A 144179-nucleotide genomic window follows, 5' to 3' on the forward strand; every position below is an offset into this window, starting at 1 on the left:
AAAAAAGAAAAAAGAGGATGCCTGTCAACTTAAATGAGTAAACTGGAATTTCTGTCAGAAAAGCTAACTAAAAGCAGTTCTGTGGAAAGCCATAGAGGAAAATTTAAAAATATATATATTTATATATGACTGGTCTGATCAGATAAGTGTCAGTGTGGTTGGAAAATGGGAAATCAATCACTCCTCTTGGCTGTCTGTAGACATTTCTCCCTGAGCCGAGTTGCCCAAAGCTATTTCTCAGAATAGCAGTCTCAAGTCTCTGCAACCACCACGTTCCCTTTCATGTAATAATTATTAGTTGCTTTTTATCTAGAGAATTCTGAGTATTCTGCTTCAGTAAGAAGTGAATGCAATTATACGTATTACTTTGAAATTAAAAAAAAAAAAAAAAAAAGCACATTCTTCCCCGTAAATAATTTCCAAGTGTTTTATGTAACCGGCTCTTCAAATGTAGCTTCATATTTCTGGAGCGAGCTGCACGTGATATTCTCCCTGCAACATAAATCTCACCACTCCCAGGGAAATCTCCTACCAGTCATTGTTCTCAGTACAGGAGCCATCTTCAGAAACCTTTACACAATATTTAAGTTTTGTCTGAGCTGTTTCCTGGGAATTAAATGTGATCCATACAACCAAAATAATAAGCATCTGGACAAAAGTGTTGAGGCAGGAATATCCTACAGAGGTGGGATAACATTAAAAGAGCTCCTACACAGCCCTCTTATCACCAACAACATATTTAGCTTGTAAATATTTTCAGTGGGAAACGGTACTAAAATGAAAAGAAGCAAGAGCTGGATACCACAGTGTCATTTCTCAGTTTGAAGTTTCAGAAGGGCTTTCTCAGGGCACATCAGGGCACCTCTGCTCTCCCTGTGCTTCAGGAACAGCTCTTAGCAAATTCAAAGAGGGCATAAAAGTGGGTCCAGGCCCCTGTCCCCCATGCCCTGTCCCACCACCATGCCTCAGGAGCTTGGAGCCTCCATCTGCTGCCCTGGGGAGCACACGTGTCACCACCCTGCACCTGGAGACCAGCCACACTCTTGATCTTTTTTGGATAAAAGAGGGGAAGAGTGAAACCTCAAGGACCACCCATGTCATGGGGTGTCTCCAGCAGCCAATTTCACAGGATTGCAAAGCTCGGTTCTGGCTTCACACTGTGAATATCAGAGCCAGGAACAGACTGGATACTGGTTATAGAACTAGGCAAATCTTGAGGCAAATAGCATGCTTTTTATTTTTATGTATTATTTTGTAATAAAAACTCTTTCAATGATTAGCAACAGATTTTGTCAAAGCATTCTGTGTTAAAGTCTTCAAGCTCCCACCACAGTGCTGGAAGAATCAGGATTGTCTATACGGGGTTGTTTTAAGCTTTGGAAATAGTCTTTCACTAGTCTGTGATATTTATTGCTTTACTTTGTCCGCTTCAGGTTACTTTTTATTTTGGACATTTGATACCTACTATTAGGTATACAGTTGGTGTAACTCGATGTAATGAGTCCAGTCAGTATTTCTCTTCCAATCAACAACAATAAAGATTCTGTCAAGCGGAACCTCCTCGCCAGTGACTTCACTTACAGTAAACAGCCCTCCTGTAAAAAGTAACTGAAGATAGTAACTTGCAACTTAATTTTACTCTGGACTTTACAAACATTGCATCCCTTCCTCAGGGCGCTCCTGTGAAGGAGCCACCATGCAACAGCTGAGCCAGAAAGGTTAACTGCCAGCGAGCCCAAACGCTGCAAGACCAGTTTTTACATTCATTTCCCATTCATCATACGTGCCTTTGCTGTCAAACCAGCTGGGTCTTACATACATAATGAAAACTGCTCAGTTCACACACACACACCCCAAAGCCATTCTGTTGTTCTCTGCGACTTTGGTTCTTCTGGTAGCAAGCCAACAGCGACAAGTTATATGTTGTGATTTAACGTTATTTGTCCAGAACCTCAGGGCATCAACAACAGCTCAGATATACAGCTCCTGGAAGACATATTTGCACACACATATCCCCATATGAACATAAAATAAGTTCATGCATAAGCCCATTTTTTTGCTAATGCTATCATCAAAAGGCAAGCAAACAGCCACGAGATGAGGATTTGGAACTATCAAGGAGTAAGAACAAAAATCCAACCCCCCAGAATATAACAAAACCCCACTACAATCCGACATGCCTCAGCGGCAATGCTCTTGTGTTTAAGGTAGCAGCGAGAACCAGTAAGTGCAGCAGAATTGAGTGCCCTTGGCCCACAACACAAAGCCACAGGCAAGGCATGCTCAGGTGGAGGATGTCTGAGCTGCTGCTTTATGAAAGGAAACAGGAAAAAACAGCAGAGTAGGAGCCTAGAGAAACTGAAGTCAAAACAGGAACTGGAACATGACCCTGAGATGAGCAAATAAAGAAACATTTCAGCTGCACCCTGGCAGGGAAAGAAGCTGGGAACCCTGCACACAGGCACTGCTGTTTACTCTGTAATTCTTGCTTTTAGCAGGAAAACAGCCACAACAAAAAAGCCACACGATTCCACCATCAATTTCTCCACCTATGTATTAAAAAAATCTTTCAGGATATGGATCTTCTTCAATTAGCTAGTACAAGGAAAAGATGATACAACTGGCAGGGCTCCCTGTAGAGTGTCATCTGTTATGCTGCAGCCATGGCACTCAGCTCCTGGAGGAGATGCATTTTCAACAGGTCTGGAAGAAGCAACTAAAAAGGCAATGTGGAGAGGAAAAAAAAAAAAAAAAAAAAAAAAAAGAGAGAGAAAGCTTGAAAGTGAGCAATAATGCAGTTGCAGCTGAGGTGTTGGAAGGTTCAGGAGGAAGGAGAAGAAAGACGAAAAGAACTGTGTATAGTTATGCTACTGATCATGATTACAACCCTTGGAGCTTGAGACTGAAGACAAGGAACTCTCCTGCTGCCTCCAGACCTGCAACCAGAGCACCAGCTGCTCCAGCACAGACCTCTTGGGGTCTCAGCCAAACCTTTGCCCACCACATGAATGACAGCCCAGAAAGCAAAGGGTCTGGCTTAGCAGGAGAGGCAGAAGAAGTACAGTGATGTGCCAGCACAAGGGTATGATTACAAAACAAATCATAGAATGTTTTAGGTTGGAATGGACCTCAAAGACCATCTAACTCCAACCCCCCTGCCATGGGCAGGGACACCTCCTACCAGACCAGGTTGCTCAAAGCCCCATCCACCCTGGCCTTGAACTCCTCCAGGGCTGGGGCATCCACAGCTTCCCTAGGCAGCATGTGCCAGTGCCTCAACACCCTCTGAGTGAAGAATTTCCTCCTTATATTTAATCTAAATCCACCCTTATTTGGCATAAAGTCCTTCCTCCTTGTTCTATCATTACAACCCCTGACAAAGTCCCTCCCCAGCTTTCCTGTAGGCCCCCTTTAGATCCTGGAAGGCTGCTGTAAGGTCTCCCTGGAGCCTTCTCTTCTCCAGGTTGAACAACCCCAACTCCCTCAGACTGTCTTTGTAGGAGAGGTGCTTCAGCCCTTTGATCATCTTATGGCCCTTCTTTGGACTTGTTCTAGTACTTCCATGTTCTCCTTGTGCTGGGAGCCCCAGAGCTGAACGCAGCATGCCTGGTGGGTTCTCAGGAGAACAGAATAGAGGGGGAAAATCACCTCCCTTGACCTTCTGGTGATGGTTCCTTTTTTGGATACAGCTAGGATACAGCTGAATTTCTGGGCTGCAAGCTGACATTGCTGGCTCATGTTGAGCTTCTCATCAAATATGGGGACTATTCCATTACTGAGCAGAGAAGAGGAACAAGGGAGCAGAAAAGAAGGGGAATTGGGAAAGGTAGGACCTACTTCTAATATTCCCTATCCAGAAACGAGACTCTGGAAAATTTCCCTTTTCTTATTGTGAGACTTCAAAGCTGGGACATCTTGAGAAGCATACCTCTTCTGCAAGTCAGCTAGAAGGTGAGAGGCTCCCCACCTTCTGCTCTCCAATCAAGACCCCTCCATTAGCTCCCTGTCCCCGGTCCCTCGCAGTCGAAGGGACAGGTCACCAAAGAGCTGTTACTTAAAGTGTCCTGGCTGCCTCTGTTCAATCTGCCGGACATAGCAATCCCAGGAGGAAGACATCCAACATCTACTGGGCTGTGGGGCAAGTTTACAATGGAAGAAGGATAGCTAGCAGGAAAGAATATGCTGGAGAAAATAACCTCCTCATCTGAAACAGCTGCACATATTTTCTAAATATAAATATGAATGTTAGCTTAATTATCCTGATTATTTAGCCTAAGACTATTAGTTTTTTATTTCCCTTGTTCCACTCTGGTTGGAATCCTAATTAAATTCAACTGTTGAGTAACCCGTTCCTATTGTCTCACCAGGCCTTTGGGCATGATGCTGCTCTCAGGATTATGGACTTGTAAGCATGCTATCCTGTAAATTTACTGTGTGTTAGCTATGGCACAACAACTGCTAATCTGAACAATTTTACTCCATGGCAAACATGATGTTGTTCAATTCCCAGGGGAAAGCAAGCAACCTATCTGGAATTACGTTGTATTTCCAATTGGGTCAGAGAAATGTATTTGGGCTATTACTATTAAGCTATTATGAAAATAGCCTGCTAATCCCTGGTGTGTTGATGTCTTCAGTTACACTCATACAAATCAGAGCTCTGGGGAAGACAAGATGAAATTGTCTTGGGGATGACAGGTGAAATCTGTCTTTCAGTAGCGTAGTTTGATTTGAAAGGAAGCACTTGTATCTTGTTGCCTTAAAGAAAGCTGTTGTTATTGCCTTGGGCTGATGTATTCAGGCAGGCCTTGCTGTTGCTGTGATGTGAATCAGGAACACCTTTTGTGCCGTCCTTTTTGTTTCCAATGAGAAGACACAAGAGGAGGTACATGTATGATCCACAAGGGGTCCTTGCCCTTAACTTTTGCAGTCATGAAGGAGAAAGTGTCTTAGAACAGGAATATAAGCCAAATGAAGCGCTGTGATTATTACAAACCCTTATTTTTCTGATTACAGTTGGACTGTAATTATTAAATTATTTCCATTTCTTCTCTTCCTTGTGCTACCCCTTGGGCCGTGCTCTTCGTGCTCTCCCAGCCTCCTTGATGCTTTTTGCTTCTGGCACGTTGACATGTACAGCTGTGCTACAACTAAATAACCAAGCTCCTGCACTTGGGATTAGGTCCAAATACTGTTCTACCTAAATTAATTCCTGCTTAAACCTTCCTGTGTGGCCTGGTGCTTTGGCCTGCACTCTGGTATTTCAGTTGTGGCAGTCAGTAAGGAAGTTTCACACTGGAGGGTAATTTGCTAAAGTACCTGCATAAAACCCAAGAAAACTGTAAGATCAGAACATAACACAGGGTATTTGGCATATGAAAACTCCCCAGGTCAAATTTGTGTTGAATGGCCAAGGCTGAAATTCTCTCTCAGAGGAAGAAGTCTTAATTTTCACCTTGCAATAGGAAGATTGCTGTCTGGTGCTCTTCCCTGAGTCAACACGGGGCTGTCTGCTGGAAGACCTCCAGCTCTGCATGAAGACCCTGACCCTCCTGTGGCACAGCTCCTAGCAGAGTGCAGAAGCGATATGCAGGTTAGATTAGACATGTAGAAAAGCTCTGATAACTGGTGTCACCTCCACTAACAGGGAGCTATTAGGATGAGATTGGCTACATACTCCTGATTGCTTCTGGGGAGAACGAAGGTCAGTAGAAAGGTGTAGGCTTGAGGTACTGACCCAACGCAATGGGAAAGCTGCTCTAAGAATCTATGCTGGGACCAATTTTTGAACAAAAGACTTGACATTGTAAAGTGTCCCTGAATAGCCTCTGGATATTTCATACTACCCATGAAATAGGTATGCTGAAGCAGTGAAATATTGGTTTGAGGGTGGCGGACTTAAGAGAATGCTTGAATTGTCTGTCAGCGGGCCTGTCATTGCTGCTGACTTGTGGTGATAGGAAAACAGATTGTATTTCTGTCCATAATGCAATGGCCTTTCGAACCAGTATCAGGAGACTATGATAAATAGGCATTGCCTTTCTTGGCTGCATGGTAGACTGAAGATGTTTTGATTTGAATACATATAAATTCCTCCTATTATGGAATTCTGTATAAATGCCTAGATTGCTTTGCAATCTAATGTGACAAGTAACAAATTAAACTTGTTGCTCAGGGCTCAAGAACTTGGAATAGATGCTCATATCCTTTTGAGACCAATTTCTTACAGCTGGAAGTGATTGAGGAGTGTTTACTTATTCCACAAATTCTGATCATGGTATGAACTGGTAAAGGCACAGAAAAGTCTGATGACCCGCATGGAACTGATAAAATGCACATGTTCTTTCTATGTGTTTAATTGACAACACATCACAGCATGCATAGATCCAGTCTGGTTCATAGCGGGGCCAGCTCAGAAAGGGTGTGTAGGGTATGATCTTGGGCAAGATCTGCCTTTAAGCTGCAAATTATCCGGGAAAAGTAGAATTCTCATCCCTGTCGTACTGCTGGCTTGGCAGTCTGTGAAGATATAGTGTGTTGTGTAGAAATACAAAAGTACTGTGAGCTTGCCACGTGCAGCAGATACTTATCTTGACCATCCACTTGGTAATGTGGAAGTGGGAAAACAAACAAACAAACAAACAAACAAAACTGTCTTTTATATCGAAAGCAACAAACTAATATCCAGGTCTTCTGAATCCCATCTTTGCTCAGGTAAGAAGAAAAAGAATCCTATTTTTTAATTAAGAAAGGAAGTATCAGGTAGAGAAGTTTCTTCCTCATGTTGCATTTTCCTTACAGCTCCTGTGCAGTGCTGGGGGCAGTAGGAAAACTCTTCTTCATTCTCATTTCACACTTGATACTGTTTGCTGTTTTGATAATTTTTTCCTCAAATGACATTTTTTTTTTAGGTGAATAACTTTATACTTTTTTTTTTTTTTTTTTTTTTTTTTTTGAGAAATCAAGTGGTTGCATGATTGAATCACTTGATACTGCTGGGTATGCATGCAACAATTAGTAACTGAGGGGGAACATGTTCCTCAGACACAGCCTCATACAATTTTTGATCAGAAAGATTGTTTCAACTTGCAGAAAAAAAACCTGCTCATTGAGGCTTACATTATTGCTTTATTTCTTTCCTGACATCAGGAACACAGACATATGTTAACACTGGGATCTTCTCCATAGAGAATTTGTCTTCTGTTTTGTCACTTTTTTCAATTTTGTTGTCAGGAGGGCATTATGAATGCAAGGAATAATCTGTGAAGCTGATTACAGGATCCAGGTTTTAGCAAAGTAATAAACATTTGAAAGCAACTTGTAAACCTCTGTAGTTTCACAGCAGAGTTCTCTTTATTATTTGTATTAATTAGAGTGTGTGTAAATCAAAGAGAAAGATAAACGTCAGGCATTCAGCAATGTGAACACAGAGTAACTCTGGAAATCAGCACAGAGAGAACTTCAGACATGCAGTAAGTTAGCAGAAATTGAAGTGGGTCTCCTTATTTCCTTCTCTTCTGTATTTTAGCTTGATTCCACTATGAAGGACCAGTAAAATGAAGGACAGCACTTCCTTCCCATTTATTGCAAATAAATGTTCAAGGATGCAGAAAGTTTAAAGTGGGAATGAGGAGAATGATAGAGAGAAAAGAGAGTAAGAATGGGGAAAAAGCAAAATATGATTAGATTTGGGAATGTGAGAGAGAAAATGAAAGCTTCTGCATGGCAATCCTTGTTCCAGGATTACTTTAGGATTACGGTATATTTACTGCACTTGAAAACGCATACTCTGTTGTTCATTACATTTCAGCAATAACAATTCAGCAATTATTATTACTTAATGTTGAAGTTATATATTCATAATAATGAGTGTCCACTTGTTCTGTGGTGTGCTCAGGCAGCTGTTCCACATTGAAGCTGAGGAACAGTAACCACCATTAGCTATTTAACCCACTGAAACCTGTTTTTTTACTCAGTATGCTTAAAACTAGTGATTAACCTCAGCCTAGCCCTGCAGAAAAGCAGTTGTTCCAAGGGGAGTTGTGATTTTATGAGGTCAAGATGGCTGGGGATGACAGAGGCCAGGGCACTTGAAGTCTGTGCTAATGAGCACACTTTGCATACAAAATATAGCAAAATATTGTAACCTGCTAGTGGGTTGATATATAATTCTGAATCAAATAAGCCATGGGCTGGTTACTGCCCTTCTTGGTGAGGTGGCAGGATGGAGGGTTCTTCACTGGTCCTTCAGGAGCTGGGGTTGGTTCCTGTCTCTTACAGCCGGCACACTTTTTTTCCCATTAGCTGCTACATGCACAGGACTGAAGTGATACAGGTATTGGCAGGACATCTGGTCCTATTTTCCCATTACCTCATCCCAGTTTCGTCTGAAAGCTTTTTGTATCAGCAGCAGTTTCATTTCAACAAGCAAGCAACACAGCTAAAAATCCTACTTATCAGCAAAAGACTCTTCACTGCTGCGGCTATCAGCAAAAGAAGTGTTTAGAAGTTCCTGCAGTGCCTGGCTGAGTGATTAATAAATCTGTGCATTGGGCTGTGCCAAAACCAGGGCTGTGTCAGTGCTGCGAGGCTTCAGCAATGCTTACAGCTGGGGTAGCAAGTCGGTGTACAAGTTTCTGATTTCAAATTAACAGGAAACTTTTAATTACCCAAGGTGGATAACAGTAGAAATCAGACATCATACTTTTACTCTTTTTATCATGAGTGCTCAACTCATTAACAGTGATTTTTACATCCTTGTCAACAGGAGAAAATGACGATGGTCAGCTATTTCTTGGATACGGTCATGTTTATTGGCAAATGGTGTTCTCATAAGCTCAAAGATCATACAGAGCCAATTTCCATTTTCACGTTTCCAAACCTGCCCTTCAACTAGCATTCTGTCCAAAAAGTGGCCCTCTGTTTTTTATTCCTGACTTACAAATGTGACTTTTCCTGTCTGCACGGCTTTCTGCTGAATTTCTGCCTGTTCTTGCTTCCTATAACACAGACGCACACACAGACAATCCCTGAGCTAATTAATTCCCACCGTTAGTGTTTACATTCAGTCTAGCCTTTGGCAGCTACTACCATTGTTTTAGGTCTGACTGAACAGCGGGATATTTAATTGTTTGCTCATTTAGTCTGAATAGAAAGCAGCCGGCATAACCATAAAACCCAGAGAGGATTTTATGTGACCAGCTTGAAAAACAAAGATAGATGTGCTGGATTGCACCCAACCTCCTGCAAAACAATGCTGCAGCAGCATGTTTGGAAAAGGGACACTTCACTATGGGGAGGACCCGAGGAGTCTCCCTTGCATAGGACCAGCCTGTGGTCCTCTGCACCACAGGGCCCAAGCAGTGGAAGGGCATAAACTGTCCTTAGTTGTGTAATTAAAAAAAAAAAAAAAAAAAAAAAAAAAAAAAAAAACCCATGCATTGCTGCCAGCGGTAAAACTGGGACATGAAATTTAAGGAAAGGGAAACGCTGAATCCTACACTTCCCTTGCCAGTTCTCTGCCTTCAATTGTTCATCCATACATTTGGGAACAGGCGACCTCCAGAGGTCCCTTCCAACCTCAACCATCCTGTGATATTTCTGAGGACCACCTTAAGGAGTTATTTAACGGTAGGAAAAGCTTTGAGGTTCCTGAAAGGAAGACCATGCCATTTATAACAGAAGTTTGTTTACTTCCAACGCTTGCAGGTTATACATCAATGGGACAGTTTCCGCCACCACAGTCCCTCTGCAAAGATACTGCGTATGTGTTTCCACTAAATAAATGGTCGGATGAAGGAATATAATTTGCATAATTATTTTATGTCTATAATTTATCCATTTTCATCACCCATTAACTCGTAATTCATAATAGCAATTTATTCCTCAGTACTCATGCAGTATTTAACTCTTCGCAGCAAATAGCAGAGGCCTATTTCTGTCCAGCATTAGTAAAGGAATTAACAAAGTGCCTTGGTGTTTATCTGCTACAAGACATAGTTGGTCTTGTAGCAGCAACTATGAGAGACACAACGGCCTGACGTCCACCTTTGGGCAGGCATAGCATCTTCCCTTCTGGGTCTTGAACACGGAAAAATTTCAGTCTTCCTGTTTTTGCTGTATGCTAGAATTTATTTTAGCCCTGGAAGTCTGGAGGGCTTTTAATAACTGTAAGGTCATCTGAGAGCCAGGTAATCCTGCCTTACAGGTGATGGAGAGAGGGCCTCCTAGCAAGGCCTTCAGATCACCTCAGCTTGGCGGCAGGTGACTTGTCCTCTGAGGACCACAGGTCAGAGAGGAACTGCCGCTGCCAAGTGCCATAAGCTCAAGGCACAGATACCTTCCCTCTTGAGCTTTCTGACCCCTATCTTTACATTTTATTACTAGAAATAGTACTCGATTCATAGTGCTCCTTACTGCAACATATATAGCAAACACCTGGCTGGCTCCCTCCATCCAGCATTACTTCTGCTCTCGCTGGCACCTTCCCTGGAGCTGGGGACTGTGGAGATCACAAGCCATGAGTGTGTCCCTGGGCAATGTCCTTCAGGTCCTGAGGCACAGGTCCCTGTTTGCTCTGCACCACCTGGGGACCAGCCCAGATGTTTGGCAAGCTCTCCTCAAGCCTTGGCTGTGTAGTTTGGACTGGTGGTACCCATCCAGCCTTGCTGGAAAGCCCAGGTTTGAGCAATCCCTACCTGCTGCCTGGGTTTCCCCACCTGACAAGCAAGCTGGTTTGCACCAGAGTGCCAGACAACTGGGACAGTTTGGAGCATTTAAATGAGATCTTGAGATCCCAGCTACAAGGACCCAGCTTGAGGTTACCCCTTGAGTGTGAGAAAAATCTCAAATAATTTTCTTCAGACAGGATCTTCTGTGAAGCTTATTTTATTCGCAATTGCAATGGCGGGCGCCCTGTCAATCAGGAGTGCATTTTAGTAAACAAATCATAACCTTTTATTCCCTATTACCCGATGCCTGATCACCTCCCCTTTTGCCCAGGGAGGTTGCCCAGGGAGGTGGTGGAGTCACCGTCCCTGGGGTTGTTCAAGGAAAGTTTGGACGGGGTGCCTGGGGACATGGGTTATTGGGTAACATTGGTGGTAGGGGGGTGGTTGGACCAGATGATCTTGGAGGTGTTTTCCAACCTTAATGTTTCTGTGATTCTATGTTACACTGAGGAGATGCTAGAGCCTGAGCTGGAAAACGTCGTGTGGAACATGGGAGGTGCAGGGCAGTCCCCGTGGTCAAGGGGCTACCTTTCTCTCAGGCAAGCCCAAGGGAGCCAGCCACAGAAAAGGGGCCCTCAGCCCCCCCAGCCCTGCTCCTTTCCCCATGTGAGGGCATCTCCCAGGCTGCTCCTAACACAGCCGCCTTTGGCCACATGTGGGCCACTTCATCACAGAGGCTTGTTGAGGTCACAATGTCACCACTTCCTCGTGGGCCCTATAATACAGGTCCCCCTGCCGCTGCCCCACCACTCGCTCAGCTACTAGGAGACTAGAGGCAGCAAGGTGAGAAGCGGCCCTCCTTGGTGTGTGAGGACAGCGATGGCCTCCGAAAAAGCACCAAGAAGGAACGCAGCTAAGAAGAAGGGGCGTGTTGTGGGCAGAGGAATAGTGCTGGCAGCACAAGAGACATCAGTGCTCGAGGGACATCTGGCGCACAGCCCACCGACAGATATAGTAGGTGGTACAACTGGTACTGCAATGATGTGGGGAACAGCCTTCCCCCTCAAGCACCCAGCAACTGGGGGCCTCGGCCTTACCATAGGTGCAACAGTGGCGTGGGGCAAAGCCAGGAACATCAGGCAGACAGCCACGGGGAGCAGAGGCGTGCCCATGGTTGGGAACACAGCGTGGCACCCAGGCATCGTCATAAAACAGGCGGCAGCATGGAACTCACGTGTGAAAATCAAACTGACAGTGGCACAGGACAACCCCCTAGTTCAGCACCCTGGCCCGAGAACATTCCGGATAGAAGGCATCCTGTTTGGGTGGTCCTGGGCAAAGACTGGCTTATCCTCCTACCAAACACTGTGGAGCCCATGGAGCTGGATCCACCAGAAGATGTGGAGGAGGCAATGGAAGTGGATCCACCTGTGCCAGAACAGACATGGGACTCCCAAAGCATGTTTTCACTCTCTGCTCTCCAAGAGCACCAACAGTGGCGCAGGAGTGCCCGGCCAGCTTCCTACTCATTGTCTCTCAGGCTCCATGCCAAAGCATTAGCTTGGAGCCACCAAACACCTCGGACATCCCGCAGGCTTACCTGCAGGATGTCCCGGCAATAAAGAGCTCTTGCCAATTCTCAGGGGTTGTGTGCATGCTTCTTTCCCATCCCCCAGCCCTTGTGTGAGAGGTGGCAGCCCTTCTGCACAGAGCCTCGAGGAAGAGCACAAGAGAGGACACAGCTCCCTTCAGGCTGCTGTGCTGAGGTGACAGGAGGAGTCCCCAGGGGCCACCATGCACCTTTAACACTTGTGAAAATAGACTGAGGGGTGAAAAGAGCAGTGTGTAAGCAATTATAGGTGGCTAATTTCTTATATTAGGAGTGAGTTTCTATATCTGAGTAATTGGTAACAACAGGCATGGAGAAGGTGGAGGTACTCAGCAACTTCTTTGCCTGCGTCTGCACTGGTAGATGGGCTTCCCAATATTAGGATTACAGGGAGCATAACTTGATTCCTCCTCTGAAAACAGAACCTTATTGTTTACATATAAATTTCAAGCCTGAATTTTCATCAGACCCATATTTTGGCTAAAATGAAGTTCCTTTTATTAGCTTTTTAGGCCAGACAATTATACAATATCAAACCTTTTTTTTTTTTTTTTAATTATATATACATATTTTTAATCTTTCCCCCTAGTTTTTGGGTTGTTTTTCCAAATCCTTATCATTCTCTCCAAAGGGCTATCTTTAGGCACAATCCCGGGGGTCTCCAACCCCACCCTGCTGACTCTTGGAACCCTTAATCCCCAGCTCTTCTCGACGTGCTGCTGTGGATTTACCACCCACAGGGTACCACACACCTTCACCTAGGATTAGGACAGAGGTGGGCTGTGCTGCTGAGCACCTCACTTCACTGTGCTCGGGCTACCGTACACCTCAGGGCCCAAACCCCTGAGACTCTCTTTCACTCCTCTCCTCTCTTTCTCTTCATCCCTTTCCAGCCAAGGGGAATTTGTTCGTCCCCTCGCAGGACTACTGAGATTTGTGGATCGGGACTTCACATTAGCTCTGCCCTAGAAGTGCGTCTCATTCACACTCACACATTCACACACCAGAGTCTCCCCGAACCCAACCCGAGGCAAGATACAATAAAGTTTCCCTTACCTCGGTCCGTGCACGGCTTCCCGGTCCAGGTTATCAGCAGTAATCCCAGTGCCTGTTCCTGATCGGGGCTAGAGTATATGTGGGCTGTGTCTGTGTATGTCTGTGCTGGCCTCCCTTCTCCCCAGAGCTTCGCAGAGCCTGTCTTCAAATTAACAGTCTCGGTCCTTTGCAGGCCATACCGAGATGGCCCACCACCCCCAACAGGACCACTGAAATCAGCGGGGTGCACCTTCCTGTCTGTGGTGGCAAGAAATCTTTGGCAGGCGACAAGATCCTGGATGATCCCCCAAACTGTGAGAAAAATCTCAAATAATTTTCTTCAGACAGGATCTCGTGTGAAGCTATTTATTAGCAATTGCAGTGGTGGGCGTCCTGTCAATCAGGAGCGCATTTTAGTAAACAAATCATAACCTTTTATTCCCTATTACCCGACGCCTGATCACCTCCCGTTTCCTCACTGGCTGAGTACTACAGGTTCACAAGCTATTCGATGCTCCTCTATATCATATATGTACATCTTTTCTTTTTTTTTTTCAACCCTTTAATTTATCCTTTCATATATCTTGAGAACTTGTGATCTTTGTTTTACTGTTCTCACACTGCTCATCCTCTTTTCCTCAAGCTTCTGCCTTATTTTGGCACAGTGAGGCCTTCTACTGTCCACTTATCTACTTAGCATTTCTCCTTATTATGACTACACAACTACCTTGGAATAAAGAAAAATAATTATCTACTGCTAAAACACAACTTTGTTTCTCTTTGAGCACCTGTTGCTAATACCTGTAAAGCCTGGTCCAAAAAACAATGTCAAATAAACAAACTTCTGTATCACTTCAGCATCCTAAATGGCATTTCTCTTCCTTGCCGTTAATTGCCCATGAATCATCTCTATTTAAGTTTAAAGCAGTGAGTAACTCAATGACGCAACAGAAGCTACAGCTCAGAATTCATCTCTTCAGGCACCAAAAATAATGTGTGATACCTTTGACTGATCTATTGTCAAAACAACTGCAGTCTAGAGCAGCGTTTATTTTTTTTTCAAGGTGTTTATTTTATTTCCTAGGATTCGGCAAAAGGATTTTTCTTCATCTGATTGAGATAAACACAGGTGGCATAGCACTCAGGGCTCACACACTGGAAGAGGTATGCCCGAATAACTGTGTTAGATGCAGAAGCAGGAGTTGTAATTATTATTCCAGAACAATTATTTTTGAGTAGCTATTTTGGTTTGAGTCTCTGTGCTGCCACGCTGTTACAGAATTAGCTCTGAATATGGATCACAGCCACTCCAAAAAAGCACTCCTATTCTGAAACAGGAGCATCCAGAGAGGACGTGTGCCCAGATAATGTTCTGCAATAGCTATTTCAGAGGCTTTCCAAGTGCTGAGAAGCCCTGAGGGCAGGCAATCTGAGGTCTTCCAGCAGCGTCAGGGTGGCCAAGTTTTGTATTGTGGTGCTGTCAAGTCTAGGGATAAGAAGAGGAACCCCAAATGTGTCTCAGCTGTGCCCCTGCCCAGTTCCCAGTGGGAATGGTGGGGAGGGCAAACAGGAGCATCCCAGCTCTGCCAGAGGAAGAAAGGAAGGGGAAAGCTGCCTGAACCGGCACTGTCTTCACAAGAATCTTCTAATGATTTAGATATTTATTCTGAAAGACCAACAGGGGGGGATGTCCCAAAGAGATCTGTGAGTCTGGAAAAAAAGAGGCAGTTCTCAGAGAAAATGTGTTTTCCTTTTCCCATCCCCATTCTCTTTCCTCACCTGCCACCAAAGTGTGAGGGAAACTTGAAATAAAACTTTCCTGAGAAATATTTTGCTTGGACTGAAGAGTGAGATAATTATTTGAGCATTAATTACAGCATAATTTGAGCATTACGGCAATGCAATCTATTTACATATATGATTATAACTTTTGTTTTTACTAAAAAGCAATAGCCATGCCTTATTTTAGGTGTTTCTATTGTTTTTCTATTGCAGACATATGTTAACAAGTACAGCATATATATGTAAGTAACTTTACATACCTCATAGCCATGAACGCAATGCAAACTGTATTCGTCACAATCCAAAATAAAAATATGCTTACTTCCTAAAGATGAGTAGAAATCTTTTGAACTACTAACACAATTATACTCAACATACAATGTATCTATCATTTTTTGAAGGAATTAATAAAGTGTGGGTTTGCATGTAGCTACTTCTATCCCTGAGAGGGGTTGGAACTGGATGGTCTTTAGGGTCTCTCCCAACCCAAACCATGCTGTGATACTTCAGGTATTTCCCAGGACCTTCAAGGACACCACCAGCATCCTATGGGGCTGACTGTGGATACCTGCCATAAACAAGGTTAGAGGAATAATTTGGAAAGCAAATGCTAATGCAGTCTGTTGTTCTGTTGTTCTGTGCCTGGATTAGTTCCTTGATGCTCTTCTCAGCACAGACATGCACAAGGTTATGCCACCAGAGTTAAAAGGAGGTAGTGGAGCCACAGAAGTCAGCATGGACAGCAGCAACGATGTATCAGACAAGAATGAAAAATTAGGGAAAATTAGGGCTATCATGGAAATTCATGATGTAGCTGCATCTTGACTATCAAATGTTACTTTTCTTTCCCACCTTAGAGAAACAGAACCTGGTACAGGAGATGATGCCTCTATGACGACAACATCTGCCCATGGCTATGATGATGTCGCAGAAAACCAGAATGGAAGGCAAATTATGAGGAAAAACTATGACTTGATACATTCAAAGAGGTATGCCAACTTTTACAGAAGTCTTTAAAACCATAGATAGCATGGGCACAAGAACTATGGATCATCCAATGAAATCATCTGGCAAAATATGGCAATAAAAAAGAAGAAAACACTTTTTCATGCACTGGAAAAGCAAAATGGTAGCATGCATTGCTACTGGATGTGAAAGTCATGTGAGTAACTGCTTCAAGAAGCTACTGGACAAATTTTTAGGAAGATATTTTGTCAAAGGTGGCTAGTTTCCCTAAGCAGGAGATGGATGAAAGCTAAAGAAAAGTGTGTCTGGAGAAACACTGCTCGGTACTGTAATCCTGTTTCCCTGAGGAACATCTACCGGAGGCTGTCAGACAGTAGGACAGACCTTTGGTCTGACTCACTGCAGCTGCTCTTATCCTTGTGACGAAAAACTGCTTCTCGTAGGCATCTGCACGATCTCCCAGAGAAACATTTTAATGGTTTTGTCGTATTCTGTAGTATAGGATCACTGGAGGAGAAATATACGCTGCAGAGTAATTTCAAACAATAAAACCTTCTCATGTGAGGCACCCACAGAAAGCTCAAATATATTAGAACAGCACAGCACAGCACAGCACAGAAATAGAATAGAATAGAATAGAATAGAATAGAATAGAATAGAATAGAATAGAATAGAATAGAATAGAATAGTTCAGTTGGAAGGGACCTACAGAGACTATCTAGTCCAACTGCCTGACCTCTTCAAGGCTAACCAAAAGCTAAAGCATACAGAGGATGGTGGGAAAAAACAAACAACCAAACATTTTTCTGATTCTGAAGGTGGCCCCAGGTGGTTCTGTGGGACACCATGTGCCCTGCTGTTGTTACTGCATGAATTACATTATCTGTAAAAAGGGAATCTCACTCCCTATGGTACGACCATACAATTCTCGTTAAAAAATTCATACATTTCAAGTTTAAATAAAAAAGCATTTAATACAAAAAGTGTTAAGGTTCTTTTCCAAAGTTTATGCTCACATGCCCTCTCTCATTCTGGATATACCAGCTAACAAAAAGATGTACACCCTCGAGCACCCAATGATCTCATATCTTTCTGCATTTTCCTCCACGGTCCATTGCTCTTGCAAATATCCATCTTTTCACAGGGATTTCACAGCACATCTCACGTGAAGCGTAACCAACAGCTAATTTTGAGAAACACGAGATGATAGTCATAGGGGTGGGGTTTCCCTTGCTCTAAATGCTCCTACCAAAGTAATAGAGGGATAGTGCAGAGATAAAGCTGTAGAGAAATAATAAGAGCCTTGATAAAGCACTTTAAGTGTGCATTTCCATGCCAAAATTACTGCCTGTAACTGTGAAGAGAGCCAGCCACTGTGTTTCATGAAATCTGCCTTGGAGATGATGGCTATGGGCGATTGCATGTATGTTTGCTTTTTTAACTGCTGTTTTTGGAAGAGTAGAAGGTATCTGCCTGGTCATAAGCACACTTTTTATACACAATGGGGGGAAAGAGTCCTGTGAAGTGTCTGGGGTGATTATTGTTTCCTTTCAGAACTGGCTGAGGCCTCCAGTCACTGGCGGTTGTAGTCCAGCTCAGAGACCTCAGTTATTCAACTGCATGGAGCTGCACCATGATCAGATGGCTGCCCACTTCCTGGTGGACAGAGCCTGGCCTTGGGTGCAGGAGGAATTGTACGCTTGGCTTTGTCTGCTCAGAGCTCTCGTGCTGCACTCCAACAGCTTGTGCCACTTGGTGGGTGCCCCTCTCCTCTGGGAGGGGTCTTTCGGGGACAGGGACAGGTTTGGTGCTGGAGGGAGCTCCGTGAGCTCTTCTACAACAGGAATACAAATACAGGCTGCATTTTTGCTTTAAAATAAAAAATAAACCAAAAAAACTGTTCTTTCCTGTCTAGCACTAATGATCAGCATGCTCTGAACATATCTTTTCATTTCTCCCTTCCTGCTGTAAAACCACACACACTTCTCTGCACACTCTTGTAGCTCTGGTTTTGATTTTCCCTGGAGGATATCCAGTGGACATTTACCAAAACAAAACAAAACAAAACAAGAAAAGCATTTTATCTTGTTATATATATATATGTATAATATACATATATATCTTTTGTTCCTAGATGCAACCAAACCCTTTGTACTGAAATAGGATGCTCTTTCAGGCTTTAATGCAATTCAGATACAAAGTACTTGCATACCTCCCCTGATACTTTTACTCACTTCATGCCCTGAAGCAATGGCTACACCTGGTTGGTGTGTGTCACCAAACGTGTTCTCTTTGGAACTTTTATCTCCCTTTTGCATGTCTTGAAATACACCAGAACGGCTCCTCTGTTTGGTACTGTGATGGGAAAGATGTCCCATTCCTGTGGGAATGCAGCTGAAATGCCAGCATGCTTAAAGCTGCTGTTGTTTCCCATTTGGCTGAAGAAGGCTAAACCTGAGCCTAGAAAAGGTGGTGCTATGGCAATGCTGACCAGGAATACTATCTCTAAGAATTAAACAATTACACCAACACATTATACTAACATATATATATATATATATATATATATATATATATATATATTTGGTTTTTACCTTCTTGCAGCTATGGAAAATGATACAAGTTCTATCAACAAAATCCCCAAGACCAGGGCCAGGCTAAAACCAAGGGGACTTGATGTCACAGGAATATATTTTATTGGTGTTCCCATGAGTTTGGTGATCCATTTGGCTTAGGTTATCTCTCGCTGTGGAGTCTACAACAAATGTGTATCATTTCCTCATCGAGCAGACAGGAAACAAGTGCCTGTGATGTCTTACAACCGCTGTTAATCCAGTGGTCTGTGAGCGGAGATACAACACGCTCATTTGGGTGGCATTATCTTCCTCAGCCACCAGCTGCCAGGCACTGAAAACATCTCACTGGCTCTTTTGTTCTCCGTGGAGCATTGAGCTTTGAAAGGGAGGGCCGAATCCCAGACATGCACGTGAAGCAGAAGGGTATTTCTGCATGTTGGTGTGTAAATCTCTGCACCTGCACACAAGATTTGCTACAAGGCAGCACGAGTGCCGCTGCCTGTCCCAGCACTGTTCCTGCAGTGGTTAAATGGGCGGCTGGGATTTCTTTAGAGCAGACAAATCTCCACCTCTCCTTAGTCTCTGAGCTTCCCTGCTCAGCCCCGGGCAGCACCAGCGTGGATCTCATTTAAACCCCCTCCACGCACTGCAGCTGAGGGCACCTGGTAGGCGATTTGGCAGCCAAGTGAATGGGGGCACAAGCTGTGCTCCCCCTCCAGCACGGCTCCGCAGCCTCTGACAGCTCTTTGCTTCATGCTCAAGCACTTGTAACTGTGCAAAAGGGCATGGAGTGCCTAGAAGTATGCAGAAGGGAGGAAAAGGTTACTCCCACGCCGCACTTCTTTCCACGAGCTTCAATATTTACAGCGTGCTACAGCTGCTGACTCAGCCCCAACATTTTACACTGGCAGTCAGTAGTTCTGAAAGAGCATTGCCAACTGTAGATCCAAAAGAAAGAGATTTAGGCTGTAATTCCATCAAACAGAAAATAAACTGGTTTCCTCATGCTTTTGCTAGCATTTACAGAAAGCTGTCCCATAGATCTCCCAAAGTCTGGGGAAGGCTAACTGCTGCTAATAGAAGTTTTATTCTTTTTTTTTTTTTTTCTTTTTCTTTTCTATTGTTGCTGCTTTTTCAAATATCCTGAGGTTTCAGAGAGCATCTTCCAAACTGAATGTCTGAGATTACTCGAATGCGTAGTTAAATATCAGGCTGGTGCTCTGTGGTGCTGAGGGGGCTGCAGCATTCCCAGCATCCTTTGAAGATGGGGACATCTGGAATTGTTCAGCAGCTTTAAATTCCATCTTTAGGTGTCTAAACATAGATTCTAAATAAATATTTAAGTATCTCAATCTTAAGATATTTATTATGCCTTTTTTTTTTTTCCTCCTTGAATATTCTAACATATTTATGACAAAGCCCTGCAAGGTCTCTGTCAAAACTCTTCCTATATGAGAAATACAGAATGAGATTGAAGTGTGGCACTGTCATTATTTCATAGAACCATAGAATCACAGGTTTGGGTTGGAAGGAACCTTAAAGATCATCTAATTCCAACCTCCTGCCATGGGCAGGGACACCTCCCACCAGACCAGGTTGCCCAAAGCCCCATCCAGCCTGGCCTTGAACACCTCCAGGGATGGGGCACCCACAGCTTCTCTGGGCAGCCTGTGCCAGGGCCTCACCTCCCTCAGAGTAAATAATTTCTTCCTTATATCTAATCTAAACCTACCCTCTTTTATTTTAAAGCCATTAATCTTTGTCCCACCACTACGCTCCCTGACAAAGGGTCCCTGCCCACAAAATGTTCATTATGTCAAGTCCATTATGACCTCACTAAAGCTCAGGGTAATAATAACAATATTTTATAGTTCTCCCATGCCTTTTCCTCAGGAATCTTGAAAACAAACAAACAAACAAACAAAACCAAAGCAAAACCCTCCCAAAACATTAAACTAAGAAGAACCTAAGGTGAACCTAACCCATTGATGCTCAGAGGGCTCCTGCCAGGTAAGTGGTACGCCAGTGTGGCAAGAGAATAAACCAACACTTGGCAAGGTGCACAGAACCAAAACAAAATTTAACCAGGAGTTAAATGACTGCAGTAATAACAAGCAAATAAATGTTTTCTTTTCTGTTTGTGATCCGAACTTTTTGTTCTGTAAAGTGTGTTTATTTGATCTTCTTTATTCTGTCTTCCCAGGACTAAGACAAAGATTCTTCCAAACTGGGTTAGATTTAGGCTGTTGCCTTGCTCTGTCTTTGTTAGGAGGATTTGTAGAGACAACAATGAGGTGCTTTATAATATCAAGGATTTCATCATGATGCTTTTTCTTGACTTTGATTTCCATTGAACAGTTTTTCCAGCTTTTTTTTTTTTTTTTTTTTTTTTTTTTTAACCAATCCAGTCCATGCCCAGACGCACATTCAAGTAAAAACCAGGCCACACAAAGCTCTAGGATCTACCAATCTGACATTTCTACCTTGCTCTGTTGCATTAAATTGAGACATAACAAAACCTTTAACTCAGTGAATTACGCTAGCCACTTTGTATATCACATTGTACAATACACACATCAGTTTTGGACTGAATATAAAATTTCCCTTTCCACTTCTTTCCTTTCAGCAGCTTATGCCATAACTTTAATTACATTTGCATATATTTTTTGTGTTAATATACCACAGGTTAAATTATTATCATCCAACATCTAACATCAGTAATGCCAGCTCCATCAGAACGCACAAAGCTTTGCTGCAGCTCTCATTCACAACTTTGATAGCTTCAAGACACATCTTGTCCCTTAAGGACTCGCATGTTATGTTGCAGCAGCCTGGCAACGTCCCCACAGGCACTGGCAGTGCTAAGTCACATGCTTTAGGTTTCTATACCATAGCTTAAAATGAAATAGCTACTGGACATTGTAAAAGGCAAGAGAAATAAACTTTACTATAGGGTCACGGCTCATGGAACACCTCCAATCACACAAGACATTCATTAGCTGAAGAGCAAATGGTACAGAAAAGTTTGTTTTCTGCTTGAACTAAATAATTATAAAGGATTCTGCTCTTTCTGATGGTGTAGCGTATGCGCTCCACTCTCAGTCTTTTAGTTGAGACGTAAGTGTAGTGTTATATTAAAGTGTTCTCTTTTTACATTTTAACTAACACAGAAACGTCACTGAGCACATAAAAATCAAAATATCAGCAAGAAAGGTTTGAATGCCAATGTCTACCCCAATGAAGAGCATACACATTTTGTAAAAAAACACATTTTTGCAGTGCTGCAATTCATTCTTCCATGCCAAAGTTAAAACACTTACTTCCATTTTATAGGAGACAAATACTACGGTGAGCCACAGTACGAAAGTATTTTCTTGCAATATTTCTGCGTTTTATAACATTACTTACTCATAGATGTCTTAATCATTCACAGATGGGAATGATAAGATAGCAGATAACAGCAAGGGTGATAGATAGTAATAAGCATGACAGATTTTGTACAGATTATTTTAAACTTAACAACATATAGATTTATAGCACAATAGCACACTAACAATCATTTTGACACATGCATAAAAAATGAATACGAGTTCCATTAAATATAAAATGTGCCTTTTTTTTTTTTTTTTTTTTTTACTGTGGACAGTAGTTTTGTTCATTCTGAGACTGAAATTACAGAGTGTTGCAACGACGGCTCTCCTTCACCGTTCTGCAGTTGCAGAATTGGATGAGGAAGTAAAACTGAAGTGTCTCATCCTGGTAATACACCTTGCTGCTATGGATATTCTGTCCCACTAGCCAATGCAAGTAGCAAAGTTGCCATTTATCACTTTATCAATATAAGGACATCTAGTGGCAAAGCTACTGCTTTTATTATTATTATTATTATTATTATTTTTTCCCTAGTAAAACTGGTAAAAATGGACACTTCCCCTGCAATAAAACTATTTTCCATTGCTGACTGAACAAATGCTGCTTCAAGAGCAATGCCTACATGCCAAGAAACTCATTGTGCCTGCAGTGATAAAATTCTACTGGAATAAAAAGGAACAAGCCCATATAGACAACACATGGCATTTGGGACCATGAGGAGCCAATGTTCATATAGACCATACTGTCTTTCTAGAATAATCAAATAGTTTCCATCTCTAGTAGGCATATCTAACAATAACCCATTAGAAATGCTGCTACCCTGCCAATACAGGTGGGTAAGGAGTGGTCACTAAGCCATCTTTCAGCTGACTTTGCAAAATTTAGACATGGTGCTTCTCATCTAAGACTGTGGAATATTATTAACATGTCCTGCCTTCATAATGCAAAATGAACCAATAAAACAAAACAAAACAAAACATACAACCAACCAACCCAAAAGCCCAACTATCTTTTGATCTTTGTCATCTATTCTCTGACTCATGTCATCACGCATTACAACCCCTGCTTCAGACCGCACTGAAAGACAAAAGCTAGGCTTTGCTAATGTTATATTAATTTTTCTGAAGACCTGCAGGAGAAACACCAGTGACTTTTTTTCATAGAGGCGGGTCAGCACTGGGATGGCTATTTTTATTGACTAGATCTATTGATTTATATGCTAGTGTAATTCAGTTGTTTACTCAGGCATTTCCCTGTGGGCTTACTTAATGGAGAAAATCTCTGCATATATGTATGACTAGCTGAGTTGCTTTGCACTTTTTTGTCATTAGGTATAGGGCTTTTGTTTTGTTTGCCTAGTTATTGTTATACTTATTGTCAAAGATAATGTCATGGTGAAGTTCTCAAAATTCAACAGTAAAATTATGCATCCAGATCTCTTCAGAACACACAGCTCAATTAATTGAAGAAAAATATGCAACAATATATGTTCAGGTACATGCCCTCTATAAATTTCTCTTTCTTTCCTGCAGGTGTGGTTAAGACAGGAGCTGCATTACCTCTGCTAGGCAGCAGAGGTTTATAAAAGAGTCACGGAAGGATGTCTTCATTTTGGTTGGCTCAGATCCTGCCTGCTGTGGATCTTTCTTCAGCAGCATAAGGATTACTGGCAGTGGGTTAAGATGGGGGCACTCACTGTTGAACAAAATGGGAATCAATGGACCACTGTTGGGTCTCCATGTTGAGTAACTCAACCTATGTCTGCACGTGCTGCAGCAGATTTGCTGGAGAAGTATTTTGGTAAAAAATATGAGCAAATCTTTTTTTTTTTTTTTTCCTAGCAGGAGCATGGTAAAATAATCTCTCCATTGCTATCTGCGGGGACAGTTCTCTCTATATCACATTGTACACAAGGAGTGTTCTCTGTGTATCTGCTGTGAGGGACAAGGTCAGCTGCCATCTGTGTGCCTGTAGAAATGCAGGGAGTGGGTCCCCTTTGCATTTCTGCAGGAATAATAATAATAATAATAAAGGGAAAGGAGAGAATCAGAGTTCCAGACCCTGCTTTCTCAAATATAGCTGCTCTTTGCATGAAAATGAGTAGCTGCAACAGTCATGAAGGAGCGTCCCTTAGGGATAATTCGTTCCAGCTTTAAGGAAACCTCCTGCTTAGCCAGGATCTTCTTTTCTGTCCTTCTGTCCTTCACCTGCCCTCCTTCCAGCTGGAAAATGGCTTGCTTCAGCAAGAGGGCAAGGCTAGGGCTGCTGCCATGCCCAGGATCCCAGCAGCAGCAACACCTCTTTTGTGAACCACCTTGTAAACATGAGATGCTGTCACCCTTTGTGAGACCTGCAAAGACCCACTGTGGGCCAGAAAACCAAAGCTTTTGTGAGGAAGCTTAGCAGAAATAAGACAGTTTCTTTCTTAGTGCCAGGCTGCAGTGGAGGCCGGGCCTCCTCCCCTCAAACGGCTTCTGGCAAATCCAGGGGAAGCTGGACACCTGTGGTACAGCGATGGTCCCAGCCCTGTGCCTGGGGAGTTTGGTGCTTAAAGCAGGTTTTAGCTGGACAACAGCTACTCAGCTTGCTATCTAGGTCAGTGGAATGTGCTTAGTTCCTGCTGAAATGGCCACACTGCTGGGCTTTCATCAGCTTACACCAGAAGGACGTGGTGCAGTACTATACTGAAATGCCAAACCTGTTTTCAAGCACAAAACAAAAGAGGAGTATCTATCATGTATAAGTTGATTAATTTGGTGGCTTGATAGCTAAGCTATCCTACTCCATCTGAAACAGTTCAATATTTGCCTTTAAAGGCTGTGGCAGGACTGATCAAGTGCAGGCTCCTGTGCTGCTGAACGCATCCAGAAATCTTGCACAGGATGACTAAACCAGATGTTATTTGCTTTGAAATTCAAAGGAAACTTTACTTACTGGGTATTTCTTAAGAGCAAAATGCAGGATGACTGACTGTGCACACACACATAATGGTGTGTGCTTACCTTCAAGATCAACAGGCCAATTGCCAAATCTAGCGTGAAGGTTTAAAAACATGTTTGCAGAAGCAGGATTATGAGATTACAGCACTATGCAACAGCACCACAGACAATGGGGAATTATTTACAATGGCATTTGTACATCTAAACATTTGCCCTCATAGGAAATGCAAGCTTACTGGTTCTGATATTGATCTACACCTTTCTGAAGCATGTGGATTTCTCAGTACCAAGTAACTGATAAGTTTTTTATTTTTTTATTTATTTTTATTTATTTAAAGTGAGTTGATGACCAAATGAAAAACTGCACTAGACAGTAAATTATCAAGACTTTAAAAGCAAAAGGATATATGCCAAGTACCTGCTGAGGCTACTGAAGACAGGAGAAGAGCACAGTGGGATTTCAAAGAAGCTGGTGGTTTTAGAATATTACTGTAACGTGAATATGTAGGTTCATCAACAGTGGGTGAAATAAAGGAATGGAAAATCTATGAAAAAAATAAGTAACATTATTTTAAATTTAATGAAAAGTATGCAAATTTAAGCTACAAAATTCTTATGAGAAATAAGTGTTGGTATGCAAATTTCCCCCACGGAAGATAAACTCTTCTAATTGAAGCCTTTGCTAAAATCTCTGAACTTTCCAAATCAAAATAAGCTTCTTAAGCATAAGCAAATTCTCAGCCAGCATAAATCTCTCCAGCTTTAGCCTAAACTGAATTCCTAGATTGGAATAAACCCCTTGTGGCTGAAACAAGCTTTATATTCCCTTATTCCCAAACATAAGGGATGTAGTCTCTTTTGCCTGACCTACATTAAGAATAAGACACACATACAAACCACTGTAAGTTTTCAGAGAGTAACTAGCTCATCTGTACCTACCTCACAGTAGACCTTTCTTGTAAATATGACTGAACATTTTATTATTGAACACCTGGGGAACAATTATTTGGAGCTAAAATTTTAAGTGGCATTAAAAAAGTGACAAATCTACACTATTGTAGCTCTGTGTCTCGCTGGAGATAAGAAACCTTTTCACTACAAAAGTTGTAAGATATCAAACTTCCAGTTTCCTCGGTGATCTGCAGATGCTAGTTGCATTGAGAACAGTGGTGGACAGCAAATGACTGTTGAAAACTTTATGGTTTTCAAAGCAGTATGCATGAGTTCTGGCTTTGGAATGATTAAATGATAAGAAAAACATTTTCAATGAAGGTGCGGTTAGAGACCGGCAAGTCTGCAAAGACTCAGCCTTGTCAAATACTAGCCAGATTTCCTAAGTGCAGATCATGAAAATGTCGTGATTTGAATGTTCTGCTTCAAATTCAGAGCCTGACTGCTTTTTGTGTCTGCAGCACTATATGTAAAACCTAAATCTGCCACGTCTGGACCAGAGTTTTCAGAGGCTTGGAGCAACTTGTGATCAAGTGAAAGGTGCCTCAGTGTTTGGACAGGCTTTTTTTTTTTTTTTTTTTTTTCTTTTTTCCTCCAGTTGTGTTCCTCACCCCCCATTGGAGAGTCTTTAGAACTGTTCAGCTGAAAATAACTTCAAAGAATCTGAATTTGAATTTTAGCAAAACAGAATTTACAGACCTGGCCCAACATCTGCTGAAATATATACTCTCAGTTCAAGCATTCATTCAAAAACATTTTAGGTAAACCTCTGCCAGAAGAAATGGGGCAAAAGCTAGATTTCATATTGTGTATCTGATAGTACTGCTATGATCAAGAGGGAACAGAGAAGAAAAAGCAATTCTCTTTTAACTAGTTTTTGAAGCAGCTGAAGCGAATCTTTCTCTTGTGAACTCTAACTGGATAACAAAATCTCATTCTTAATATTGATCTCAAAGGCATAAGGGACAATAAAACTCCATGGATGTATTACTAGCATTTTTATTAACATGATTAGGAAATTTCAAATTAAAAACAACTTGATCTATCCATAGAGAAAAGTCTTACCAAGAGTTAATCTGCTCAAATACCTGTTTAGATTAAATTGATCTTCCTACGCTGTACATACATATGTAGGTTTTTTCTCTCCCTTTCATATAATGTTATTTTGAATTAAAATACATCTCTGCTAAAGTTAATGAAAACTTTTATCAAAAATTTCAGTGAGGCCACGATTTCAGTAAATTGGTTGAAGCACAGAAACAAAAAGAAACTCTGTCTTGCATCATTAGCCTGTGCATGGGAACATATTTTTTCATGCTAATTCATTAGAATAAGAAGAAAATTAATAGGAATGGCACTTTCTTTAGGCAAATTTAGGAAAATGCCACTGGCTCCTGCATACTTTATTAGAAAAGTAATTAATAATCAAAACTGAGTAATGACTTCTGTAGAAATATTTATAGCACTCTTCCTTACTCTGTCATTATCCAAGGCTACAGCAGAGTTTCCCACATTTGTGTGTCACACTAACCTTGATTATGTAGGAGCATTCAGGAAAGTGATCTGAATTAACTACAGGTGTGACTTTGAAGTGGATTAATAAAACTTCCTTTAATCCTGTGTGGACACTGGTTCAGAATTAAAGGGCACCTTAATTTAATTTTGCACACTTTACTTGGAAGCAAAGTGAATTAAATGAAATCAAGGTCAAATTAATAGCAAGTCTCTGTATATGAGGAGTAAATATAATTTAATCTACTTTTCAAAGACTTTCCAAGAATCATAAGCAAAATTAATTTAACTGCTTAACTGTGAATAGGAGATTCACATGTGGTTTTACTGAGGTGATAATAACTTGCTTTAAGATAATTTTGAACTTTGAATGGTCATGACTGACAAGTCTTACGCTGCAGAACTCTACAAAAACTATATGCATATAATTTTATAAGCCATATCTCTAACATCTTCTATCACACCGTTGGCTCAGTGTAGTTGTTTGTTAGTATTTTGTACCATTTTCCAACTCTCTTCAAACTTAATTTCTCAATGTATTTGAATGCATTTTCTTTGATTGCATTTGATTGTATTTTCTTTTTTTAACTAAAATTCTGTACCTCCATAGTGCGCTTCTATACCACATATAATTCTATACTCCCGTAAATTAGAAACTGAGCATATATTTCTGAATTCGAGCTCAGCATTCCACTGGCATCCTCATACTCATAGATGATGGAGTGTTTGAAGGCGAAAATGATTGTGTCTATATCTTAGGATGACAGTAAGACCTGAAATGCTTAGTAGACTTTGCCAGCAATAAGAAGTTAAATGATGGCAAGGTCTCTCCTCCTCTGAAAATCTTCACTATCCTGCTAGAGTAAAGACATACCTGAGTGCTGGGCACTCTGGCTGTGTGCAGATCAACACAATGGACAAATGGACTTTTGGGGGGCAAATGGACTTCTGATTCAGTCCCCCTAATGCAAGTATCCCTTTGCTGTTCCAGCAGGATGTTGGTCTTTCAGCAATATTGCTTCTCATTCCTTGGGTTTGCATCTGTTCTGTTTTGTTTGTAAACGTGGTTATTCCTACAGCTGCACCATAAATAGCCTTACACATTCCCTTCTCTCCAGGGTGAGGAGATTCATGCTCCTTCTTTCTTTCCAGACAGAAGCATAGTATTTAAGTGTATTATCAATTTATGTGAGGCACTGCCTGCAATGTCTTCCTGCCCGCAATCTGGACTAGCAGAGGAGAAAATAAAAAATATTTCTCAAATACGAAGGTTTCATATCACATTGATCCTATAGCAATAGAAATCAGAACTCCAATGGGACAATTGCTTTGAGGGAACAGGACATTGTGGAATTGGAAGACTCAGGAAAAACATAAATGAGGCAATGTTTATGCTCCTGTTCTGCTGCAGGCTGGATAAAAGCTTCTGTGACTTCGAGGAGGTTGCAGTGCTCAGATGAGAATAAGTTGAGTTTTTGATCACTGAAATAAATTTATTTACAGATTGGTTATACAATCCAAGACTACTTATTGACATTTCTGCAACAATACTTGCGAGTGTACATGTGGTATTGGAAAAGAAAACAGGTTAGTAAGTAAACAGCAAGTAAGTAAACATGCAAAGTCAGGAAATTGCTGCTTGCTTTGTAACTGATTTGACAAAGCTTGCTAGAAAAATGTGTATTTTGGCTTCCAGGATATATAGCACTTTATTATTAATCATGATTTGTTGTTTGATTCCGGTAATAGCAAACTTTGCAAAAGAGGCAACAAAGATAAGCTGCAGTTTCCAGCTATGAAGATGTTATTTGAGAAATACGTTGTCAGGATTAATTCACTAATATATAAGTGAGTACTTTCAGATCATTGCACTGAAGCTGCACTATAAAGGAAGCGTGTAATTTGCTTTCTCACATCAGAAGCCCATTATTACTATGGCAAATAAGGAACATTTTAAATGTCAGGAAAGAATAGAAGTTACAAGTAAACAAAAATTGGCATTAAATCACACATGACGTACAAAAGCAGGCTTTCTTGATGCACAACAGTATTTCAGTCCCTCCTAGATTAAAGAATGCTTACTCTTCAAGCACATTTTCGTTAATGATTACCTGAGATGTTTGTAACACAAGGGATGGTAAACACGGGACCTATTCATCAGCCTCCTCCTGATCATGGCCAAAACAGCCATTCGAGCCACCAGAAGCAAGCACAGTCAGGAGGGACCCTGCCAACTGACCAGCTGCTTCCAGTCCCTCGTCTTCTCTTATCAGACAAGATGTGAGCAGCATCTATTGCTTCCCTAGGCACAATCTAGGAGCGATGGATGCTGTTGAGGGGTGCTCTGCTCCACTGCTCTCTCAATCTATTTTTGAGTCACACACCTTCCTTTTCACTTTTCTTTTTTGTCCCCTGGAATTGCTTTTTGTTCTCCTCATACTTATTCCCCCCCCCCCGCCCCCCAGCCCTTTCTCTGCTCTGAGGGCTTGAAGGTTTGGTTACGGTTGGGCTAGCACCTGGCTCTAAGAGGCAGAATGACAGCTAACAGAGTTTAAACAGGGCTTAATTAAAAAATCTGAGCTCCTTCCTGCATGGTCGAGTGAAAGCTTATGTGCTCACTGCATCACTGAGAAATACTTGCAGAATAATTGGCCCCAGGAGAGTCGTACGCAGGTGCCTTGAGATTCTCCCTCCACACTGAGTAGTTCCTTTGTTATCTTTCCACTGCTGATGTCAATTGGCACAAGAAATGTTGAACTGCAGTGTTTCTGGAGTGTTATTCTTTGTCAATCGCTTTGTTCTGCCTGTGGGATTTTTTTCAGACTTTTTTTTTTTTTTTTTTTTTTTTTTTTTTTTTTTTTTTTGAGAACTCACCTCACAATGCTCTGAACAAGGTGAGAACTTGGAGGTGAGCTCTGCAGCCTTGTGCTGTAGATTTGGACCAAAGCTGTAGGGAAAAGTTTGCTCTCCCAAGAAAACAGGTCACCTCTGCCATGGGGGTCATAACCACCCCAGGCGGTGTTATGGGCTTGGGGAAGAGTATCTGGAAAGCTGCCTGACAGAAAAGGACCTGAGGGTGCTGTTTGAGAGCCGGCTGAACGTGAGCCAGCAGCATGCCCACAGGGCCAAGAAGGCCAAGGGCGTCCTGGCCTGCATCATAAATGGTGTGGCCAGCAGGTCCGGGGAAGTGACTGTCCCCTTATAGGCAGTGCATGTGAGACTGCACCTCGAATACTGTGTTTAATTTTGGGCTCCTCACTCTAAGAAAGATACTGAGTTGCTGGAATGTATTCAGAGAAGAGCAATGAAACTGGTGAAGGGACAAGAAAACAAGACACATGAGGAGTGGCTGAGGGAACTGGGGTTGGTTCATCTGGAGAAAGGAGGCTGAGGGGAGGCCTCATTGCTCTCTACAGCTACCTTAAATGAAGGTGTGGGGAGCTGGGGGTCAGCCTCCTTGCAGGTAACTAGTGATAGAACTAGAGGGAATGGCCTCAAGTTACGCCAGGGGAGGTTCAGGTTCTAAATTAGGAGACATTTCTTCTCAGACGGAGCAGCCAGGCATTGAAATGGGTTGCCCAGGTGGAGTCCTGTCCTTTGAGTTATTTAAAAGACCTGTGGATGTGGCGCTTAGGGACGTGGTTTAGTTCTGGACTTGATAGTGTTAGGTGGATGGTTGGACTTGATATCTCAAGGGTCTTCTCCAACCAAAATGATCCTCTGATTTTATATCTTGGCACATCCCCATAGTACAGAGCCCGAGCAGCTGCATTGGTAGACATCAGTGTGTAGGCAAATCAGACCCATTTTTAACCCCAATGTGCTTTGTTTTTTTCAGATAATGGTAGAACAAAAAGCCCTATCTGTCAGAAAATGCCTTGCCTGTTGGGATTCCTGGTATATCAATAAATACATTTCAGGCAGAATAGGCCTGAATCTGCAACCAAAGTTTTACTGTCAACTAAAGTGCCGAGGAGATTTCTTTAGGCTTAAATCTAGTACTTCCACTGCCAACTTGATATCTGAATAGAATAGAGGATTTGATTATTTTGATATTGATTATTTTTGCTGTTCTTGTACAAGACTAGGTTAATATATCTCATGAGTACCATACCCTGTGGCTTCAATATTCAAGAGTTAGTCTGGTAATTTTTCATTCCCATTAGTTTTTGATAACTCAAAATAATAAATGTACTAAATTTCTTGAAAATCTTTTTCTGACCACGGTAATACAAAAACCAACATACCCCAGAAAAAATGACCTGCACCCACTTAAGATCTGACATTTGTTTCCTGCAGACAATGAAGTTTTAGCACGTGCAATCTTCTGAGTGCAGTTTCTATCCAATGCATGTACTGCAGAGAACAGTACTATTTCAGGTCACTCTATGTTAACCCTTTTATACCCGGGAACATTTGTTGAAAAGGATGTGTAGAAAGGAAAAGGTACATAAGAACAGAGAGGTCAGGTAGTCATCTGCTTTATCAGTCTATATCCTATTTCCAGTAGAGGTTACTGCCAATTTTATTTACATTACAGCAAGAAATTCTGCAGTAGAAAGCAATGGAATACATTCTTATAACATTCTTACTAACATCTAGCTTCTGAAAACTAGCATATTCCCTGAAATCTGAGGCTTTTTTGGTTTCTGCTTGTGTTACCTGATGTTCTTGTTATCCTCATAAACTTCCTGTTTCTGGAATCCTACTTCAATGACATTCTTTGGAAATGAGTTCACACAGCGTGCAAATTACACGGTTGAAAAATATGTTTCCTTTTGTCAGTTATAAATTTATTATCCTTTGATTAAATGGATGTTTCCTCATATATGTCTGGTGAGAAAAGGCAATTCTATTTCAGTACCTTTTCAGTATTTGTCTCTTTGCATTTATTCCATTTCATCTTATTTATTTCTGTTTTAAAATATAGTATTTATCTATCTTCATAAGAATGTTTTTCCATGTCTAACAATCTTTGTCATCAGTTCTGGTCTTCTTCTATTTATTCTATGTCATCCCTGGGGACATAAAATCTCTATAATAAATTGCAATGACAGAGTATAAATTAATTTAGTATGCATTTCCATGCACTAAACCTGCTTCCTCTAAAAATTCTGGTATTTCTTGAACTGACTTCCAGTCAATTCAACCAGCTGTCAATTTTTTTAATAAGTGGATCTTTCAGAAGCATTTGCTTTTATTCCTCACACATTTTCTTTGGACAAAGGGACACACTGAATAAGTAATATGCCAAGCCACAAAAAGCTTTCTGATACATTTCACTATTTTAAATCAGATCATTTCAGTTTCAAAGCCTTATTTCTATCAATAAGAACTGAGTTTGGCTAGAGACAGAAGATTTCTTTTGCCTTAAAGGGTTGGGCCTCACTTTCATGTTGGAATGGCTTAAAATAGTTATTTAAGAGTGTAGAAAATATTATTTTCTGGCCTGTATTTTACAACTTGTTCTAATCAGGAATTATAATTAAGTTCCAAAAAAAAAAAAAAAAAAAAAAGTTAAAACGCAACCCTCTTCACACTGCTCTAGAACAGCTTTTCTGCAACAAATGTGACTAATATCTGTGTATAGGAGGGTGAAACATAAATATTTTATTTTCACACTCTGATGACTTGCAGAACTTATGTACTGTAGTCATTCAGAATTCACAGTCATAAAAACTGCGTATCATATCACACAATATGTATTCTCTCATACATATTACATATGGTTCAGTTTAAAATATTGCTAGGAAACCACTAGAAAGTGTATGGGGGAAAAACACGAAGAAGAAAACCCTTACCATCCCTGAACTCCTTTACTGCTAGTCACTGAAGTGACCTCCCCTTCTACAGCTTTGAGCAGGTAACACAGGCATTGCTTATTTTTATGAGCTTTGCCATGGTTATAGCTAGATGCCTACAGTAAGCAGCTGAGGAAGGTACGATGAAAAAGACAAAACCACAGAGTATTTCTCTACATTGATTGGAAAGGGAGAATGAGTGTGAATACACATCTAGATGTTCAAAATTTCATGAGATTAATTCCAGCCTAGGGCTCTGGCACTACCACCCTTCCAGAAGGTGAAAACCTGGGGTAGGAATCCCGGAAAGGTTCTGTGGCTACTCCAGAGCCTGTGCTGTGTACTGGCAGGGAGCCATGAAGACAGTTCTCACCACACAATAGCCAAGTACGGACTGCTGCTGGAGGAAGAGGATGTTTCTAATGCGTGCCCAACATTGCTGGGAAGTGGTGAGCCCTATCTCGGTGGCAAAGGTATGCCTCCAACAGTTTGCTTAAACCCTCTGAGTGTCAAAGTAGCTGGTGGTGGCACCAGCAGTGGATTTGTCGTCTCTGACACAACATGGCTCACCATCCCTGGCTTCTTTCTGCTTCTTCCCTAGAGCAGCAGAACTGCAACTATGTTCACTTTCTCATGGCTTGCATGCTTTCCAGGACAGGGATCCACAGTCTGGATTCGTTTGCCAAACGAAGAGGGATTAGACCCCTCATGTGGGTCTCACAGATGAGTGAGATACGCCACGAGGGATTTAAAAGGCAAGCCCTGGAGATCTTGGGGTAGATGGAGCTCCTGAAACCATGGATGGAGCACAGGCAGCCTGCAGCCTGGAGTCACCGAGGTACACTGAAGTTGCCAAGTGTCATGCAGTTGCTTGCCATGGTATGGCACAGCAGGTCACCTCTCTATTGCTCTTTCTTATCTTTCCCATTTTGGTTTCTGTCTTCTGAGAGTCTGGTTCAGTCTGTCAAAGCAACCCTGTCCTCTGCTGGGTGGGAGCCTGGATGAAAAGGGCACAGGAGAAACAACTATTTTGGTAGCAAAATGTTTTGCCAGGTGATGAAGTGGTTGCTAAAGACACGTTGTCTGGCTTTGCTTTCGAAACAGCTCAGTCTTCAATGAGAGTCAGAGACGAAGGCTGCATTTTCTATTACCTCCCTCATTTTTTTTCCTGTTTTGTTTGTGTGTTACTCTTAAGGAAGACAGGATGAGAGCTCAGAGGCAAAATCATCCATTTTTCCTCATAATTATATTTATAAAGATGTTTGTAACATTTTAAATACCATCCAACAAGATTCTCAAAGAGGATTTCAGAGACTTCCCCTCCACAGCACTTAAGAAAACATCACAGTCTAGATGCTTGGAGGAAGAAACTTCATATTCGTTTGTTTTCTTTTTCATCCTGGGCAGTTCTGTGGATGTCATCTTCATACTCTGGAAAATTTGGTTAGATGTGCCTAATTAGTTTTAAAAGGAAATAACAAATTTGTAAGCACAAAGTCTGTAGAACAAATCAGCAGAAAAAAAAATATATTCTGTTTAGAAGAACATTTTAGTGCTCAGCCATGCCTTGGGGTCTCACAGAAACAGAAAATCTGGACTGATGCTCGCTCTCTGAAGTCAATTGGACCTATTTTCAGTGACTCAGTTAAAGCCAGGATTTCATAGCAATGCCCAAAAGCTTAAGAGAAAACATAAGAATTACACAAACAAACAAACACAAAACCTTAAGAAAACTAAAAAAGACCCCCGAAAGGCACGCAGTTAATTTTATTTGTATGCATAGTTGTATTGGGAAGGCTGAGTGGATTTCTTCATGAGACCAAAACTGAGCACAGTCATAAGTATTTGCAGGATTTAAGCCTAATGGTAGAGCTGATGATTCAGATAAGGGTAAGAAAAATAGCATAAGGAAGGTGATGGATTAAAATATTAGGGTCATGTGGTGACCGATAACTTATTTGATTTTTTTAAGAGATAAATACATAATTGAAATAAAATGAAATACTTTACTACTTAAAGTTACCCAAATATGTGTCAATGTAAATTAGAAATACTGAACCCTGCCTACTAGATATTTTGGTTTATGAATTTATAAAACAAGGAGTGAGAAGATAAAGAACTAGTTATAAATTGACCTGGCCTTCTAGAGGAAACTCATGATAAACTTGATCTGTCTTTAATACTGAGAATGTGTTTCATCTCCTACCCTCTTGTGATTTGGTTAATATTAATGCAAGATGGAAAATGGAAATCTGGGCTTCATTTTTAATAGCTTTTAGTCCTGCAAGAGAAGGGACTGAAAATGATTTAAAGGTTTTTAGGAAAGTGTTGTAAAACTAAAGGCTTTTCCCATCCTTCCAACATTGGTATGTTTGCTTTCTACATGCAAATATAATTTTGCTAAGTTCATTTTCAGGCAGGACAGCTAGAGCTGTGTTGGAGTAAGTTCTGTGACTTCAGGTTCAAGGGAAGCGAATGCCTTTTGTGTGGTTAGGTAATACAGTTACCTATACAGCACACCTCAGTCATTAAAGAAATCTTTAATCAGTACTACAGTCTCATTTTTGCACTGATCAAGGATGATGCCTCTGAAGTTACAAGACAAGGATGTTCTATGAGAGCGTTATTTTATTGATTTGCAAACTTTGACTCCGTGGGTGTTCGTATAGCACCGGGATGAAGCTGAAGCGACGTCCCTTATGCACGCCAAGCACGCGGAGCTGGCATTCCACCTGAGGTCAGCCCTTTTCCAGCTAAGCAGGTAGGAGCACATTGCAGCTGAAAATGTGCAAGGTGAAGCACTGCTGTTACCTAATTGCTGCCATTTTGCCCCCAAAAAGCTCAGGCAGTCAAGGAAAGACCTGCACGTCTTCCCTTGATGCATGAGGAGTGCATGAGGGTTACGGCCTTTCACTGGAAAGCTTGCAAGTAAAGTCAAGCAAGCAGAAAAAACGGAAATGGCTTTTTTAGAGCACTCTCATGGTTCTTTGGACACCTGACCCTAACTCGGAGTTCGGAATAATGGAAAAACAGGTGCCTGGGTAGGGATTTTTACAGAGTAATGCTACTTGTCTGTTTAAAAACAAAACAAGAACCGTCAGAAGTAGCAGCTGGTGCCGAGGGTGCCACATCCACACCGGGCCATTCGGCCACCAAACTGGGAGCTACTGGGCCTGGGGCCGGGTGCACCAGTCTGTTCTGCTCCAAGGGGAGCAGCAGTTGTGGGGCAGCGAGGTGGGGCAGGTAGGGTATAGGGTTAGTGCTGTGGGGCGGGGAGATGGGGCAGGTAGGGGTATAGGGTGAGTGCTTTGGGCAGTGAGATGGGGCAGGCAGGGGTATAGGGCCAGTGCTGTGGGGGAGGTAGGTATAGGATCAGTGCTGAGGAGCAGTGAGATGTGGCAGGTAGGTATAGGGTCAGTGCTGTGGGGCAGGGAGATGGCGCATGTAGGTGTAGGGTGACTGCTGTGGGGCAGTGAGATGGGGCAGCTAGGCGTCAGGTCGGTGCTGTGGGGGAGGCAGGTGTAGGGTCAGTGCTGTGGAGCAGTGAGATGGGGCAGGTAGGTGTAGGGTGACTGCCGTGGGAGGAAGGGGGGAGCATCTGGGCCCGGCCCTGCCACCTCGGCGTGTGCCCGTCCCCGTGTCCCTCTGCAGCCCGGTGCGGGGGACCAGGAGCCGGCCGTGCCCCCTCGGCCGCGCTCTCCCGGCGCTGTCCGGGCCCGGTTGCCGCGGCGACGGCAAAGCCCCGCTCGGCTCCCTCCTTCGCCGCCCGCCATCCTCCCTCCGCCAACATGGCAGCGGCGGGGAGAGGCTGCAGGTGAGGAGGGGCGGCGGGGCACGGCGGGGCGCTCCCCTCCCCTCCCCTCCCCTCCCCTCCCCTCCCTCCGGCCGCCGGGAGGGGCCGGGGCCAGGCCGGGGCTGGGGGCGGGCTCCGGGCTCCGGGCCCCGGCAGGCAGCGCTCCTCCTCCGGCCCCGGGGCTGACAGCGCGGCCCGGCCCGGAGCCATCTCCCGGCTCCCCCCTTCCCCTCCTCGGCCGGCCGCCTCCCCTCCCTCGCCCGCCATGTGGAAGCTGAACAAGAGCAGCAAAGTTCTCCTGGACGACTCCCCCGAGGAGGACGAGGCGCGGCCCCGCGGACCCCCGCCGCCGCCCCCGCCCGCCGCCGTCTTCGCGGCCCCGCAGGTAGGGGACGGGGACCGGGACCGGGACGGGAGCGGGGACGGGGACAGACACGGGTTTGGGGTCTCGGAGCCCGGCGCTGCCCGGCCCTCCGGCCACATGAGTAATCAGTTTTCCCCCGCCGGGCCCTGGGCTGGCACCGCCCCGGCCGGGTCCCGGCTTTGCAGGTGCGTGCGGCGAAGTTTGGGGCAGGGGTGGCGTTTTTTGGGGGTGTAGCTGTGGGTGGGAGCCGCTGGGTGCCCTTCGCTGGCCGTGATCTCGTGTGGAAGCATCCAGCCAGCACCCGGCATTAAGCGGGCTGGTTCAGCCCTCTGGCAGGACCGGCCGTGTGTCGGCTCTGGGCACGTCCCAGGCAGGCAGGCAGCAGCCCGGGGCTGGGGTCTGCAGAAACCCACCCTGTGCCCTGCCCCGCCAGGCCTGCCTCGCTGGAAGAGCTGGAGGGAACCTGCACAGCCGTCCTCTGCCCGGGTTTTGGGGTGCTGGCTGCCAGCACAGGGCCCCCGATGAGCAGCAGCCTCCCCCATTTCCAGCGGTTATTCCCTTAGAAGCCCAAATCGCCTGTGTGAGCCCCGGTGCTGCCCGGCCTCGGCCTCTCTCCTGTGCTGTGGCCGCAGGAGCCCCGTCCCTTGCTGCCGGTTTGACAGCAGCTGTGGAGATGCACGTAGACGAACAGGATCTCCTGTAACAGTTTCATTTTGGAGACCCCTTCAAGGGGTGAGGGGGGCTATGGGGTTGGAGGTGGCCCCATGGATCTCCTGCAGCCTCTCATCACACATTTGGCTTCTCCCTTTCCATGGTTCCTATCCTCAGATGCTTGCAAACTTTCCGTGCTTTCACTAAGCTGCTGGTTTGCTGTCCAAAGCCCTCCTTGGCTTGCTTACCTCTTGCAGCCCTCCATAACACCAAAGCCAACCAAATGCTTCCGGTGAGTCCCGTGGACTACTCATTGCTTCTCTTCTGCACCCACAAACACCCCCAAGCCTCTGAGGCTGCTGACCGTAGCCCCCCCAGATCAGCAGGCAATTCCTCAGCCTGTCATCCTGACAATTAAACGTCGTTTTATCCTCAACTTTAGCTACAGAGGCTTGTTTGGGGTTTGTTTGATTTTGCCCTGTCCCGTTGTCTTTACAAGCATGGGCTTCTCTTTCGTTAGTGGGAGGTCTAAAATTATAATGGCAAAGATTTCTGGTCCAAAAGGTTTGAGTTTTCATCACTTTTCATAAAATTCCATTCCTCCTCCCAACAGTATCTGCTCCCAATGGCTCTGAAATATAAAATACGCTTTTTTTGGTGTAGGAGATGGCAAGGGAAAATAAATCATTCCCAGGCACTAAATGAAATATTCTTGAAGACAAATGATTCTGGAAAGTTAGCAAGGCTATAGCCTAGATTAGCCCAGAAGCTGTCATGAAGACCATAAGCTATTAGTTGTTTTGTCTGAGTCAAGTCTGCTTCATTTTTAATCCAGAATTTAAGAAAAAACACATTTTTTGAAGTAGTTATTGTAAAGTTTATTTAAACTTTAAGGCATGATGGACTACATGGAAAAGCAGGATCACCTGATTAACATTTTAATTCTTGTTGATCTACCAAAGGCAGCATCTAGGTCGGACGTAGGTACAGTGTTTCTAAAGCATGGCTTGGATCTCAAGGGGAAGGGAAGGTAACGTACTTTCTCAGCTTGTTGGATCTGGTAAGGTTCACAGGCCTTTGCAGGTTCTGGCATTTAATTGGAACCTGGGTTTGCTCCTGATCCTAGGATCACAAGTGAGTGGGATACAGCAGAATTCAGGGAGGTTCAGCCACGTTGCTTAGGGCTGTGTCCTGGAGGGAGGTCGTGATGCCACAGTCTGCTGCTGTGGCCATGCAGGAGAAACTGTCAGCCCCCTCTGCCCTGCTGAAGTTGTCGTGGCACAGCCTGCCTGAGCTATGAATGAAGGATTTCCTCATGAAGGAGGAAAGGATCCAGGGCTTCCCTGTTTTTCTGTCTCTAGGGCAAGCTCTAAATAATTTGCTGGAGTGCTTTTTAGTGAATTAAGAAGGCCCAGCATTAGATTTTGGGCAGCGGTTTACTGTTTGATTTCATTTCCTCCAGGTTCTGTTCTGATCTGTCACTTGGTAAAACAGAAGACTAATTGTCATCATCACGCTGTGACTGATTTATGCTGTATGCTGCTTGCTCAAAACTGAGGAAGAGAGAAGGAGTTCTCTCTGTTCAACCTCATAATTAGGACATTACAGTAGCAGACAGCAACAGAGAATTAGGCTACAGAAACTGAAAAAAACAACAAACTTTGTTGCTGTACAGAAATTGTAGTAATCGTATTTAGATATGGAAGGCTGGTCTGGGCTTACTCAAGCAGACATTTGAACTTGTACAAGTTCATAGGCTCACTTTCTTAAATAGAAGAAGTTAGTATTATCTAAAACCAGAAGTTTTGATGGTTCTGGGTTTTTGGAGTACAGAGCGGTTTGATTTTGTTCCAGGGTAGAACAAAAACAAATCTCAGAAGATGAAAATTGCAGGGGGAGGGAACTGTCAGCCTTTAGCCACTTTTCAGCAGGAGTTTCAGCATACATTGAAGTATATTGAATTGTTAACACTTCTTTAAAATAGTAAGCTGCTTCCTGAGATAAAGACAAGCGAGTTCTGAAACTGTACTTGTGCACGAGTGTGTGAATTGTTGTAATTTTTTTTTTTAGATCAAACAGTTTTAGACTGAATCATAGAAGTTAGATTTAATTTATGCTCCTGAGCATAAATATTTTACGTTTATGCAGTGAAGGTTCTGTATTGGCTAGAGTTACAATTAATGCAAGAAGGCAACTTAATACATGTAAATAATACATGTGTATAAAATGGAATTAATCTAGTTCTTGTGTTTCTCTCCCAAAATACGCTTGGAACTTAGGGCGATGCACGCCAAACTTGCATTCAGTTTGTAATAAACTCATGTTTCGAACTGTAGCTGTATTTTTGGAATGGGAAAAATGTTTGGTTGTGACTTCTGCAAGGCAATGTTTTGGCAGTCCTGCTGAGTTCTCCTTGATTAAAGTCTGCTGTAATCTAATCAGCCCTCAGAGATGTCAATGATGTGTCGATACTCCATGCAGCTCTCACATAAAATGGTGCTCAGCTGTAGAAAATATCTGTGTGAGGGTGGCAGGTGGGTATCAGGCTCATCTGCCTCTCGTCTTTGGCAGTGTTGCCTTTCCTGTGAAATGTTTTGGATCCTTAGCCTTGACCTGCTCTCCTCCGATTATATTTTTGGTTGTATTCAAAGGGAATATGTGCGAAGACGCGTTTGATGCTGAGTTTTGTTTAGACTTGCTCGGGGGATGTCTCAAAGCCGGGTATGCAGATCTTCGGTTATCTGTTTTAATTAAGGTGTTTGAGGCTCCGTACGATTTCAGTACCAGCTTTCATCTTGGACTGTGTCGAACTTATACGGGCCCCGAAGGGATGGGTGGGAGCTGTGCAGTGTTTCGTGGGGTCTGCTAGAGCACTGAATAAGAGGTGGTGGTAGTGGCAGTGTTTGTTTTTTAATTAAAAAAGTAGTAAATGTTAATCCAGCCAAGGTCTTCCCTTCGATTCCTAACCTTTTAAATGCATCTCAGGCTTTGCCTGCAGTACTCTTTTAATTCCTTTGTACGTTCTCTTCTATGCTAGCCTGCTTTTTCTTTTCATCAGAGTCGTTCTTGTGACATTTCGGTGACATTTTCCTGGCTGACATCCATCACCTGTATGCTGTCATCATTCTTGAACATTAGCTTGTGGGCCCGGCAGCAAAGACTCTCCCTTGGCCTGCCTTTCTTGCTTTTCCTCCTCCTGGTCGCGTTCATCCTTCAGCAGCTTCTTGGCTGGATCCTTCGACTTTCTAACGGCCTTTGTGGGGCTCTGCAGAGCTGACAGTGTCTTATGGGGCTTTGGGCTCTCTTTCCATTTATTTTTTCCCATTCTGAGGTACTTCACTTTCTGATTTATCCCGTCAGCCTCACACCACTGACCCTGCTCAGGGCTGCTGCTTCTCGCCTCTTGCCCTGTGCCTATTCAGACTGCCAGCAGTCCTCCAAGGCGCACATTTCTGGAGGCCCCCTGCTGCAGGCAACGTCAGTGTCCCTCCTTTTCTCTCAGCAAAGCCTGTAAGCTGAAGGCTGTCTGTGGTTCACATCCAATTCGTGCCCAATACTTTACTGCTGCTTCCTCTATAAAGTCCAGGTCAGTTTTTTTTCTTTTTTTTTTTTTTAATTATTATTTTTCTTTCTGTCTAGACAGCTGAAATTCTTGTGCAGACCCCCACTTCCCATCCTGATGGTGATTACTTCCCTTTCAGCCCATGATACCTCTGCTGCGTTTCCCCCCCCCCCAAGTTCGTGCAAGTCCCATCGCTGATACTCCCGCTGCTGTGCCCCTGCAAGCCCGGCACAGAATTATCTATCCCCTTTGGCCACGGTCTTCTCCTCCACGTTGTTTCTGGAGATCCACCATCCCAGAGCTATTTGCTGTATCCTCACATGGTTTTGCAAGGTCGCTAAAGCCATACTTTCCTGGAGGTGCGGGGATCGCGTGCCATGAACATACAAACTAGAATACCGTTCTTCCTGAGAAAGAATTGGTGCACTTCCATCTTTACTAGTAAAACAAGGGTACAGTTTCTTTCCTTGCCTTACTAGAAACGTCTGGTCAGGCTGCACACGGCCGGGGCTGTGGCATTGCCAGCGGAGGTGATGGAGATTTTCCATTTCCCCACGTGGAGGGGAAGGCAGCATCTCAGAGGGAAGCAGTGTCGTTGCGGTATAACCAAAAATAAAGCCTTCAACCTGTTTTGCAGAAACTCCACTATGGAAATATTGCCATTACTCATGCAAGAGCTTTTTCTGGGGGGATGTGTAATTAATTGCAAATGCCATGCGTGACTGAAGAAAAAAATTGTATGTCAGATAATGTCTTTTGAGCTACCATTGGTGGGTCCGTTTTCTGGATCAGAAATGTCAAAATACGAAGTCCTGGTATGGACAAGTTGTTAAAAAATGACTGTCAGAGAAATTTCCAGTCAGAAACATCATTAAAATGGAAAACCTTACTGGAATATTCAAATCGTTGCAGCAATTCGAGTCAAATTGATTATCTGACCTTCTTCATTTTGGCTTTGACATTGACGTTATTTCGGTCTTAATACAGTTGTTTCCAGTTCTTGAAGCACATTTTTAATATTTAAAGTGGGGCAAAAGTAAATTCTTAATGAGCTCAGTTTTTTGAATTATTTTTAAGGTGTTTAATGACATCCTTCCAAAACTGTTATGAGAAGCGAGGCCTGAGTGAGATGTATTATAATGGCTTATTACGGAGATGCACGATGATGTGAATGGGTAATGGAATAACCTGCACTGATGTAGAAACACCGAGCACAGGCATCTGCTGCTCTGATACTTCTTTTTGTAATGCCCATAAAATGCCCAACTACAAAAGTTTTCCTGTGTAAATACTTACATTTGGAAATCAATCTTCTCCAGTAACTCTTGCCATTTGTATCAATTGACAGGAAAAAAACATGGAAATAATCTAGATACTCTGTTTTAAGATGTGAAGGAATGCAAAGCAATAACTGAGGAATAAATGGTTGAATGAAACGGTTTGTGAAAATGCTAGACAAGCTTTTGACAGCTGTGGATGCTGAAGGAGAAAACATCATCTTTGTTTGGATTCTTGCGGTTTTAATAGTAATTTAAAAGGTGAAAAGATAGGAAATCTGTTTTTAATCTCCCAGGCAATGTGGAGGATAATCGTTCGTTACAGCTGGCCGGGACCAGGGGGATGAAAGCGTTTTAGGACACGTTGGATGTGATGTCTGCTGGATCCGAAATAGTCACCCGGACCTCTTAAAGTCAGTGATGTGGAACAAGAAGCAGTGAATTAACAGCTGATGGTGTACTTCTTTAACAGACTCAGGTTTGATGTTTTCTTTGTGGATGAATCACTTTCCATTTTGCCACCGAGTGGCAGAGGAGGCTTGCAGGGTAGGAGTCACTGTTGCTGTCAGCCACAGTGGCGTTGAGGCTGGTGGTTGTTGTAATGGGGGAGCTTTTCTAAGTTTGGTGAGCAATTTGGAGCACCGAAGTGTTTTGTGTAGAGGAGATAAAAAGTTTAAAATATCAAGAAATTCCTGAAAAATGCCTGGTTTAAGATTTTTCTTTGGTGATACTAATTTTCAATTTGCACCAGCTGCCCAGATGGTTGGTTTGGTTCATTCGCTTGCTTTGGGAACGCAGACGTGGAAGAGTGAGATCTAGCAGCAGATGAAATATGGACAGCACTAATGAAGTGGTCTTGATCTTAATCTGGACTTCCTCTGCTAGAGAGGAGCGGAGGAAAATCATGTTTTGGTATGGGAGTTGGGAACACGCTGCCATGTGTGAAAGAAAGCTGTGTGCGACCAAGGAGTGCATCCTCCAGCTGCCCAGGCTGCGAACCTCACTTCCTCGGAGGGCATGTTCAGTGTTGGGTGAGCGTTCGGGTTCAGTTTTATCGGTTTCGGTTTTAAAACAGTTCAGTTTTCTCTCTCAGCTGTGTTAAGAGTACATAGAAAATAGCATAGCTGCTTCTCCGACCATCTAAACTTGATCATGGTTGCTTCAGTTTCATTACTGGGTGGAAAGCGTGTATCCACACACTGAATTTTCCAGGTGTGTTTATGCACAGCAGAGAAAATGCATCCCAACACCACAGTTATCTGCTGATAACTTCCTCCTTACCTACGCCGGAGTGCAATTTGCATTGGTTTTGATTCAGATCCCACATTAGATAAGCGGAGCAACTTTTGCATTAATAACCTGCTTTAGTCTCTGTTTCATTTGATGTTACAGCAAAGTGGTGCCCCAGCCCAAGGAAACTGGTGCTTTTGTTAGCTGCAGTTTGAGATAGCGATCTGGTGCTGTGATCCGCTTCTCTCAGCGTGAGCCCGCCGACTCTGGCCGGGCATGTCTACAAAGCTGTTCCCCTCTTGGTTTGTAGTCAGTGCTTTGGGAATCTTTCCAGCTTCAGAGGTTAACTTTCAGGTGTGTGATCTCCTGGGTGATTTTTTTTCCATCTCCTATTGCTGAACTGCTTTGGTTATGGAATACTGGGAGTTGTGTTGAATTCTGCACTGGCACGTATCTCTTCAGGTGGTGCTTGTCTGTTCTTTTTTTTTTTTTTCCACTTAAGCTGTACGTTTGTGGTTCATACTCTAATTTGCACTCACGAGCACGATAACCTAGTCATTAAATTACACTCGGTCCTTGATGAGATGTGACAGTAGGCATGGGGATGTAGCAGGTCAGTAGGAGGGTAGTAATTTGCTCCAAAAAGACCTATTTTTCAAATAATGGCTTGTTTATCCTTGGGTGCCTTCAGCTTTGACGACTAGTATGTGTATGGCAGGGAGGCTCCACAACTGGGCAGAGAAAATCGATAATGTGCCATTTCATGTGCTAGAGCAAGAGAAGGGCACGCAGGGTGAGACGATGCTATTATTTGCCTTAACTATTCCATGTCCAGCATTTCTCATCTCGGACTGAGTTATTAAAGCGAACCATCTAAAGAGACTAATTAATTACTTTACCACAAAGGAAGCTGAGGGAAGTAGATTACAATTTTGATCTCTGTACAAAAAGGTTTGTGTGCTAGTTGAATTAATCCCTTGAGTACCTTCTGGTTTGCAGCATGTCCAACAAAAGGGCGCTTGTTTCCTTAGGAAAACACACCGTGCATACCAGCATTCCCGTGCCAGAACTGGAAGGCTATTCACGTTGATCAGCGTTTCCTACTCGCCTTAGCATTAAGTTGCCTATTTCATTACCACACGCTATAATGTAGTCCACATCTTTCTTTTAAGTTAAAGTAAAAAATGAATTGTCATAATTGTAAACCACTTAGACTAAAACACGCTGGGGTAGCTTGTAAGTGTTCACAATGTCAGTGTTCATTATGCAGTGCCATAAAGTAAGTTCATCTTCACTCTTTACAAATACCTGTACGTTTGTTTGTCCCCTTAGGGGAGGGGGGGGGAAAAAAAGAAAAAGAAATAAAATTAAGTGAAGCCACACAAGTCAGCATGTGCTGTGGCTGTCTCCCATCGGGCTGGTGCTCACACCACGCTTGCTTCCTGCCATGCTTCTCTCTGCTCTCCCTAGCCAGAGGTCTTTCAGAAAACATGTAGAAATCACGTCTCTCTGAGATGGTTAAATTTAAACTACTGGCGATGGTTGATTGAAACTCGACTGGTTTCAGTTGTGAGTTACTGCGAGCACGTGGGACATACGGATGGACGTCAGGTGCACACCAGTTGGCCAACTCTTCCCCTAGGCAAGGGGTCTGAAAAGATCCTGCCCCTCTGCAGGGGTCCCTGGCCTCTTGATAGGTCTTCCGCCCGAGACATGAATTTTAGGCAGTTGATTGTCACCAGGTGTTTTCTTGAGGTTTTGATATATTTTATTATTTCGTATCTTTTACCTTGGTGTTATCTTCCGACACACAGCTCTGCCTTGTGCGCGTGCCACTGCTGTCAGCTCCTGCCTCACCCCGCAGGAGAGGCGCGTTGTGTGCCCACGAGCAGTAACACACGGACATATTTACAGACACACACAGCCCTAGCTCTCACACTTGGACAAGAAGGTTGCTTCTTTTTTATTTTCAACTGTTTATTGTGAATTACAACTTTTATCAAAGGTGGTGTTCCAGTTTGACAGTGCCTCTGAGCTGGCTCCCTACCCCCATGAAGTGCTCGCTGTGGAAGTTGCTTCACACTTGTGATTGCTCATGCTCTGGCTTGCTGGAGGCTATGTACCTTCACACTTCCATCTTTTCTCCATGCTCTATCATGTTTTTAAAATCATTCCTAAGGTGTTTGCAGAGCTGGATGAATGGAAGTGAGAGGTGTCCTTCCTCTGGAAGGTGTGAACATGTTTGTTCTGGAGACGGGGTTGTTGCTTGTTGCAGCTGGTGGCTCTGCCAGCTCTGGATGTCTGAAATCACTTTTCCTCTTACCATTTCACGGAGGCTTTTCTATTCTTTTTGGTAAAAATTTGGACAAATGAGTTGAAATATTCACTAGCTCTTAACCCTATGTCAAAGCAGAGACACCGTCACGTTAAGGATGTGTTTGCGAACTCATCCAAAAGAATGAGAAGTGACAGTGTTAATGAGAAAACTCTACATTTTTTTGTGGCATTTCCTGTTAAAACATGGCCAATGATTCAGTGATTTGCTTTTTAAATTAAAAAAAAAAAAATAAAAAAATAGTAGTTTGATTTAATTTTAAAGTACTGCACAGATGTGAACTTTGTCATGTTTGGTATCCCATCTACAATAATACCTTCCTGTGTCAAAGACAGCTGGCTGGAATCCAAAAGTTAAATAACTTGGTGAGACCTCCGGGAAGCAATATACTCATTTTGGATGATTATAGGAGTTCCTGACTTTGTGTTCTGCCCCAACAAGTCAAGCTATCCGTCTGCAGATCACGATTTCCAACGTAGAGTTACTGCTGAGCTGTAGTGTGACAGTCTTTGTGCTGCTTCTAGAAATGCTCCTGATCCCTTGTCCCTTGGATAATATGAACTGTTGCCTAATATCATTAAAAAATCATGCATGGGATCTGAAAGTGGTCCCTAAGAGAGAAAGCTGGTGGATCTGGGTCCCTGCATGACAAGAAATAGCTGGTTCTCCTGCAGGCTGCCTCACCTCTGCCCGCTGCTGAAGATGCAAAGTGACCGCAGTCATGGAGCTGGGAGTTCTGTGTGTCTTGGCATGTGTGCGTGCAGAGGTCTGTGCTTTTGTTTATATGAAGTTACCTTAAAAACACTGAGCATGTCAACTCCTTAGCATTTGCTGTACTTGAAAAGAAGGGAGTTGATTAGATTTAGTTTTTGAAGCAGTATTTGGCTGATGTAAGAAAAATGGATGGAAGTAAATGCAGGGGATTCTGGGGAACTGTCACTTCAAAGATGCTTTCCACAAACCACTCTGTTGCAAGTTGTGTCAGTTTTCTCTGGAATTGCAGTTAAGTAATTTAAGTTATAGATTGCTGTTCTTATTCTGTAGTTGGGGACTATTTGCATATATAGAGAAAAAAACTTCTCTTTAAAACACAGACTGAAAATATTGAAAATCATGTAATTCCTGCATACCGTGCCCCACATCTCATATCTATCTTTAGCCCATAAAGTATTCCTGGTACTGATCTTGTCCTGTCTTGAGGAAGCTGTTGATAGTATGATGGCTTGAGTGCAGAGATACCAACGTAATTCAGAGATGGACAGAAGCGTTGCCTAATTGAATTGCCTTCAGTGCCATCTTCAGTACTCTGGTTTTCTTCAGAAATCTTGAGTTAAAAATAGAGGAGAAAGGAATGTGGGCTAAGGTTTGCCTGTTAGTTAAGGAAATGTATTGCTTTTTACTGTGAAATGTCTTAGAATATGAACCACTCCAGCCGATAGGCTGGACCACCACCTACGGCAGTGTTCATCAGATGAATGTAGATCCAAAAATATAGACACAACTCGTAATGTAATATTCAAATTAAAATTTTAAATGGTAATTGTGTGGAAATCATTATTGTATGAGAGGATATTTGAGCTCTCTTTTGGATATTGTTTTGTTTTGTAAGGGTTTGATTCTGCGTTTTTAGTTCTGGTACAGCATTTTTCATCATTCTAGATGGAGTTTTGATAACATTTTGTATGTTAGTAGTGGTTTTTGCTTTGTTCTGCATTGTGATCATATTTTGTCAATTTTCTATTATGATGGGTTGAATAGGATAAAAGCATTCATGAACACTATAAAATATGTTACTGCTGATTGTCTGGCTGAAACTAACTATGGGCCTTTCTTTTTTTTTTTTTTTTTTAACCCCCCCCTTTCCTTTTTTTTTTTTTTTTTTTTCTTGAGAATAAAGACCAGTTTCTTCATGATGAAGTTCCGTCTTCAGTATCACAACTTGCAACAAAGGTAAATAAATACCTGTAGTACTTCTTTGGAAGTGTAACACGCTTTATGTCATACATAGTTCACTCTTTGTGTTTTAGAAACTCACCTGTTTATAATGTACTGCCCGAATTAAGGGGGATATTTATGTACTTTATTGATGATTTTATAATTATGTTTGATCCTTCCTCATCCTATTGTGGATTTTTCATTCAAGTGATAATAGCAGTGTAGTAGTTAATTAGAAAGCTGCTATATTTCATTTTGTTATTGGGGAAAAAGAAATGTACCTTAACCATTTTTGTTCTTTCACAAATAGTAAAAAGCAAAGTGAAAATAAGAATCCATGAGAATAACTGAAGTGAAATCTAAGGAAGTGCTAAATATTAGCTGTAACAGGTGTTGAAAACACAAGTAGTAGGTGAAATTTTTGTATGTATTCAGTTATACTTGTAAATCAACTGTCTCTCTGACCACAAGAGATTAAAGACTTTATCTTCTATCTCTTTCAGAAAAGTAGGCATTTGAGTTAATTTTTTATTTTATTTTTTTTACCTTGATGTGTGTCCAAGACTTTTTTTTATGTTCTTAAAATACATTGGTAGAAGATGAAAGAACTGGAAGTTGTTATGATATGCTAGAGCTTGTTTTGAAATTCCATAGGTACAGAGAAAAGCATTTAAAAATAGTTTCATTAGAGTAACAGAAGACTTCACATTAATATGTATAAACTGAACATCTGCCTCTGTTACTTCTTTTTTGTTCTACTTCAGATGCAGAATGATTTTTCACGGAAAACTGAACTATAATTGTACTATATTTTTTTGCTTTTTAGAAAAAAAAATGTATTTTTTGTGGAAACATAACCTACTGTTTATTTTATTATAGGTGATGATGTATGTTAAGGAGAAGACTCTTAACGTTAATCTAATCTTTCTTGGAACTTTTTTGTCCATTTCTTAGTTATTCAGGAAGTCTTGCTAAGAGTGTGTTTTGATTTCAAAAAAAAAAAAAAAAAAGTCCTCAGGCAAACCACTGAGCTGCAGTGTTTTTCTGTTGTAAAGCAAAGTCCCCTTGTCTTAAAAATGTATTCACAAAAAAAGCTCCTTATCCTTCACATCTTCTGTTTCTTTATTGTTTCTGAAAGCACTTCTGTATTTCATTTGGTTGTTCTGTCTTCTTAGAAGCTGTCAGTACAGTGGTGTCCCACAACTTCTGAAATCTTTAATATGTTAATAAAAGGCTGATGAGTTATATGTGTGGCCCTTTCAGTATGTGTGTTTCATGAATAAAGCAGTCTCCATGTTGAAACAGTACAGTGAAGAACAATGAAGCTCTTGAGGAAAAGAGAAGCGAGCTTGGTATGTCTGCCCTTTTGGGAGATAACCTTTATGGGATCTTAAAGCCTGACTTTTAGACCAGTTCCCATTCTCAATGAAAAGCCTCTGACCTAGGTTTGAAGGTGTGCAAGTGGGAGCTGGTCCTAGTGGATGGAGATGTGGGTTGCAAAACATGATCGTGGCTTTGGTCGCGCAGGAAGCTGCCCACCTCGTAGTGAGCACACGCTAACTGTAATGCTAAGGGTTTCTCCTTCCCTCTTCACAGCTCACCTGAAGGGTGGGCGTAGCTGATTAGAAAGTCTCGTGGCCTCTCATCTGAGGAGCTATGAACCCTCTGGTAGTGTGCTGGGATGTGCTAAAGCTGGAACGCGTGTTCACGTCACTGCTGGCCCTTGGGCCTTGGCTAAGCTCATCCTGGGGCCTAAGTACTGAAGTCTGGAGTTACACGCACGGGGGCATCGCCTACCATTGTTATTAAGCCAGCTGTTGAAAAGAGGCAAATTTTGTTTTTGAGAAACTAATAACAGAACTGGAGATGCTGGGAAATCCAGCGGGGCTGAATTCCAGCCTTTCAACTTGTGCACCCCAGAAGAGAGTAACTGTTGGCCTGCACTCCAGCAGAGTTGAGAAATTTTCCCTCTCTAATTGCTTTGATGTCTGGGAGACAAATTTTGAGGGGTGGGGGGTGTTTTTTTTCCATTTTGAATTCTTTGTTATTTGAGTTCTTGCATGTTATGAATAGGCTTGCTATAATGTGGGAACAACACTTCTTTAATTAAAGCTGATTGACATTTTTTATTATTGATTGACATTTTTTATTATAAAACACTTAGTTGTAACTTTATTGAACTGTAAAGTACTTATATGGAAAATTCCAGCTCTGGCTTTTAATTTTCGCCTCATTTTGCTAGGGGGAGGAGGGAGGGAAGCTGCAGAACAAACAGTTGTTTCTTCTCAGTCAAGGTTGGGAGAAAAATCCATTCTTCTTGTTTACATTAAAAAAAAATAAATCTGCAAGTGTTTTGTGGAGTGCCTCTACTTTGCTGAAGGATTTTGCACCAGTTGTCAATACTGTGTGAAAATATTTGTGAAGGTCTGCTAAAAACTTGGCCAAAATATAAATTTCTGGAAATCTCATTTCGTACGTGCTGAGCAGAGACTTTTTAGGGATTAGCTGCTTAACTACACAATGGCATTGAACATGCTGATTCTCACTGCAGGTATACAGAGCTCAAAATTGCCCTTTTTGGTTGCTAAGACTCTTATCATGTTTATTGTTGTAGTCCACAGAGACTGACTTCTGTGCCTTGTTGGTCAACAGTCAAGAAACAAAGAAGTCTAACCAGAACTGCAAGTGCTAGTACCCATTCATAAAGCTCATTTTAGAGTCGTATCCAAACATAACTCTAATCACTTGCTACGAAATGTTAACCATTTATCATAGACCTCTAACATAATGTCCTGGATCCTTTCTACTGTTCTTTGACTTCATTGAAATCTACACTTCTCCCCTCACCCCTCAGCAATGTGTTCTTGCTTCATTTAGCTGCTTTCAGTTAAATTTACAGATTTCTTCTTTAGTATGTGTTCATCTGTATGTCAAGATACATTTTTGCAACATACTTTTTCAGTTTGCTTTTAGGACTCTTCAACTTCTTTACTATATAACCAACTATTAGTATTCCTTGTTCATCACCTTTTAGCTTAATTTTTCATGAACCTTCTTGCCATCTAGTGGAGCTTTAATTATGAATTATGTGCTTTTGACAGCAAAATTAACTGAAAAGTCATTTTAGTGGTGCTTTTCTGTTTCCCAGTAGACTCTTTGATTGTTCAGGTAATACTCATTGCCTGTCTACCTAGTATGGGAGGCTGAGAGTCGTGTCAATCTTCTGAATTTGTTGGTGTGGTTAAAAGTGGTATACTTAAAGTCATTTATTTGTAGTAATGCCTCTCAATTTTACAGGAGACTTGCATCTTAAGGGACCTATCCCTTTCCAAGGTACTTGATATATTTAGTTTGTAGATAGACATTTGTTTATACATATTTGATTCGCTTGTGTCAATATGGGCAGCAAAGCAGGAAAACCTTACTGTAAGGGTTGAGTTTGTAGAATGAACCAATGGAGGTGAGTTTGGGGAAGCCACACTGTACATACAAGCCTGTGTGGAAGAAAGATGATAGCAATTTTCAAAGGGTGCTTCAATTGTTATAGTAGTTGCTGCTACAAAGAGAAATTTCTCTTGCCTCAAATTTCCATGTTCATTGGTGATCTGACATCTTTTAATGATTCTTACCATTAACCCAAAAGAATATAAAAACTGAATGTCTTGGGTTTCTGCTGGCTTAGTGAGTTGAACTGGTTCCCGCAGTACCAAACCATGGCATAAGGAAGGCAGTATAAATGTGAGCAGGTAATGGACCGGGTCAACCCTTTCCAGCAGCAGCGTCTGGTAGACCAGATCTGCCATCCTGTGAAACTTCTCTCCAGGAATCTGACAGATGGGCAGTGATACTGAAGCATCAGCAAAGCGGAGGGAATGGGAGTGAGGGGGAGAAACAGCAGACAGTTGGACCAAGGACAGACAGACTGCATCCTTTACACGATGTTCTACAAGTGACTACTTGTACTCCAGTTTCAAAGGATACACTAATTAAATGGCAGCTTTTTCATGGTAAAGAAAGTACTTCACAAGCTGGAACTTACTCTACTGAAGGGGAAGAATCTGGGCTTGAGACCTTTCGATGCCTATTTGAACAGAAGATGGTGGTGGTTTTTCAGTAGTCTGCTAATTGATGGTTTAATTTACATCTGTATTTCACTTCTAGGTGATTGCACAGGGCATTGTGCTGCAGTTTTTCATGACCTAAAATGGAAGATAGGGGAGAAAGTTTATGAGTGGTTGTTCTGATTGAGGTACTCCATGCTCCCATACTCCAATGAACATGAGACCAGTCTGGAATCGTGCTTCATACAATACTGACATGGCATCTTGAGAAGTTTGGCATTTCTGAAGAACAGTAGGCTGCAGCATCCAACCTGGTCCTCTAAAACCTTAGACTTTTTAACATCTGATGTTAGAATTGTAGTCCTTAGTTGTGCTGCTCTCTTTGCAGTCTCTTATGGGCCTATCACTTGTCTACTTGTTTTGTTTATAAATATTTACCTTCTAAAAAAAAAAAATAGAGTTTGACCATACACCCAGTGCTATTCTAATGTTGTCAGTCAGCTTAGATTTTCAAAGATCACCTCCTCCAAGCTCAAGAATAGTCTATTCTGTCAACCAGGGAAAGAAGGAAAGGTGACAGACAGAAGGCCTGTGTGGATGAACACTTTTTTTTTGAACACTTTTTTTTTTTTTCTGAAAAAAAAGCATAAAAAGGAAGTGTTCAGGATGTGCCAGAAGGTTCAAGTGTTGGGGGTGAAACATAAAGACGTTTTCTGAGCATGCAGGGATGGGGTTAGGAATGCCAAAGCCTGCTTAAAGTTACATCTGATGAGGGAAAGAAAGGGCAGCAAGAAAGTTTTCTGCAGCAGGAAGAGCATGGAGATTATGGAACCTGACTCTTCTCAGTGGTGTCCAGTGAATGTGCAAGAGGCAGTGGGCACAAATTAAAATGGAAGAAATTCCATTTAAACAAAATATGTTCTCACCCTGAGTGTGGTCAAGCCCAGGAACAGGCTGCCCAGAGGTTGTCATGTCTCCACCTGTGGAGATGTTTGAAATCCTGGGCAACCAGCTCAAGGTGACCCTGCTTTGAGCAGTGTGGTTGGATGGATGATCTCCAGAGATCAGCCTTAAGGGCTCTGTTCCACTGACTCATGGAAAAAGTACTTCTACAGTAGGGGAATATGAGCTGGTCAGCTGTGTTTAGAGACTGAAAATTGTAGGAGTACTACTTTTGAGTTTTGTGTAGACAGTTAAATCATAAAAATAAAAGAACTACAAATGGCTTGATACTTGAAGGCTATATCCATAGTGTATTTTCATATTTTGCATAACTTTGCAAAGCTGTTGAAGCTGCTATGTGTCAAACTAAGGGTTTCAGTGAACAGTGGCTTCAAGGTCTCTGTCCTGAGTTGTACCTACCAGCAGGTTCAGCTGTAAGGATTGCAGCAGGCTGTTTTGCAGATTTTTTTTTTTATTTTTTTTTTAGTAGGTAACAGTTGCATGACAGCCATGGTCAAAAAGAAGGATCACAGTATTAAATAGTTCTGCAGCTAAAAGAAGGCTTCTTGAATTAGGAGAGAAGTATTTCACCTCTGCCTTTGCTTAGGTTTGCATTCTGCAGTATGGTACCACTGGGAAGGCTATCGAGAGTGAGCTCTTCACTCCTTTTCAGTTGAGTAGAAAGATGCTTCAGAGTGACAGCACCAGTGGGGACAGATCTAGAAGAGGAGGCTTAAATGTGGTAGGCAGAGGTTTCTGGTTTTACTGTTGCACTTCTTGGGGTTCTTTCAGCCATAGTCCATTTTATATCCACTAGGCTTCTCACAGTGAGTTTTTGGAGAACCATAGAATGGCTGAGGTTGGGAGGACTCCTGAAGGCATCTGGTCCAACCCCTGTTCAAGCAGGGCCACCCAGAGCAGGCTGCCCAGGCCCATGTCCAGGTGGTTTTTGGAGATCTGCAAGGAGGAGACTCCAAACTGAGTGACTCCAAAAATATGTTTTGACTCCAGACTGAGTTGTATCACATATTAGTAAAGTATGTTCTGCTTGGACATTGATGCTGTTCTATGGGTTATTCTGGCAGTGTTTTCTTTGGAAATCACAAATAAGTGGTGGAAGTATGTCTTAAAAGTTTAGTGGATCCATTGTGGGATCCATGAAGCTGTGAATTGGTAGATGCTGAAGGAACAGCACAGTGCTGAGTATTTACTGATTTACACAGAGGTAGGAAGTGTCTACAGCTCTTTCCGCAGACACCCAGCCTACTCTTGTGCAAAATGAGCTCCCAGCAAAAAAAGCTCCCAGCTGCACAGCACAGGAGAGGGAGGACTGGCGCTGCCTCTCTGCCACCCAAGCAGCCCCGCTCTCTGCCTGAAGTCCGTAACACACTGATGGATGTGTCTGCTTCTCTCCATAGGTTCAAGGCGCAAGTTTCCGGGGCTGGAAGGAAGTGACGTCTATGTTCAATAAAGATGACGAACAGCAATTGCTAGCAGGATGCAAGTCACCAAAATCCAAAGGGTGAGTTAAATTGATTGTTCTGTCTGCTCTAAAAAAATACACAGACTGGAGCAGAGAATGGCTCTGCAGAGCAGTGAAGGTAGGGGCTGAAAATCAGTAGCGTTCAACTCCTGGAACTTAAATCACGGAGAAAGGTTTATGTGCATTTCAGAATTATTCATTGCAAGTTTAATGTGCGTGCTATATTAGGAAAGGATGGATATTGTTGTTAACCTTTTTAGGTATGTCAGAAAGAAGAGGGAATTTAGCTGTCATCCATCTTTTTTTTTTTTTTTTTACTGTAGAACAGTAAAGCTTTATGAGCAAAAGGGTCATCCATGTTCCCCTTTCCTCTTAAGGATTAATTACAGTTGAACTTAGGAATTCCTTTTTTATTTTATATGCTTTACTTCCTCTTTTGCAGTCATGTCTGCACCCGAAAAGGTTAAGTTGTATACCTGTACCAGGTTCTGCAAACCTTCCCTGTTGGAGCTGAAGTGTTCACTTGGCAGTGCTGCTGCTGCTGTGGCTAGGGCACGTTCCTGAAGAGGCAGACCTCTTCCCAGGATCGACTGTTTTGCTGTTACATCTGCTCATGTAGGCTTTACACACCTACCTAATTACCTTGGTTACAAACAGGAAGAAACATGCTACCCACCAGTGCAGGTGTTCCAGCCAAATAAAAGCTTTGCCGAAGTACGTTTTGTTTCCACTTTACATTGAAATACATGTATTTCAGCATGTTTGTGTATATATGTCTATGTAGATGCATGCATGTAGATACAAAACCATTTAGAATACAAATACATGTATTTCTTTTTGAGCTTGTTTGATTAAATCACCCAAAAGTTCCCTGTACAGTTTTATGGGTGTTAAGATGCTAAATTCCTTTAAGGATCCTTTGCAATTTATGCTGAAGATAAGAATGAAATAACCCAGTGAAGAAAGCAGATACAGTATGAGAACCGAGTTCCCGTAAACGTGGAAAGGGATGTTTAGTATTCCTATGAAAACTGGCTGTATTTTAAGTTTATAACCATATGCCCTGATGTTTAGTTTATTTTAAAGAAAAATGCAACTTTTGAAGTACTCTAGCCACAAAATGTACAAAGAGTGGTTGGAGTCTATGACTGGCTTTAGCAAGATGAGAACTCTGAAAATGCTAAATTCACTGAAGAAGTCATTTTAAAGGTATTGGTTGTGTCGCTTCTACTTAAATATGATAGCATCGAGATCCTTATGGTATGCTTCTGTTAATGGGAAAAAGCTCTTTTAACAGAAATATTCATAAAATTTCAGTGGTTGTTCTATTTGAGGCTAAAGAATTTGTAAGCTAATCGTAGGTAATTCTTTCAATTTGTTGTTTAGCTTGTTGAGCCCTGGAGGTTGTGTGTTTCACCACGGGTATTCAGCCTTTTGTGTTCTGTTGTTTGGTTACATACATAACCTGGTACATAAATGCATAAATATTTGACATTTTGTACTTTGAATGCTCCTCACTGCAAATATGAAATAATTCAGGTTGAAAGTTCTTAATGAGGTAAGAAACATTATCATGAATGAGCACCCTTTCAAATGTCTCTGGGAGAGAAATTATTAGTATGGATTGGGAAACAGTATGAATTGTTATGTTGGGAAACAGCCACACAAAGGGTGTTTTTCTTACTTTGGGGAGGGGAATTTGGGGATTTCTTTTCAGAAATACAAAACAACTGTTTTCAAAGTACTGTGCATATCTTTATAGACATTAGGATATATATATATTCTTTTAAAGTAATAATACTGTAAATCAAATATTTTAGTATATAAGTTATAACTGGAAAGGCTGTAACAGGTATATGAAACCGAGGAAAACAGTGAGTGAGTATTCAAAGCTGGTGGTAGACAGACTCTTTACATAGTGCTTCTACTATTGTACGTTTGGTTTTGGTGCTTGCTTTGTTTTGGCTGAAGTCCTAACTTGTTCTAATGCATGCTAAAATACTTCATACGTTTCCAAAGCCAGTTCCAAAGGTAATTCATTATGGGGTAGGTGAGGTTTATTGTAATAGGAAATGGTCGCACTCAGCCTAGTTCTGATTTATCGCTGCCAGACTCTGCTGGGCTTTGCCTTAGGTGTATCGGAAGGTGTTTTTCCTGAAGGCAGCAGTTACGGATGCGCTGTCACAGAGCGGTGGCTGACTTCTTTAGTGAACATGCAGAGCTAGCTTTGGATAAAATTCAAGATGCTTCTTTTTTATTAAACAATATCTTAACATTTATTTCTATAACATGTTAATTGAATGTTATAAATAACTGTTACATGCATTGTTAAATGAAGAAATTAATCGACTCATCATTGTTATTTTCTAGAACAAACCTAAAATTAAAGGAAGAGATGAAGTCAGAAAAGAAGACAGGTTTTTGGGACAGTTTGGTGATAAAGCAGAATGTCCAATCTAGGAAACCAGATGAGATTGAGGGATGGGAACCGCCACAGATTACTGCTGCTGACTCTGCCAGTGACGCAGCAACTACTTTAAGTGACTATACAGCCTGGTCAGGCTGGGAAGATGAAACCAAAGGCTCCACAAAATACACAAACCTGGCCAGTTCAGGAAACAGCTCCAGGTGGAGTATCAAATCAGCTGGAAAGCTGGTTAGTATTAGACGTCAGAGCAAAGGTAACCTTACTGACAACTGGGAAGAACTAGATTGATACCGGTAATGTGAGTTACTTTATAGATAAGAAGAGAAAGGTTCCATGATTTACTCGTGTGTTTAAACCAAAATCAAATCTGCTCAATATTGCACCTTTATACAGTACTTTGTTTTATTCAGATTGTTACAAATTTTTGCTCACCTAATAGTAAATTTTCTTATTACATTGTTAAATAGCTATGTTTTCCACACTGAAAAAAGTAGAGAATCTATTTTGTGCCTATATTTCACATTCAGACTGCAGTACGTTGGATTGTTGGTTTTACCAAAAAAACAAGACGTAATTCCTTTGTGAATGTATACACTGGTTGTAAATTTGACTGCCTTATGTAGGAACTTCCACTAGCTCGAGGTCCTTTTTTTTCCTGGTATTTGAGGGTCACTCAAAATGTTAGTTTTGATGCTGTCCCTTTTTAAATAAGAATACTGATCTGTAGCTTGCAGGAAGAAAGCTTATACTTGGTGGACTGTTTTCCAAATCTTCAGCCTCAGCATACGCTTCAGCTTGTGCACACAAGATGCTCAACTGTCACACTGTGCTGTACTGCATAAGAAATGGGAAAATACTACTCTAAGGTAATTCCTTCCATTACAGGAACTTCACCAGTAGTCAGGTCAAATGGGTCTTCCAGAGTTTTTTTTATAGTGAATGTTGTTTGACAAAGCTTACCGGTTTTTAAGATGCGTGTCATGCCAAAAATAAAAATGATCGAAAATTTGGAAAGCAGTAGTGGGTAGAGTATAAGATCTCGGTATTCAGTATCTGTAGTCCTGAATCTAGGGATGAGTTGCTTCTTATGGAAGGGCAAATGTGTTCAATTTTACAGTGGCTGACCTCTGTTTTACAGTTTTTTCGTTTCCTACTGTCTGTTGCCCTTTCCCCGCCCCTCCCTCCATAAGCAGTGACTGAACTGTACTCTGGCATTTTGGGATAACTGAGCCATTACAGGTATGTGCATGCACACAACTCGTGAAGCGTTTATATATAAAGCTCTGTCTTATTAGCTACTGATGCTTTTGGTTTTGGTAAACGGGGGCGAAGTGTTGACCTTGGGATTTGACGTGTATATAGAATACTAAAAGTGCCTCTTTCTAGCATATTCTCGCTCATTATTAGTGCAGGCGATGTCAGATCCAAAGTTGGTTTCCATTTTATTTATATGACTGACAAACGCTATTTTACCATTCATGGAAGAAAATAAGACCCAAAGTCCCACAACAACATGAACAGTAAGCCTTTTCTCTCCTGATTGTTAATCTGGTGTAACCGAACTGAAAACTTAGCAGTATGGCCAGTACAATCAGAAGACCAAGTTACCCTTGGAGAGAAAATCAACGTTTTTAGAAAGAAACATATACCTTTATATTTAATGGAAATCCTGTAAACATATTTTTGCAAGAAGCTTATGCTTATGAAAAGGGATGCATGCAGTTTTCTTCTAAGCTTGTACCTTGTTTCTGTTACTGCCACATTATTCCTTTCTTAGTGCTCTTTCTCCTCTCCTCCAATTCATGTGTAGTTTTCTGGCTTATGGCTCCTGCATAGCTGTTCTTTGGAAATTCCTGTTGAGATGTGCCTGGAGGGAAACAAGCAAAATGGCTGTTTGTTTGTTTGTTTGTTTCCTGCTTAATAGGACACTAAAAGATATTTTTCTATACAAAATTAAGGACAACGTTGGGCTACAAAACAGGATCTTGTAACTTGTAAATGTATTTATAAAATTGGCATTATATATTAAAAAAATACTAACAGAGGAGAAAGGGTTAGCATTTATACTGCATCATTTAGTCTGTGAGTAAACTCCATATTTGCCTTTGGCAAGTACATATGCTGAGGTTAATTATAGGAAAGAATTAGGATTCTTGGGTAAAGTATGCTGCATTTTATAGTTTACGGAATACCCTGTAAGGCATGAGCTAGTATTTAGTTTGGATGTTGGTGCTGACATAAAAGAACAGAAAAAGATCTGCTGGCAGCCCTCGATGTTTTGCTCTCAGAGGTGGGCTGAGAACTTTTCATTTCCCTCCTGAAGAAACTGTTTCTACTGTGACCAGTAAAGGTTTGCCTTGCACATTATACTGTCAAGTGCCTGTTTCTCACCTTGATGATGTGTTTGATGCACAGCTTAGCTGCAAAATTTTTCAGTTTGTTTTTAAATTTATGACAAAGAACATGCTCACAAAGCTGAAGTCTAGCATAAAACAAAATTGCATCTAAGTGGGAAACTGAGATATGTAAATGTAAGGTATGATTCTTAGCGATGGAAGTTTTGGTGTGCTTTTTAAGTGATACTTCCTCAGAAATAATCGTTCTAAGGATGAACATTATTAAATTTAATATAATTTATTGTTATGCTTTGATAATGTATTTGTCTTGAGAACTCACCGGCGTGAGCTTTTCTTCTCTTATGTTTATAAACTTGTCTGAATTTTCAGAATGGGGTCCCCTTTTCTTTTCCCTTCTTTAAATGCTTAACTACATTATACATTTATGGGCTTAAACTATACACGGCTCCATATGTGGAATAAGTGTAGAATATGTCCCTTACTATTTGTTTTGAAATTGCATTTCAGTCTCTGTGAAATGGTTTAGAAGAAGATAGCATTAAGATTGTATAATAAGATTGCACAAAATAAAATATAGTTTATATTGCTTTCTCGTAGCCAATCTGCATGATTGTTGGCGTGGTTTTAACGGGAATTAAAAGCTTTGTGTGGCTGTAACTAGTCACTTAACTCTCAGCAAAGTTTTCTGAGTATTTTTATTTATTAGCATCATTTGCAAAAAGAAAAATAGTATTTTCCATATGAATAAAGATTTAGTTTGAACTGAAATGCCTTACTCCTTGATTATTTTTTATTTATCATACGAATTTGTTTCCATCTGTGTGGATGTTACTTACATGATTGCAGAACATGGCCAAGGGAGTAATAGCTGCATTTGTCCAAACGCAGTGAATGATGCCATTTCAGAAGCTGCAACACCCTAGATTTAAGGCTTTACCCATTGCTTTCGTACTGGGAAGAACTTGTTAGCTTTGACAAACTGAAAATGTTTTACTTAACTGGTATTTACTGTTTTAAACAGGTTTTATTTTTATTTTTTTAGTTTATTGGCTGTTACAAAAGCTTGGGCAGAGCAGGATTTTTTCCTAAAGATTTCACTAGCAGTATGTAAACCGGAGGACCTGGAATCCTTTTGCATAACGAGGTGAGACCCGCACGTCCTGGAACATCCTCGTTGCATCTGACAAAAGTTAGATGCAGCCGCTTATACCTGTAGATCAGAGATAGAAAGAGTATTGTCAGCTTCTTGTTCTTCCTCTCAAGTTTACAGGCTCTGTTGCTGTCTAAACGGATTTAGCAGGGATTGCTGAGGCAAAACACTTCTTACCAGAGTGGGTGAATTAGCTGGAAGAGAAGATTTTATTCATACAGGTTGCATGCTTGGGGGGGGAATCCCTATTTAGAGACATCTCTGACTGTACCCAGATGGGCCAGACATCTGCGGACCCTGGTTGGACAAGGAGCCTGCCAAATTCTGAGTGCGTCCATCTCAGTTTCCTAAACTTTCTGAAATGCTTGTTAATGTACATGAATGTCAAGTGGCAGGACTATTGTATGTCTTATCTCTGTAAAGAACATAAATGCACATGCTATTTAGCTGGGTTTTGTACATCTACACTGTTCTCATTTTTTTAATTATTATTTTTATTTTTTCTCTGAATGCCTGCTAGTTGGGTTCTAATGTGCGAGTGTCTGGGAAACAAAATCAGCTCTTATCAAGAATGCAAATAATTTCATAAAAGGCTTAGTCACTGGTGATAATTTGCAAAGGCTTGTATGATTAGTCTGTCTCTCTCAAAAAAACTTCTTGCAGCATGACTGCTGTGCACCGTACAAGATGAGGAATTGGGCAGGTAGGCCAGTGAGCCGCGGTTTAGAAACAGAAAGGACAGAACTGTGTTTCTTGTAAGAGCAACCAGCACAGTAGCAGAGAAAAAAAAAAAAGCTACTTCTATAGTTGCAAAGTAAGAAAAGAGGATGGAGAAAAATCAGAAAGTAAGGATAGGAATAATATTAATAGAAAATTATACGAAATATACAATGTACATAAATATACAATAGCAAGTGAAGTATAAGGGAAAGCTTTCCGTAAGATATTTACAAAACCTTACTGCTGATACAGAATAAAGGAATGCCTGTTCTGTATTTGGGAAGAAAATTCTCCTATTCTGTGTCTGGTATACCGGGAGATGCAAGAAAGCTACAGTATTCTTTACAAGTCCATAACAATCTAGTAAAAGCTTGGCTGGCATGTAAATTTTTATGCTCTAGAGACCTAAATAACGGTATTGAAAGCTTAATAATGCATTTTGAAATAGGAGCTTGTGATTGGAAAAAAAAAATCACTCTGTAGAGAAACATGCATGACGTCTATGTTTTGTAAGCCTAGTTTGCCCACTACTGAAAGTTATCGTGATACTTGGCTTTCTGGTAGCTCCAGCACAGGGTATTGCTAAGACTGACTGAGCAGTTGAGTTCAAATCCTTTTCAGAGAATTGGCTGTTCTAATTGTTTGGGACTGTGTAGGAAAATAACTCAGATTTGAAGCAGTACCATCCCTTTAAGTTAGCAATGTGTTCCAGTTTTTATCATCTTTCCTTGAAAACTTCACTTGCTATTATTCTGAACATCTTGTTTGTCTGGGAGACTTGCAATTCTCCACAAGATTACACTGCTAATTGCTTCTGGCGTTGGAAAGACAGAGAAAAATGTGTTTGCTGGAGAAAGGAAGGGAGGCTCGTTTATCCAGAGTCCAAAGATGGTCCTTAGTATACTATTTTTTATTTTTGCTACTAAATCTTTATGTGCAAGACAGTTGATAAGGAGTATTATTTGCTTTCTTTTTGTGCTTGTCCCTTACTAGCAACTTAGGCTAATTTTTTTGTCACTTAGGCAAAGACCTCACCGATTGTGTAAAGACCTAATCTTTGCTGTTTCCCTCATGACGGACACCCATTTTTAGACAGACTTGCGTTCAGTTTAATGCCTGTAAACAGTTTATCGTTTGAACATTTGGACAGAAACTTGGCAGCCAACATTTGACAGGACAAACAAAGGAAAACAAATCAAGCATCACTTCCCATTAGGAAGTAAACTATTGTTTGATAGGACGGAGCGCAAGATTTCCAAAACTGCCAGAAGCCATAGTACAGATGCAGTCACATAGCACATTCACATAGCATTATTTGGAAAATTAGAGAGTTATTTTTATTTTTTATTCAATTTGTAAACTTAGCATTGCTTGACAATGGTACAACTAACTGCTAGTGTCTGGCATATATAAAAGTAAAAGTTGTCCTTTGTGTGGTCTCAGGCCGTTATTGAGGTTTAACAGGATTTGGGCCTCGCTGGTGCCTGTAGTCCTTTGGCATCACTGTGTGTCTGCTGGTACAGCCAAAGAAGTTCTTGTGAATCAGCTGGGAGGAGGGAAAAAATGTACCTGGGAGTCTTTGTTAAAGACTTTCCAGCTTGCTATATTATAAAAAGCTTCTGTTAAGCATCTGTCTCACAATTCCTGATGTCTGGGTAACTTACATTTTCAATCCTTCAAGAAAGACAGCCCAAATTTTCTTTCTCTGCTTTAATTCTCAGCAAGTAAACTCCCTTTGGATACCTCTGCACCCTCAGTAAGGGTGGGATGTTTTCCGATTTGGCCTTGTTGTTTTTTGTTATTATTGTCCAAGAACTTACCCAACAATGAATTTCGCATTAATTTAACTTTCAGTCATCAAATGCTTTTCTATATTGATTAAGCTTGTTTTCAGCATTTGTGTTTGCTTTACAGTTTTTGGCATCTCAAATGATTTTGATGATTCCCCATTAGTGTTGGCTTAAATATATATATGTGTGTGTGTGTATATATATATATATATATATATATATATATATTTCTCTCCTAGTGAATGAATTACAGACTGGAGGTCAGTTGTGTTGGTTTGTTTTGTTGCCTCTAAGGCTGTGTATCTGGTAATTTGGGAAGCATCACTTGGGACTTGGCTGTTTTGGAATGGATGAGGCTGTGGTTGGATGAGGCTGTGGTTGGATGAGGCTGTGGTTGGATGAGGCTGTGGTTGGATGAGGCTGTGGTTGGATGAGGCTGTGGTTGGATGAGGCTGTGGCTCCTGCCCCAGTGTGTGCTGTTTTGAGCAGTCAGAAGCTGCAGACTTACTGGTGGGGCCAAGATCTTCAATGTTTGTGTCCAGTACTCCTGTGGCTGTGATGTGTGTACCTGCAATGGGCTGAAGATCACGCAGCCAGCCCTATTCCCTAGGTTTGGGGTAGCTTCCTGTACCCAGGCCTGGTAGGAGTTCCTCAGGTCAATAACCTGAGGAACAAATATAAAACTGAACGTGTTTTATTCATATTTGTACAAGAGTGTACACATAAACCTGCAGGAAATAACCATTTTCAGCTTACTGAAAGGCAGCAGGACAGGTCTGAGTGCTGCACAGGGAACGGGTCCATGAAAGGAAACCCAGGCTGAGCAGCACTCTTCCCTCTGCCATGTCCTGAATCAATTCATCTTTCCTGTCCCTCAGGTACATGTTAAAAGCTTTAAAGGTCACCTTTCTCCTGCTGAAACTTGCAGGAGTTAGGAATTACATTCCACGGTCTTCTAAGGACTCAGATCCAAGCCTCGTGGCTGAAAGCATAGAAGGGGCACAACTGTATTACCAATTTCCAAGCACTGGATAGCAGTTTCTTTATTTAATGTTGGTGTCTTTGTATTGAATTGGCTGTCTGAAGCGGTTATTAAGCCTAGCTCTAATGCCCAGCGTACAGAAGGGAAGAGGTCGCAGTCCCCTGTAGTCCCTTCTCTTAGCGACACAGGCTGAGGTGTGTGTGCTTGGTCGTACAGGTGGCCACGACGCTTTCCCTTTCTTTTCATTCGGTGAGTACCAATAATCTAGCCTAATAATTAAATACTGAGCCTGGGCTAGAAAAATGAATTATTGTCTGCAAGTTACAGCTGTAGGTTCAGCAGAAAAGACTGGGGAGGGATGGTTCCATGAAAATTATCCCTAAAAATAATTTCTCACTGTGTTTGGCTCAGCTCCTTGAGCTGACTCTGCAACTGCATTGATGTTTGCCGTGGGATGAGGGAGGGAAGGGTGAATGGGGAAGTTCAAGCCTAGGCTAAGGGTAGGTAGGGACCCTGAGAAAGCAATCCTGGCCGCTGCTGAGCTGGGTGGGGCAACATGGGCTGTGATGCTTGCTTGTTTTACTGACAGATCTCAAATATAGCTTCCAAGACAAGGCACCCCCAAAAGTCGTGTTTAAACTATGAAGGATTGGGGTAAAATTGGAACTCTCACATAGTTCAAAAGAGGTGAGCTCCCCTCTTCAGCATTTCAAAAAATGCAGGTGGCAGGCTTCCTGAAGATCCATGGCCTTGACCTTGGTGGAGAGAAGTCTGTCTCAAGTCAGGCACCTCAGGCTGTTTCCAAGTATTTCTGCCTGCTTACTTAGCATTGTGTTTGCTCTCTGGCCATTGTGGCAGCCCTCCCTAGGCACCGAGTTTCCTCATATCTTTTTAAGAAGCAATAAAGAACTTGGTTTGTTAAATTTGGGTTACAGGACTTCTAAGTATTGGGTGCTGAAGTAGCCACAACCAACTTTGTGAAGTTTGAAGGTTGGTGAAAACAGCTTCTAGTGCCATTGTCTGACCAAGTGCTGAGGCTTACCTTTCCCTGTGCATGTATATACACAAATCTATCTATATACGTGTGTATGCATAAAGGCAAGACTTAGAGGTTGAAAGCAACAGCATAAATGCAAAATCAATGGATTTTTGCCTCTTATTCATTGCCTTTTTTCTCTACGCTATATGAATTACTTTAATGTTTATTATTGGCTCAGAAACACACTCACATACAAGACTATTTAGCTAATACAATTCTTTCCTTGCCAATGATGGAGCTGTAAATATGCTAAGTATGTGCACCACTTATCTTTTAAAGACGAATCCTAAACTTTGTGTTGCTACTTTCCATTCCACCCTTCCTTTCTGCTAGCCTGCTTTGTGTCTACCTGCCAGACAACAAAATACCTTTATTCTTTTGATCATAAAGGTAGCTCTTTTTTGAGCAAGTATTTTAATTGCATTTCAGCTTCTCCCTGAAAGAAATTTTATGCATTTCACCGGGTTGGGGATCAGAGGAAATAAAAAGTGCAAAGTTTTTCTCCCTGCTTTTTTCCAGCTAATGACTGGGTTGTGTGATGTGCAGGTGGGAAGGGTCACTCAGAACCTCTGAGCAGGCCCATCTACCCTTTTTGTAATCATGGCCTCTTTCCCCAGAAAGAGGAGAACAGAACTGTTGGGAGAGAATGTAATACAACAGCTAGCATCGCTCAGAGATGCTTTTTAGAGTTAATGACCCTGTGCTTAGGTAAGAGTGGGTGTGGGATAGAGGAAGAACCCTTTTTTTAATAATTTTATCTTCTTATAAATGGGCAGAGAACATCCTGGTTGCCTTTGACTCAGAGCTGTTTTTCTGGTCTAGGACTGAATGAAAACCCAATCACCCGAGACTATAGTTAGAACAGGATTTGCTGTTAGTGCAACATCTATTTACATATAAAAAAATAGATCCAGGGCATGGGACAAAAATCCTCAAGCAAAATAGACCTGTGCTCATTTAGTATGGATTTCAAAGTATGCCCTCCTTGAGAATCTGCATCTCTTTGCATGTGATAGCCAGCATAGAGGAGGACAAAGTAATTAAGGTTTTAGTTTAAGGCATAACGCATCTCATGGGTTACAACGCTTAAGGTTACATGAATAAGAGATTAATTCAGGTTGTCAAAATATGTTCTGTACTACAGGTGAGGGATTACCAAGATCATTATCCTCAAGGTGAAGTCCTTACAGCATGAAGAGCTTTAAAAAAAAAAAAAAGCAACTTTATTGACCAAAATCATTGCCATGACTTTTTACTTCAGTGGCACAATTAAAACTTGACTTCTCATACAGCTGTTGAATTCACACCATGTACTTTTAATCAAGCTTTATGGTATTTGCCCAGTCTAGGAGATATGTTCACTAAATATTTAATTAGATTGTGGAACTACTCCCAAAGCTCAATTTTGCTGTGTTAAAGGCTTATAACAGCTTATAACATTGTTCATGACAGGATGATTCTAGCCTCAGGCTTAAGATGTAAAAGAAAAAACCACCACCCCTGCCCTGAAATGCTTCTTCTGTGATATGTACATCTCCCTTCTCCAGTTTCTGCCTTTAGAAAAGTTAGTTTTTTTAAAAAAAGTTGATAAGCCAGTGATATGCTTTTACTGCTAATAAGGGCTAATGGTATCCTGAGGCCACAGCTGGAGCCTGGTGTCCAGTTCCTGGCTCTCCCCTGCAAGGCACAGACATACTGGAGAGAGGCTAGTGAAGGGCCATGGAGGTTGTTAAAGGACTGGAACATTCCTACTATGAACGGCTGGGACTGTTTAGCCAGGTGTTTAGCCAGGAGAAGAGGCTGAGGGGGGGAATCTTAGCAATGTCTAAGAATAACTAAAGGCAGAGTACACAGAGAATGGAGCCAGGCTCTTTTCAGCAGAGGTTAGGGCCAAGACAAGAAGCATAAACTGAAACACTGCAGGTACTGTCTGAAGCACTTCTTTACCATACAGGTGATCAGCACTGGCACAGGCCCGGAGAGGTTGTGGAGTCTCCTTCCTTGCAGATCTTCAAAAGCCATCTGGACAGGGTGGTCCTGCCTGGGCCATAGGGTTAGACCTTTTGAGCTTCCAGCCATCCCTTTCAACTTCAGTCTGCAATTGTCCAGTGAAATGCTTAGGGCAGAGGACTAAAAGTACATGTCCTGCTTCTTGTCGCCTTAGCTACTGCCATCTGAGAGGCCTTACAGGCCTGGCAAAGGCTTTCTGCTACACAGGAAAGAGCAGGACAAGTAGTTATAGGGAGCAAAAGATTAAGCCTGACTTATCTGACACTTGTAATAGGACTGAAAATTAACAGACTTTTCCTTCTTTAAGCCTTTAAAATCCCTTTTCAGTTTTTTTTTTCTACTCAGCTTAGACACTAGGGAAAGTAACTTTCAGCTCTTAGGACCATTCCTGTAAACTTATGTACAGGAGACAGAGTAGGTAGGGCCCTTGAACATGAAGTTTCATGGAGAGTTGCAAAACCCTAGCCCTGATTAAAAAAAGATGCATGAATAGCAGCATTCTTCAACCACTGCAAGGTTACAAGGGCTCCTACAGACAGAAAACAAAGTTCGCAATGTTATGGGTTCAAGTCTTAAGAGCTGCTGGTTCCTCAACAAATCCAGCAGCTAGAGCAGTGCTTGGGCCAACAAAGCAAGGCTTACAGCAACATTATGAAGAGATGTAACAGCTCCACAGTTTGAGGCTACAGTAACCACAGCAGACACCTTCAGTGGAAGAAAAAAAACAAATCCCTGTACTGAGAAATCTACCTATCATTAAGTTAAAAGAGAAGGATTGATATGACTAAAATTTGAGTGAATAAAGCTATATTCTAAGTCTCTTCTTATGTAACCTATTAAGAAGCTTTAACTGTCCCATTCAAAAAAAGATGTGCTGATACAACCAATTACTGAAAAGCAATGGCACTTGCACTACTTGCATCTTTCTCATTCTGTTACGAATCACTACAAAGAACAGGCTATAGAAAGATCTTACTATAAAATTCAATGGGTTCATCTATGCAAGACAGATGTAAAGGAGTAATAAAAACCATGATTTATTACACTGTGCAAAACTAGATTCAGAATAAGCAAGCGCAGAATATAGTAAGTTTTATTTTTCTGTACATCACATATTATTGGTTAAATTTCATCAACAGTACCAACACTTCTCAGACAGGTAAAGGAAAAATTGCAACTCTGCAATTACTTTTGCTTTACAGAATAGAATAAGATAGCTTCCCGGAGAATTTGTTACCTGATTAACCTAGCAGAAGGTGCTTCAGCTCAGACTACCTTCCAGGATTTTCCTTGGCTTCTCAGGTTGGAACCTCAGTTTGCATTGTCCTGACACAGTTTAGAAACAAGCAACTCCATTCTTGTTAGATTTCAGTAATGTCTTCTTCTTAGAAGATGAATTAATGCAGTTGCATTTGTACTATAAATGAAAGCTGTAGCTACAAAAGTCATTTTCCAGCAGCCCCAGGTGTCGAGTTAGAGTTTGCTGAGATAGGTTATATATTTAATAAAGTCCTCTTAAGAAAAATAAGAATTTTTGCATAATGTACATACAAAAAATTGGTTATTTCCTTTATTTATAGGTTCAGATATATAACTACAGCTATATTTTATTCACTAGCTCACAACAATTAATGCCTTGCTGGTAACTGATAGAAGTCCAAGAGAATTATTGGCCTATTCTTTATAATGGCGTAAATTATATGGAAGTGTTTTGAAAACAGTGGCTTAAAGAAAGAGGAATCAGCAAAAAACAAACAAAAAAAACTCCTTTGGTCCCTATAAGAATAATTTAACTCTTCCAATAAATTTTCAAAACTCTTCCACGTAGCTTTAACTGATTATTTTAATTGATTAAGGCATCAAAAATGTATTTAAAATTGCAATTACAATGGTCATTCAATGCAGATTCCCTAACAAAGATTTTAAGTATTTTCTCCTCCTCAGCTCTCTTCTGCTGAAGACCAGCACTCCAAATATACCTGTCTGATAAGGTCCCCCCAATATCCATTTTTTAAACGACAACAAAACAATTAAATATATTGCACAAGAAGCATGACAGATCCTGCCTGACTCCTCACAAAAATGGTCACAACACAGGAGAACAGCTACTGAACATCTCAAAACTTGAAGAGGTCAATGAAATGCTGAGGAGATACTGGCATAAGACAGGTGTTTGGATCACTGGCTGTGCAGGGGTGTCCTCCATCCTGCAAAATGAGAGAGAAAATAGTTCTTTTATATCCCCAATCTCTCTACCCCCCAATTAAAAAAATGCAAGAATTCACATACAAGGGACATGTAACTACTTCTACTGTAAGCAAACTGATAATTTGTTTAAAAATTCACTTATATATATATATACACACACACACGTAAAAATAGGCCTTTCTCATTTGACTGTGGTATTGATATGCTTCAGATTTCAGGAAAAAACACCCCTCCTCCCCTCAAAAAACAGAGCCTGAGTCAGAGCTCTTGGAAAAAAAAAAGTACATTTTGTTAAATGTAATTTAAAAAAAACATCTGCTTTGTTGAACCTAATTTGTCTGTTCAATGAAAAACTGAAATCAGATATTACTTCAGGGGAAAATGAGCTCTTTGTTTTCTAAGTGAAGAGCAGCAGACAATTCCCCCCAAAATGCACAGAACATTTGATGTCCCAGTCAACAGAAGTTGTTCTACCTTTGTTCTCTTCCCCATATGTTTTTCACTCCTACCTTTTACCCGACTGAAGTTGTTGCCTTAAACCAGATATTTGTACCCAGGCAAGTTAGGAATAGAGAAGATGGACAGGATGTATAAAGTCATGCAGAGGAAGGAACTGCCTCAAATCATTACCCATTGGTGTAATTAATGGGATACATAGAACAGAAATTAAGCCCAACGACTATTTGACTAAAGGAAGGACATGGTAAAGATCTTGCACAATGAAACAAGGAAGGTAGAGTTAACAAGCAGTTGGGTCAGATTCAACTGGTGGGATGATGATTGGAAGTACAGCTTTCTGAACAGCCCAGAAATAGTAAAGTCATATTAATTTAGGGCTACAGACTGTCAGGGCCTGGATTAATCAGTTGGCAGGAGTATTTATGTAATGAGCAGATATAAAAACAAATTAGAACATGGCTCTAATATTCTAAAGTTGTTGCGACCAGCTATGCAAAATATTGGCTATATTGGGGTGGATGTACATACACACATGCCTCTCTGTAGAATCAATAGCATAAACACATTATGGAATAGATTCCTCATTGAGGCAGCCAATTATAATCTATGAGGAAAGACTTAGATTTCTAGAGGTGTAAATACTTGTTTGCTATCATACCTACTGAGATTTTGTTTAGCACAGACTATTGGTAGGTGAAGCTTCTGGGTGTGAGTGATTAACACGGCGCTTAAACTGGAATCCATTGCAAGGAAGCTTTAAACAATGTGTTCCTTTTGCAAAGTCTCCTATTTCTGTGTTCTCGGTATGTGAGACAAAGAAACAATTAGGAGACAGCAGTCCTCTACTGTGTGATACAACCAGCTTAATAAATCAGTTAAGGCTGAAATACAAGAGCAGTAACATGAAAAGCTGTGTAATCACAACCTGTTGCACTGCCAGCCTCAGAAAGTTATACATAGCTTCCTCAGTCTTACAGAGGAAGCTGCAGAACACTCAATCTCTTACTTGTCAATAAGAAAACATTTTAAGTTTAAATGAACTTTAAGTGTACCTGTGTTCTGTTGTGGCCAGATATCCAACACATCTATGTTCTGCAGCATATTGGAAGGTCAGTTTTATTTACTCTATTAGTTTTTGATCTGGGGACATCAAATGAAAAGGCTTTCTCATTCTAAGTTCAAACCTGCAGTGCTTTCTTATATATTACAGAATCTTGAACTCAGCACAATTGTCTGATTATTCAAGGTTCAAATTTATCTTATAATGGAAAGCTCAGTTCTGTACCTTATTGGAACCCTCTACAGGAAAGAAATGCCAGAGCTGTAATGAAAAGAAGGTTCCAGACAGTTCGGGGAAGAAGTTAAATAAACACCTTGATGAATAACAGTCCAAGGCTCAAACTGTCATCCCAGGTTTTGAGGGGCTTCTCTCCAGTGTTGATGAATTTACAGTGTAGGATGAGAAAGCTGAAGTAAATATATATTAGGTAGATCGCAGAGCACTGCAGTCTTTGTTTCTCTCATTTCCATGGGAAATGAGATTATATGTAATTTAGTTAATAGAAGGAAGGGATCTGGAAGTGGAGCTTTTTTCTTACTATTTTGTTTACTATTTTCTTTACGTGAGTTCAGAGATACCACACTCCCAACAACTCCCTTCCCTGCAACACTGAAGTGAGTAGGCCAAGCATGTTTTAAATACTACTCAGCTTTTCCAATGAAAATCATTACTCTATAGATACATTATTTTTAATTTTCATTAAAAATATAGATGACCATATGAAGATAACTGTGACATCTCATTCTCCCACTTTTTTTAGTGCTTGCTTTAGTATCACTTGTAAACCAGCTGTTACACTAATAACAGGAGAAAAAAAGGAACGGAAATAGGCAGTCCTACTTGGAGTTCAGTCCATGTAGGCAAAATACACAAGGTTTAGTACACGTTTCAGTCTTTTGCTCTACTGCTTTCATCTTGAGATGACACTTTTAAGGAAGGGAGATACCATGGCAGAAGAAGCACACTCCCAAAGGTATTTACTAATAATATCTCTTCTACTCATTGTCATGTGTAGAACTTCCTAGTTTCCAGGAAATAAGATTCTGGGAAAAGTTAGTTTATTCTCCTTTAGTGCTTATTTATACCTATACTTGTAAATATTTTAGGAAAAAAATGTAACGTGCTTTGCTCTGTGCATGATCATAAAAATGCTTTCAAAAGGCTCTGCTCAGTCAGGAATTACAGAGCCAATAACAATCTCAATAAGTTCAGTTCTTGTTTAAGTTATTAAAATGGAAACAGCGATTTTACAGTTAAAGTGATGTGGATTGAAGAGGAGAATCAAACTTCCTGTAATTATGAATATTCCTCCTTCCCTTGAAATTACACTTATTAAATACTGAAAATTAATGAACAAGTCACACTGATCTTCTATATATCTACTTGAAGCTAAAACAATTCTTTTGAGTTAACAAGAGAATTCACCAGGAAAGATGTTTACTGACAAATGTAATTGTTTTGTTCCTCAGATTTTATCACAACTGCAAATTACAAAGCTCCCATGGCAACTTTGCAGCTACAGTCCTTTTCTGTGTAATTATTTCCACCATCTCTTCATTCAGGAAAGAACGTTATAATTGCCTCTCCCACCCTCCCAAGTCATATGTAGCCTGTTTTGGCAATTTCTTTTCAGAGAGGCTCTTTTATAAAAACATGAGTATTCCAAGTGGAATAGAACAGATTGTACTACTTTTCCTTAACAGAAAGTGAGGCTGTGTTACTCTTTGCAGATTTAAATACTGAATTAAATACATCAAGGAGTGCATGAACAGTTACCAACACTGAGTGCACAGACCTGTTTCTTAGCGAATCTAACCAAAATTGTGCACTCATGTTCATTAGATGTTAAATTATGGTCCCCAGTTTTAATAGCAATAACAAGCAATATGGCAATAATAAAAAAAAGGTGAAAACTGAGATGGAAAGTCACCACTACCCATCTGATAGGGACATGAAAGTTAAAAGTATTCCTTATTAAAGTTTAAAATTTCCTTAAAAATTAAAAAAAAAATCCTTTAATTTTCCTTTAAAAAAATTTCCTTTAAAAATTCCTTATTAAAGTATAAAATTTCCTATTAAAGTATTCCTGCTGATGTGGGGAAACAAGTATCAAAATGAAGAAGTGAACATGTTAATCACTTTGACATTACATGCCAGTTAGCACTGAAAACAGATGAGACATAAATACCTTGAGTAACAAAGCAAGATGGTAGTCCTTTGAGATCATGAAGAAGGAAGCAGGAAGGAGAGCCATAAAGTAAAAGAAGCAGAGTTAAGGTTTATTGAAGCTAAGGTTTATGTGCCATTTAGAAAAATAGTCTTATTCCTGTGGAAAGTCAAGTCACAAGCAGCCAAGGAACCAAAATCAGTACAGACCCCAAGACTACTAAAACCAAGTGTGAAACATACCACTTACACAAAACAGTTTCAATACCCTGGGTTTTATGTAATACTGTAAGAACAAAGGCCTTTCAACTTTTACAGATACCCCAGAGGTGGCTGCAATGTACTACTGAGTTTTGTAATGTACTACTGAGTTGGCCAAGAAAATAAGAGAATTGCCCACAATGGCAAGGTTGCCTAGAACAGAAATAGTGCTGTATAAATAAAGAGTACACATAATAGCGTATAGAAATAGTAATACAGAATGCTCCTCTGAATGCTTTTATCGGTTTGCCTTTTTTGAACTACTGGAATTACTTATTTTACTTGCTTTCAGCATGGAAAAATCCTTCCTTCTCAAAGTGAACAAAGAGTCATGTAATATGAAGAGCTTCCAACAGTCATTCCCTCCTTTAACACAGAAGAGTACAAGATGATTATACCACTGCACTCCCTGCAATGAATTTAGGAGTCTCCTTACTGTACTTAGCATTACTATGGTCACAAGTTTTAAACAAATACAGCAACACATGCCTCAAATGCTGCTTCTTGAAAACTCTTGAAGATTATCAAAACATACTGAAAAATGAAGAAAAAAGTTCCCTTACTTCAACTCTTTGCCAACTCAATTCACCAGTCCTCAGTCCCTTTTTTGTGCAAATCTTCCTTTAAAAAGGACAAAATAAAGGGCCAGAAGAATTGCCTGGGTAAGATTTAGTTAACCCTCTCTTGTTGCCAGCTTTTTATATTATCGTTTTCACAAACTGATGAAAGTTCTCTTCAGATACAAAACACAGGCATAACTAGTGGTATTTCTCAGTCTCACTGCTTTGCTTCTTAAAGAATTAAGCTTCCAAATATTACTGCAGCTAGTTTCTACAATTTGCACTAAGAGATAACCCTGAAATAGTCTCCCTAAATAGTATAACACTTATTCACCTCCTCCGTCTCTAAGAATTTCTGGAGACCAGTCACATCCCTTCTTAGATATAATACAGCTACATTAAAGAAACTGAACTATCAGTCTTCATTCAGAACTTTTCCTCTGCACCTATGTTTTGCACCAATGTTTTGCTTCGTCCTTGTATGAGGGGAGAAAAGTTATGGCAACCCCACAATGCGCTCAGTTCATTGCCTGAAGCTCTTCTGAATTGTCAAAGCCAGAAATAGTTTCCTGATTAATATATTCATCTAGCACATAATTTTGTTAGAACTGATGAAGTTCCCCCCCACACACACTTTGTTTCTCATCTTTGTTCAGAAAGCTTGGGAAAGGATATAGTTACACGTGCCTGAAAAAGCAGAACTGTTCTCCCCCCATACTACTCAGCATGACTGTGACTAGCAGTACTTCACTCACATTGCCCTGCCAGTGTAAACAGAGGAACCATTTTTCAGACCAATGATTAACCTCTGCCAGTAGTGGTGCCAGTTGGTCAGAAATCAATTCTTTAAACAATCTTTCAGCCTGATCAAATATTTATTTTAAAAGTCTAAGCCTTGTCCTTTTCTAAAGCCTAGTGAAGCAAAACTGAATTCAGGCTTGCAGAACAATTGGCCTGGATGTCTCCAATCCAGCCTTCTGTTGAAGGCAGGGTCAGCTATGAAATCAGACCAGGTTGCTCAGGTCATCAAAATGTTTAAGAATGGAAACTGCAAAACCCCTTCAGTCTAAGTGGTCCCTTGCTTGGCTGTCCTCATGGCAGGCTCTTACATTCCTCTGAAGTGGTCTTCTCCAGCCTCTCCTCACATGGCAAGTCCTCAAGCCACTCAGACCATTTGGACCTTCCCTGAATTCCACCTGATCAGCATCTTTTTTTATATACTGGGGGATCCCCAGCTGGGTGCAGTATTCCAGACGCAGTCTAACGAGTATCAAGAGAGACAATCCCTTCCCTAACCTACTGACTGCTCTGGTGATACCCACCCAGGCTGCCATGAGCCTCTGTTACTGCCAGGGCTCACCACTGGCTCAGGCCTAGCTCAGTACCCACCAGGACCCCCATGGACCTCTTCAGCAGAGCTGCTCCAAGGCCTGCCCCAGACTGGATCACTGCCAGGGCTCTTCCTTCCCAAGGACAGGCACTGGCATTTCTCCTAATTCATGAGATTCCTACCAGCATATTCATCCCTCCAGCTTGTTCCCTCTAACCAAGAGGGATGCCCTATGGCATATTTATTGAATGTGCCCTCCAAAATGGAGGTATCTGCAGTCTTGAGAATACTCTAATGCCTCTTCCAGGTCACTAATAGATCAGATCAATTTATCAAAGAAAGCTGTGTACTTCCCATACTCACAGTAATAATTAAAATTGCAAACGACCTCCTCCAGAGTATTAGTGCAAAGCATACAATTAATCTCTAACTACAATCACTTTAAGACCTGTCTAAATCTCCAGGATGTCAGTCAACATTGCAACAGCAGTCAACAGATACTGCTCAAACCAAAGTACCTTTAACAGCTCATTCTGTTGTGTTTCACTAAAAATATAAACCCACAGAGCAAGTGCTGCTATTCCAATAACTAAATGGGGTGAGTAGTGTAACAATACTTGTGTGCAGAGGTTCACTGCCTCTTCTGTCCTGTGGTCTGATATTAAACTCCATTTAGTCAACACAATATTAAGTGTTGTATGTTCAATTATACCAAGATCAGAATGAGACAGATGTACAGTGAAAAACATTAGAGAGCAAAGCCAGACAACCCAACAAATCTGATACCAGAAGTGCCCACCTGCATGTACACTGTGCTTTACCTTTAAAGTATCTTACAAAGAAAATATGTTGCTTAATATGTAGGGTGAAATTAAGACTTATTCCACTATAATGGAATGAACACTTAAGTCATTCTTGACACAGGTTCTTCAGCAAGTACCCAGGCTTTTCAATGCAAAATTACCAATTACCACTACTTGCCTTCCTACTATTAATTTAGTGAAATATACTAGTACCTACAAGAGCTTCTGTGATATTAAGAACCCTCAACTTTAAAATACCGTAAATCAATATAATGCTATTTCTATGAAGGTTGGCCTATCCTGTTCAATGGCCTCATTTTTATATGTAAAATGAGGTCTCGCACTGATATGCAACTCTTAATTTACAGAAAGAGGATATAGGAGCAACTAATTTCTATGTATGAGAAGATAAATATTTCAAGATTAAGATTTCTCAAATATTTCTTATTCTTTGTCCTCTTAACGCTACCCATATATGGTACTTGAGCTACAAAGTTAATGAAACATTACTGACTGGAAGGCTAAATTATGCTACAACACAAAATAAAAGCATAACTTGAGTTCACACAAGAGTGAAATAGTAAAGTACTCTACACAAATTACAACCACCCTGTATGCTTCGTGGTCAACATCAAAATCAACATAAAATACACTTTGAAGTTTCCAACATTCCTCAGAGCTTCATACAGGAAAGATGCAAGACTACTAGATACAGCTATACAGTTTTATACCAACATGGTAGGAATTCTACAGTAATAACTTAGTACAGGCTTTTATTGATTGCCATGCCATCACTAGAACGGGGATACCATAAAGGGAAGGTCACTTCATACAAACTTGTAACAGCTTTGCATAACATTAAAGAAATACAAGACAGGCTGCAACTATTCCCCAGACTGCAACTCTTTCCCCATGGCAGTTTTCCTTGTAATTCTAAGTATTAAGATCATCAGACAGAGATAAAAATGCTAATTCGGGAACAGGTCTGGAATTCAATACTAATTTAAATATATAAAGCTTCCATATGAGCATTGAATATTAGCTATCCAACATCTTACATGATAACGCTGAGAAGGTAATCTTAATTTTCCTTTCAGATAATCATCAGTAACTGTTTGAACCCATTTCTGGTTATTTCAAAGCTCTTACCTTCCAGAAGAGAATACTACAGTGTCGACAGAAATGCAAGGTGTCTCCATACTGCTCCTTTATTGGGTAGCATTTCTGAAGTGCAAAGTACATCAGCTTCCAGTCAATATGGCCTTTCTCTGATAGAATCAAATGCCTACAAAACTGGACATAAAATACTTTACTTTAAATTGGTTAAAGAACTATTGAAATCAAGTGAAAGACTATAAAATTGAAGGTATCTAAACTGAAGTGTTGTAACAGGCATTCTTTGAAGGCAATCTGTTATCATACGTCTCTGAAAAGTAGTGAGATCCAGCCACAAAAAAGTTACACACTAAAAATAGGAGTACGGATTTGCCAAGAAAAAGTAGGTCATATACAGCTGATCTAACTCCACTGTCTTGAAATGATTCTAATTATAGTCAGTGATAGCTGCATAATAAAAACAATATTTAGAGGCATAAATAATTAATTTTCTATGTCAGGAATAAGATAATTGTGCATTGCATTTCATGGTAAGATGGTAACCATGGATTTAAACATTTTTTTCATTTTAAGAATATACATGATTCTTTCACATCGTATGGTCTTTCTAGAAGCACAGCAGTAATAGTGAACGATGTATTCTTGAACACATCAGCGTGCAAAGAGTAGCTAATGCAGAATGACTACTTCCCTCCATCTTAACCCACAGAAGAGGTTTATTAAGTGTATTTGCAAAAGGCTCCTTATTCCACTGTCTGGATTAAATGCTAATACATTACAGGCTTTCTTCATTCACAAGACTACTGCCACATGGGTGAGAACAGCACCGCCTTTGTGATTTCAGCTACACTTCACTTTGTTTCATAATAGTTTCCCTGTGTAAAGTTCTTGTTTTTTCCAAAAGCACTCTTCAGATATCAAGTATGTTTTTGTAGTTGTTTCAATGGCTCAACAAATATACTGCAGAGGAGAGGAAAAACAACTCAACTCCACTCTAGTGTGCTATTAAGGTAGCACACTACTAAACAGAAAAAGCAGCATTTGATAAAGTAATTCTTCAATATCAATTTATTAGATTATTCCAATAAAAATTGGATGTGAATATTTAGGAATACATTGGCAACACTGCAGAAGTATTCTTTGTAAAACACAGGACTAGCTCATTATACTGAAATGATTAAGTGATTTTTTCCCCAGCATTACCTTAATATAAATTATTCTCTAATTATTGTCACTATTCAGATGACCTTGCCTTACCAGCCCTTAAAATCCATTCAACCATTACACTTACCTTCATCGCTTTACCTTGAGTTCACCCTACCCTGAGTTCATCCAAGTTGCCTCAGAAAAGTTTTTGGCTTCCCTTAAGCTGTATTTTCCACAAAGTTCACCCCAAAGTCTTTCATCTTACAAAAATTCTTATTCCAGTTAATTGTATAAGAGTTAACTATCTTCTCCTTTACCTTTCCCATTATACTAATAATTAATTTGCTAGTCACTGACCAAATGGTACCACTTCAATCTGTCAGATTTAAGACAATATTTTTATTTTCATGTCCTCCGGTCTTGAATGTACTAGTTTTAAAAAAGTTCTTCATGCAGCTCTGATGTGGGAACTTCTATTTTTTATACATGCATTTTCACATAGTCTGATTTTGCCCCATTTTCTGACACAAATAGATGTTGAAGACAATTCTGGAGGCATTCCTAGGTTACCTTTATGTTTTACATAAGTGAATGACAAGTTATTTTTCTTAACATAAAAATCAGAAGTGTTTTATTCTTTTCTGCTAAATCAAATTCTAGCAAATTAAGGCAAAAATACAAAAACACCATTTTCATGTGCCAGATTGTTCATAGTCTGAAAGTTCAAAGAACCAGATGTCTGCTTACCTTGATTAGTAAAATTACATTTTAGATATTGGAAACAGCATCACCTTGAGGGTATTCTCTACCACACTCATGACTGCATAGTAAAGAAAAGTCTTTAGAGAAACTTTTTGTTTTAGATAATGTAAGGAAACGGTCTAATAGCTAGCCTAAATTCAGACATGTTGAATACAGGTTTTAGTGTGAGCCACAGAAAACACATTTTCAATATCATCACATGCTGCCACATTTTCTTCCTCAAAAGGACAAGTTCAACACACCATTTGTATACAATATTGCAAAGAAGGTTCACATTTATGCAAATTACCTGTTTTTCTGCAAAATGGTACTGGCATAGTTTTTTCCACAGTTGCCTGTCTTCACTGAGCATGTACAGAGTTGGGGTCACTTGACCTAAGGTAATAATGTCCCAGCCATCAGAGAACCTGTGCAAGATGTTACTCAGCATATGCAGAGGGAGATCACTAAGTGTAAGACCATTGTTGACTTGCTGGAAATAAGAGTTGAAGACTTAACTACAAAAACTTGATAGTAAGAGGTACAAATAAAAATCTTGAGATCTCAGGTCTTAATTTCGTTCACACAAACTCATTGAGTATTATCCATGGCTAACTGATTATTAGCACAATAATCAAAGTAAGGTTTGAACTGATTATTTATAGGATGAGTTTCTCAATTTTTATTAAAAACAGCACATGCAGGTTTCTCGTAAGAGAACATACAGACAATTTTCTGTCAATTTCTACGAGAATGTATGTTGGAGGCATGGTCCCTGCTGGCATGTGAAGAATGGAGGCTGCTTGCCCCACCTAGTGGAGCTGCCCTGCCAGGGAGACCTGACCCCACAGCAGCTGCACTCTAGCAGGCTCTAGGTTAAGTTTGTTTACTTCACCACCATTTATCTCACTTTAGATTAGACTTTCCATGGTGTCATTGTTATAAACATCCCTGGGACTGTCGTTTTGTTCAAGACCACTATGCTTGCATTGTACTACAGATGCAAGATCTCTAATCAGTTATTTCAGCCAACACAAAGCAGCTCAGATGCAAGTGGCATGCTAGAAAGAGATGCAGTGCCTCAAACTCTTTGCTGTGGTTGCTTGGCACATGAAAACTGTTGAGATACACTTTAGAATAGAAAAAAAAAATGAAGAACCTAGTTACTTATTCAGATGCCCAGCACACAAAGCAAGGCCAACTCCAAAGCTGAAAGCAAACAGATGTAATACTAGTTTAGTTTTAATGCATGCAACATCTTGGGAGTATTTCATCCAGCACTGCCCAAGACAGGTTCAGCCTTAAAACACAAGTTTCTTGCTTCTGAAGTTTCCACTTGAAAAAAATCTGGAGCAGCAGATCATTCCACATACTTTGAATAAAGTTGTACAATCAGAGTACAGACACTGAAGTCATCCTTTTTTTTTTTTTTTTTAAACAAAAGGCAACTGTGCTAATGATTAGAACTGTGGAATTGCTACTTAAAATTGTTTTCTTTGTCCATGTCTAAAATTCAGTTTAGGGTGTATTTTTAGTACTAGAATATTTACTTTGGAATAAAAGATTTGTAGATTGTTAGGTCGACAGAAAAAAGAAACATTTTAGAAGTTGTTTGGATAAGAAAAAATTACAGCTATGCATCTGTCAGAAAGCAGGAGTATAGGCACTGTACTAGTTCTTATTAGAGAAGAGCTATGAAAATATCAGAAAACTGTTTCCGTTTCAGTAACTTCATATTACTTCTCCAAAACCAAAGAAAACTGAACTGTGGGCTTATCAAGGTAAGTCACGTATCACTAGGCTTCTTGTAGGAGAAGCTTCTTGCAAAGTTCATGTTAAGATTTAAACTTCTGCCCACTTACAGATCATGAACCAATGTTCAATATACTCTCCCCTTCCATCCCCCCCAATACCTTATCTGCACAATTTAACATACCTTGTTCATCTGAAGGTTTTTTAGCTGTTGTTGCCACAAAAGGATAGTTTCTAATCGGCAAATCCAAATATTAATGTTTCCAACCAGAACAGATTTTCCTACTCCTCTAATTAGTATACAAAGAGTAGAACTCAAATCCTGTAGGAGATCTTTGATTAATCGTGGATTATATTGGTCTTCCATGACTAGAAAAAACACGTCATGCAAATTGAAAGACAGCCATGTTATTAATTTTATTACAATTCTTTCATCTAACACGTCATTCATCACATTTCTTAAAGTGAATTTAATAGTAGTCAACAGTTTCTGAACAGAACTCAGTTGTCATTTAATTTCAAATCTGTTTCAATAGATAAAATGCAGTAACAGAAAACATTCATACTAGATGGCAAGTATTTCTATGAAATCTGAAAAAGCAGATAGATAAAATATTAGGTCCTACCTTTCCGCACAATTTTGTCCAAAATGTTAAAATAGTTCTTCTGTGCTGCACCACTCAGTGAAGTTAACTGAGACTTTGCAATTAACTGCAAGAGCTAAAAACAATGAATTAAAAGTTAGAGGGAATCAGGGAATCTTGAGATAGGACCAGGGGAATGGCTTTAAACTAAAAAAGGGTAGATTTAGGTTAGACATTGGGAAGAAGTTCTTTATTCTAAGGGTGGTGAGGCACTGGAATAGGTTTCACTGGGACACTGTGGATGACCCATCCCTGGATGGTGCTTTGGGCAACTTGGTCTAGTTGGAGCTGTCCCTGCCCATGGCAAGGGGTTTGGAATTAAGATGGTCTTTAAGGTCCCTTCCAACCAAAATCATCTTAAGACAGACAAAAGTAAAAGATGGTTTCAAATACACATTCAATACATACATTCACTTACAACAGCCTAGATTACTACAACCATATGATGAAAATAAAGCTACAGAGTTTGGAAAATGAAGCAAGACTAATGCAGAAAGCTTTAGGCACTCCCAATGGCATCCCATGACCAACTCATGGAGAGGCATGTATTTGTACAGTATTTTGAAAATCTATGTATTTATCTCTATCATAGAGCACATGACATATGGTCTTTGTAAATTGTAATGAAACAATGGAGAGAGTGTTTTGGAAGCTCACAAATACAAATGTAGTTAAGTCCTGCTTATTCCCTTTTAGTTTAGATTTGGCTTTGCAGCTGATAAGGATTGCCCCAAATAGGAAATGGTCTCAAAAGACCTCTCTCAAATACAAGAGACTTCAGTATTATGACAGCATTGTAGCATTTAGAAGCTCTATCTATGATTGCAATTCATAATGCTGAGTTCAGGACAAAATTTCTCAATGCATCAGAAACGGAAAGCAGGGAGCAGAAACCACAATTCCTACAGAGTACTCTGAACACCAGCCTGCAGAGCTATGCTTTGTAGGAGAGAATCAACTATTGGCACAGAGGATGAGCAAATACTAAGCCTGCCAAAAATTATTTTGTATCTTCATTTCTAAAACACTGACTTGACACTATACTCAACATTAATTTTCCTTTGGAGGAAGAGAGAATACACCTGTTCTCTCCCTGATTTAATAATGCTCCTTCTAGCTTCTCTGCCTGATCCCTGACAAAACATTATGTGCAGTGAAAGGAGGAATTAACTCCTGATGTATTTAAATACAATTAATCTATTTATACAGCTTTTGAGACTAGGTATCAGGACCTCTTTCTTGGCATTTTTAAAGCCTTTTAGTTTGATTAACAATTTAGAGAACACCTAGATGTCTCTGGCAGTTTGCCAATTCAAGCACATTTCAAGTACATTTCTCTTGATTAACTTAAAAATAATCAGTCCTGTCACTTAGACTGCAGATCAAATCCAAGAAACAAATTCTACCCAGCTGATTTTAACGAAGATTCAATTTTCAAGGATGGTTAACATACAAGGATTAAGACAAGAATTTTAGCAGGTGCACACGTACAAGGATCTAACACAAGTTGATTCTTGGGCTAAGTGCATAGCAATGGCTTATGCTGTCTATTAGGGATAATAGCCTCAAATGGATCAACTATTTATTCAAACGGAAACATTTTCTAAAAAGACCATCCATATCAAATTATGTATCAGACATATAATAGCTAAAAATATTATAAAAAGCATATCATAAAAATATATAAAATAAAATGGAAAAATATTATAAAAAGGTACAGGAAAACAGCTGATCCACCCTCTTGGAGGCTAATAGGTTAGAACAAAGTAGTCTTAAAAAAATAGCGCATACACATACCAAAAAAATCTAGAAGGGACATAAGAAGAGGCAAGTATCCTAACCACTGGCCTAGGAGCAAGTTTTTTTTTCCTCCATTATTTCCTCTGGTCCCATAACTCCTGTTTTTCCTGGGGGTATAACACACAGCTTCACAAGGTTGGGCAGAACATGTTTTCTCTCCAAATAGTAACTCCAGTAGTTAGGGTGCCCTCTCAATAGGCTTATTCAATTATCTTTTGTATCTTTTCAAGTTCTGAATACTATCCAACCACTACGTTTTTGTGATTGGCCTCAACACTGAGTTGAGCTCTATGTCTGATGTCTCACATTTTGAGCTACTTTAGGAGTAGGGTAAAACACTTTACTACCTCAATTTAAATCAAAATAGTTGAGTCTGAATACAGATCAATACCTCCCAGAACAAGCATTTCCAAATGAGCAGCTGTTTGTGCATCTAGGAAGTTAAGGCATTTGTTTCCCTTGAAGTACAAGTTAAGGAGTTTTTAAAAACACAGCTGGGACTGTTGCCTGAACTTCCAGGCTTCTTGCACTTAACTCTCATCTTAAGAGATCTGACCCCACAGAAGCTAGCTAAGATAATGAGAGAGGGCCTTTCCAAGGACAAAGAATCATGACATTAACACCCTGTAATTGTCTCTATAAACTTCAAGCCACTGCATTATTAGTAAAACAATCTGCAATAAAATTGCTGGAATACAAAAAAGTTAAGGAATATTATCAAAAGTAAGCGTCTGAGATATATGCTCAAAAAATAGTGCAGGTAATCATATTCCCACTGAGTGGGGAAGAAATCACAGAACATTTACACATCAAGTATTGTTTTGGAAATTGCTATTTTAATTACATTTAAGATGTATTATGCTTTAATATTTATATAGGAAATATTTTCCTTTAAAGAGGCTTCACTACCCAGACTGAGGAACAACTGAAACTACCATCACTGTTTCACTGTAAATATATAGCAGAACACTGGCCATCACCATCATTCTCAAGCTATAGGCTTTCACAGACCAATATAACCAGATTTCAAAGAAAAATCACTCCCCTTCAAGTAGAAGCCCAGCAGCTTAATGCAGTATAAATTACGTACACAATATTTACACAAACCACAAACTGGTCAATGCAACATTTTCTGTATGCAGGAGCACATCAGAAAACACATTTGTAAAAGACATATATAAAATAAAGAGCTTACTTTGACCACGTAATTGAACCTTCTGATGTCCTGAATTGCACTTGAAAAATCTAAGCGATTAAAAGCTTCTCCCAAAGTACAATAGCCATGTCTCTGAGAAGAGAAATAAACACTAAATGGAAAGAAGCAAACAAGAGAACACCCCCTTCCCCCCTAAATTGTTAAGGTCTATATAAAAGCACTCTACCATGCAACTGAACCGTATACACACTGCACTTCCTGGAACTGACATAACTGGCATCAAGATTTTATTTCTCATAGAACAAATGAAACCAGACATGCTATTTAGAACTAATAGGTACCTAGGTGATACTACTTGATAGCAAGACCTTTAAGTTCATAGTAACTGTGGGGCCTGTAATCACTGGTATCCATGTGTCCTACTGCATGGCCATGTGTTCCACTACTGCATGGCCACCATGCTCTGTAATTGCCTCAGCACAAGGTACATCTTGCTCAGACAGCAGACTGAGTATACAACCATATGCATGAACTCAGTTTACATTCACGTTTGAGGTAAGAACAAACAGTCAACATCTAGAATTTATTTTCTGGGCACTAGAAATTTAACCACACTTCTTAAATACCAGGAGCAAGAGAAGTAGCTTTTTTTTTTTTTTAAGTGCTTCTGCACAGGTATAATAAGGCAAAAGCAAAATGTTTCAGAGGTTGGTTTTGAATTACTTAAGGTGGCAGTGGCAGCCTGAAATGCCATGGGATCACAAACTAAGTGTATAGCCATGCAGGAAACTGCCAGTGACCTCCTTGTGGCAAAAAAAAAAAAAAAAAAAGTGAAAGGCTTCATCATACCCTTCAGATGTAGAAGGGCAGCCTGTGTCACTGCCCTGCAAAAATACTTATGTAGAGGTGAGACTGGAGGATTTCATTTTCTACAACACCATGTTCTTCCTGAAGACAGTACTCGGGTGTCTCTCAGCTCTGAAATGAAACACCAGCTTCTGCCTGTTTGGCTAGTGTTGGACTCACCTCTTTCCCTCTCTGCTGGCTAGCATTACTGTGTTGATGAAAGGTATTCTCACAGGTGTACAAGTTTCACCCATCCCATATAATCATAAGAATCAACATAAACTCTGAGACAGTTTTCTCTCTACATATAATGGACATGTCCGCTTCACCTTTCCAGGAGGTCATTTCAAGATCCTGTGCAGTTACATGATATCATTTTTATCCCAAACAGGAAGAAGCATCTGAACTTTGAACACAAAGATCCTCTTAGCAAAGTCTGCGCCTTAGATTTTGCTCACATTAAAGTTTACATCAAGACCCCAAGATACCAAGTAGCTGCCTGCTAACACTTTTTTTTTGGAGATGTTTGTTTTCAAAACCTTGTAATTATGCATAAGAGACAGAGACAAATGGGCTTGGAGAAGTACCAGAGGACTACTACATCCATCCTTGTGAGTCCTCCGATCTCTGCCAGAATGGCTCACGTAAGTCAATTTGTTACCTGCCTTTGCCTCAGCAAGTGATGATGTACTACAGTACCAATGAAGAGAGGGTTAAATACAACATTTTAGAAGCCACAGAAAATTGACAAATGACTTATTTTTAAAAGTTAAGCAGCACAAAGATGCTAGAAATTGACCCACAGCATACAGGACTTACTTCTCTGGTGCTTTCCTTATGGACATAAATCCAATTTTCACGATAAAAACCTGGAAAAGAAACAAGCTTTTTTAATCTTCTATTTTAGGCAGTGCCTTCTAGGAAGATGAAGAAAACAGACTATCCTCAAAATGCTTTGTAAATGGAGAGAGAATATAACAATTTTGGTGAATGGAGTTTATTACAACTGAAGAGAATGACTACAAAGTTTCAGAAGTTGTGTACTTTAAAACATATGCTAAACAACTTTATAAACCAAATACAGGAGCTGGGACACAGTGGGCATATATAGCACAACTTTTGTTGATTGTGTACCAACAGCAGCCAATTTATTCTAAAAGCCCTGACACTTTCCGGTTCACAGGGCTCCTTAGCACAGGAGAGTACAGAAATGCATAGTGGTTTTGGTCCTGAAGGCTCTACTTTTTAAAAGTACTTGCTTCTGTAAATGTGTTTGATCTGTATCCACTTGCTCCACGTAGATGCAGAACCCTGCTTAATGTAAGCCCAATAATGGCAATTTACACAGCGATTCAGCTTGCAGAAGTCTGTATATATTGTCCAATTAAAGTGTGCTCCTACATATAATAACCACTTGCATTTTCTGAAATACTGTAAACCCACAGAAGCCTGAGAATGCTTGGCCTAAGGATGCTTCCAGATTTCTCCAAGACTATCTCTGTTACAAAGTTAGAAAGGTACAAAATAATTAACATAATTTCAAGATCAATGGGGAAACCCCCCAAATTTGCTATCAGCTTGTCTATTTCTACCTACTCAAATTCTGTACTTCAAGAAATTTTGCTATCATTCACATTTACAATCCAAAACAGGTCCTCTTAAAAAAAAAAAAAGTATGACAGAAGTAGCTTTGATATTTCAATAGAGAAGTTTCAATAAATTCAATAAAGTCTTTACCAAGAGCTATAGGCATTACACCAAATGATATTTAGCTCTGAACCAACTCTAGAGCTAGTTGTGCAACCAGAATTTGAATTAATTGGAAATAGAACTGCTGCTTTGATAAGCAGAGATTGGCTGCCCTAAGCATCAAGAATTTCATCTAAAACCAGTCCACAAAGCAAAACAGCAGTTTGCATCAGAAGATTACTATTATTCAGGAATTGTTATTCTTAAATGAATTACCTTTGGATGTCTAAATCCCACAGTAGGTGATCAGTGTCACAGTCCCCAATTAAAATACGTCACTTCTGACACCAGAACTTGTTGTCAATACAGAAGTAGACATAACTTGGAAGGCTACTCTCTAGATACATATATACAAATGGCTATTACATTTTTTCTTCCTGAACCTACAACAGTCTTCCAAATTATATGAAAATAACCCAGACTTACATTGTGAATTTGTGTTATTACTACAGTGGTCTTTTTTCCTTTTCTTGGCTGCAAATTCACAATCCTCTGTAGTGTATATTTCTTCATCTTCATCACCTGTTAAAATGCTGAAATAGAGACATAATTAGAACAGCAATAATTAAATATTTAAGCTGCACATAGCTTATAGTTCTCTACATTTAAAAGCCTGCCAGCTGCAATAAAAATCATGTATTTAAATAATGCTTGTCTACCTGAAGGTCTACAGCAACACATCTTGAGAGAAGCTGCCTTGCTCTTTTCTTCCTAGTGGTGCTGAATTTTGTATCAAAGTGATTAAGTGCATACAAGTATCTTCTTAATAGCCATCTTGTAAGTCCTTAGTGACATTTAAGAAGGATTACTGAGGCAGCTGTACTAGCTGGACAATTGGCAGTCTGCAGCATTCTAGAATACGAAAGTCACTATCCAAAATGGACCTGGCCTTAAGAAGCTGCAGCATACTGGTGAAGTCAGAGTTACCACACAACCCCTCAGGCAGAAAACCAGCAAAAAGACATCCCTTCTCCCCTCATCATCCCTTAGTCATCTTTCAAGCAGATGAAAAAAGTCTTAGTAAAAGCACATATCACAACTGTGTACATAATTGAGGTGTTGCCATATTGTACTACCAATTGTTTTAGGGAATCAAGAACCATGTAGTCACCTCCGTCTTTCCCAAGAAGGATCAACTATACCTTTGTCACTTCTGACAGTGAATTAAGTAGCCTGACAAAGACCATCTATACTGAGTGTATGTATATAGTATATACGCACACTATATACAAGCATATGGACCTGCTATTGATGTTTGAGTAAACTTCCTAAAGTGCATATACATTAAAAACCCTACCTGAGCTATGTAAGTCTACACAAAGATTCTCCTTTCCATTTTTACAGATAATTCTGAGCAAGAGCAATACAGGAAATGGGTATAATTTTTTCTAGTACAGGTGAGGGAGATAATTCATATTAAGGCAGCGATCTTGCACAGATAACTACAGTAACCAAGGATATTTTCCATAGAAGCTTAACTATGAGACTATCTTATTTCCCCATCTTTTTTTTTTTAAAAAAATAAAGCTGTATAGAACACTCTACCCATTCATTTTTTAAAATCTGAATTTGTCAGCCAAATCTATTTGTCAATGTCAATTTGAACTTCAAATTGAACCAGCCAAACCTGAACATTAAAAAAGATCAGTTCATTCAAAATGAAGTTCATTCAAAAATAACCTGCACTTCAGCATTAAATGGCAAAAGAACCCAATTAGTCTATTGCTACTATTTAATAAAGTTAAAAACGTTCAGGCCCGAATCATCTTTTAAGGATGACGACTAAACACTATTGTACAAAAAGCTTTTTATATAATTGCTCTAATCACTAAATACTAGCTCAGCTTAAAGATATACAAGTTTAGAAGACTCAAAAATAGGAATTTGTTCTTACCTGAAGTTTAAGCCCTGAAAAAAATGCCCACACCTGTGTTCAGGTAGAACTCAATCCAAGGTGAGGGCCTTGGTTCATGCCTTAACATTTTTAAATCATAGAATAGACTTCACAATTTCGATTTTCTATGCAATATTGCCAAACATCACATCTAGTCAAACAGCAAAAGAGATCATAGAAAAGGAATTGCCAACTGAGGGAAGTGAAATATCAGTGCTGACAAGTTAATTATATCATGTTATACCAGGTCCTCCCCTCCCAACATGAAGGAAACCCTTTTAAACTCACTAGAACAATTATGCTTTAGTGTATTGACCATTTCAACACATCACATGAAAAGTTGTTACAGAATCAGAAATAGAGCTCAGCCCCCCAGTAAAGCTTCTGGCTTTATGATTCTAGCAACAGATATAAGGCTACAAAGATACATGATATTATACAATATAATACAGTCAGAACAGAAACACACCCACTCCCATTTTGCAGCGAGCAAAGCAGGGCAGGCGGCACTGCTGAAGGCCAGCTTTAGAACAGGAAGGTTAATCTGGTTCCTTCTTTTGTTTCTGGAGAGAAAGAGTCCCTAGAAAGCGACACAGAGCAGTAACATATCTGAAGTTATTTAAAGACCACTCTCCCCCTTCCAGGCCCTCAAATACACACTTCCTCAAGTATCAGACACAAAAGCAAGGCAGCCTAAGGAGGACAGTTAATTAACACAAGGAATCACAGAGACCTATTTCAAGCATGATAGTCTGACTTCCAAATCCACCTGAGACATTCTGGGAATTCATGTCATTTTAGCAAGAAAATATGACAATCTGAGGATTTTCTTGTATAAGGCTTCATCTTCTCATGGTCTTTGTACTCTGCATGGAGTCCTTCCTTCCCTGCGTAGGAAAGGTGTGTACCTGTACCTCAGCATCATTCTTGATGAACTTTAAGGGGTTCACGTGTTTCCAGTCTTACTGAGAAAGCAACCAAGAGTCTCAGAGCTATTAGGAAGAACAAGGTAATTACAGGTACACCCCCAGCAACTTTTAAAGTTCCTTTTAAGAAATCTGAAGAGCTGGCTGATCAGCAAATCCACTTCACCAAGAACATCTCCTGCCTCCCCAGCCACCAAACTACAGTTATGCTAACACAGAGGAAACTGAATCAAGTGCTACACGAGCCATATGGCGCAACAGATGACTTTAAGGTTTATACTGTAATAGCACATATGAGATCTAAGTGCACCTGAAAGGATCTAAATACATACGTAATACTGCCAATTTACAGCTACTCTTTGTGTTCTTGTCTTGATGAAGCACTCCCAAAAATTTGTTCTATAGCCTCTAGAAGCAAAGCATCTGGTGTCCTACAGATGCTTTAAGACTACAATACCCTGCATAAATAAAGCATGCCAGAATTTCAGCTCTTTCAAAACAGCAGTTTCATAATGGTGTATTTAAATAACCTTTTGGGTATGACAGTTAAAGTGTTGGAAGGCTTGACAGGGCTATCCAAACTGACTGTTCTTCATCCCCTCACTTTTCTTGTGGAGGAAGAAGTTCCTAAATGTCACACAATTACCTACAGAGAGACACTAAGTGTTCCAGGTGACACTCAAAGCCATTTACAGCTTGACCACATATAGAAAATCCTGAGTTAAGTGCCTGCACCAAACAGTGTTACAACACATTTGTCAAATGCCCAAATTATCTAAGACTAGATTCATATCTGAGGACTCCTATCCAGTACTAATAGCACTTTTGCGAATGAGATGAGACTACAGATGAATGACTGGCCTGCCAGCCTGGATAGCTCATATGGACCTAATACACAAAAAGGCATATTCTGGTCACTAGAGTCTTGTTGTATGGATTCTCTTTCTTGTACCTCAAAAGGAAAATTTAAGAGGGCTTTACTCTTGAGAGGTATTTAAATACAATTCTGTAAGGCTGTGCTTTTCTCTCCCCACCAAGCTTAAAGGACACAGTGACACGGCACTGGAAACACGCAGCTGTACTAGAACTTATAGGTACAAACTGCAGGTAGTTACGGCCAGCACTCAGCCCACAGATATGTGCTTCCCTCAGGCAGAACAAGCTCTGCCTCAGCCACATTTCTCACCACTGTATACCATGAATACAGTGCTCTCTTCACTTAAATAATTTCATTACTTATCTAAATGAGAGCTACAAAACTGGGGGTCTCACTTCTTCCATATGAGGTTTCATAAACAGAACTAATTTGAAGTGTAGCATTTGAGCATTATTCCCAATCATTTATATTGCCTTTGCATGATAACAAGTTATGTTTGAGCATCGTTATTATGTTCACTGCTTTTGACTAATTCCTCAGCTCACCGGATGACTAATTGAACAAGGTGAAAAGTTCTGTTCTAGTGAAAACATTTGTCTTGAATTTGTAAGTTACTTACATGCCTGGAAGCTTTTTCTGAATCTGCTGGTAAGTAGATCTTTTTAACTTCTGCACAGGAGGTATTTGGAAGAGATGGAACACAGTTTGGCAATTAACTCTATCCATGCTTTCTCTCATAGAATACAAGCAATAGTAAACAGGGTTTAAGTCAACAGCATAGCTTGAATTGATTTGTTTTTAAAGGAAAACTGCTCTAACTGAAACACAATGCTCAAGTACTACTACTGCTACACAGAATTCTACAGAGTATTTTGGTGAATAAAACACTGCGTTTAATTGATAAAATAACATCATAACAGCCAGACTGGCATACACCATCATGCCTATTCATATGACATCTTAAAAAGAGACTTACCAACTGTATGCTTCTTCCACAAGGAAGGAAGCATTTTATAAAGCCTTTTCTTACTCAGTGTATATCATAGTAACACATCCTAAGCTGAGCTGTCCATTCAGTATACACAAGCTATTTGGAAACAAGTATTTAAGATGGTACAGATAACTCAGGCAGCAAGACAGAGTATGCTGCTCTATTTCCATCTAAAGTCCTGCACATGGGATAGAGAGCCCTGAGCAGTATATGCTAGGTACAGACAGGACAGAAAGCAGCTCTGCAGAAAAGGAGCCAAAGTCCTACTGTGTAAGTTGAACACTTACCTTATTCAGCAGTGTGCCCTTGTGCTGAATAAGGGCAGTCGCACCCTGGGCTGCATTAGCAAGACCATACCCTGCAGAAGTGGTCATTGCCCTTCATTTGGCACTTGAGAAACCATATCTGGAATATTGTCTACTTTTGGACTCCCTGGTACAATAAACAGACTGATATACTAGAACAAGTGCAGTGGGCAGTTACTGAGATGATTACTGCTGGAGCACAACATGACACATGGATGCATCAGAAAACAAGTTTGGTCAGTATTAAGAGCAGGTGGTGAGGAAGAAGGAAATCTGATTCATGCCTGTAGCTACTATGAGGGTATGAAGAAAAGGGAGCTAGACTGTAACATTAGATGAGGTATACAATAACAAGTCAAGCAGTAATGGACATGATCTGTAATAAGAAAAAATCCTATTAGATTTTAAAAGATAGGAAATAAATATAAAAAACTACAGCAAAAATAATGGAAGTTGGAACAGGAGCCCAGAAAGGAATCTCCATTCTTAGAAACAAAGCCATACAACTACATCTCAGCTGGTCCTGCTTAGAGTTGGGGGTGTGAACCAGATGACCTGTAGAGGTCCTTACCAACCTGAATTCTGTATTTTAGGCAATTAGACATTATTCAGTGTTCAGCAGCAAAAAGTGAACTCAAAAATCCAAAGCTTCCAAGTTATAGTGAAATTACTCTGAAGTAGCACTACTATACCAAGTACCAATTAAAACTCTGCAGTCTAATTCTGGACAATACACATTCTTAAATACACAAAAGTAGAACAAACAGGGCTACAGAATATGGTGTGCTTTGGCTACACAAAGTAAGAGACATGGAAGACTGGAAACCAGGGAATCACTACAGGTGATGATTTGTAACAGACTACCCTAGTCTGTTACAGACTAGGGTAGTTCCTGAGTTTGGGATTCTGACAGGTTGAGAAGCTAACCTACAAAATTCAGATCATGCAACACCTCAGATATCACAAATATTTCTTTTACCCAGAGCATTTCATGGCCAGTCACTTCAAATTAATGTTCCTATTTTAATCCTGAACTTTAAGACTCTTGTATCTTTCCATGCAAGACATGTTTAAATCTGTTTCTAGCAATACTCTTGAACTCTACAAATTGTTCTTTCAACACTAAAAAAAGATCTAGCATTCTTGCTTGAAGAAGCAATAAATGCAGTCTCACCTCACTCTCTGGAGAAAAGACTGTGTTATATATACAGACATATATAAGTGCATGCACAGACAAAAATCAACATCCAATTAGGAACAGAACAGTGAGTCCTCATTTACAATGACACAAAACCAATCATTTAATGAATGTTGTTTGGCAAGCGTAACATAAAACAACCTACAAAATATAATTTAGTAACTGTGCAAGTAGCTATCAAAATTAAATTAGATTTCATTTTCCAACTATATTAAAGCTACACGAAAGAAGGAAGAAGAGATTTTTCCAGAAGTATTTAAGGCAACTTATGTTGGAGGCTTTGTGAACACCTTTGCAGACAACATTTCTTTTCTTATCCACAGTGGCCAGACTGTATGGGAAAAAACAACCACTATCAGTGGCAGATGAGCACAAGAAGTAAAGGCATGAAGAAAACAGTAGTTTGAGACAAGCTTAATAATAATTCTTCACTGCTTGATTACTCCCTTGAGGTTCATTTCAAATTTAGAAAACACAGGTGTATGAGTAGAACAAGTCCTAGCTTGCCAGTAAATTCCCTCTAAATCAGATCAGTTCCTTTATCATTTACTAGACTAACAGCAAAACACTGAATGTTCCCTTTTCTCATTATGAGCACATTAAGCTGGAATTTATAAACAAGAATGCTAACCCTGAGGATTACTTCTTTGCAAAGAAACAAAGCAGGGATTTGTCTGGCTATTTGTATCACACCAGTCTGTGAGCATCTGCCATCAGTCTTACTTTACTTCCCTCCCAAGCTACTTTCTATGTTTCTCACCCGTTCTACAGGGGCTCATATAATCAGACACAATGTTAGAGAATTGCCTTAAACTACCATTAGTCATGCATTTAGAGCAAGTACCCTAAATAGGCCTAATTCAACAATCACCAGAAAGGTTTCACTTGTTTCCAGGTAACATTCTGATATGCTTGTTGCGTTTGCAACTCGCAGATATCACTAACATTAAAATAACACACAAGATGGGATCTGGCTGCCCAAAGTTGTCACTGTTTCACGAGTCGCCTAAAGATGGACAGTCTCCACAGGGGTCTCTGCCTAAATAAACGAAGCACATGGTTGCATTCGTGTGCTTCTCTCATGCATGCAGAGATTACCAACCCCACTTGGTCTGAATGAAAGTTCAGTCAATCTTTGCCTTCCCACCTGCTATGAAATCAGTAATAAATGTGGTTCTGCATGAGTTATTTAAGAACTTACACAGTGTGACTGATGTCATTAAGCTGATTGTTCTTGTTCTCAAGTGCAGGGCTGAAGGGTTCAAATCGTTTCCATCCATCTTCTGTTTTAACCCATCTCCATCCAGGGGATCTCCAGTCTTGGCCCAAAAAAGGCATGGTTTCTCTGTAAGCAGCAAGAAGATTGTGCAGGATTTAACTGTTAACAAAAGCTATGAAACCTATTATTTCAGTTCTCTTTAACCTTAAAAAAAAACTGTAGTGAGGAAAAGGAAGAAAGTTTCCTACAGAATATCCTCTTAAGAGGCTCAGTGGCTTCCCAAGTACATTTTTGATTCTCTAACCTCTGAAAATTCCTGCTGAAAAGTCCTTCGCTATTTGTTAGATCAAAGTAGGTTTCACAAGAAAAAGCAAAAGAATCACCATAGTCCAGGAAAGTGCTGATACCAAACCAAGTACGACTGACCACTGCAGAGCAGATTAGCATTTACAGAATGACAGAATGTAAACAGATTACCAGTTTGAGACCCAACTAACATTGTTTTTCAAACCTGGTAAGCCCAAATCAGTGTTACTCTTCTTATTTTTCTATAAGCCTTCTGAACACTGAGATAGTGTAACACTGTACACAGTTACGTTTCAGTAAAGGAATTTGGATCTTCCCCAAACACTTCTTCAGTTGTTTTTGAGGATCACCTCTCTAGCTTCTAGCTAGGCTATTAATTAGATACCCCACACAAATGGAGACTGCAACGTGAGATCAGTTGTTCACCACTGAAATTCCTGCCAACAGCATGCAGGACAGCACAGGTGTATCATTCTACAGTGCTCTGTCACCCTTTTTCACAAGGGTGAGTCACTTTTAATACATGAACACCAAGAATTTGGAGAAAGCAATTCCCTATGCTTTAAAGAATCCAAGCTTGCCAGCTTTTGCCCTCTTCTTCCCATTCATCATGTATACATTCTGCTCTTTATTTTAACCAGAAATTTCATGTGCAGACTGTACAGGGAGAAAAGCATTATCACATTTGAAATGGACATTAACGCAACACCAACAGCTTCATTCAAAGCAACTGTTTTCTAAACATTTCTTCAAGGTGAAAAATGTTAGGCAAGATCAGTGAAGCATCACTGAATTTATTCTCCCATTTGCACTCTTGACCAGCATCTGTCCAACATATTAGCACAGGATAAGACACTGAAGGATAAAAAGCCTGAAGAGACACAAGCCAAGAGCATCATTTTTGTTTAATGAAAAGAAAAACAAGACTAAAACATCGCACAACATACCACACGAAACAAAGCTTGCTGTCTAGCCTTCAGCATTGATGAAAGTCCCCTTGCTATTCATAACTCAGCCTTCCTCTGAATCTGACAGGAATCATTTCCAAAGTTTACCACATCCTTTCCTCCAACCACCACAAACTCTATTCACGCCTATCTGTTTTTCTAATCTTTTCACTGCTTACCAGGAGATACGCATCACAACAGACTTTTCTTACAGTTGTTTAAAACACCCTCATTTAGGCTGAAATCAAGGCCTCTTGTCTTTTCAAGAACTGTTTAATAGCTGGTGCTCATGAGTGCATTTCTGAGTTATAGAGGTATTTTTCCCCAGTAAGATAAAGCAGAATTTACCTGAAAATTAAAAAACTGGAAGAGACTAAGAAAAGAGCAAAAGAACATAAAACAACTTTGAATCATGCCTAAAGATACACAGCTCATGAGCTACTTCTGGTCAGCAATTTATATAAAAATTATGCACGATTATAGATGCACCTCATTACCCAAAAAGTTAAAAACTATAGAAAATTCAAATTCAGAGAACATTACAGGCTAAGTGGAATAACTTAAAGTGAACATTTTTAAGAATACTTGATGTTATGAATCAATAAAGAATTGTTGGGAAAGGAAATAAACACTTAGACATAACTTACATGAAGGTGAACCACGCATTGTTACAGGTTAACAGTGTAAGTTACAAAAATAAGGATAGATGTAAAGCTTCCTGAAAACACCAAGAGAAAGCCTGGAATATTTTGTTCAAGTGGATGGTAGTAGCAGAAGGCCAACGCAAATCACAACTTACAGGATAGCAATCTTAGTATGCTTTAGAAATCCTTGAACTTTAGAAATAAGTGGTTTTAAGCTATCAGGCCAGTGGTGTAAGGATGATGTGTAACTTCCTCCTGTGGAGCTGCAGAGGCATTTAAAATAACACACTTCAATACTTAAATGCTCTAAATCAGAATACTTTCCAGATCTTTAAAATGAAAACTGATGGTCTTTCATTGCAAGGCTTCGACACAGAATGAGTTTGTTTTTTGTTTTTTTTTTTTGTCATCCCTCTTGCAAATAGTGACATTAAGCACCTCAAATTAGTGGTATCAGCAAGTAGACACACACAGGCTACCAGGGTCTGCTCCAGAAATCCTGGAAAACTGTACTTAGGACAAGTTTCATAAAGAGATATGAACAGCTTTTCTAAATGTGTGGCATGTTCAGTACATTATCTTTTTAAAAGACAAGAAGAAAACACTGCTAGAAGAATCACAGATTAAACTTTAACTGGTACATGTTGACCTAATTTTTTCCCCAAACAGATATTCTTAGTCCGAGATATAGTTTCACTACTGCACAAACTCAGAGTGCATCCCATGAGTAGCAACTCCAGGAAGTTACTTGTACACACAGCAGGGGGGTGGAAAGAGTTGATCTTTACAGTCCCTTCCAACCCAATCCATTCCACGATTACATGAGAATGGTGTACCTCAGACTCAAACCTAACATACTCTTTCAGTAACAGCACATACACAACTAGGACCAGAAAATCTTACTGCTTTGCTTCCTATAGGACTGAAATGTACCCTTCATCATTGCTCAGAAATTACCATGTTTTAGCAACTACCGTGTGTCCTAAATGTCTCTCCTACACATCGCCCTCAGAGAGCAGCTGATCACAGGGTATGCATAATAAAAATTCATGCTTCTGCTCTGCCTGCACTCAAGCTTTGCTTCCCAGGACAGCATTGCACTAAAGCATGCATGTGGTTTCTCAGAACAGAACCTGCTTTCAAGAGTTTACATACCCCATGAGCACACCTTCAGTAGTATGTGATTTAATATCAGTTTGTTAAAACTGTCACTACAACAACAGATTAGTCCCCTAAGCTCGGATTTTGAGGAAAACGCAGTGGAACAGGGTTCTCTAACACTTGAAAGGACTTCTGTCCTTGCTATTGAGCAACCTGTTCATTTTCCCAAAACTACCGTGGAGAAATCAATCTGATGCTGTGTAAAAGAGAAGGAAGCTTCACTGAGCAAGATTTGGTCTCATCGACCTGACCATGGTTTAGCAATGGGACTCAGTAGATCAAGTTGGCATTTGGACTTGATTCCAAAGATCTTTTCCAACCTACATGATTTTATGGTCATTACCTAACAACCAATTTTATTTTTAATAAAATACATCACCTGCATTCAACTTGCTTCTAAAACCAAACAAGAACAGGAGTTCTTCACTTTGTGTCATATGTATTTTCCTAAGGAGCATGGAAAAAAGGACCGTAGAGATAAGAAAGAAGCATGAAAGGAATAGCACAGGAACTTCTCTGCGCCAGGTTTAGTGCAGCTTGGGACTACAGTGACTGTACGGCAGACAGCTCACCACAAAAGCACACACTACTACAAAGACATTCAGAACTGCTGCAATACACCCTAATAATCTGTGACTGCACAGGAGAAATTGTTTTCTGTGTATACATCACTGTTACAATACATACAATTATGACCCAAACCATTCCTGATACTCAGTAGCAAGACTGTCACCAATATGACGGTCACAGTCAAGGCTCCTCTCACGTCCCAGCCTCCCCCCAGCACAGCCACCTCTTCCTGACGACTTCAGAGCCTGACCAGCAGCCCAGGCTCCCGCAGAAGCTGCTCCTGGAGGCAGTGATCGGTCCTCCTGGGAGCCAGCCCTGTGACTCACTGGTCACAGAGCCGATCAGTCTCCAACCCAGGGTGTTTTCCTACAGCTGTCCCCCACATACAACGCCCCCCTCACCTCACACCCCACCAGCCCGCGGCTCGGCCCGTCAGCTTCCCTCCTTACCCCCATCCCACCGGCCGCTCCCCCACACACCGCCCCCAGGCCTCCTTCCCCAGCAGCTGGAAACGCTCCTTCCCTTCAGAAGAACCCCCAAGAGCACCCCCACACCCCCAAAAGTCAAAAAAAAAAAAAAAAAAGGGAGGGGGGAGGGGGGGGGGGGGGGGGCAAAATGCCTTCCACTACCGCCCCCATCCCTACCTGGCAGCGCCGCCGCTCCCCACAGGCCCCGGGCCGCAGGGCTATTGCCGGAAGTAGCGCGGCACCACCCCCCCGCCCCGCTGATTGGCCGCCGCCGCTTGTTGCTACCCGGCAGCGCCTTTCCCCATTGGTGGGGCCGGGTGCCACGTCAGCCGCCGCGCGTCACGTGAAGGGAGGGGGAGCGAGGCGCACGTGTCAATGTTTTGGTCGGAGGGGGGAGGCGGGGAAGGGGGCGGGGCCGCGGCCGCGTATTGGCGGCCCAACGGTACCCAACGGTCACCCAACGGTCACCCAACGGCCGCGTAATGGCGGCCCAACGGTCACCCAACGGCTAGCTCACGGCGGTCCTGTCAAGGGAGCACCGTGCCCTCAGCACTCTGTGGAGCCGGGTGGCTGGGGGAGAAACCTCCAATGCTGAGCTTCTTGTTAAAACAAGGACTGGGGGACATGGGGAGCAAGCTTTAGGTCGTGAATTGGTGATTGTGGGAGGTTTTCAGCTCTCAGTTAGAAATCAGTAATTTTCCCCACAAAGAATGTGGAGTAAATATAGAATCGTTAAGGTTGGAAAAAACCTCCAAGAGCATCTGGTTCAACTATCCACCTACCACCAATACCATCCACTAAACCATGTCCCTAAGCACCATGTCCAACTTTTCCTTGAACGCTCCCAGGGACGGTGACTCCACCACCTCCCTGGGCAACCTGTCCCAATGCCTGACTGCTCTTTCTGAGGAGAAATGTCTCCTCATTTCCACCCTAAACCTCCCCTGGTGCAACTTGAGGCCGTTCCCTCTAGTCCTATCACTAGTTACCTGTCAGAAGATAATTACCTTCCAGGTAGAAGATGACTACCTTTCAGATAGCTGTAGAGAGCACTAAGGTCTCCCCTGAGCCTCTTCCAGACTAAACAATCCGAGTTCCCTCAGCAGCTCCTCCTAGGACTTGTGTTCAGGCCCTTTGCCAGCTTGGTAGCCCTTCTCTGGACACGCTCCATTGCCTCAATGTGCCCATATAAAAAAAAGAAGTCAAGGAGATTAAAAAAAAAATCAGAATTATGTTTTAATAAATCTCAATTATTTTGTGCTGTAGAACAAATTGTTGACCTGTAATTTTTTGAAGGTTTAGGACTGACAATAGTGTGGTTGCTGCCACTTATCCCTATCTGGAAGCATTCCCTAATCCCCTTGCAGCTTTGTTGTGTACACTGAGATGTTTTATAAGGGCTTCCTTTATGTCTTTGAGCTGGAAAAAGTTATATGAATAGTTCTTTGTGAGCTGAGATTGATTTTAATATGTTCTCAGGATGTCACTTTTACTAATTAAACTACTATGTAGAGAGAGGATTTGTCTCTCTTCATTCAGACTGGGTGTTTTGATATTCATCTGTCCAGTGGCTCCCCAATTGGTTAGATGATTTGGCCATGATGTAATTCCCACATAGCAGACAGCTAGCTCTTATACATATATGTATATAACATGAGACCATACATGTATGTCTGTATACAGACATAAATGTATAAACATCACTAAGATACACTCACAGCGCCCTGTATCAGTGATGCTGCCTCTCCACCACCAAAATGGGTGCTGTGCTGACACTGTCAGTGACAAATGACAGTGGTGAGAATGGAGCAGTGACAGGTAGGGGGGAAGAGGACAGGAGAGGTAACCCCAGGGAATGAAGGATGCCGGGCATACACAGCTAGCTCCCCACAGTCTCTCCTCACCTGTCTTCTCAAAAACTGCCCAAAGGAAAACATCAAGTCCCAGAACTGTCATGGAAGTCATCGTTACCAGCAGCACAGACCAGGACCTTGTGCCAGCCAGGGGTTTGTTGCAAGGTCTTTTTCAAGACCCTGTAATCTTGAGTGAAATACAGCCATGGCAAAGGCAGCAGCTTCTCACAGAAAAAGGCCGTAGTCTGCACTGTCAGCCTAATCATGCCCTTTGTGAATGAAGTCATTGAAGAGTTTCCTGTTCTTCTCCAATGTGAGGCAATACTGAGAGTTTTATGCTGGTCTAGAGCCTTTTGTGGGGTCATGCTCTCATAACTGTCAGACTTGCTAGCACCCCTCTCTCATTTCCTCAACCTCTTATTTATTTTTGCTAGCCTCGGTTCTTGCTCAGATCATTGACTGCTGCTGGCAGCCCTCAGCCTAACACAGCAAGACAGTTGAGTCCACCCACAGTCACCCTCTCCTTGACTGGCCCAAATGTTTCCGTCATAGATGTGTGTCTTAGCCACACTGCTCTGGCAGTAACATGGGACATTGCTTGCCCAGCCCATGAAAGAACCCTTCTTGCTCTTTTGCATGTTGATCTAGAAAATTCCTTCCTACTGGGGCAAAAATCCTTCTGTCTGTAGGTTGTTGTAGGTTCCTTCTCCATGTTCTCCATGCCTCTTGAGGAGTCAGCCATAAAATGGGTATGGTATAAAATGGTTACCTTGCACCTTTGGTGGGGCTGCTTCCTAAGGGGAGGCAACCACTAGAGAAATACTAGGGACAGGAAGATGGCAGAAGGAAGCTTTGCTATACAGAAGCCTGGCACCTTCCGATCCCATTTGACACAACTTCAGCATGGAGAACAGAAGGATTTAGGCAAAGATTGGCCAAGCAGCAAACACTGTTGCTGTGCAGAGCCTTTGAGAGCTAGAGGAACTTAGAAGCATGCAGCTAGTAGCAGAAGAGTCATTTTTAAGCCATAGCTGCCATCTGTAATTACTGTATTTCCCCTGCTGGCTTCAGTATATTTATATTAATTATGCATTAGAGGGAACTGCAACAATGTGGATTTTTTTTTATTTTTTTTTAAATTTAGTGCAAAGTCACTTGTTATAACTTAAAGAGTTTGTGTATTTGTAGTTACCTTCCAAATGTATCAAAATCTTGGGCTAATTTGACAAGCAGATGTAGTGATTATTGCCCATAGTGTTGTACCATCCTCTCTTTTGCAAGTGTAATTTAAGCTACTCCCTAACAGAAGGCTTTTTTTGATATTTACTATTTATGCTTTCTATCCATCTGCCTTTTTATTCTTATTTTTATTTTTCAGTAAAGCTGATAATATTTCAAAGAAGCAAATTTAGAGATATTTCATATAGAAAGGAATAGTTGTTAATCAGATTGTAGAGTACAAGCTCCTACCTATAAAAATGTCTGGTGTATTCAGGTTCAAGACTGAGAAATATATTATTATTTTTTAAATATGTGTAGTACATGTCTAAGTTAAAAATGTACAACAGAAAATATGTTGCTCATTTTGGGGGGATTTCAAACCAAAAATAATGTAGTGAAACTTGGAAACTTTTAAGACAATTCTAACCAACAATGAGCAACTCGACTCTTGAATAATTTAATAGTGTTTGACACTGTTCTGCTTCAGACAATCTCCATAAAATTTTGTGTGAATTCTTCTTTTTTAGTGCCACAGACCTCATCTGGACCTTCTCTATTATGTTTTATTTAACGCTAAAACAGTTTGAACCTTTTGTACTGGAAATTGAACAAACTGGTCTGCAGCATGACTAATTGGGTTATTTTGGAGGGAGATAAAATGAAAATTACATTAAACTTGGAGGGCCTCTATATTTGCAGTTTGGATGGTTACCCTGGTGTTAGTAGCAAGTCCATGTGAGTAGTACAGATGAGGGCCTCTAGATCATTGTCGCATTAACATGAAATTAGGGACCTAAATAAAATGGCAAAGTCTGTCTCTCCCATTTCTTTCTTATGAAAATTACTTAAATTATTATTTCTATCTAATATGCCACAGCAAAGGTGAGTTCTGTAAATGAGATTGTACTGATAGACGACCAAAATATTTTAAGTTATTTTTCTCGTAGGAGCTGACCCACCTGATTAAAAGCAAAATAAATGGTGTGATCTAGGGTGGCCTATGATAACCTCATGGAGAAGGTGAAACAATTTTTCATCTGCATTCATGTTTCCTGAGTCACATGGTTTGGACATATGCATCATGTTTAATGGATTCAGATTTTTCTGAGAAATCATCTGAGAATGAGGGTTGCTGTAGATGCAAATGGCTATTTTTTTTTTTTTTTTCCCCTCTGGGAGAATCATTTTCATTTTGCTGAGTGATCTCTATACTTATTTTAAAGAACAGAATAGTTATGCCAAAGAACACCGCAGACTGATTCAGTTACTTAGCAACATTTAATGCTAACAAGAGGAAAGTGATGCAGATACAATGAAAGGATTAGACAGCAGAAGAGAGCTTATGATGATAATGAAGACATAAGTCATACTCTTTCATGGGTGAACCAAAACTGGAAAAGAACACATAATCCAAGGAGTTACGATTTTTTTTCCAATGAGTCAGTTGCTTATAATTTCATTTTATAGGAAAGCTTCCAACTAGTGAAAAAACAGCAAAGCTTGGACAAAGGCCTCCTTGTCCTGACTATTATTTAATGTGTGATTTCCACCGTATTATACAGTTCTTCAGAGCTCTCTTTTGTGGCTGGCTTCATTTTTTTTCTAAATATTTATCATCAGTACTGCCAAAAGCAAGATGTAGCACTGCGGCTCTTCCCTCCTTACATATATTACTCTCCCATATTATGAGAAAATAACTTTTAGGTATATTAGGGTAAGCCTAGAAGCATAAGAGCATCCCCCTTCCTGGAGGCTTGGCTGCTGGGGCTCAGAACCAGCTCAGTGGTGACACAGCCCAGGGCAGCCCCCTTCCCTCTGGGGACAGCAGAGAGAGGCTCAGGGCTGGGAGCAGCCTGGCCACGTAACCTGCTGAACCAGGACCAGGCTGGCTTCCTGGCTTGTCCTTGGACCTGGTGACCTAGTCAAACCTGGCCTAGTCAAACTCTGAGCCTGCCCCATTTCCTCTGGCCTTTCTGGCCTCGGGATCTCTCTCAGTTCCCAGCTCCCCATGATGCAGGGAATTGAAATAAGAATCATCTCACATCTCACATTTTTTTCACGCTTGATGAAAAAATTAATTCATATTTATTGAAATTTTCAGCAGGTTTGTAACAATTACATTCAAAGGTTAACTATTTTTTAGCAGAAATTCACCAATCAATGGTGGATGTCAAATGTTCATATGAAAGGTGTTTTATTATATAGTAACCTGTAGCTGATTGTGAAAACATTTTGATTGGAAGACACAGTATATAGTATAGGGCAAAGAGTTTTGAAAACTAGCAATTATTTTTGGGAAAAAAAGTTAACAGTTTACTAGCAAATATCACCAAAGGAGAAATAAAATTTCTAGTGTTGCAACGAAGAACATGATTTTAGCTAAAGTACAGAGAAACAATCTAAAAAACAGCATGTACCATATCTTGAGACAAAACTTTGATTGAAAGCACTGGGACACCATCGGAAATTACACAGTTTGATCAATGACAGTTTGGATCAAAACTGAGTTTTGGAGAAATTTTCATTTTTCAGAAAATATGAGCTTTGCTTATATAAGCGAGATAAGTAGGAGAGGAAATAAATCAGTTTAGGAAGTTGCTATGTGGGGTAGAATTTTTGTGGTAGTTCAAGCTCTAGAAATTAGTAAGAAATGACTTATAAAAGTGAGATTCATTGCTTTTGTGGTAATGAAGGATGGTGAGAGATTTTCTAACCTTCTATATGAAGCCTTTTCTCAGAAAACAACAACAACAAAAACTCATACAAACGGAAAAGCCCCCACAAGCTTTAGGAGGAGACTAACTGTATTGTTAGCTTACTGGCTGTTTTCTCTGTGTTTGTCTGCATCCATAAAACCAATAATTTGTTTTAGATCAGTGGTTTCAAATGGGTTCATAAGGGAAGGTGACTGCTGCTGCAAAAGCTAGGGACATACAGCTCAAGGAGGAAACAAATCAAAACTGAAGACAATGTTATCATAATTAAAATAGATTTAAAACTAATCTAGAAATGTGAAGACATCTAATCTGTATAGGAGAGAGGTTCTCCTTCCTTTTCCTCTCTCTCAGGGTTTCCCATAGGAAGAATTGGAACAAAGTTACCTAATTAATTTTAAAGAGAAGCTTCATCAGTATATGAAAGGGGCTATGTGATGTAGGTGAATCTGACTGCTGGGAACTGAATGAGAACTACCAGAGGTAACAGGAAAGCTGAGAAAAATTCTGCTCCACAGTTCTACAACATGATATGCATTGGTATTTACAGAAATGCTCAGCTAGAGGATAGCTAGCAGAACTGCCAGCTGCAAAGGGTAGGCTTCCATAGGAAGACAGAGACAGAAAAAGATATAAAGATACTAGAGAGTTTTTAGAGAAACTAGATGCTCACCAGATTGGCTGGACCTGATAAATAGGGTTATGCAGACAGTAAGCAATCTCAAACATACCAGCAGTTATGTAGAAAACATGGAAGATTTGGGGAAATATTGCAAAAGGACAAATGCTATGTCTAACTTAAAAATAAATAAAATAAAACCAAGAAATTATAGTTTACAAATTAAATTTCAATTTCCAATGGAAAAATCTGGAATTAACATATTATCCTTAGTGAGCTGAAGTATGGAATAGTGTATGCATGGTAAACTGGCAGACAACAGGAATATGGGAGGATCTGTAAGAATGTGAAAATATATGCTAAGGATTAAAAATTACCTTGGAGAAGTGTTCTGGAAAAGAGTACAAAATTCCCCACAGACATTCTTGTATATATCTAGTCATAATTAAATTGTCTGCCCATATTACATATCTATTCTGTCTAGCAATTTGGGAAATAACTACTGTTTAATGGAATTGCATAAAAAAAAAAAAAAATCCTAAATTACTAATGCTGTGAGATGTCTTTCTCTCAACAAGACAAGCTGTATCTGGTAAAACTGTAACATCATTCAGAAAAAAAAGAAAACAGGACAATTCAGGAAATAAAAAAGAAATAATGTAAAAGAAAGAAAGTTAATGAGCTTTACTCTGGTTTTTCTTATATAGGTGAAGTACCCATAAATAATAATTGTGGTAGTCAGCTTACGTTATCTTAATTGTGGTAATGTTAGAACAGACTCAGGTTCTCTGATTTATCAAGAAATTTAATGGAAGACAACAAAGTTTTAATCTAAATATTTCATCTATATGAGATGCAGAATCCTAACTTACAGTAATTCAAGATAAAACTAAATGTCTTCTTGGTTGCACATACACACAGTTAGTACATTTTAGCTCACTGTTGTCAATGTAATGTGGTTCTAGTTCGAGAAATTTTCCATTTCAGATTTGCTTTCTGAAGTGAACTGCCTGCACATATTAATGAAAAAGAAAAGGTCTTTTACAATAGAAAAGTTGGATTGAGAACCCATGAAGTCAACGTGAAGTCACACTCCAGATTAATTTCTAAAATGAGCTCACCAATTTCTTACTACTACTACTTTGATTCTATACCTATGGTATTTTTAAGAACTGAATAATCTCCCATACCTACTGGAGATTTTCTCTGAGAAATTTTGCATGTTGAATGCAAACTTTCTTGAGTTTGTGATATTTTCCAGTTTCCGTATAACATTTACTTGCCGCTTGGACAAGGAGGGGGGCGTCTAGAAAGAGGTAGGGACAAATGGAAAAATGTGAGTTTTGAAATAAAAACAGCTATTTCTGTAGAGGTAGAGAGCAGAATTAGGGCTTGAGGATAGTCAGATGATGAACACTAGAGCATCGTAAATCCTGCTGGAGAGTAAGTCTGTTGCTGTGGGATGCACGCTCCACCCTGATGCTCATTTTTTATTACAAAGGTAGTTTGTGCCCTGGGTTGTGTTTATTACCTCATTCTAAGATTTAAAACAAGAACAAACTCATGTGACTTTGTGACAGGAAGCAATGTTTTGGTGGCTTTGGGGCATTGGGTCATCACAGACTCTTTGTGTATCAGATTGGTTTTTAATAGCTACTTTCTTTGAGATGTGTTATTGCTGCCATTAGCATTGACAAATAGATGGATACAGTTAATGCTTTCATCCCTTTCAGGTGTCCTGTAAGACTCTGAAATCTCCCATTTTCACTCTCTCTTTCCTCAGGAGGTTCTGAGTTATGATGGCTTTCTCTTCAAAAACATTGTTAATTCCTGAGCTCAAGGCTACTCCTGGCTTTGGCCAGAGGGAGTCACTATCATATTTAAAATTCATCACCTTCTCCTAGCAGCTGGCAATTAGTTTATTTATTTGTTTGTTTATTTATTTCTTAGTCCATATGTAAGCCTTTCTATTAGTCTTTTATGAGAAATAAACTGTGGTTATAATTAACATATTGTCCCTCGTTTCTGTTAGATTGATTTGCTGTTTTGCTGAAAGAGAGTGACAACAATAGATTTTCAATCTGACCCAGAGATGAAACAGCAAGCAAGCTGACAAAGCCTGTATCTGGTAAGGTATAAGATTGATAGGTTATGGAATAATTTTAGCCTTTGTGGGAAAGATGTGAATTCTAGTGAATAGAAATAAAGCCTGAAGGTTGACTGTTATATAGGTTGCTGTATTTACAGGTAATTTAGCTAGTCAGCAATCTAGCAGAGATTAGTATATGATCAGTAATTCTATACCTCGTCATTAGCAGTCCTCATGACATGACTAGTAATGCTAATGATCCATGGTTGTAAAGCATTTCCTTTGGAAGTGCTAAACAGAGAAAGCCCTGAAAAGTAATATAACTTGTGAAATTGAAGCACGATATACATTTAAGGTCCTTATTCACAGCCTTGCTCACTATTTAATTACGGTCCCTAAATTCACATTGGCTACTGATGAATTTGAAGTGCTAGCTTTTTATTGTTACTGTGAGTTTGTCCAATAAGGTTTTATGGGGTTAACTTCCTGCATTTGGTTATTTGTTCTTTGCTTACTGTATTAATGTGAACAACATTTTGTATGATAGATTTTTTTGAGTGCCATCTAAACCCCAGTGGAGTCAAGAAGGATTTTGACCTTTACTTCACAGGAAATGAATCAGGCTTGTTTATACAGGAAAAAAAAAGCAACTGCATATATGCCAGTACAGTTGCAAACTTTATAGCTAAATTCAGAGCCTGTCTAGTACCAGAAATAGTCATGAAAGATCTAGGCAAATCTCAGGGTTCCTTCTTCTTTTTTCTTTTTCCTTTTTTTTTTTTTTTTTCTTTGTGCTTTGCCTTTGAAGAACAAGAATCAAAACCAATATTTTATTCAGAGGCACTAATAGGTTTCTGCATAGCTCTTAGAACTATTCTACTGCACAGTGCAGGACTCTTCAGTAATTCCTTTATCCAGATCTCAGCAAGATTTAGAACTATTATTTCTGAGTATACATTTCTTTGCTTGCTTGTTGGAAACTTTGAGTATGATTTTATAGATACCTAAAATATAAAATCTGTGGGACGGTATAGCGATTTTTAGGAAACCGACAAAGGTCTTATGCGTAGCAAAATTCTTTTTACACAAGTATTTTGAAAGAAAAGGTAAGATTATAATTAAACTAAACACTGTCAGAAGCACATAGGGCTGGGAGACACATAGATTTAATTCATTATTTGAAACACAAGCAATATGCAAAGAATTAAATCATTTAAAAAGCCTATTAAGATAAGACTGACTCATTAACACCCATACTAGCCTAGAGAAACAGCAGGAAGTGAGCAATGAGCCTTTCAAGTTGGAAATTTATGCTAGCAAATACCAATAAACAATGTGAATAGTCTTGCTGATAACATTGGGCATGCTATTTAGACTGACTTTCCGTAGCTAGGTGTACAGTTATCCCACCATCTAGAGGCAAGAATCACTTATATATCTTTCTCCTGCAAGCACCCTAATTAAATGAACACACAGCAGTAATCAACTTATTTGTATCTAAAGGATAGATAAATGTTTTAAAAACTCTGAGAAAGGAACAGGAACCAGAGTTCCTTGATTCTCATTTATCTTCTTTGCTTTCTTCTGCTTTTTTCTTCTTACCTTGACTTTCTAGGCTTCCAACACTGCACATAGCACACTGCTCCTCAATAAAAGGCAAAGGACTTGCACACACAGTCAATCACCGTAGACTCTTCCCAGTTTTGACCTGAGAAAAAGGCTGCCTAGGATGAGTATTTTCACCTCAGATTGGGTCATTATCTGCTTTTTTGAAAATAAGGTGCTTTGCGTCTGGATCATCCTGTGGGCCCTTGGGGGAAAAAAGTAAAAAATAACAACAAAAAAAAGCACCCAATGGCTGTATCCACACTGTCATGTGAAACATCCTGGGAAATTAATTTCTTGGCAAAATGGCACCTTTTACATCAGAGTAATGTAACAGGCATCTCAGATCATCTGTAGTGAATGTCACTAGTATCCCCGAAGGGAAGCTCTGGGCATGCACAGCACTTAAAGCACCCTGCAGAGCTCATCACCCCCTGTTTGGATCTGTCACCCTGCAGCCTCTGGATGTTCCAGCTGCTTTTGCAGTAATGGCATCTGGTAGAAAAGACAACCTGAAGGAAAACTCCTAAGGATCCTTCAAAGAAAACAACTAGCATGTGAGGGCAGTGTGTAGATGAGACAGATATGCTGTCTTCAATAGTCTGTATGTGTTTCACCCTGCCAAAGCTGAAGAATTTAAATAAGGGGGCAAGTTAGCAGTCACTCCTTACTACTAACAGTAGGTTTCTGTGAAGAACTGGAATTTGGAGAACATGAAGTGAAGAAGAGTTGTAGCCAATTTGATTAAACATACAGCTAACTTGATTAAAGGTGGCCCAATCACATCCTTTATCATCAGTGACATATAAAGGCCCGTTCTGTCTTGCACCTGTGAAAACTAAACTGAATTTGCAAAGAATTTTGCCTAAGTAATGGCAACAGGATTGCATACTGTAGAATTCTGTTCTGGGTGATCTTCATCACATTTATTTCAATATGTTTAAAATAATGTATTTATGTTTGTACTATACTATGACTGTACTAGTAATTAATTGTTGCTGTTAACTTCTACCCTTATGTTAATTCTTCAGCTTTGGGAGGATACAGGAGTTACTTATTGATCAAGAGAGTAATCACATCATTCTGATTTACATGTCTGAAGGCTGTTAAAATTTGTTGTTGCTAAATTAAAAAGTTAATTGCTTTCCTGTATTCATTTATATTAAAGAGATCGTTTCCTGATTAAATTTGCTGACAGTTCTAAAGTGTAAGTGCATCCCATGTACTATTTTTGTGTCTCTATGTTCCAGCACAGTGATACTTTATATATTTAGTTAAATAAAAAATATGAGGGAAGAAGTCATTTATATTGTAGATGCTAGATCTTTCAGCTTCAGAGCTGGGATCTCTACCAAGTGTATTTGGAATAGCAGAGAGTTGGGGAAGGAAGAGGGGAAGGGGAGAAATGTTTTCTAACCCTTATGTAACTGGATATAACTACCATTTTAGATCTTTTCTCTTCTGGTAGTCACTTGCATGCTTGTTATACCACCTGTGTTAGGGAGTGTTAATTTTAACTGGAAAAAAAATGATGCTGAAGAGATTACATCTGTGAGATGAACTGGACACAGTAACTTTGATCAGAAGTTGGCAGGGTGAAGACTGGCCCCAAGGTACTTCTATTCTATAAAATGTTAAGTAGGAGCTGCATCATCTCTTGGATACAGGCTATATTATTCCATAACATGGTTCTGTCACACTGGAAAAGCTATTTGCCAAAATATCTGCACACAGAATCAGTCAAAATCCCAGGTTATGGAACGCAACATTTATGTATGTGGGGACAAGAAGATTTTTCATTTTTTTCACATTTTTCAAATAGCTCCCATCAGTTTGTCAACTCAGCCTCAGTCACATCCAATGGCTCCTGCAGCAGCTGCACTTCATGGTATCACAGAATCACAGAGTGGTTGAGGTTGGCAGGACCTCTGGAGCCCATCTCGCCCAACCCTGCTCAAGCAGGGCCACCCAGAGCAGCTTCCCCATGACCATGTTCAGGTGGTTTTTTGAAGATCTCCAAGGAGGAGACTCCATAGCTTCTCTGGGCAACCTGTGCCAGTGCTCCGTCACCCTTAATTCTAGAACATCCACCTGTAAGTACTGCTCACAAGATTATAGGAAGTAAACCAGCACTGACAAAACTGTCCAAAGTCCAGTGCCTTTCCTATGAGGATGCTGAAGATAGATTCCACCCATAGTTTTGGCCTCAGTAGTCAACATGGCTAGTAATATGGCATGGCTAGTAATATAGCATGGGACTGGTGCAAAGCCTGGTACTTGGCATGTTCTGGTCTTGCAGCTTTTTTGAATGCTAATGGAGTTGACCTACATGTACATTTGCTCATAGCAAGAATCCAGAAGTTGGCAAAACTTTCCTCTGGGTGAAGAAGGAGGAATGAGACAAGTGATAGAGCACGTTCTGTTTTTGTCCTCCTCACCTAAGACCAGTGCATCCTAATCCACACTTTTTTATTGTATCAGAGGCAATATAAATGTGGTAGATAGAGAGGAAGCAGGTTCATTATGAAGTGATAAAGAAAAGATTTTTTAAATAAGTCTGGACCAGGCTGGAGAATTTATTTTTTTGAACTGTTTTTTTGTTGTTGTTGTTGTCATTGTTCTGTTTGTTTGTTTGTTTGTTTTAAAAAGTCCATGAAAGCATAAAGTCCATCAAGAGAGATGTTAGCACAACCTTCACAGCTTCCAACACAGCTGTAATGTAATGGGCAGTACTGGCAGTACTGATGGAAGGAATAGACTGATGAATTCCAGCAACAGCAGCACTTCAGTGGCTGTAAAGCACGGATTTTGGAGGATGGAAACACATTAGGCAAGTGCTATATACTTTCACTAATCTATCACAGCACAATCTATCATGCATCTCCTTTTCTTTGGATGAAATCGCCTTTTAGCAACATCAGCACAAATATTTGGAAGAAGATGGAGAAACATATGGCTTGCAGTACTTCACCGACAAATTGCTTCAGCAGAAAGCATGCCTTTTCATTTACCTTCTCAGCCAATCCTTAGAGTTAATCACAGCAACTAAGTGCCACTGCTGTGCCATATGGAAGCACAGCTAACTGTTACAGAAATTTAAGCACTGGAGAGTCCCACGAATTATGAGACCTGGGAGTGTACATTTAATAGTCAGGCAGGAAAGCTTCACAAAAAGAGAGGAAAATTTTGCACATTCCTTGAATCTTACTCTTTCCAAGACACTCTCTCTTTTGGCTTAGGCTTTCACCTCATATGCTCCTTCATATATCACTGTGCTCCATAAGTTTTAGTTACTTGGTAGAGTAGGCAGCAGTAACGCTGAGAATGCAGTCCTGATCGCACTGAAATCAGTGGCAAGGCTCCAATGGACTATGGCAAGCCAAATTTTCTCTTTTAATGTGGATTCAACCCTATGAAAAATGTTGGCTTAAAAAGACAAAAAAAAAAACCTCTTCTGTCTTTCTAAATATTACAGGAAAATGCCACAACTGGATTCCTTTTCTCCAGTTACTTGCCATTATAATGAATTATTGGATTGTGTTGTGCTTCAGGGTTCCAGGCCTAACAGAATTGTCTTGGCAGCTTTGCTGTATCTTCACTTTAATCAATTATGTAACCAAATTGTCCTTCCTCCGCCAGTGCTCTATAGATCTCTCTTGAAATGATTAGAAAAGATTTAGAGGATACGAGGTGCCCTCAGTGAACGCATAACTCCAAAATCTCATTACCATTCACAAGGAATATTCAGAACAGGGCTATTTAAATGAGAGACCTAAGTCTCAATTTGGACAGTTAGTATTTTTTTTCCAGACCTTATGAGAGTGAGCTAAGGTCTGTTAATGTTTGTCTTATCTGACTTTAGCCACCTCTGCTGTAAGTATCCTCACACTAGCTTAGACACTGGAACAGGCTCCCCAGGGCAGTGGTCATGACACTGAGCCTGCTGGAGTTCAAGAAGCATTTGGACAACACGTGGTCTGATTTTTGGGTGGTCCTGTGTAGAGCCAGGAGTTGGACTCGATGGTCCTTGCGTGTCCCTTCCAACTCAGGATACTCTATGATTCTGTGAGCTTACTATCTGTTGCAGTGTATGTAGTGGGGGGAAATAGGCATTTTTAAGGCACATCAGTAATTTGACTTGTTTTACATCTCTGCTCCAGGATGAGATGAATTGGTCCTTGCGAGTGCCTATCCAATGTCTTTCCAATGACTAGAGAGGGAGTCCAAAATGTAAATGTCTGCCTGGTAAATATATCTAGTTAGGTGGGATTTAGTCCCTCTGTGATCATCCGCAAGAGATCACATACTCGTCTCAGGTCTTGAGGAACAATTTCAATTCCCACCATAGCTCCCAAATGCTGTACCACAACTAGGTGGCAGAAATGAAACCACAAGCATTGATTCATAGCTGACCTTGGAGACATTATGCAGTAGACATGGCAAAAGTTGGGTGGTATTTATCACATGTGGTTGATAAATTGAAAATAATGGATACAGAGGAGAATCAAACAAATTTAAAAATTTGTGGAGACATAGAAATACGTGGAAATACATGGAAAGCTTTAAATACACTGCTGATTTTTGACACTAGATGGCAACAGTACACATTAGAAATAATGATTTTCTCAACAGTAAAAAACAAAGAATGAGTAGAATAAGTAGAATAAAGAGAGTAATAAAGATTATTTTTTTAGAATAGTTTTTTTAATGAAATTAGAAAAAAAAATAAACCACATTTAGACTAATTTATGGTTCCTCTAGCAAGATAGAGAACCTAAAAAACTTCTGATCTAAATCTAGTAGACCTATGTTTAAGAAGCTTACAGTTTGGGCAGCTTTGAGTTAGAATCTGCCCCCCTCATAAGGGAATATTCATTGCAAGTTCACCAATCTAAACAAAGGCTACATGTAACTTTTACTGACTGGATGACTACCGAGGGTCTGAAGGTCAAAGGCTCTACTTATTTGCTCCTAAACTTCCTGAAGAAATCAGTGTATGCATAAAGCTTGAGAGCAGTTTTATGATCAAATAGATTTATAGTATTTTCGAATTTTCATTTCCAGCTCTGCAACAGAGGGTAGTAGCCAGTACACTGTATGATTCATTTAATCAAAAAAAAAAAAAAAAAAAAAAAAAGTTAAAAGGACAGAAAGGCTGCAGAGATGCAATCATGGCATTAGTTTGGGAGGACAGATCACAATTTCACTTCTCCTTTCACAATGATCGCATCCTTTTTGTTAGGCCTATGTCTTTAGTCAGTGCAGAGGAAGAGAAGGATGTGAATTTTTGATGCTGGCAGCTCCTTTTCCTTTCCCAATACACTTGGGATACCATGTTGTGGAGGGAGTGTGGCTACACCTGTATGGGACTTCACAGTTGGATGGGGAAACTTCTGCATTCCTCACTATTCATTGGTTTACGGGTAATTTCTCTGAATATATATTTCTCTTTGTGGTGTTTTTTTTGTTGTTATTGTTTTTTTTTTTTTTTTTTTTTTTTAAATGTCTCCATCCCAGCTAGGCCCGGTACACTCTTATTTGAGGGTTTCCAGATAGTGTTGTTTATGGAGCGTCCTGTAACTGTCAATATCCCATGACTGATGATGAGCTTGTGATAGCACAATAATTCCCTGCAGTAAATGGGAACTTAGGACGATTACAGAATAGAAGAAATGACTCTTTAAGGATTACCAAAATGTGGAGTAAACTTTCTAGTCTATGCACAAATATATCCTTTTAATATTCCTACAATTTTGAAAGAAAAAAAAAAAGTCCTATTTATTTGGTAGAATGTTCTTGTGGGCTATGGACAAATTTCCTGTAGAATAAAGTGGGCACTGAGTGCATTAGCATACCACAGAATTTTCTGCAGGATTAAAACCAGAGACCTACTCATGGCTTCACAATCAAAGAACATAAAAATATCTTTAAATATATGTATAATATACGTATGTGCTTGTCCTTTTGTGTATTTGTGTGAGCTACCTTCTTTTTCGATATAAAATCATACACCAGTGTAACGATCTGGAATTTAGGCATGGAGGGTGTCTTCCAAACTGCAAGAGCTGTATCTACATCTTCCTTCTACCTTCAGACAAGAGCTCACTAAGCATCCTCTTCATCTATATTCAGGTCTATGCTATGGCCAGATAGTGTGTGTACCCAGGATTCCGGTTTTGAGCTTGCCAGTGGGTAGTTCTGATGAGAGAAATTCTGTAGCATCGAGAACTTACAGACTTTTAACCCAGTCTCAGAGGTTTAAAATCCACAGGATAAATTCCAGTTCTCATGTGACTGTGAGGTGAGGTTTGTCCTAAGGGAAATATTTTTGGAGGAGAGAAACAATGACCTTTCTTTACTGTTAGGTGAATATGGTAACTTCATAATTCACAGATGTGGAATACGAGGCAGAAAGATTAAGTGAACTGCTCAAGGCTATAAAGAAAATTTTGTATCAGAGCCCAGATCAGAAGGAAGGAACTGCTGACTCCCATTGCAATGCTAAGATACCTCTCTCTGTTACAATAGGTCTATAAATCATCCTAAAAGCCAACAGTAATGGTTTATGATTCTCAGCACTGCAGATGCTATTAGTATTGTTGAGAAGGAAGGGGCATTTTCATGAATGTGCAGTAATAATCATTCTTAACTCTTATAAGCATTTATTCATGTTTAAAGCACTTAAAATCTAAGTCCAGTAAAACTGTGTTGCATCAACCCTGCCATCCCAGAACTGTCTTTGGATATGCTTTTATCTAAAAATAAATAAATTCTATTATTATTATTGTTTTACAAAATATAGTTTCCAAAGTTTTCTTGTGGTCATGTCAGCCTCTTGATACTGCCTCTTTTCCATCCTTAAGAGATATTTAAAATGCATGGTAAGTTTCTTGGTGGCAACAATGCACATATGCAGAAAAAATAACCTAATGTGAACTTTTGTATTTCAGGACATATCTCCATTTGATTCTGAATGATAACATCTGCTTATTTTCTGTCGTCTTCCAGATGGGAACAATTTTATTGTCCTTGTCTGATGAATAATGTGTCTGTGTATGAGACAGAATCTGCCTAATCACCCTTCCTGTAACAGCCAGAGCAGAGGACTTGAGGTGAAGCTCAAATGATCCTTTTGCTAGGGAAGGTAGAGAACCTAGGATGTCTGTGAAGAGCAGAAAGACTTTTTCAGGCACTGTAAATTTCTGTTCCAGAAACTCTTTCTGTGTCTTTACAGAAGGGGATTTTCGGGTTGAACAAGGGCAGACCTGCTGAATATGTGCCTACAGGAGATCCTCCCTTCTTTGGTGCAGACAGCACATTAATTCTTAGGCTCGTACATCTCAGAGGACAGTGATTCAACAGAATGCATGCTAAACATAAAACACATGCAAATTCCTCAGATGCCAGTGGCATTTTAGGGACTAACTAATATGCCTGCCTTATCTGAAGCCTTTAGTTGCATGGCAGTATTTTAATGTTGCTCTACAACCTGCAGACAGTATTCCAGTTCCCAGAACCTGCAGGATAGAGCTGGCTTCCCAAGGCTCTGTTCTGGGACCTGAGGACTTGGACTCTAATATTTATGGTGAAACAAGAGGAAAATATTTTGGCAGGATCATGGGTATTTCTTAACACAGCTGACTAAAGCTTACAATATGATGATTTGAAAGTAAAATAGAGGTGAAAACACCTCATGCTTGAACTGCTGAGGTGTGGTAAAATGATAGGAGATTGAGATTACTGTCTTAATGTCAAATTGTCTAATTGGCTATATCATGGAATCAAATATACATTAAGGCACCTATAATGGAAATTAAAATCCAAACTGAGGAGTCACGAGGTACAGAACATTTCTGTTGTGGCAGTTCTATATTCCTCAAGGGTTGTTTCTCTGCATAGATTTAACTGTCTCTGAGTAGAGGGTTTGCTGTTGAGAGGGAAGGTCTCTGCAGAGGGAACAAAATGCAGTCAGTATCTGCTCTTGAGCTGTGCCACTGCTGAACTTCTCTGTTGAAGAAAGAAAAGTGCTGAGGAGAGGCTGCTTCCAGCATATAGTTGAAACTGAGTGGTTTCACTTACACTCTGTACTAGCACTCTCATTGCTTGTGAGGAATTACAATGAAGACATTCTAAGCATGAGACTCCTTTTGCTTTATTTACTTTCTCATCTGTTAAGATCAGCTGGATCACTTTGGTTGACAGTTTCTAGAACATTTTGATTTGAAGTCAAAAGGCACACTCCTCAAGGTCACTGCTGGAGCAAGCTGTTGCACAGAACTTGACTCACAAGGAAGCATCAAACATGAAAGAATCCTAGTAAAATGTCATCCAGATTTGGTAACCTCTGAAATGACACTGTTAATTGTTGTGGTGACTGATGTTTCAGACAAAAATCCCACCATGTTCTCTCATCTGGAAACAAAAATGAGCTTTCTGTGTTGTTAGTAGGTTTTAATTTCACTTTCAGAAACGAGCTCATGCATTTACTTAACAGGAAAATCTGTACAGGCTTGTTTGCTTACAAACAAATACTGTAGCTCATTAGCTTGAAGTCCTCAGAAAATCACCTTTAACGAAGTGTGATTTTTTATTTCTTTTTTAAATCATAAATGAAGTCCCCTATTTTTCATTAAAATTACATGCTGCATAACAGGTCCACTTTCACTAAAGAGAAAAATGTAACAATACTGTTTTTTCCTTATTCAATTATTTGTATATAGCTAACTGCATAACTAGCTTCCTTGAACTATTACTGTTCACATTGATCATGTATGTATGTTATATTTTGTTCTTCATTTAGCCATTTTCTTAATGACCTTCCTTGGTTAATTGAGGTTCTGTGTGTCACCATCACATGGTTTGATCTAGCATAGGTATTCTGCTGTAAAGCTACCTTTTCTCTGGAAGAACTTACGTGCATTCATAGTAATGTTAGTTCTTATATGCATTCTAAAATCTTCCCATAAACATTTTAGCATAATGTACTGTAAGTGTCAAGCATTTTACACTCCTTAGGAATTATCATTAAAAGGTTTAAATACTAATTAAAAATATTTCTCTAAAGTAATGTAAGCTATCTTTTTGAGTAACTTTGTTGTTGCAGCTGCTCCAAGACACTTCAGAAAGTGCTCTTTACAAATCCCAGCAAGCAAGTGGCTTACATCCATCCAGCTCACTGAGAAGAAATCAGTCTTGTAGATAGTGCTTGTGATTATGCAAGTCTGATCCTGCTGTCCTTCACATGAAACAGACATCAGTGTAAGTCCATTAGCCTTTAATTCAGGTATTAGGTTTGAGTACTCTCCAGCCCAGAAGGGGTAAGATAGACCAGGAATTAGCAATGAATGAGAACCCCAAAATGAGGGGAAGGCCATTGAGCCAGTGAAAGTGAAGGTGAATGGCTGATAAAAAGAGTGGTCCTAAATATTTTAACTTGTGAAATAATCCAAATGTTTCTCTGAAAAAGCTGAAATAGTAGTTACAAGGAATGGCTTGGAGCCTAATTCCATTGACTTTACCCTGAATATGTAAATTGTTGCCTGGTTTGAATAGTATGATATTCTTTATTTCCTTATCAGACTGGCTTGAGCTGTTATCATTAATCAAACACCAGAGGCAATTCCAGAAAGCCTTTATATCTGTAGTGAAGAATGATGGATAGTTCATAAAATATTTAAGCATCCTTCACAGAGAAAAGTGCTGTTTAGGTAAGTGTTATTTTTATTATTGTAGGTCGATACCATTTGTGTATTAAGAGCAACGCAGGAATTGCTTAAACAACGTTAAATCTGCTATCCTGTTATTACCATGTTTAATCACCAGAAATTTCAGTAGGGGATTTAATCAAGTTAAATACAAATATATATACAAATATAGCTTTACTTATAGCTTAATACAAATATAGCTTTACTGTCATTTCATGGATTAAATCCTTCAAATAATACTGGTATTGAACTATAAACTTGTAATCAATATAAATCATCAACTTCATGAAGTGAATGAAAAAAAATGCCATCAGAAAAAGACCCCCAGCAAATAAGAAAGTTAGGACAGGGTGATAAGTACTTGCATCACTGCCTGTTATTACGGATTTATCATACTTCTATGATCAGGCAGTAGTCTTGGCTCTTCATTTTGCTTCTACTTACACCCATCAGAGCTGAAACTTCCAGACTGTGTCTACACCATGAGGCTAAATACAGCCAGGACACTCGATTGCCTATCCTGTCAATAGTTAGCCTGAAGCCCGGCAAAATTTTGTCCCATTAAAACCAGCAGCCTCCCAGTGCCTGGGCATAGTTTGCTCAGCACAAGCCAGGGAGGCAGTCAGGCTGTGGATATTGTGTTTTGGGACATAAGAAAATTTAGCTGTATGCCTGCAGTCTGTTTGTGATACTTGGCTAGTCTAGTGGTAGAGAACTGTCTCTGGAGCTTTTTATTTACCAATACAGTCATAGCCTAAGTGTCAAGTGGTAGCCACCTGCTGGTTTTGGTTTGTTTGGAGATTTTCAGTGAAAACACAGAAACTTTTTACAAAGAACAGGGGAAAAGAGAAATACAGTCCTCTTCCAAAGGTAAAAGACACTGACAGCCTTTTTTTTTTTTTTTTTTTTTTCTTCTGTCTGAAAAAAGGTATAAAGTTCTTATGTCTTTGAGGCAGGTTGGTTGGCAGGGATGGGCCAAAGGGGCATTTAGCACTTTTGTCAAGCCTCCAGTTCTTAAAAAAAGGTAGTCAGAAAAAAAGAACATAGTGATCATCTGTAAAATACTTACCTAAAAGGAAGCCTGGCACCACACAGGAGCTCTGTGGAAGAAACAAAGTAAGAAAACAACTGGGGGGAGTCTGGAAGCCAAAAGGATAAGCAAAATATTCAGTTACCTTAAGCCTGAGATCAGCCTTTTTTTGTTCCAAAGTACCCTGCCTCGTTCACTAGAGACCTTCTTATTCCCTCAGGAAATAAGACTGCTTCCCATAAGAGCCTTCTTCAGTATTCTGCCTTGATTTGATCCTCAGCACAGCTGGGGAAGAACTGTATGCAGTATGTAATTAAACATTGTGCCAGAGCAGACATACAAGAGAGCTTAATACTGTTATCCACACGATACGGAAACAGATATGTCAGACTGTTGGTACTGGTTCTGTTACTATAGATAAAATTTGCTATGATTAAAACTCTATTGCATAAAGTCAAGTCCCAGTACTAAAATAGGTTGATTATTGCAAGATTTTTATCACATGCTCTGATAAACAGAATTGCTCTGATGCTCAGGCTATCATTTCATCTTGGTGCACCCAAGCTGTTCCATTATGGAAAAATTCTTTATCTTCTTTAAAAGTTTAACTCTCCTGCTCTTACAGTACCAGATTTGTCACAAAAACAATAGGCTGGGGGCATTTTTTGTCTTTGAAAACAAGCTCAGCTGTTTGCACTGCTGAGCTATTGCTTACAGTAACTGTCAACATGTAATAGAGTATTTTCAGTGCCTTTTCGAAATCTTCTTGTGCTTTGATGCTAACAGAGAAGCAAGAAGAGATTAGACAGTGTGACTGCCTTTGAAGCAGACTGCAAGACCTCCCTGTTTGGTAAAGGTACTATTACTAATAAAGATGGGGAAAGCAAAAACCAAGTGGTATTTCTTAGACGGATCAGGAACCAAGTTTCAAATGAGTTCCATTTGTAGAATGAAATAGAAAATGAAAATGTCAGTGAAAATGTTAGCTTTTACCTTAGATATTAAGGGAGGAAAGTGTAGAAAAGTACAGGATTACAGAAATAACATTGACTATAGAATATATTAATTACCAATCTTAAATTTTAAAATGTCTACTGTCACAGTCTTTATTCCATTTCCTTGTATAAATGATGTTGTTCCTTTTTTTTTTTTTTTCTCTCATCTTTTCTATGAAATTTAAAGTTAACAAAGATGTTTGCTTCAATGCATTCTGTTAGCTTGTCTGTGAGAAGATTAAGACCTACATTTTTTTAATTTTTTTTTTTTACCCCCAGTTCTGGGACATCTGAACACAGGGTAGTGTGAGCCCTGCTTTATTAATGGTGGTTTCCATGTATATATCTATATATATATATTTTCTTCAACCATGTGGAGATCTCATGTAGCTGAGAAACAGGTTTTCAACCAATCTTTTCACCATTACCCATTCAGCCATTAAACATCACCTGTTTCATTTCTGAGATCAAAAGTCCAAGAGAAGGATCCTATCTGAACATGGCTCTGTGAGAATTCAGGAACTGCAAAGCCCCAGTCTTGTTGATACCATCTACCATTTTTTTTCTAAATGTTAAAAAGAAAAATATTTAAAAAAAAAAAAAAAGAGAGAGAGAGGAAAAAAAAAAAAGTTATACTCAATGCAAAACCTTCTAAAAGTGTTTGCAATCAGGTAAAGCCAGAGGGGTGGGGAAGAGGGCATTTCTGGAATAAAAATTGAGTTCTTATGGTATATATAGCTACATGGTATATTTTCTACAAAAGGCTGAAAAATAAGGAATTCATTAGTTTCAACATCTTTTGGATGCTCTGATGCATGCTAAGAACCACATTCATTACTGAGTCATTCAGACCTAGCTAAGGATAAAGGCATTTTAACAGCATCTTTCATCTTTACCTTCACTTTTCTGCACCTTGTCTTCCCAAAGAGTCATTGAGTTCCAGCTCAGGACTATCCCTGCGCTGCTGCTGCTTGTTCTGTTACAGCCTTTGACAAGTAGAGCCTGGTTACACTTCAGGCACATGCGGCAGGGCAGGAAACGTAAGTAGCAAAACATACCTTCTCTTCTTGACAGTTGTCAAGTTAACTCAGGAAAAACAAAAACAAAAACAAAAACAAAAACATTTCAGCTCTGACTTCCTGCAAAATCAGTGTTCGGAAAAAAGATAATGCTTCCTCACAAACAGGAAAGAAGTTCTCTAAAAATTTTTCCTTTTTTTTTTTTTTTTTTTCATGTCAGTCACTTTTTCTTGGCTAAGCAGTATTGAGTATGCAAAAGCAGAGGCAGAACGTGGAATTTAAACTATTTTATTTTATCTGTTTGCTATCTCACTTGTGGATAAATATTCAGTTGCTGACAACTGAACTATTAAACATTAGTCGAAAGGAAGAAAATAAATACAAATTCTCTTTTCATTACTTCAAGAATTTTCCATGTCACTTAGTATTATAATAGCCTTCTTTACCAGCATGCATATCCTTATTAATACTCCTATAAAGGAATGAAATATTATTATCCTTGTTTTACCAATGAAATGTAACCAGAACAGATTAAGCTGCTTGTTGAAAGCTACACCAAAGCAGCAAGAGAACCAAGTTCAAAATTCCCATTCCTTGAGCTTCCGTCCAGTCCCTTAACAATAAATTTCCTTTTCTGTAGCCATTTTTTCTTTCTCTCTTTTCTCACAATTTCAGTATTTTAGATAGTTATTTAAGTTGTATCTGGTGTTTTTGGTGATTGCAGATGGGCTTATAATTTATTTTTCAATCGTAAATAAATTAAAAGAGGTAATATTTATAAAAGGAAATCACAAATAAAATTATAAATAACATTATAATAGATATGCTCTTACTTTTACCTGAGATGATTTTTTTATTTCTTTAAAATATGTGGGGACAGACACACATCTATCAGAACGTTTTCCATTTTAGTTATGAATCACAGAATCACAGAATCATAGAATTTTCTAGGTTGGAAGAGACCTCAAGATCATCAAGTCCAACCTCTGACCTAACACTAACAGTCCCCACTAAACCATATCCCTAAGCTCTACATCTAAACGTCTTTTAAAGACCTCCAGGGATGGTGACTCCACCACTTCCCTGGGCAGCCCGTTCCAATGTCTAACAACCCTTTCGGTAAAGAAGTTCTTCCTAACATCCAACCTAAAACTCCCCTGGCGCAACTTAAGCCCATTCCCCCTCGTCCTGTCACCAGGCACGTGGTAGAACAGACCAACCCCCACCTCGCTACAGCCTCCCTTGAGGTACCTGTAGAGAGCGATAAGGTCACCCCTGAACCTCCTTTTCTCCAGGCTGAACAAGCCCAGCTCCCTCAGCCGCTCCTCGTAAGACTTGTTCTCCAGGCCCTTCACCAGCTTCGTAGCCCTTCTCTGGACTCGCTCAAGCACCTCCATGTCCTTCTTGTAGCGAGGGGCCCAAAACTGAACGCAGTACTCGAGGTGCGGCCTCACCAGAGCCGAGTACAGGGGGACGATCACCTCCCTGGCCCTGCTGGCCACGCTGTTTCTTATACAGGCCAGGATGCTGTTGGCCTTCTTGGCCACCTGAGCACATTGCTGGCTCATATTCAGCTGACTATCAACCATCACTCCCAGGTCCTTCTCCGCCTGGCAGCTCTCCAACCACTCATCTCCCAGCCTGTAGCTCTGCTTGGGGTTATTGCGCCCCAGGTGCAGGACCCGGCACTTGGCCTTGTTGAACTTCATGCAGTTGACCTCGGCCCATCGGTCCAGCCTCTCCAGATCCTCCTGCAGAGCCTTCCTACCCTCGAGCAGATCGACACACGCACCTAACTTGGTGTCATCTGCAAACTTACTGAGGGTGCACTCAATGCCCTCATCCAGATCATCAATGAAGATATTGAAGAGGACCGGCCCCAGCAGTATAATACTTTAAGAGAAATGGACTTCTCATTCTAAAGAAGTACGTCCATTACTGATATTTTCACACTGAGAGAGAAGACAGGCACAGAATAATCAAGTGATCATCAAGCTTCAGTATCCCAGGAAAAAAAAAAAAGTAAGCTAATCAATGAAAGGTCTTTCTGAAGGGCATGCAACAGTGTCTCTCAAAGCCACTTTTGGTTCAGTTCTCTAAGAAAAACACCAGTTCCTTTTTCCTGCATAGGAAAGGACTACCCCAAATACTCAGCTATAAGTCTAAATCCAAAGTTTATAAAGGGGATAAGTCTAAATCCAAAGTTCCAAAATTCTGGTTTAGGCTTGGCATTTTAAATGTTTTCATGAATAACTTAGGAGAAGGAGCAGCATTTGTGGATAACAATTAGCTAGACGTTGCACAGAACAGCAGAAATGTCTCATGTAGCTGCATATTTCTTGATAACTCTCCTTTGATTCCAGCACACAAATAGATGTGTACCCCACCTTTGATGAAAAGTCAGAATAAGATGGAAATCTCTTGCATTCATTGTTGGGCTGGTTGGTATTGAGACCCATAGGCCTGAGCTACATCAAATTCATGCTTCTGGGTGGAACTAACTATAAATATATATCTTTTGTTTTTTTGTCTATGGACAGTAGCTTGCACCCCAGAATTGGGAATGGTTTTCTTAGGCACATAATCACGGGCATTTTCTTTATTCAGTGATTAAAGGTACTTGGGATAAGGGTGTATGAGTCCTGGGTTTAAGTCCTTTCTCCTAGCACTGGTTCTCTGGTGGATATAGGACTATCACTGGGTGAACTCTTCTTGCTTTCTTGGGATTTGGACTATGTGGAATTTTTTATGTGTAAGGCAATGCAGCCTCCTTCCTATAGCACTCCACTGGGATGGACCTGTATTCAGGCTTCCTGCTTTCTGGACCCTTCCTCCTTTGGTTTTGCTTTGAAAGAAAACTGCCTAGTAAATGCTGCCTAGTAGTTGAAAAATGCTTATGCTTAGGAGATAGTACTGAGCTGTGGATTTCTGGTACTACATTCCTGTGGGTCTCAACCAAGGATCCAACTCCAGAAAAGGGGAGATGTAAAATCTGCTCCAGCAGAGTCCTATTGATTAGGTGTAGGTAATTGCATTTCATTTTAAAATCCCCTTTATAAACATTTAGCTCTCTACATGAAGAATCAAAATGAAAAATGTAGGTTCCCATTTACAGGAACTGCTATCAAATGTTTAGGTTCCAGTATTCACTGTTGAGTAAGGCCCATATGGGCGTTGGACCAAAGTGTAAAAGTCTGTGCACTTTTCAGATAACGAGTTTCTTTTCCTTCTCACTGAATCCAGTGAGTCAGTAAAATTGGAAAGCACATTTACATGAAGTATGACTCACATTTTTAATTAAAAAGTTGGCAAAAATAATACCAGATTTTTATTTATTTATTTATTTATTTATTTATTTATTGTAACATTCATTTTGTAAATTGTATTCAACTGCTGCCAAAACTTCTGTCATTACTGTTGGTTATTTAGTCCCATTAGCAATATTTCTTTTGGTCTACCAGATCTTAAGGGCTTACTTTTCTAGTCACATGGGAGTGATGTGTTCAGGTAACTCCCCTTCTTATGAACTGGGATAAAGGGCCTAAGCCAGGTGCACAGTCCAGTAAATTTCATTTGGAGCTGTAGTGATTTAGTACCTTCCCAGAACTGCATGCAAGTAATTCTTACGTAGCCAGAAGAGAACGGGCACATTTAAGACTTAAATTTCATATGTTTTTAAGCCAAAAATTGGAGTTATGAATGTGTCTTTGTAATTCAGACCTCTCCATGTCTCCTTGGTACTGGCTTTAGAGTAACCTCTGACAATTGTATTAATATCAAGTGCTACAATTTGTCTTATATTTACTGGAACTTGTCCAGGGCTTCACTCTGTTTTTCTTTCATAATTCAAATGTTGGAATGCTTGAAAAACCATGGGCTAAGAAAGATCTAATGAAAGAAGACCAGTGAAGTGTCTTATTCTATTTGCTTGCACACACAGATAATACTTAAATATTTAATATATCTCATTCAGATGAAGATGAAATACAGCTTGCAGGCTGTAGGAAGTCATCCTTATTCTTTACTCAGCATTAGTGAGGTTTTTGGAGAAGCAGAGGTTTTCAGCTTGTGGAAGAAGAAAAGAAGAAATTCAGGAGGAGATCAACAAAATGAGTCAGAGGTCTGGAAAACATGACCTGTGAGGGAAGACTGAACAAGCTAGGGTTATTTAGACAAAAGAAGAGAGGACTGTCATGGGAAAAAAGACAGGGAAAGGAGTGCCAGATTTCAAATACGAAAAGGGCTTCTGTGAGGATCAAGGAAATATTTTGCTCCCTATGATATATATATATATTTTATATATGTGTGTGTAACAAGATTTAAGGGCTTGAATTACATCAGAAAATCCAGGTTAGATACCATGGAAGTATTCTAACAGTAAGAATAGTAAAGGGATGGAAAAGCTGCCTGGGGAAGGTCATGGTATCTCTGTCTTTGAAAAACTTCAGGAAGAGGTTAGAGAATTGTCTGTCAGAAATAATCCAGGTGCGGGTGATACTGCTATGTTATTGAATGGTGGAATAGAGGAACTTAATGTCTTTTGTAGTTGCTATGAATCTGTGAGACTAGTAACAATAATAACACATTTGTTTGATTTTTGTAGACTTCATTTGTGCTTTCCAGACAGTTCCTGATGCTAGGAAATCAAATTTCTCCAGGGGATAAGCCATGATTTTATTGGCAAAAAAGCTTAAATTTGACAAAGCCATTTCTAAGGAACCAAGAGAGAAACTCAGAAGGCTGGGTAACACTGAGATAATGGTGTTTCTTTTCTAGGGAAGGAAGTCAAAGAACAGCTCCATCTTTTGTCTCTAGAAGTACTGGCTGGATACAGGATAAGCATCTATCTCCACAGGGCGGGGCAAATCTCCCTTTGAAAAGGGCTGTCTGTTGAAACCAGGTCAGAGTGGATGGTGGCTCATTCCCTGGGTACTGGCCATTTGTCTTTGGGCTCTGATCTTAGGAAACTGCAAACGCTCTTGCAAATAAATGTAGATAACAAGATTCCAGCATACCAGTACTATAGAAGGACAACATGCTGGCACTGAGGAAAAAACAGCGTCCCAAAAGAAGCAAGAGTGAAAAACGATTTTGCACAAAAGGCGGTGATTTCAGTTCACGAGAAACTTAACAACTAAAAGCCAGCTTGGCTTGTGCTGCACTGCTGCAAACTCCCTGAGTTTTAGTGAATGAATATCATGTTGATGTATTGGAAGCCCAGAAGGAAAAGCAGCAGCGGCACCAGCATGCAGCGTTCCCAGAGGAGGGAGAGCTTCTGCCATGGTTTCAGCTGGCTGCTGAGATCCAAGGGGGGCTGGAAACCCCACCAGACAGACACACTCTCAACAGATTCCTGCCTGACATGGAAGCACCATACTCCAGACAGCTGATGAATGATCTTGTGCAGTTGTGACACTGGAGCTCTTGAACCAGTGTGCTCTGTGGTACCTGGAGAAACTCAACAGGAGCATTAGCTCCCGCTGTGAACACGGACTTCTCCCCTCCCTACAAAAGTAGTATACCTACCTTTGAGATGAAAAACAGGGGTATGCCACACAGCTCCATGGGGTGGTAATAACAACAATAACAGCAGTTAGTGGAGTGGAGCCCTAAGTAGGTAGGAAGTGACAAACTAGTTTTCCTATTTGCTGAGAACACAGAAGACTTGGTTCAGTTTGTGAGCTTTGCTGAAAGAAAACGATACAAAAGCTGTTGCTAAAATGTAAGCAGAGACTTCAAGCAGTTCTGAGCTCATTATCCATATGCTCACTCTTATTGGCAATAACTTTATCTTATGTTGGGAAGCATTGCTTTATGTTCATGGCAAAACTTTGCATAGACTCAAACTAACAATTTTTTATTTTTTTTCCAGGACATCTTGGGAGAATGCTATCACTGATTTTGTAATATCTAGGAACCAGCCATAAAGATGGAGCTTTGAGTGTGTTTCACGGAAATTCGTAGCATGCACAAATTTCAAGGGTGTCAATAAGAAGTGAGAAGTGCTTTGCACATTGGAAGACCAGATTCAGGTACCAGCTGATTATGAAAATTTACGTATCATATGGAGGGGCAGGAGGAAGTTCCTGCCTCTGGGAATGATGCATTTAACATATGTGACTGTGGTGGTTTTACCCTGATGTGGAGATAAACTCCACCACAGCACTCTAGCACTCTCTCACTCACTCTCCTGAAGGGTGTATGTGGGGGTAATATGATGGAAAGAAAAAGGCTCATGGGTTGAAATAAAGGTAATTTCATTAAAGGGAAAAGGACTAGGCTGCGTGGAAACAAAGAGAAAAATATTCTCTACTTCCCATCAACAAGCAATGTTCAGCTATGCCCCAGGAAGCAGGGCCTCAATATGCACAGCAGTTGTTTGGGAGGACAGACGTCTTCATAACGAGACCCCCCCTTCTTACCCTTTCCCACCTTTTATTGCTGAGTGTGACACCATATGGCATGGAATATCCCTTTGGTCAGTCTAGGGCAGCTGCCCTGGTGATGTCCCCTCCCCACCCCCCAGCCTGCTGGCTCTTGGGATCTTAGGGGGAGTCTTGGTGCTGTGCCAGCACTGCTCAGCAGCAGACACAACACTGGAGTGATACCAGTGCTGTTCTAGCTACAAGTGCAGAGCACAGCACTGTAAGGGCTGCTGCAGGGAAAGTTAGCTCCATCCAGCCAAACCCAGCACAACCTCCACCCCTTATTCCATAACATTTGTGTCACACTCAGGTTCTACATACTTCAGTATATTGGTATTCTCATCACCACTGTTCCCTGTCCTTTAACAGATATATCTATAGGTACTGCTTTTCATTCTATAGGCCTCTTCCAGAATGTCCATAAGAACTATTGATGATTTAGGCCTCATCTGCCAAAGTGGTCATTCGGGACTGGTGGAACAGGGCATCTGGACACCAGCATCAGCTTAGCTCAAGTTGTCGCTGTACTTGATGGTTCCTTGTGAAGATGACCTGTCATTGGTTCTGTGGTGTCTTCCTATCACTCAAATTATAGGTTAGTTTCTCCCAAGGTTAAATCTCCTTGAGGCACACACCTGATATCCCCATCCCTTTGCATCACCTACCAGGTGTACCCAGGTCCTTGGATGAAGACAATCCCATGAGTGGGTTTGCCTTTTCCCAAGACAGGAGCAACAACACTGCCTTCCCCAGCCACTTCCCTACATGCACTTAAAAGTGACATATTTTTGACATGTGTAGGGGATACTATAAGAGTCACATTTCCAAACAGTTCCAAAGCTGGCACTCAGCATCTAATCTTGATATTAAATATAACAATTGGTTTCCAGTTTCTGAGGAAGCTTATTTAACATTGTTGAAGTTATTCTAAAACTAGTTGAAAAATCTATGGCTGCTGGTCAAATTTATTCTATGTGTACTTCACAGAAATGAATCTGGCTCAGATAGTATTTTCAGTTTCCCCTGAAGTGTGACCACAGTGCACAATCTGTAATGGAGAAAAAAAGTCAGGATGTCAAACAGTTTCTAATATTATTGTGAATAGGTCTGCCCTGTGAGATACCACTGTTAATGCAGTAGACATTAATATTAAGGAATGCTAAGGAATTTAGGAATCTTGTCAAACCTGGATGCAATTATTTGATTTATTATTTTTCCTTTGAGAATAAATATGTTTCACTTTGTGTTGCGTTATGGAAAATGGTCTTCAGAGTTGCTAAGCATTTTTTCTTGACAAGATTTGATAATTTCAGACAGGTGCCATGTAGGTTTAGGAAAGATGTGCATGTAATGCATGATTTTGTCAGGGTTCTGAGTGCATTAACTGGCTTTAATGGCCCTAACGACTCTTACCTCATGAATCTTGGAATTTTGCTGCAGCCTTTTTTCCAACACCATTTCTGTCCTCATCTCCTGATGGTTCCCAGATGGACCTTAGACCTGATTCACCTCCTTAGCTTGTCCAGGACTGTCCATGCCCCCCTAATGCTAGCACTGTGGCACAGATGCTGTGGGACTGTGCTCTGCCTTTGGCTCCCGGCTTGCCTTCCCTTTGGGACCTGCCTCATTTCCTGCCCCCCTTCCCTTGGGGACGTGCCCCCCATTTATTTATTTATTTATTTATTTATTTACTTATTTATTTATTTATTTATGTCTTCTGTCCTGTCCCTATTAATTTTAAGGACTTCTGCTGTTACTTCAGGTATTTTGCACAGTAGGTCAAATGAGCTGTTAGACACGTGCTTATTTTCATGGTAAATATTCAGAATCGGAGACTCATAGGAAGGCACATTCTGGAAGGGAAATTTGCAGGTTGGCTAGTTCAGACTCCTCCTCAAAGAAGAGCTATCTATGAAGGCAGGCCAGGTTTGTGCAGGGCTGCGTCTGTCTGAGTATCTCCAAGGATGGAGTTTCCATACTTCTCTAGCCAGCCTGCTTCAGTTACTCTTGCTGTATTTTTTTTTTCTTTTTCTCGTATCTGATAGGATTTTTCCCTTACTTCAGCTTACACCCTTCTTGTCCTTTCACTATGTAGCTCTAAGAAGAGTCTGGTTCCATCTTATCTCTAAGTTCCCTTTCAGAAATGGACGAAATGGGAGACTGTTACTAGGTCCCTCCTCCAGCCTTTTCCTCTCCAAGCTAAACAAATGCAGTTTCTTCAGCATCAAGTGCTCCAGATACTCAACCATCTCAGTATTCTGCTGATGGCCTTGCTCTGAATTGTCTTTATCACTGCTGTGCTGGGCACCAAAAGCAAAACCACAGAACTTTATAACTACAGATGCAGCTGCACAAGTGCTGAGTACAAGAGAATAATCACTTGCCTTGACCTGCTGGCTATACTTCTGCTAATATAGTCCAGTATGTGTCTGTATTTGATTTATATATGCAGCAGTGGAAATAATTCAAGGCTGCGTGTGGCCACAATTAAACTCAGGGTACTGCAAGAAATCCTACTATTTCCCATGTGACTGAGCCTGGGAGTTGCACTGAACAGGCCTAAGGGATCTAACTTGTGTGCGTGGCAAGGCTGCAATTTGCCCTTATATCCATCTATCTGCCAATATATACATATACACATACATCAGCCTATATATATATATATATAAAGAAATAGGGGGTGTGTGAGCCTCTGTGCTTATTACTTTGAAACTCTGCCCTTCACATTTGTCATTCCGTAGAAAGTGCAAATGATGGCCATTCATGTACTTGTAAGCTTAATGGATTATCATCTTTCTGTGAAATACCCTACACTTTGAATAACAAGTGTTTAGTAACCATTTCTTCTAACTCCAGTGGGGACAGTTTACATAAGACAGTGGTGTGGGACTGGCCAGTATCAATGGGAACATTCAGGTCATTGCACTGCCAGATATGTTAGGATCTTATGAGCAGGAAAGTTACTTGGTTCAAAACATCCAAGAGTTCTAGCCTCCAGGGCATACTGCCAAGCCCATCTCTTTGAAGAGAGAGTTAGGAGCAGAGTGGCTTTGGAGAATTTAAGGGCAGAATTTTGTTTTGCTTTGAATAAATCTGCCTGTAAAGATGTATGGAGAGAAAAGAATGACTATTGTGATTCTATAACTGCTAATGCATTAGCAAAAGTACAAGAGTGCAGGGAGAATCTGTCCTTTTAGTATGCTGATTTAAATAGCAGGAAAGAGAGAAAGGAGAAATGAATACATATGACAGCATATTTTATTCTGTTACAATCTGCCATCACAGAGTTCACTGATTCCAGTGTGTCTAATGTTCAGACACAAAGCACAAAATATATGTGCATGATGCTGAACCATATTTACAAATTTCATTCCATTAGTGGACAAAAACCTGAAAAATGCCAAGGATCCATAAACTCCCAACAAAGAGACAGCTGCTGAGGCAAATAATCTTCACCTGAAGAGAACTTAATATTTCTCTGCATTTCCATCTCAAACACACAATGGATGTGTTTCTTCATCAGGAAAGTTGGCTTTAATTGAAGTAGTTGTTTGCTGTTGAATGAAATTTATGACATTACTGGAGATGTGAAGCCAGAAAAAAAAAAATTGCCCATCTAATAACACAGTATGGTTCTCTCCTTTGTACACATCTATACACTGCAGCATGGAGAAGGAATTGGCTTGTTCAAGATAGTACAACAAGAGAGATACTCAGTGCTCTGACACATGCTTTCGGTTGTAGCTATCTCTCTCTGCAAGCTGTCAAAGGTCCATGAAGAAAAAAGTAAGAATGTGGAGTCTCTTATCCCTGCCCCAGGGATCAAAGGTGCTTCAGAGCCCAGAACAAAGAAAAAGCCATCAGAAACCCACTCATTTACCAAGCAGAATGGTAAATCCAGCTTATGTCGGAAATAGGATTCAAAGGAACTGCATTATTTATTTATTTATTGTTATTTTAATATGAATTATTGAAGGAAGCCTAGCAAGCAAACATAAAAAATTAAACTCGGCAGTGAGTTCAGCTGAGGAGAACTTGCAACATAGGACATGTTGATTGTTCTACTGGAAGTTTCTCGAGGATTTGGGGTTTTGGGGCTAATGAAAGCAGTTTTGAGGTCTACTTCATTTTTAGCTCTAGCTTTATCCTGTTGATGGCAGAACAGTATCTAGTCAACTCAAGACTAAGTACTTAGTGAACAAAGTTTATCTGTTTATACTATTTCTCTCACTAACAAAAAGCAGTGACCAGAAGTAAACATTAGTGACACAATGAATGTTCTTAACAGCCTTCTTCAGTCTCCATGCAAAGATCTATGAAATTAAGGTAATAAAAAAAGTTAAGTATCATACTCCAAAAAAACCCACCACCACTACCAAAAAACAAAACAAAACAAAAACAAACAAACAAACAAAAACCCCAGTGGAGCAACTAGAGTGGAAAGCTTTTACTGTATGCTTTTGTTGTGTTTTATTGTAATGCAGCCACCTGAACTAGATTCAGCTATCCAACTGAAGTCCTCTCCAAACAGAATAGAACAGAAATATTACTTCATTGTGTCTTTTATTCTGTATTTGAGTTTATATATGCCTTTATGGATTTCCTCATGCTAGCCTGACACTTCTAATTTTATTCATTTTAATATTGGCTTCACTGCCAAGCCTTTTACTGAAAGAATATGTATTCACTTATCCCCATATCTGTATTTTTGCAAATGATTATTACACCTGAAAAGTAATGTTCTGCACTTATGCCCATGTTTTGAGATCACTTCTGCAGTTTGTCAAATTCATTTTGGATTACAGCTTTGTCCTGAAATAAAATTATTCAGCTTTGTAAAGTCTGCATATCCAGAAGGCATATGCAGAAGAGAACTAGAGTCAGAAAAGAGTGCTTCAAGGTTTTACTCAATACGTCCTCTCATTTTGAAAGTGATTATTGATTACTACCCCCCTTAGTGACTGCAGTGTTTGAATTATTCTGTACTATATTATAATCTGGTTTATTTGGATTGCAAGAGTGACCTTTACAATTCTGCAATTATGCAGTAGAGCTTAATCTCTTAATTTGTAAATTCTCACCTGTTTTACTCTATTGGGTCAGGAGATCCAATTACTCTTTCAGCATCCCTTCTCAGTCCACAATGCTTATTACAGAAAATTTCAAAATGTGTAAATGAGACTCTGTAATTTATATCTTTATTGTTTGCCTCTTCACTGATACAACATGATATACCAATGGGTTGGCCTAAAAAAATGTATATTTTTATTATTAAAATTATTAAAAATTTCAGGACAAAATTGGATATGCCAAAACCAGAGACTATGTAAAATGCTCTTATACTTAGGGTAAATAGCATTTTAAACAAATGGCTGTAACCTTGGTAGGAAATTCCTGTTTCTTGAGTCTTTTTGTGCCAGACATTTTAAATTTAAAGCACAAAATTAAAGCACAAAATAAAGGCCATGCATAAAGTTAACTAGAAGCTTCTGTGCTACAAGAAATGTTTTTAAGAGATGGTAACAAACAATTATTTTGTTAGCACTGCTAACACAAACAAAATAGTTTATAGCCTAAGGATTTAGAAACCCTGTAAGTCATTTCGTAGCTTCCTTTTGTTTTGGCCAGGCCTTCCAGTGGGGTTAATCAGAGCAACCTCCTGATATCCATAGACCTGTGTTAGTGCTAGACTAGCTCAGGTCTAAACAAAGAGTCTCTTCTATCAGCAGTGACTGTCAAAGTCTGCACTCTAGAGGAAGTATCATAATTTGTATTTCTTATGGACCATGAAGCAGTTTCACAGTTGGGTTACTTAGGTGGAGTGACCTATCTCCAAATTATTCAAGACATGAGTAACAGGCTGAGGAGGAGGTTTCCTCCTTGGGAAATAGGACAGATGAACACAAAACTAGGTTGCTGATCACATAGGAATTTTTGATTCTACTTCTATATTGGATATATGACACACAAACTATGGGAGAAACATGCCTACTGGAAATGCAGTTTGTAGTCTATGAAAGGCACATGCTAAAGACAGGCTAGAAAGGTGGTTTATGTGTTTTCTTGGACAAGAATGATAAATATATAAAATAAGGCCAAGGGAATGCCATTTTGTGTGTTAAAGCACAAAACAATACAATGGGAAACAGAATGCATGGCTACCTCCTCTGATAGTAAGATTAAAGGCAGGAATAAGGAAGGAAATGATTCCACATAGTTAACGTGGAATTTAAAAAATATTTTAGACTGAATTTGGCTTTCAGTCATATTTCTGCAAATCTGGAGGAATTCCCACTTAGTTAATAGAGTTACTGGAAATTTAACATTGCTGGAACTGCAAGCTAAATTTACTGAAGTATGTAGCAATCTTCCCACAGATTTCATTAGACTTCGATTTGCAGCCTCCAAACGTTAATTATGTTCTTTTCATATGCATTCAAAATATTTTATTGTGATAGATGTCACATACATTATTCTTTTTTTATGTTCAATAAAATATTTAGCTTTTAAAAAGGCAAACTATGCCATTTTGCCATTGTAAATACAAAGTCTTGGGTATAAAAACTACATATGTAGAAAAAGTTTATATTCTCTGTTTTTTAATATAGTTAATTCTTGGATTGAGTGGTTCTGTAGGACTTGAATGTAGGACATGGCCCAAGATTACAGAAGGAAGTGTCTTTACTCAAGTGCCTTGTGTAATGTTTTACTGCCTGCAGTTAGTACTGATATACCTGTGGACAAATGCAAACTCGAACTACAGCTGTATGCAGAAATTAAGCTATACCAGAGTATAACCCTGGTTATGGGGACTAGATCCTCTCTAATGTCAAGGTGTTAGAATGTTTTTGGCCAGATTTGACCCAGGCCAAGCAATGCTCTCTCAAGCAGTTCCTGGGCACAATTTAGGAGTTAGCACAGCTCATTCAAAGTTAGAAATTTGCATGAGGACTTTGTGTTTTGGAGGGTAAGAGGGTTTAGTAATATAGACATAGGCTGGAGGTACTTACAGGCATAGAATAGTCCTTCACAGCATAAAACACCTGAAACTAGGAAAGCCCTAAACATATACTGTGGCTATACATTAACACTATGAACAGATGGATTCATTTAAAAAAGAACTTCCTGAAATTATATACTGCATCTGTGTTAGTAAACTGTACAAAGCCAGGACACAGCCCTGTCATACATAGTTTAACTCTCAGTATGTCTCTGGAGTGGTTTTGATCTGGGTCATCTAACCCTTTTCCAAACAGTGGTTGGATGTAGTTCAGGGAACGCCACAGCCCAGCCCAGCCCAGCCCAGCAGCTAAGACCTTATTTTGAACTGGAAGAGAATGTCTCTACGTGGGTGCAAGGCTTGCTGTACGGTTTTGTCTCTGGACTCATTTTTCTAACTAGCACAGATGTCTTCTTTTGTTTCAGGCATGCTAAGTCATGTTTAAGTATCTAACATAGGCATAGTTACCTTGGAATATAAATTGGCATTGAACTTTAGGCTGAGTTACAATGCTGGGCTCATTAAACCTGTTTAATTATCTTAGTTCAATATTTGGTGCTCTTCCCCAATATACAACAGGCTTCTATGTCTCACCAAACAGTTCAATCACTCTTCAGGGAAGCAGACTGCCAAATCAGGGGAATTACTTAACTTTTGAGCAGGTTTATTTGTTTGTCCAGGGTTAATTAAAATTGACTTCTCTGCATGTAGAAATTGAAATGATTCTGGTAAGGCAAGCACTTCATTAAAACATTTGTGACAGCCCAGATGTGATGTAACGGCTAAAAGAAATTCATATAGTTATAGTAAGATTTGCAGAAGGACTTGGCTGTCATTTCCCTGGTGCTCAGCCTCAGGGACTAGTGCTCTTCAGTCCTTACCTGGAGACGAAGCACCTTCCACATTATATTTAAGAGTATTCACACTGGTAAGAAACTTACACAAAAATGTTTTTTTGGATTGTGTTTTTGTTGCTATGGCACCCTTGGGAGTGTTGGGTCCCTGCATTCCTTTTGCATGTTGAAGTGCAGCTCAAGAATTTGCTGCAGCCACAACCAGGTGTCAAAGCAGTCAGAGGGAGGATCAGTGAGATAACTTCTCATAAGAAATACTGCGAGCACAGATTAACTCCTGGCATTTCAGCAAGTATTTCTGTATTTTATTGCTATTTTTAACTCAGTACTTTCAGGGTGCAAACTTTACCAAGGCTTAGTAGGTGAAAGCAAGCTGAATTTCAACCTACAAAGATAAGCAAACCTTCCCTTTGTGCATCCAAGTACCATAAGTCTTTCTTTGTATTTGTAGAATGAGGCACTGGATTAGCTACACAAGAACAGTTTGCTGGAAGAATGTTCCAGATGCTGGTGTGAATGTGATGTGCAATACTTCTGCCTTCATTCTGAATTCCCTTACCTTTACCATTACCATTGCAATGCCTTCAGAACTGCAGCAGGATTTGTCCTGGCCTAGACTGCAAAATACTTTCCAAGTCTGAGGCTTCTGGGGACTTTGTCAAGCCTTTGAACCAATCTGTAAAGGTAGAGAACTTGCATGTGCTAACTCCCATATAACACACTTTCTTTGTCAAGAAAAGAGGGTTTTGATTAACCAGCAAGACCCTGGTTAAACAGCATGGAAGTTCTAAATCCCTCTGGTCATCTAAATGTATTTTTGGGTAATTTTCCTGATTTAACTAAATGGAAGCAATATATTTTATCTTCATTCTTTTTCAGCTTGCTGAAATAATCACTGGTGGAATGGTGGGGATTCCAAGAAAATCTCAAGCAATTTCATCTTCTACCTTAGGTGCTTCCTATTGAAGACAGGTGTGGTTTACTGTCACTGTTGCATGCTTATATATTTGAGAGAGTGTCACACACAGCACATAGGAAGCCATCCTGACATATGTCATCACTAAGTAATGTCTATGCTTAGTACAAGGAACTTAGAAAAAGAGGCAAGGATCGTCATTTTTGTTCTTTAGCTGTACAATAAGAGCCCTGATTTATGGCTGTGATGTCCATGTTGGCACTTTGAAGGCAAATGGATTATACTAGCTTGTTCCTGTTACCAAAGGTTTACAGCTGAAGTTGAAATGATCATTTTATTGGTCACAGTCATTGATAACACTGATTTCAGCTGTGGGAGATGAAAATATCTGTTTTACCAGGAAAACTTTTGTAATAATTTCAGGCTGGTGCTATTTCCACTATAACACTGAGGCTGAGTTATGTGGCTAATAGCGATATATCCTGATATGAATGCAACTGCAAGGAGCAGCTGTAACATTACCAATTTCCTCAGTTACTTGTTTTTAACATTTTATGATAGTATGAAAGAGAGAATCATTATGATAACATGGTCACTGATCAGGAAAAAGCAGCACAGTGCTTCTTTTCTTGCTGAGCAGAAAACAAAGTGGTGAGTTTGGCAAAGAACAAGGAACATATCTTTTATGCAAGCTCTCTCTTTTATATTAATAGGAATTTTCCATTGTTTTGTTTAACATGAAACCAGCTGGTTTATTTACTTTTACTTTCAAAATGTTTTTGGTGCATTGCAGTCATAGTGCGCCCCAGTGAGATAATCTAGAAGGGCATTATGTTTTGATGCACAAGGAACAAATCATGCTCTTGCAAGCTACGGGTTCTTTAATTTCAATTAAGGAAAGTGACACAAAAGAAAATAAAAGCTCCACCAGAGACAACAGTAAGAATGTCTCTTTTATTACATATAGCAGAAAGCAAAACTTGGCACAAATGAAAAAACAGCAGTCTGGAGGTGGAAACATAGAAGAAGCCTTAAGTGTTCCTTTTGTTTAAGCTATACATAAGGACTCTGAACTAAAAGAGGGGTTAAGAATCCGCAGAACGCCCAGCATGTTTCGGGGCACCATTGAACAATAGTGAGGTGCCCATTCAGGGAGAAGATTTGGAACAAGGAAAAGATTTTTCACAGAGAACCTACCAAAAGTTTTCAAAATAATGATAATAATAAGTTAAACAAAACAAAACAAAACAAAAAACCCACCTCACTAAATCTATTTGAATGTCATAACCTTAAATGCACCAACCAAGTCAAAACTTCTATTCACATGAGTATGCGACACTGAAAAGAGCATATTTCCAGTTCTTGCAGGGAAAATGTTTCAATTACATGTCTCAAGTTTCAAAATTCAGATAGCAAATAGAACAAAATAAGAGACAAAGTACTATTTTGATAATACCAAGATTTTAAAACTCCTCACCCAGGTACTTCATCATGTTTCTTATGACTTTAAGTAGCTGGGGATAAGCATCCAAACATCAGAATTTTATGCCTGTTCAAATTTAAAGGAGATCAAAATTATTATTATTATTTCTTTCCTAAAATTATTACCAATGTGAAGAGGGTACTGGTCAGCAAATGTCACATGGGAAAGGTCATTCCTCTCTGACAATTTCTGTTGCAAATGCAATTTCTGTGGTCTGTCAGGTGCCACATAGATAATTCTTTTAAAGCATAAGTAAAAGCAAAATGAACTGTTTATCATGCTAAAATATAAAACTTAACAAAATGCTTGGAATATCTGAAGGAAGTACACAGAAGACGACCTCATGTGCTTCTAGATATTGGTGCTTTGCTTAATAACTCCAAACTGTTCTCTCCTCCATTAGGCAAAAGGATTGATAGTCATGCAGCTCTGCCAGCTGGGACACAGACTTTTAAAGACATCCACTCTCACAGTCGCATTGGCAGGATCAGAGTGTCATCTGAGATCATGCCTTTTGTTTTGAGCCTTTTCTCTGGGGACTCCACCCAAAATCGAATGTGTTCCCATGGTTGTCTTCTAACAAGCAGAGTAACAGTTTTAAGCCATCTTCCAAAAAGTTGTGGATTTCAAAATGGTTTAGAAATGCTGATGTCCCCAGGGCATATCAGAGAAAGTTAGCATTTGGCCAGACAAAACATTCATTAGTGACAACGCCTAATCAGTAGCTTGATACTTGACAATATACAGATCATTTACCTGTTGCAAGTGAAATGTTCTTTGCAGACTGTCAAGGAGTGGTATAAACCTCAGTGTGCAACCCTTTATATCATATGCATCAGAAATATGTTGAATATAAACATGGAAAGGAGAATTATGAAAACACCTTATTGCTAGTTATTGACAGAGTCTCAAAGTGATGACAGTAAAGCAGGTTTGGACTGATGGTATGTTTGGGATGAGATCACTCCCCCAGATTTGGTTTTCAGGGAGTAGAAGCACCATGGAAACCTTACATAAGTGTGGTAAGATTCAGACACATCATTTTTTCCCCCTTGTCAGAGTGAATTAATTAGCTGCTGTCACAGTTAACTGCTTAAATTGGCCAATAGTCATCTTCATTGTCAAGACCAGATTTGTAAGATTCGTTTTACTACCCTTTAAAAAAATCATTTCAGATCTGAAGATGATAGTATACTAGACAGTATGGTAAAAGGGAATCATAAAATTCAAGAAATGTTAAAATTCATGAGAAGCTCAATCATGTACTTTAAAAAGTTGATTAAAAACCACCATGCCAATTATCTATGTTACTCTGAAGCAGTAGTCTACATTCCGTGTCCGTCCTTTTTTTGTACCTGACTCCTGATGACATCCAGCTGTCTGGAATTTCTCCAAAGTTCTAAGATTTGTTGAAAAATAACATCAGAAAGATTAAGACTTCTTTAAGCAAATATTCCAGATTTCTAGGCGGGAGTTATAAAGTGTGCTGATTTTGCCTGTTTGTCCCTTATAGGTAACTCTAATAACTAAAACTAGAGAAAGTACTTCAGTTTTTCATGCATACCTCATCCTGCTTCTTCCCAAATCTATCCATTAAGGATGTCTTTGAAACAGCTTAAGGTTTTATTTTAAAGCATTAATTTTGAACCATATTTTAATGTTTCATAAATCATAATTTTGTAAGCCATAATTTTCTGTGATAAAGCAATAAGTAATATTATTTGTTGGAATGGCTCCCCAGAATGCCAAATTCCAATCTCTATTTTCTTGTTATTTGTCACAAGGATATCTTTAGAAAATTTAATTGATCTTGAGTGATATCCCTTTGAGGATGTGAAATTGCCAATTACAGTTTTGAATATTTTACTCCAGCATTCATTTTACTTAAAATACAATGTGATGCATCTTGGTGTTTTTGTTGATGCTCTAAAGGCTTTACTTAATTCTGTCTTTTTAATGAATTAGAATATTGATTGATTTCTTTATTATTATTATTACTTGTTTCTAATGAATTAGTAATGACAAAATTTAAAGAAAAAAGAAGAATGGAAATTTAATTACTCAATGCCTATTTTTAGATTATTCCCCAAACATTTTAAATTGCAGTAGAGCAAATCTTTTACCTTTGACCTCAGCATTATCTGTAGGTTGGCAGTGACTTCCAAAATCAAGTGTATGTCACTGGAACATAGTTCACAGTATTCATAGTTCATAGTTTTGTAGGGGTTTTGTAGGGATTATGGGCAACTCTCCTTTGCACATGAAAAATTCTGCCCTGCTGCTCCTGCATGATGTGAGAAGGTGGCAGCAGCAGGTACCATGGCTGTGGGCACAGAGCTGAAGCCTCTCGCCTTGGCAGTTTTCTGATTCACACCTTGGCTTTTGTGACTGAAATTTAAGGTCTGCTTACAAATCAGTCTAATTTATGCTGAAATGCTAAATGCTTTCTTTGCTTTTTTTTTTTTTTTTTTTTTTTGATACTTGGCTGTTTGAAACTGTCCCTTAAGATTAAACAGGACAAATGTTTACTTTTTGTGAGACAGCAGTATGCAAAGTGCCTGTACATGAAATTAGGGCATGCCTGTGCCAGCTGTCAACAGTTACACAACCACACATCCATTTTTCCACTTACTAGATTTACAATTTATACAAATTTGGGCTGATCTGATTTGGGCTTTGATATCTTGTAAACCTACCAGAAAATCTCATGTACCATGCCAGTCACATTCCAACACTTTAATTTCCAGAAACCTTGTGGTAATGTAAAGATATATGAGTCAGATAATGCATTAAACAGCAAAAGTGGGAGCCTTTTATAATATTCAGTTGCTGCTTACTACTTACTTTTTTTCTATAGATCAGCAGGATAGGGTTAGACGCTCAGGATGGTAATAAATGAATCCTGGACTAGTTGCAAAAAGCCAGAAGGGACTGGGATATAGCTTACATACTGTTAAATAGCACATGTGAAGTGTTTGTGGTTATGGCTTTGGGTTTATTTACAGTGGAACAAACCTTAAGTGAATCATGGTTCCTTTGATCAACTTTTGTAAGGAAAGGAGATGCAAATTCCCAGAAGAGAACAGTCCTGTCATGGAAAGCTTTCTGCCAGACCAGTCAGATCTGAATGTGTACGTCTGGGCTCTGTTTCCCTAAGCACATGTGGCAGGCAATGGCTGGCTCCCCTGGCGTCACCCTCCAGACTTCTCCTGTAAACACAAATGGCACCAGGGCTGAAGGCTAGCCCTCATGGCCGACTGGCTCCCTAACCCACAGCAGCTGCAGCTCCTGCCCAAATAGAGTAAAGCCTTTTGTTTTGGGTTTCATTGGCAAGCTGGGGCTTGGTCTTTAATTGGATTCATCAGGAAAGAAGTAAGGTATGTGAGATGCAGTCCGACTTGCCAGCACCATCTCAGGCAGCATTTGGAAGGGAGGGCCAGGAGACATTGCAGATCACTCACATTTTATCTGCCTGAAGTACCTTGGTCAGTTGTAGCAAGGACAAGCAACAACCACACTCTTCAGAGGAGGAGTGCAAGTTGTCTAAGGTAATCTCCTACAACTTGTACATGAAGGATGGGAAATCTGGACATTTTATACCTGCCGTTCATTACCACAAAGCACAACATGGTTGTTTTCTTAGCATGGCTGCCTTACAAAGGTAGGGTGAATACGTTACTTTTGGCCTAGATCTTGCATCTTGTTTTATTTTATTTTATTTCCCAACAATGAGAGTGAGAAGTGTTCTGCACTTCTTTATACATGTTCAAAATATCTCAGAACACATTACATAAATAGAGTAACTAAAGGTAAATTCTGATTTTTTTATTTATTTATTTTTTTTTTTCAGTGGCCTCAGTAGTATGAAATGAGTTAATTATGGGACTACTTTGCCTCAAAAGTTTATTCCTAAGTACTCACACTGGGATTCAGTTCAGACATTAAGCGATCTATGCATAGGGATATACATGTAGATTTGTACAATATCACTAAATCTGTGAAGTTTCTAGTATAGTCAAGAAAGAGCTAGTTAACTCAGTCAGCAGAGCCTAGAGGATGGCTTGTCTAACCCTCAAAACAGTTCAAGAAGAATTTAATTACGGAAGTGTAAATATTTATTGCCATTTTAAACACTGTGTTTAAGCTGAGCACTTGTTTCCCCAGAGATATGAGGATCCCATGTGAGTCCTGTGTCATGTCTGTCCCAGTCCCACACAGAGGTCTGGATGCCGCAGGGTATTGCAAGGACAGGCACAGGGGCTGCTCAGTTTGGACTGATGCTGGAGTCCTCTGGCTACAGTGACTGTCCTGAGAGCCTCTCTCTACAGGCTGAACACCTGTATTTTTGTGTCTCTTGACGTGAAACTGAATCCCAGCCTCTGATAAATAACAAAAAAGCCTCAAAATGTATTGAGAAGGAACCAGAACCAACTCCAATACCTTTTAAGATAAAGAAGGATGTTTGCAAGAGCTAGTGCTCCCTAGTGGGGGGAGAAATTGTAATCCCATGCAGGTGAAGAGGTCAGGATGAACCACCAGGGGCTGGGAAACACGGGCTGAGCTCTGGCTGCCATGCAAGCACCTCCAGACTGCCCATGACAGAGGGGCTAATGCAGGTACTTCTGTAGGGACAGGGTGGCTGTTGTGTGCTTTCTGCTCCTAATGTGAGCAGGAGGGAGTGGGCTTTGTGTGCATGTAGGCAGGTATGGAGAGGGGTGACTAAACCAGAGGCCATGCGATAGCGTGGGGGAGACCCATGTTGCATCCTGAAGTGTGGGTGAGTGACAGAAGGATATGAGGACTGCCGCAGTGGGCGTTTGCCTGGGAAGTACTGGGTGGTTACTTGCCTTTATGAAGCATTATGAGGCATTAATACCAAGTTGGAAGGGGAGGGTCCCTTTTCAGGAAGTTTTTGTGAAATTCAAAGTGTTTTATGGCTTTTGCTCAAGGCTGTAGAAGAAAACAATCTACTGGGTTCATTCCCCTCTGTTAGAGCAAGCTTTTTATTATTTTTACCACTTGTTCTCATTCTTAAGTGATTGGATATTTATGTACCCTTTGAGATGATCAAGCAGGTTGATACGTGGATACATGTAGATACATTTAGTCCTCGCACAGTCACTAATGAAAACCACCACAGCACAAAACAAAACAAAACAATAATAATAATAATAATAATAATAATAATAATAATAATAATAAAGAAACAACAACAACAACAACAACAACAAACCATGTAATTAGATCAGTTTGTTTGTTTGTTTGTTTCTGTGGGGCTAAAAACATTGTGACAGTTTTGGTATAATGATCTAGTAGTCCAAGTGTTTCTGTACCCTTTAGGACAATTACTGTTCCAAAAGATAAAAGGTTTCTCGTTAACATTTTGATTTTTTTTTCCTATGTATATTAGTAGCTAAATTTTGAGGTTAAATATGCAGAAACCAAAGGGACCTGATTTCTTTGAGTAGAGCATGGCACCATAAATGAAACAGAAATTCTGCTGGAATATATCCTATTTTACATAATGTGTCTCAGTATTAGCTTGCTAGAGAGGTCAGCAGATTTGCACTTTGGTTTGCAAGTCTATGCTGTAAACAGATTGATTGATTATGAACTGGATTATGATCAAACTTAAAAAAATTCCCCAAAAGATATGTCAATAAACTATATCCTAAACATCAAACAAATTTCAGAGCATAGTTCTTATGCTACAGTTGTATTTGACCTGTTTAGTTGTAGACAAGTGATGCAGCTGAAAGCTTTGGTATGAATACCCTGAGCTTTAGGGTTAATATTTGTGAAAGGATTCCAATTAGCCAGTAGGTAGACAAGTTATATTACAATATGAGTTGTGGAAGTGATCCGTTAATATGAATAATATCTAATAAATAGTCAAACTACCTTGCTAGTGAATGGCCAATAGATTAGAAGTTCTTTTAATGTGTTTTTAAAGCAAATGCTTATGAACAGGAAACACGTTCTGAAATTGATATCTGCCTGTGATAACATTGTTTGAAAGTAAAGTAAA

At 40.0% G+C, this 144179-nt stretch overlaps 2 protein-coding genes and 1 long non-coding RNA gene across 9 annotated transcripts; 1 reads left to right on the forward strand and 2 right to left on the reverse strand.

Annotated features, from left to right (window-relative positions):
- The first annotated feature begins 37089 nt into the window (after positions 1-37089).
- On the forward strand, positions 37090-60399 carry TDRP (testis development related protein). 4 transcript variants are annotated; one of them, XM_035320692.1, is made up of 4 exons: positions 37090-37391; positions 48316-48375; positions 54782-54885; positions 57217-60399. In XM_035320692.1, exons 1-4 carry the CDS (start codon positions 37272-37274, stop codon positions 57560-57562), a joined length of 630 nt encoding a protein of 209 aa, XP_035176583.1. In that variant the 5' UTR covers positions 37090-37271; the 3' UTR covers positions 57563-60399. The 4 variants fall into 4 exon arrangements, with proteins under 4 accessions (XP_035176583.1, XP_035176586.1, XP_035176587.1 ...); XM_035320696.1 differs by lacking the exon at positions 37090-37391 and adding an exon at positions 38029-38049; XM_035320693.1 differs by lacking the exon at positions 37090-37391 and adding an exon at positions 45881-47191 and having other exon boundaries at positions 48323-48375.
- Positions 60400-66893: 6494 nt separating this feature from the next.
- Positions 66894-98941, reverse strand: FBXO25 (F-box protein 25). Of its 4 annotated transcripts, none has more exons than XM_035320690.1 (11): positions 98802-98941; positions 94512-94655; positions 87546-87652; positions 86190-86239; positions 84564-84656; positions 81551-81644; positions 81109-81293; positions 79483-79665; positions 77319-77462; positions 73238-73264; positions 66894-69529 (listed from the first exon to the last, which is right to left on the reverse strand). In XM_035320690.1, the coding sequence occupies exons 2-11, from the start codon at positions 94646-94648 to the stop codon at positions 69440-69442; spliced, it is 1110 nt and encodes a 369-aa protein (XP_035176581.1). In that variant the 5' UTR covers positions 94649-94655; positions 98802-98941; the 3' UTR covers positions 66894-69439. The 4 variants fall into 4 exon arrangements, with proteins under 4 accessions (XP_035176581.1, XP_035176579.1, XP_035176580.1 ...); XM_035320688.1 differs by lacking the exon at positions 98802-98941 and adding an exon at positions 94834-94930; XM_035320689.1 differs by lacking the exons at positions 73238-73264; positions 98802-98941 and adding an exon at positions 94834-94926.
- A 17929-nt stretch (positions 98942-116870) lies between these two features.
- On the reverse strand, positions 116871-119666 carry LOC118163718. Its single transcript, XR_004749166.1, has 3 exons — positions 119605-119666; positions 119499-119529; positions 116871-117137 (listed from the first exon to the last, which is right to left on the reverse strand). It is a non-coding gene; the product is annotated as an uncharacterized LOC118163718 (long non-coding RNA).
- Positions 119667-144179: the final 24513 nt, after the last annotated feature.

This window comes from Oxyura jamaicensis, chromosome 3, assembly GCF_011077185.1.
Source record: "Oxyura jamaicensis isolate SHBP4307 breed ruddy duck chromosome 3, BPBGC_Ojam_1.0, whole genome shotgun sequence".
Taxonomy (NCBI): Eukaryota; Metazoa; Chordata; class Aves; order Anseriformes; family Anatidae; genus Oxyura; species Oxyura jamaicensis.

Coding starts and splice junctions, on each gene's coding strand:
- FBXO25 (XM_035320690.1), bottom strand. CDS start 94,648: ATGCCTTTTTTGGGCCAAGACTGGAGATCCCCTGGATGGAGATGGGTT. Junction 81,294..81,550: donor GGACAAAATTGTGCGGAAAG/GTAGGACCTAAT, acceptor TGTTTTTTCTAG/TCATGGAAGACCAATATAAT. Junction 69,530..73,237: donor ATCTTGCTTTGTTACTCAAG/GTATTTATGTCT, acceptor CTCATTTTGCAG/GATGGAGGACACCCCTGCAC.
- TDRP (XM_035320692.1), top strand. CDS start 37,272: ATGTGGAAGCTGAACAAGAGCAGCAAAGTTCTCCTGGACGACTCCCCC. Junction 37,392..48,315: donor CCGTCTTCGCGGCCCCGCAG/GTAGGGGACGGG, acceptor TTTTTTCTTGAG/AATAAAGACCAGTTTCTTCA. Junction 54,886..57,216: donor AAGTCACCAAAATCCAAAGG/GTGAGTTAAATT, acceptor GTTATTTTCTAG/AACAAACCTAAAATTAAAGG.